This window comes from Hyalella azteca, unplaced genomic scaffold, assembly GCF_000764305.2.
Source record: "Hyalella azteca isolate HAZT.00-mixed unplaced genomic scaffold, Hazt_2.0.2 contig12764, whole genome shotgun sequence".
NCBI classification, from domain to species: domain Eukaryota; kingdom Metazoa; phylum Arthropoda; class Malacostraca; order Amphipoda; family Hyalellidae; genus Hyalella; species Hyalella azteca.
The window spans coordinates 464,012-590,457 of record NW_025942712.1 but is presented as its reverse complement, the minus strand read 5'-3'; the positions used below and the strand labels follow the sequence as shown (position 1 = coordinate 590,457).

Here is a 126,446-nt window from a genome sequence, read left to right as displayed (position 1 = left end):
CAAGTCCCCGACACTTGAGGCGCTCGTTGTTCACAAAGCAAGTCCCCGACACTTGAGGCGCTCGTTGTTCACAAAGCAAGTCCCCGACACTTGAGGCCCTCGTTGTTCGCAAAGCAAGTCCCCGACACTTGAGGCACTCGTTCACTAAGCAAGTCCCCGACACTTGAGGCACTCGTTCACTAAGCAAGTCCCCGACACTTGAGGCACTCGTTCACTAAGCAAGTCCCCGACACTAGATGCCCACGTTGTTCACAAGCAAGCTTTCGACGTGATGTTATCGGCCGCTGAGACAGTCGCTGATGTTATCGGCACGCTGATGTTATCGGCCCAAGACGACAGTCAATGTTGGTCGGACGGTCAGCTGGAACTCAAACGTCGCAGAAAGGGACGATCGACTTCGTTTAGACGTCTCAGACTTGAAGGTCCTCGATTACCGACATGCCCCGAAACGTGCGGAAGACCCTAGTATTAGAGAGATGTGCAGAAATTCCTGCGTACAACCTCTCCAACGTCTGAGGAAATTTAGTCGGCGAATTCTTTCTCGTTCATATCAAAGTGTAAACGTTTTTCGATTATTGTCGATAAGCTCGCACATAGGAATGAGAGTTCATGACAAACAAGACAAAAGTACAGGATTGTAATCTAAATTTAGATTTAACCTTGAAGTCGTAAGCACAGCGGCGTGAACACGATTTTCCAATGATTAGGCTTTCAAAACCGAAATTTTCAACGATGTTCACCATAAACAAGATCGTGATACGCAAACAGGTTTATTGATTATCAAATTGCCCGGGACTCAATACGCAATCAATTTCATTTCTCAGGACGAGATCTTCAAACTTCGCCGATTTTGGGTGGTTGCAATCCCGAATGAAATGAAAGTTGAAAAATTGCACCTTCTTATGTCTCGTGATTGAGTGTATACATGCTAAGTAAAAATAATGCAGCAGTTATGTCTTCATTTCAGTTAGGTGAACTAATCTGCGAAACGAACTTCAGTTGAGGACGATGACTCTTTGAGCTGAATAATCTAACTATTTCAATATAATAGGCTCGATACGGCGAACGAGGTACAGCAAACTCCCGTCGTCGAAGTAATAAATCGCATCGTAGCACCGCTTTATCTTGTAGTCGAGGGACCCAAAACTTGCCCGGATAGTTCCAGTAATATAGACAAGAACTTGAGCAAGAGCATGAACGAGGCTCCGTGCAACAATGAGAGTGAGTGGATTAGTGTTAGCACAGAAAAGGTTGGTGGTACACGAAGAGTGGAGCAAAGGCACAAGGTATCCCGCGCTAGAGGCACAGGCACCAGCACCACACTGCCACACACGCTTCGTACAGACAGGCACTGGATAGAGTGCCAGCTGCAAATGTTCACCACACCTCCCTTCTCTTCATCCCCTTACCCTCGCGCCGCAACATCCAGCAGAAACCCTACTCATCTTTGCTAGCTTTCTTCCCTAACATTAAGTTACTCACATAAGACCAAGCATAGACCAGTAGTATTTACCATGAAGAAAGGTCTACCATAACTCTCAATTAATACACTCCATATCCATCTAAAATATAAAATAGATAACAAAAACAGCAAAGAAGCACTACACAACGAGGACTGGAAAGAGAGCAAGAAGAGTCCAGAGGTAGCAGTAGAGGGAGGAGCGCCTGCACCGTTAGACCAAATCATCGATCCAACAGACAAGCTGGCTCAGCTCGCACGTTGCTTGCTCTCCAACTGATCACAAACTATATAAAGTTCGCTACAATCACATCAACAGCGTCAAATGCCATTACAAAGAGAGAGAGAGAGAAGATCTGTCTCAATACCGGCTAATGCTTGTGTGGTGCTGTTCCACAGCCAAGTTCAGTAATCAAGGACGAGCGCTATAAACTTCAGTTTTTCTCAAGTTTATTTGCGGCAAATCGATCGCGTAGAAGAAAGAGGCTCGTCATGCTTCCTCAACGTTCTTGATTTTAGCAAATTAAGTACGTTAAGTATTAAGTACGTTCAAGTATTAAGTAATTAAGGTTCTATAACAAAAAATATAACTCAGTACTCACTGCAGTGAGTGGCGTGAAGTCACGGACGGACAGACAGACGGACGGGCATGGCGAGCACTAAAGGGCATTTTTTCCATAAATGAGAAAATGCGCTAAACAGCGTGAGCGCGTCAATGGACGCTCCGTTGGAAAACCCCTTCTAGTGAGACATCGTTGGGAGACGGCGTGAGTCATCACGCTGTAGTTGCCCAAAAGGCTTTTGAAAAAATGCATGGATATTCCAATGAGTCACGGAGGCTGCTAGACTTACACTGAAAAACGTTCCAGTTGAATTCTCAAAGAAATAGTTGGTAAGAAGAAAAATGCTAATAAGCGTTCATCAAGTATCGGTCAATAGCGGTTTTTGATTTTTTTTTATAGTTATTCGAGACCTAGTAATTTTAATTGAGATGTTTCAGTAAGTGCAACAGGTCATATATAATCAGCTTTTATTTTCAAGAAGCTTTTAAAACCAGTGAAGCAATTTTACTAAGCTAAAAAAATAGTCCACTTGTGTAAAAAAATCCTTCGAAATAATCTTAGGCATGAGATAAATTCCAAGTCACCTTTTAATCTGCTTCAGATTGTTTCATCCGAGCAGATGATGTGAGCGAGGCCAGGACGTAAGCACGTCATAAAATATGCGTTTAAAAAGTACTTTTTAAACGAATAAAATATGCGTATCTAAAAAATACGCATAAAATATGCGCATCTAAAAAGTACTTTTCAAAAACCACACTTCTAAAGAGGCCGATGTCCCCGATGTTACACATGTAAAATGAATTTCTTATTTTATTTCTAAGTATTTAAGATTTTTTCTAAATTAATTTTTATTCTGTCAATTTATTCAAGCATTGCTTCCGACTTTACGCAAGTGTGAAAAATTTCAGATCGATTGGAGATGTAGAAGTGTGTTAAATATCGATTATAAGATTTGTAGCAGACAAACAACAAAAAGTGAAGCTAAATAGAAGTGTGGTAATAATAATAAAAAATCTTCCCGACAAGAGGCAGAATTTATTATACCATCTAAAATGTGAGGTGCAAAACAGTATATTACAATATTAAAAACATACAAAAATACAAAATCCATTAATATACAAAATTCATTAACTATTACTGGATAGCTGAAGACGTAAATTAGCACAAACTATGCTATAAAATAATCCCAAATCATTATATATACAATACAATCATACTCAATTAAAATTTAAATAATCGTACACCATTACATCTTATACCATAAAAATAATAGGACACTGTGCTATGAAAAAATCGCCCACCACTTGACTACCAGAATACCAGAATCTTCCTCGAATGACCAATGAAAATTGATCAAAAGAGAGTTACTTATTATTAAATAATTGTAAAATGGAACAGTTTAATAATAAAATAGGACAAAAATCAGATTCGGTAGGTTGAACGCACCGTTTCAGCGTAGGTTGAATGATAAACATTTCACGCGGTCGAGTGAGCGGTTTTTTAGAAAATATGTTCAGCATATTAAAAAATTCTTTATAAAACATAAGTATTCAAAGTGAATAATATTCTCGCAGTAAATAGTATTACGATAATAAGAATACATTTTCAATAAAGTAGATCAGATTTGACGGGCAATAAAGCAAAATAGGCGTAATTTATCAAACTAGTAGTAGTATATCTATGTATTATTAATTTTAAAACAAATGAAGACAATGAGTCTGTACAGCTGGTAATTTAACCGTGCAAAAAATTAGCCAACAGTGGCCTACAGCAGGGTGATCTGAAAAGCTATGTCTTAAATCTAGACGGTATTATATTATAGTTGGAAACGATTTTAGCTGCTACGAACTATTAATAATAACCGATGACATTTGTTCCAGAGTGAGATTCGTTATATGTATGATAGTGCTCCAGGAAAATACGTTTTCTCAGAGTCGAGAGTTAGAAAACGAAATCTTTCGAGCACTAACTAAACATCAATCACGAGTAAATCGGCCGAATAAATGACGAGGCTGTGAGTAGCTGCCGATCCCTGTTCGTAATGTTTAGGATATGTTTGTTGAATTCATCAAAAACTCTTGAGACCTAATCAACTTATTCGTGTGAACATGATTATTCAGTACCAGCGAAACCTTAGTACATGAAGCACTGCAATTACTTGCTCGTTTCTACAGGTTGTTTTCATATAAAGAGTGACGTTTCACGTAAAGCCACCTATCATTAAGGCCAATTAAACTTAAAAATTTCATGCAATAAACCAGTAACTAAAAGATTGATGAAAATTTGAGCGAGAAAGAACACCATGAGATTGTATAAAAAAAAGTAACTGTCGTCTGCTGAAATTAACAGCAGTATCGTGACAACCCAACATAGTTTTGGTCACCATATGTTTATTCGTGCAAACTGGTGGATTATTTGAGGTTAAGATCAGGATCGTGATTTTTCAATTGTTTCTACAATGTTTTTCTTAATTTAAAATAATAAATAAAAACTGAAAAAATAATGGGCGAAACAGAAAATGCCACCTATCAAATCGAGGACACCTGACACTATTATAAATTGACATTAGGAAGCGACGAAACAGAATACAACGCACACGCATTTCAAATCTGTGTGCAAACATCATAGAAAATTGACAAAATCGAGAAAAAAAGTCGTCTGCAGTTTTCCCTACCTCATACTAGGGTAAGTTTTTCGATCATTTCGATCAGAGGAATGTCAACATTTGCTCGACATAATCAGTTTTCCGACTTCGGCAGCATTGAGCAAACATATCAACAGCTGCTATAGGGTATACCCTTCGTTTCGGCAAGAATTGACAGCGAAAGAAGCGAAATTGACTCATCAGTGATGGAGTAACAATTTTTAACCATTGATGACCACAATGACACATAATGCACATTATCTACAACTGAATTAACAGAGAAAGAAGCGAAATTGACTCATCAGTAATGGAGTAACAATTTTTAACCATTGATGACCATGATGACACATAATGCACATTATCTACAACTAAAGGCAAACATCCTTCGTAGGATCTAGCAGCGGATGCTGTAACGTGGGAGGTGTTTCGGCCAAGCGTTGCTAGTATAAACAAATTTCCTTTGTAAAAAATATTCACTCGTGTCACTCCAATAATAATACTAAAAACAAGGAGATATGGTAAAGTAAGTTGCAAAATAGCGACAAGTCGCTACAAAATTTCGCTAGTACTCGTGGAATTTGGAGCTTGGTCGACACGGCGATGAAAGCGTTGCTAATGAACTAGCAATTATTATCTGTAATCTGGATCTGTTTAATAAACATTCTCTGGATCGTTTAAATAAGCAAAATCAGTTCCTATAGTGACTAAAGTGAGAAAAAATAAAATTGTGAGTGAAATCAAGCAATTTTAATCTTAAGGTACTATATAAATATATTCATATTTCTCATAATATAGGCAATAAACCGTAGTAACATGACGACATCATAAAAAACCTTTTGAACACAACGAGGACAAGAGACGATTTAATTGTTATTCCGAAAATGCAAAAGTATTCGATGATGTGGAAGCAGAATCTCGCCGCAGTTCATCATTTCGTGAGAAAAACAGTGCGCACATTTGGGAAATAAAAGAATTCAGAGGAAAAAAGTTTACATCAACAACCATGGAAGTCCTGGGTGAAAACATGTCCCTACTTCACACGTTATTTGGCCACTCATGGGATTGGTCATGTCATTCGTTATACTTATAACAAATTCTTCGTTAACACGAAGAAAAATGAGACCTAATCATCAGTTATTTTTTGGAGGGAACTTGGATACAGCCTTTTCAACTATGCTGATTATCGAAGCTGAGCTCTTTCGAGGGAGGTACATCAGACTTTCTCTCGTACGAGTAATTTATTACACCCATTACTGATGAGATATACATATGTTAGTACAACACGTGTAGAGAAGGTCTCGAGTGGACACACTATACATGCAACGTTCCCTTACACCTACTGTGACATAGTTCAGGACTACACTAGTAATCACACTTGAGTGTAGAAGTAGTCCACGTATATAGACATACACTGGACCCCGTATGTCTGTCGTAGTTAGGTTACTACCTGTTAGACGCGCGTCCAGGTTTGGGTGAACGTTAATCAAGTCCAAACTAAGATCATGCAAGCCGTTCGCTGTTGGAGGATGGTGTTTCATACTTTCCAGGAATTTGTTATTACTGCAGTTTTTCAACGCTTCAACACGATTTTTATTTCCAGAACACTGAACAAATAGACTTGTAAGCCACATTCATTCACTTATAATAATTTAAATGAAATAAATTGATTCAACCGTAGCAAAAAAAAAACACGATAAAACACGATCGCGTGCAAACACAATCAAACAATCACGAAAAAATTATCACGTAATCAGTTATCACTAAGCATCAGTCAATCTCTTTTAGTATGAAAGCAAATTATCGATCAGTTCAGTTTTGTTCAATCTATCTCGTGTCAAATCGAGTTAACGAGCAAACAATCGACTTGTTGAAGCATTAAATAATCGAACGCCATTCCAGGAAGTCGATTTTCCCCCCAACTCTACTCACAGTATGGGGCCAGTTCAAACAAAAGACACAGCCGCACAAATTTGTTCAATTAAGAATACGACAATGAATAAGAAGGTCTCAAACCAATCGTTTTAGAGCATTCGACTTAATTAATTAATTAAGTAGAAAGAATTAATTCTACACGCGGTACTCACCGTAGACCCGGACAGCGAAGGCGCGGACTGTCCCAGCAAAGAACTGCGCATACGCAGCAAGTTGCTGCTGCTGCTACCGCCTCCATCGCCTGCAAGAAATAGGGAAATGATAATTTTGCAACAGATCAAAAATGAATTAGAGTACAGTTAAAGGAATAAAAAAATATAACTCAGTTCTCACTACAGTGAGTGGCAGAAAGCGCATTTTCTCGTAGAAGAAAACTTGAGGTCACGGACAGACAGACGGACATGGCGAGCACAATAGTGCATTATTTCCATAAATGAGAAAATGCGTTAAAAAAACTTATTTTTCGGGCCGTGAGAAAAGAGTAGCACAATAAATCGTAACCATTGGCGCCACCTCACAAGATTGAGTCCTTCGCTAAAACAAATAAGCTAAGAATGGAACGAATTGAACAAAAAGTTAATTATTTAGTAGACATTAGTGTATCGTCATCTTACTGCGTACTTGGTGTGAAATAAATATAGGCTAGTCACAAAAATAAAGCTGTCTGATTTAGGATTCCAAAAATTGAAACGTTCCTCTTATAGAAATCTTGATTAAAGATATTGCGGCTTATTTTGGAATATTGACACAGCAACAATGAAGAGTTTCAAATTATTTTCAGATGTTTGGCTCGCGACAGCTTACCAAATAAGAAACCTGAAGCTATAGCTATGATGCCCCTAAGCTAACAACCCATCACAAGTTACAAGATGGCAATTAAACTTGTAGATCGCAGGGCCATGGAGCAACACAAGACAAGCGTAAACAAGCTTGATCGTCTGTCGCACCAGCTGAGAGCAGCGCCATGTGTACGGTAGCAACTCGTGTTGCGTATGATATAAAGAAAAGCCTGAATATAGTAAAAATGGTTTACAAGGTGAGTACTTGGAGTACCTACCGTACCTGAGATGTCGTCTCGATGTGGTGGATCTCTGAATACCGTACCTGAGTTGTTGTCGCCATGTGCTACATCCCTGAATACCTAACTGAGATGTAGTCTCGATGTGCTACATCCCTGAACGTCATACCTGATAGAACAGCTTCAACGTGATGGCTTTCAGAGTATCGTCTCCTGTGCTGCAGTCTCGCCCATCGGCGACCTTGCCAAGTATCCAAGTAGTTCTCATCGAGACTTGCTCTGTGCTGATAGAGAGACGTCGTGCCGGGATTAAGGGTTAACGGCGACGGTGGCAGATTAGGACCTGATAGCCTCTTTTCGCGAGGTTTTCTCAAGCCTGTGAGCCACGTCACCGACAAACTAGGAGGTACTCGAATATCAGGAGCAGAATGGCGTTTCTCGTGAGCAATTTTACGCAGCTGAGTGACTAGTAAATGCTCTTCTCCTCCTGAGGAGGAACAGCAATCATCTTCTGATCCTTCACAGCGCACGCGAATGATTGGAGGTCGCTCGGCCATTGTTGCTGTTCGATTGCTCGTACGTGACGAATGATCTTACGTCGGAAATAACGACGAGACAAGGCCGAGCTAACGAGAGGAAGATGAAGCGGCGTTTTGGCGCTCATCGTGGCTAATTGTCTTACATGCCATCTTTGGTCTTGAGACACTCAAGAGTTTAAATGAAATACACGACACACCTGACTTACTCACAAAAGAAATTTTCCATCTCAGTTACCTGGAAATATGCGGCAAATTTTGCATAAATTCATCACGTAGGAAGAAATAATATTACACTCACAACAGAAATTATTACGAGGAGTTAACGAAAAAAATATAACTCAGTACGGTACTCACTGCAGTGAGTGACAGAGAGCGCATTTTCTCGTCGATGAAAACTTGAGGTCACGGACGGACGGACCGACAGACAGACGGACGGACATGGCGAGCACAATAGTGCATTTTTTCCATAAATGAGAAAATGCGCTAAAAAGGGTAATGTCGAGATTGTCAGGAGCCTACGTTGTATTCGTGGCAACACGCAATACTTCGCATGAGATTACAGAGCATGTCCGCCTATGTCAACAGAATTAATCAACCTAAAAACGAACCCAAGTCTCTTACAGTAGACTTTCAATTATTGAGCTAACGTAACAGTTTCAATTCGATAATACAATAGATTGCAACGAAGAAAAAGTGTCAAGCAAGCCACTCGGACGATAGTCACGGCAGGCCCAAGTCTCAACAACTGAATTACTTTGCCAAGCGTAGCCTCGATATAGCGTTACGCGCTCATCCGGCGCGTTGCGTCTGCACGTTTCCGTTCCTTATATTCCCACGGACGCACGTATACAAACAAATTGTGGCAGCTGCGTATGGAATTATATTGTATGAAATGTCAATTTGATATCAGGATAAACATTCCATTGATTTGAGCATAATGAATATGTTTTTAAAATGGTTCAATGACATTTCGGTGCGAATTGAAGATAATGCACTGCTATATTGATTTACACAATCCAAAAAGATTTATTGATTCTAAGAATATGAAATGTTGGTTAATATATAAAATAACGTAGAGCTCACGAGCTGAAATTGTTTAGAGAGTATTTAAGACGAATATTTTTGAGATAACATAATTAGCAGATATTATATGAGTCTTCACTAAAGAAAAAATATGCCTCGTATTGTTGAGCTCAGAAAGCAAACCATAGAACAGATACAACAGAATGTAGACGCTTTGTGTCGACCCCGAGTATACGGCTAAAATACATTCAGTGCTAGGATTAGTCCTAAGATGCCATTCAACGCGCACACAAAAAACCTGATAGATGAGTGAGTTAACATTCATCGAACGTCGCCATACCGTCTATATACCATTCGCAAATAGGTTTTTTAATCTCAAAACCTTGAAAAATTGAGCATGGGAAACCATCGCACTGTATTCAATTATCATCTAGTGTATTACTAGGTAAATAGATTAAAGCGGCTGAAAAAAATCCTCAACAATGATTTGGAAAGAATCATATTTGAGAATTATTTGTAACAGCATCAAAAATTAAACAACACAGGAAAAAATATAACTCAGTACTCACTGCAGTGAGTGACAGAGAGCGCATTTTCTCGTCGACGAAAACGTTAAGTCACGGACAGACAGACAGGCAGACGGACAGACAGACAGACGGACGGACAGACGGACATGGCGAGCACAATAGCGCCTTTTTTCTATAAATGAGAAAATGCTCTAAAAACAGAGGAAGGTTAAGGTAAAGATTTGAGTGGTTCTTTCATTAGCGGCTCTCTCAGCTGACGACAATTAGGAGTGATGAGAAGACGCAGGTTCTTGCGGTTAGTTCGTCTGTCAACACGAGCACAAAAAAAGAGATGCCGGCCTCTTCTTCCAAGTGATGCTTGCATTTGCAAGCATCTAGACCTCGCAATCCTTACTGAACCATCCATAACAATCTATATAATAGCAATTATGACGCTTATAGGGATGATTATTACTCAGGAATCTGCAGACCAAGAAGGACTCAGGAATCTCAGGAGCATTGCCACAAAAAAGAGTTGCCGGCCTCTTCTTCCAAGTGATGCTTGCATTTGCAAGCATCTAGACCTCGCAATCCTTACTGAACCATCCATAACAATCATTAATATCGAAATTATGACGTTCATATGAATGATTACTATACTCCATTCTTTTATTTCATACCTGTTAATTAGCCTTATATTTAAATAATTCCACAATGAGTAACTAAATAAAAACTTTTACTAATTCAAATATTGATCGTAGGCCAGCACGCATAAAAATTGTGCACGAAAATCGAATCTTGAGAAGCAGTATCACCAACGCATACCCCACAAGCGCCAATTATTGAGGCTTTTACCCAAGAAATAATCTGACGCAGAGAGCAGAAATTTGATTAAAATTCCAAACATAACCGAAAAGCTTTTCAAGCTATCAACCTTATCAGAGACAGGCTAGACGTGTCTATCATCACCTGAATTTACTTCAATACCAGATGTTCTGTTACAAGCGCTCAAATTTGTATTGCGGTCACTTACGATTACGATTACAGGATATAACCATATTTTTTAACGCAAATACAACTTAATTTTTGCACGTCATTGAGTAATTTTCCTTCGTACCACGCGGTCGTTTTACTACCGTACGATAAAGAGAGCCTAATTAAAAGAAGAAAACTGTAGCGATGATATCGCACGACCACATAAAATACAGCAAATGAGAAGTAGTGAGTCACGAGTCAACAGACATATTGATGGAGCAAAAATCGGATATGGATGGCAGGTGCACAATTGGAAAACGATGCTTGCAAACATTCAGAAAAATTAAATGCATAGGGGAAAAATTTTCTGGTGGATCTATACATAAATACAAAATTAAGGAACCCGAAGGATATGAGAGATCATAACATATACAAGAATATAACATATACATTTTTTATAGTTATGGCAGAAAACGGGTTTCTTTGAAAATATATCTAATAAAGGTTTGAAGTACTACTGTAAAACCTACACGCAAGGGACTCTGAAAGGTTCTAAAGAAACCAAACGAAATTAAATCGACCTAAACAGTGAGAAAACAAACACTACTGAATATTTTCAGACAATGTATGCAGAAGCGGAAAAGATTGCAATTTCCAGTTATTCAAGAAAAAGGTTTTTAAAACATTCCAGACTAAGGAAAAAACTGTTGAACACGAAAAAATGATAGAGATGCAGTTTTTTTAACAATCATACCTCCACGTGTAACAGAACAATTGGAAATGATATATTGAGTTCTTTACGTCACTATACACTGTTATAGGTGTGAGCACACTATAGGTACACATGATACTATCCAGCATCCGAGTTATGGCAGTGTCAGAAAAAGAGGAATCAGTGACGAAGAGAGCGCCATTCAAGGGGACCAGCTCGCCAGCGTCAAAATAGGAATACATTATAATTATCGTTGGAAGCCAAGAGATTGCCAACTCAGCGGAACAAAAGCAGAAATTCTGCATCCGATGCTAGGCTGCAGAGCGTAGGCCTGAAATTGAAATTCTTATGGAGATACCCGCATTTAATCTCGGCTTAATTAAATAATATAAATGAGAAAATTGAATCCTTGTCAATATAAATTCGAATTTGAGTCATTCCAAATGGAAATAAAAAATTGGTAGATGAATAAAAAATATTTACTAAAGTTGTTAAACTAAAACTTCAAGCATGGTTCGGTTAAAGGATCTCCTCGGTTAATCAATAAATATAAATCAATTAACTTTTAAAAGCAACAGGTATCGACAGTACGATATTAGCAGCAAATAATTGAGCCCTTATGCAATCTACTTACTAAGCACCTGCTAGGAACTTATTGATTCTACAGCGAAAAGCCGGGGGCTTACTAAGCAGAAAGTGAAATGTCATCATGTAAGACGAGTCTTTCGTTCTATCTTTGTGCGTTCCTTTCAATAGTGAATTTTGAGTGATATCGCTGCTCCGTCATAAACGCGTATCAAATAAATTAATAACGCTAATATAAATCTAACAAATTAACGACAACAAAAATATCAACATTTTTCTTTCCATATATACAAGCATTCGAGGGTCATATGTCTTTTCTAAGATGAATGATTGGTTGATGGCATGGCTGATGGCCTGTATCCTTGACAGAAGCAGCAAATCTCTCAGAAATCTTAGGCTGTTCGACATCGCAAATCAGCGTCGACATTGCGATTATGTGTGGGCAAGATAGCCTGGTATTCACGCTCATCGTGTACTTCTGTCGCAATTCTTGTCGCGACCAGGGCCCATACTTTCAAAAAAAAAAAGTTAAGAGATCGTAAGTTCATCAGCCAATCATTGACGGTCTTTCAAGCAAAATCCACCAATCATAGACAAGAAAATAGAGCGTAAGTACTTACGTTCACTTACGGAATTTTGAACGTATGGCCCCTGGTATTCACGCTCATCGTGTACTCGTGTCGCAATTCTTGTCGCGACCAGAAGCTCCTGCATATTCTCTGAGAATTTCTCGCAACAAAGGAGGCATTGAATCGCTGAAGACTGTAAGCGGACGACAGAAATGATGAAAGGATCGACCAAGAGTGATCCATTAGGGAGCCGGGCATGATCGTCAAGATTTCATAAACAATAGACTGATGCTCGACTCTACTTCCGCAGAATAGCAAATAATTTTGAAGTAAGAAACAAAGTGAGGAGACACTCAACTATAATTCACTCTATTGATTAGTATATATTTCACTTTATTAATTACCAAAATTGATACACTTTCGATTGAAAGCGATACTTACTGAATTGTCGCTTATGTTAATCTGCAAATAAAAAACAAGTCGACAAATTTTCGAAAACGCGATTCATATTTAGTATCGAGTTACTTGAAAAAAATATAACTCAATACTCACTGTAGTGAGTGACAGAGAGCGCATTTTCTCGCCGACGAAAACGTGAAGTCACGAACGGGCAGACAGACGGACGGACAGACGGACGGACAGACGGACATGGCGTGCACAATAATGCATTTTTTCCATAAATGAGAAAATGTGCGAAAAAGAGAGCGAGTTAAGATTAACTTCGTGTATGAAAGTTTCGAGAAATCCCCTCCGAATCTCTCATAGAACAAGCGAGCTTGAAAAGGTTACTCGTGGCGACAACACTATTCCTGCCGCCCATATTAGCAAGGTCAAGGAGCAGGCGAGTAGAATATTTCCAAGACAGCTGGACACATCGATCGAGATACTCGTGAAGGTTCATTAGGGCACGGCAATGTCAAGGCCAGGAGATCGTTCTCACTTCACTACCATAAGTCATCACAAATAACATCCAGTCTCGGGTGGCCTATGTTTGGACTACAATCAAACAGAGATGACCAGTTGTAACATAGATAGGGTATAGAGACGACGAATTGACAGGAGACAGAGAAGATAGGCGTCGGGTTTAAAAATAATTATAAACCGTATTTTCTCAAATATATTTGGATCTGAATCAAGATTTTCGACCACATTCAAGGTTCTAGTTAGATATTCAACGATGTGCTCATTAGATTGTTGTCACCCCAGAAGTTAGTCAGCTAGTGAGAAAAATCATGGTCTTCATAAAATCATGTCGCTAATGAAACTCTGTCGCTGAATGCAGTCACAACTTGTTAAATTAATGGAACAAGCATGAATAGTCATCGGTCTTTGAATTTTAACCGTAAATTTAAAAAATTGCCTGCGAACAAAGTTTCAGTCGAGCTCGAGATTGGTTGAGAGATCATTTATTTATAAACTTCCAATAAATGATAGCTCTTATCTGCCTGCCATATTACAATTATGCAAGTTGGGAAGATAGCGAAACTAAACCACCATCTCTCTGTATATAAATTCGAATTATTAATCCATCACGCCTTCATTTCTTGAAGTCGGAGCACGGAACGTTCCGGCAATTATCGTCACATTCCCACCGTTCGTGACGTTCGACTGGACCCAGAGACGTTTTGCCGTCTCATTCCAGATTTTTTGTCGGGCACGGAAATCGCACGGATCGCTACAGTCTTCGTAACCTTCGCAAATTTGCTTCGAAATGTTCTGCACTGCAATTGTCGCAAACGTATATAGCGAGGTCACGCTGTTACGGGTTCCGTAATACCGCGTCATTCAGAAAATAAAATGCGTGTTGCAGCAGTGCCTTTTAGTTGGCAAGAAATTGTGCCTGAAAGCCACGAGTTTTGTAGCAGGATCGTTGACCGGTAATACAAAAGGAAATAATTATAGCGGACAAGATTTATCTGGTAAAAATTAACTTAGCGAGCGACAAAAATTCATTCACAAACGAGCGACATTATAATGATTTGGGAGATTAATTAGGATTATAGATTCAATTCAACGATTCAATCAAGGGAGATTAATTAGAATAAGAGATTTAATTCAACGATTCAATCATGGAATTGTTAGATCTTGATGATGTTTGATAATGATTCACTTATGGAGTTTTAATCATCAAATTTAACGAATTGTTAGCACCTCTGCAATGAACAAAATCATGTGAGGCGTGCGTCTGAAAACCAATGCTGAATTTAAATCTCGTGCTCAATTTGAAAGGAAATGAAATCACCGAGCCATACGCTGAGGATGATGTTTTTTTTTTCAGACGGGAAACGGGGACAACCGAACAAGGTAAGTCTAACGCGGCCGAGAAATGCGACAACCTTGATTATATCTTCATACCACTTGGCAAAATGGGGGAATGAATGTAGTGAAATGCAAATAAATGATAACATGGAGATAAAAAGCTATTGATCGGATATGGTACAAGAAAAACCCTCCAAATCGTACATTGAAAACTTAATGAAATAAATCCTGAATATAATGAGTACTGTTAAAATTGGTTTGGTCTATATTTGTATTAATCGAAGGCGTTTTATCTGAATAAGTTATCTACTTTTCAATCTATTTTCACCATGGAATTTTGTAGATTGTTATCTCAAAATTAGTGGTAGATGATTTAGTGGCAGCAGGTTTGAAACATTTTACAGGTTATCACAACTAAATTCTACTTGTCACAGTCCAAAATCTAGCACAGATGGAAGCTCTACATGCATGAATAGATTTTTACCATATCGAAATTAAATGAATGAATTAAAAATTTATCATACAATAGTATAAAAAAACGTGCCGAAGTCTGGCTCATAATTTCATTTTGGGGGCAAATCCTCGCCTGGAACAAAAAATATAACTCAGTACTCACTGCAGTGAGTGACAGAAAGCGCATTTTCTCGTCGACGAAAACGTGAACTCACGGACAGAAGGACGGACGGACGGACGGACATGACGAGCGTCCGTCTGTCCTTCTGTCCGTGACTTCACGAAAACGTGATAGTCACGAACATAAGGACGGACGGACGGACGGACATGACGAGCACAATAGGGAATTTTTTCCATAAATGAGAAAAAGCGCTAAAAACGTTCAGGTCGGAAAAAATTTCCTCGTCGCTCTGGCAAACAGCGTAAGCGGCTCAGCGTGTGGCAGCAATAACAAGTCCTGCCCGCTCCTCAAACAAGTTCTCGGTCGTAGCGAGGTAATTTATGCAGAAAAGCCAAGTTTTAGAATTGAATATCTCTATTCCAACCTAATAATGCGTTGAGGGGAAAATCTTAAGCATGTATTTTTACAAGTTACTATATTGAATGATTTAACCTTTACTTAGCATCCATATTAACCTTTACTTAGCATCGGTGTCCTAAAAAATAATTAACATTTTCGAATTAGAGTATACTGTTTAGTATGAAAAAGTAAAATTCCACAAACATCACACTTTGACATATCACATGAAACGTCATGAAATAACCCAACTATCATGCATGATAATTCAGCCTGGTCTTGATCCGCTAAAGCGAACACATATTCCATCAAGGTATTTTACGATGCGGCGAATAACGAATCTCCTTTCGCAATCTTAGGAGCGAATGCTGTAATTGACTAGGAGAATCCAGCTCGAGGGTTAGCAATAAAGCCGAGAAACCTGATCTTGGCGCAAATGCAGATGACATAGGAGGCTTTGACGAGAGGAGAGCTCGGCATGAAATGCGTGAAAGCTTCCATGCCATGGATACCCGTGGTGGCTTCCAAAGACTTTTATTGGGCGCTGTATAGTGCGGAGACAGGATTTGCTTCGGCTAGATTTCCACGATGATAAAAGATGTTCTGGCAGTTGCTTTCATGCCGCAACATCAAAGGCGGCTTTAATGTTTGATGAGCTCGACTCGACAACGAAATTTTAGAGGCTCGATAACGGCAGTGAATTAAGAAAATGAGTGAATGGAAGTATAATGAAATTTCGGTTTAAAAAAAAATCAGATAATTTGAATCTTTGCAACAAGACAGAGGAAACTTTTACTGCTTGAACAACGGAAATGCTTTGTAAACCGTAACATGTTTGAATGAACGATTAGACAAACGTTTTTTCATACTAATTTCGCACAATTCCATGAGCCGTTCATGCTTCACACACTCCATAGGTTCAAGGACACTAAATGGATAAATGGATGGCGCCATCATGCAGAGATCAAAATCGCAGACCATTTCGTGGAAATTCTGAAGGGCAAAATTGCAGAGCATTTTAGCCGTGAAATAGAGTTGCATGGATGAGAGAATTAGATTTTCTTCACAAAGTTTGAGTACATGGAGGACAATTTAGATATAGTTAACAAAACAGCTCTAGTTGCTGAGAGTGCCGTATAAATTAAACCAAAAATTCACTATTAAAGGAAATAAAAACGCAGGGTGGGCGCACTATATAAGCAGGAAACAAGGAAATCATGTCAAGGCAAACGATTGGGGGTTTAAATTTTTGCATTGGGAGTTTGGGGATTAGTTTCCACACGTTTTTTTATGAATTAACCGACTCTTAGCGAATTATATTCATTATTTCTGTCAAGAGAATAGGAAGCATCCCGCACAGGGTTGCAGAGTCTGAAGCTAATTAACCGAAAGCTCGATGTATAAAACACATCTCCACCAGAAGTAACTATGAATTTATTCATTGTGTAAAAAGGATAATACCAGGACGTTTTCACTATATAGTCTGTGTTAAAAAAAGGTTCCAAGTAATGAACATTGTGTACCACTAATATTAATGATTATAGAATATCCATGCAGCGTGAGCCTTCATTGAATATAATTCTTTGAAAGTAATTCTAGAAATTCGTCTCAGCTCTCACGCAGAATACAGAAAATCTTTTGGTAGAAACAGAGCATGGAAGAGGCTCGGAAAAAGCGATGCAATTACGATTGAAATCACGCAAAAAAAACTCCTAGGGAAGAAATTCCGACATGATGCGCCAAGAGCTAAATTCCCCGATGCAACGATTGTGATTTTATTAATCTTGATTTTTGTATCAGAAAATGAAAAACGTTCAGTCGTTTAAATACACTTGTTATTAAAATACACAGTATTTCACACAGTTCAAACTAACGTTTGCACATGATTAATATAGAAATCAGCCCCTCATAACGTGATTAACTATGAAGCTCTGAAAAAACACGTTATATGAAGAAAAATGTAAAAGCGCTAAATATAAATGTCAGAGCAAATGTTTATATGTAACCATTCGAATGCAGTTATTTGAGCTCATAAGATGACGACTTTTCAGGATGATTTGGATTGCTCATGTCGACGATGAAATTACGAGTCTAGTAGATACCATTACGGAGAAGCATGACAACGCATAATATATACACATTACGTACGTCATTAGAGATGACAGTTTAATTGTTGTATTGTTACGGCACCAATACCTAACAAAATCAATATTACGAAGAATAATTTACAATTTAGAAATAGTTGTAAAGAGATTGAAAGACTTAAACCATTGGTTGTATAAAATTTTACACGACATTAATGCAAAAAAAAAAAGAAAGATGTTCGAACGCAAAAAAATCTTTTTGAGCCTTAAACTCATCAATATGATTGATTGAACAGCAATCGCGTTGCCAATTAATTTCTAATTGTACTTTCTGGGCAAGAGAGAAAAGCGAACAAAACAAAGTTAAAGTTGTGTGTAAGAACGCGCGAATAGAAATATAGATCAATGTTAATAGAAAAGCTTCCAAGGGAAAAATTTCCATTGCACTATAGTTTTTTGTTCAACCTAAAAACTACGGTAAGATTTCGCGCCAACAAGATTTTCGCGGCAACAAATCTTCAGCGCCAATATTTTTTTAAATTTCCAAAGGAAAACAGAAAGAGCATTTTACCATAGCTGAAGTTAGGAGCTCAAGACATTAACTGAAGTAAATTAAGAAAAATATATTAATGAGAGAACTTACTTTCCACGTGTAACATACGTATTGAAGAAGAAAGGCTCGGTTACTGTAGAGGTTTGAGACGCGGTAATACATGCACTGTTAGAAAAATTACCGTTAACGGTATTACCGGCGTTTCAGTGGCCGGTCGGCACGTGAAAAGAAACACCGTGTCGCCGTTTTTATTTTAATTTAACACTAGAAATCCGTAAACCATCTGATAAAAACGGCGAAACAGTTTATTTTCACGGGGCGACCGGCCACTAGAATGCCAGTGGGACCGTTTTTTCACCCTTTTTCCTAACAGTGTAGATAACAACACAACAATATTCAGCTTACAGCCTTCCATTCCTCGGCCACCGATATACCTGCGAAGATTGGTCACTGAGACAGAGAGAGAGAGAGATCGAGTCGTCAGGGCCATACAGAGCAGCTAGCGTGACGCGATCGGCTAGCAACTATAAGGATACGCCTGGCGCGCAGTAACAAGTCAATTGTGGGATTGTTTTGTGAGTGTAAACAATAAAATCCCTCATTGATGTTGCACAGAAAACTGTCCTTCATATGTTTTAAGATGAAGTCTAGATCGATTTCGTAATGAAGCGAGACCTCGATTGCTAGGGGCAAGAACTAAAAAATATAATCGAAGAAATGCTGGTGCATGGATGGAAGCTCTGAAATTCTGTGCTTTTTACATGTTTTTGAGCAAATTTAAAACGAGAAACCTAGTTACAGAACAACGCAAGTACAATAGAATGGCAAGAAAGACCTTGGTACGGAGGGCCATTCAAAAGATTTAAACAGTATTACATAGGATATTTTATAACGAGTTCCAGATACCGTTGCAAAATGAAGACGTAACAAACTAAGTCATATATTCATCCAAGAACAGTATTTGGAAGCTTCAATATCCATGAAGTTATTTACATTCGTGCTTGTCGATGTCTCTGAAAATTATCACATCTAACAACATTGAATTTATAATAAAAATCTTCCAATCAATCAACGTCACGCACGTGATTTGCATCACAGACAAATCCATGCATTCACAGAAAATGAGATGAATTATTTCCATATAATGACACTTTCAGCACGTTACATTAATAGATACGTCTCTTTGCCTAGCAAAATAGTCAGGATGACAATTGCATCGCAATCTAGACAAAGTCACACTCATTTCTATGAGAGCACATTCGTCTGTAGAGCTGGCATGTTGTATTCATCCTTTCATCCACATTTATAACAAAGAATTCCTGTCTTAGATCACAGAACACGCAACCGGCAGGAGTATACTGACATCACCATAAAGCCTATCACGCATACGATCACTAACTTGATGATATATCACACTAACTTGATGATATATCACACTAACTTGTTGAAATTAATTCTCGCGACGGGGAAATCGAATTTGCCGCGAGCTGCGGTATCGACGATACGGCATGAGTGGCGTCTCTTACAGATATTCCGAACACTTAAAGTATATAAATGCAGATGATGCGAATGTTAGGTAATAAATGTCTAATATTGATCAAAATCAAAATCTAAAGTCTAATTCGTGCATACGGAGGTACAGGAGTTGATATAAAAAGACATAGATGACTGAAATATTGAAATCTTAGAAAAAAAAACAGAAACTAAAACCAAAGCACATCAAGTTGGCCAGAAGCCGATTTGATAACTTAAGATTGGAAAACTTTGTATGAGAATAGTGCCAGCTTTAGAAATGAAATATATGTGATCACTGCAAAAAACTATATTGTGCTAGTGTTTGCATAAACATGGGTTGGACGAAACTTTATATCGTAATTTTTTAACATGTTATAGAAAATTAAAAAGTGACATATTTTTGTGTTTTATTGTTGCTGCTAATTAATTGGTATTTATACTTGCACAGATTTTTTAGTAAATTTCGAGTCAATAACCTAACCTATAACCTATAAAGTGCAAACCTCTCCGACTTCAAGAGGGGCCAAATTGTTGGTACCCGTATGGCAGTTGCTAGTGTAACAGAAACTTTTCGAATGCTTGACGTTTCTACAGGTACTGTCTCAAAAGTAATGACTGCTTTTATAAGAGAAGGAAAAACGTCCTCAGCAAAGCGCGAGTCTGGCCGAAAGTCAAAGTTGTCTGACAGACCGTCGGTACCTAAATCGAATTGTGAGGGACAATAGAAAAGACCACGGCAGCTAAAATTACTACAGACCGCAATAGACATCTACAGAATTAACCGTTTCCATGAAGACTGTTCGCCGAGAGCTGCACAGATCTGGAAGTCTGGAAATTAGATCTGGAAATTAGAACACCACAGAACATAACAGATCTGGAAATTAGAAAACCTCTGGTTTCAAACACAAATGCTTCAAAGCGTTTAAAGTGGTGTAAAAACCTCCAAATTTGGTCCCTCGAGCAGTGGAAAAATTTTATTTTCTCCGACAAATCATCGTTTAACTTATTTCCAACCTCTGGCCGAGTTTTACTTTGGAGACAGCCGAAAGAGTTCTGCAATCCCGACCTCCTCATTACCGTAAAACACGACGGGTATGTGACGATCTGGGCCTATACTTTCAGAACTCGCTAAGTGGACGTAAGTACTTACGCTCTATTTTCTTGTCTATGATTGGTGCCTTTGGCTTGAAAGGCCGTCGATGATTGGCTGATGAACTTACGATCTCTTAACTTTTTTTGAAAGTATAGGCCCTGGGGTGCTATTTTTTGGAAATCAGGTGGACCAATGATTTCTCTTCATGGAAGAATCAACAGCCGTGACTATTCGGGAATTTTGGAGGACTAAGTTCATCCAATGGTTCAAAAACTGTTTACGGACGGGAACGTCATCTTTCAAGGTGATATTGCCCCGATCCATACAGCTGTAATTGTTAAAAATTGGCACGAGGAACATTCTAATGAAGGAAAGAACCTCATTCGGCCAGCACAGTGACTAGACCTGGGCCTATACCTTCAAAATAAGTTAAGAGATCGTAAGTTCATCAGCCAATCATTGACGGCCATTCAAGCAAAATCCACCAATCATAGACAAGAAAATAGAGCGTAAGTACTTACGTTCACTTAGCGAGTTTTGAAAGTATGGCCCCTGAATACTATCGAGCATCTATGTTTAATTTTAGAGATGCAAGTCGGAAGTCGATTTCCGCCGTCATAGACATTGAAAGAGCTGGAGGGAGTTTTAACTGAAGAATGGTTTAAAATTCCTTGCATGAATCAATACCTCGGAGAATTGAGGCAGTAATTGCCACAAAAGGTGGACCTACACCATACTAAAATATGTTTTGTGGGTTTCTCAGGCATTTCCCTTATTCAGGACCCATGTACACATCATTATATATAAATTATAATACAGCAATACAAAGCAAACTGTCGACCAGCAGCTCTTAAATGAACTAAATTAACTGAACACGAATCATAATTGAGCGCTGAGTCGCGCAATGCAAGCGACATCACCAGGGGAGGCAGGGGGCAGGAGGCCATTGTGAGGCGTGCGTAATGAGAGGCTCGACTGCCGGCGACCATGGGAGGCAGTGAGCAGGAGGCCATTGTGAGGCGTGCGTAATGAGAGGCTCGACTGCCGGCGACCAGGGGAGGCAATGAGCAGGAGGCCATTGTGAGGCGTGTGTAATGAGAGGCTCGGCGATCCAGTGAATGCGTTATGCTTACCATTAAGGTGTCCACAATTGCCAACGATTGCACATAAAGACAATCTTCAGTCGAGAATAATTCGTCGTGCTGATGAAATATTCAAATAATTGCTTCTAAATTTCTTCAAAACAATAAAAAAATAGTTTAAACATTCATTGTTCTGCTACTCTACCTCATGTGATTTGGCTAACTTTAGTCCGTAGCCTTTGTTGCAACACAGTTCTCTTAAGCAACAACGCAATTAACTTTAAAATTCATGCAATTGAAACTATATTTACGATTTTTGGGCACTTTGGACTTGATATCAACGTATATAGAGGCCATTAAAAGTCTGCCAATTGAAATAAATATGCCAGAAACAATGCGGTCCAAACTTAATTCATCAACTACCGCTATAATTCAACCAAATACTCCTTGAAATCATTCAAACAGAAATAAAATATTCATGAATACATTGAGTTCAGAGTAAGGCTTGCATACGAGCAGCAGAAAGTTGTCCAGAAATGCCGAGAGAATTTTTGTCCAATTACGGAGGGAAATGCAACGCTTATGTGAACCAGGACACAACTTACATTCATTGCGAATGAAATGCTGTTCATGAAGCTGTAACGTGTTCCCTAATGAGATCTTAATGCTGAGAGAGCCGCGGTAACAACTTTAAGCGTCCACACTGAAGTTCATTGGCGCCTAAGCAGTGGCCAACTGACTGCTCAATTCGGCCGCTGATGAGGCGGCCACGTTAATTCACTAAGTTTTTACAAGATCCACATGATTAAAACTTTTCATAACCAAGAGATGCAATTCGAAATAAGAAACACAGAAAATATAGGAATATAATAAAAAAGCTCGTCTTCATTCGAGAATAAAATGGTAGGTGGGATGCGACGCAACGTAATTAGAAGTAAATTACGCACGGAGAACATTCATGAAAGGAATGACCATTCAACTTCAATGCTATAAGAATATTACGCTTGGATACAATGAATGCTTATAATGCAGCATGAGCTATCAAGACTTAGAACACGGGAAACATTCATGAAAGGAATGACCACTCAACTTTTATGCTATACGAATATTACGCTTGGATTCTTTATTACCTAGAATCCAACATATTAACAATACGTTAATAATAACAATTTAACACCCCCATATATTGACAGGAGACTTGTGCATTGTACGGTTTCCCTGTCTGCACGCGCAACAGGTCCGTGAGTCATGCACTACAGCTCTGCTACATTCTACATGTGGGGGCTCAAGGCTAGCATTAACTAGCTAGTCCTTCTCATTCACTACGTATATTAACAGTAGGAAATACTCACGAATGAGTATCTGTGCAAAGGTATTCGCATCACAAATTCAAGTAAAGCGCTGTAACTTCTTTGCTTTTCACATCAATTAGTCAACGAGAACAAGTGTAAAAAATCACCTCAACCATCGTTCATTCATGATACATTTGATGTTGGTGAATAATTTATACTACATTGCTATAGGAATTAAAAACATATTTCATTATTCATATAGATTAAAATGAAATTCCAGCCTTAAATATTACATCACATGGCATAAAAATTAAATCAGTTAGTTGTGGCAACACGACATGTCCTTGCTGCACATTGCGGTTGAGTGCTGATCTGCCTGTCCTATACAGCCCGGAAATGAGTGTGTAAACTGTGAAGCGTTCAGATACTAGCACGCCTTGCACCAGGCAGCAATTATACAAGAAATTAATTAACACAAGCTTAGTGTTCGATATCGATTCTATGTCCAAGATAATGCGTATTATTATGAAATAATAAGCGATTAAGCGTGCAACTCAAAACTTATGAGTATATGTCGTGTTTATAGAGCAGGAATACGGCTCGTATGAATGGCTGACAAGAAGGAGCGGTTGACTCTCGCCTTGATCAATCTCGCCGCTTCCAAGGCTGGCCTTGATTAACATGCTTAGAAAATAACACGCATTCTTTGTTGTGTTGTAATGACAAGTAATTATGAGGCTTAGGAAGTAATAGGGAAAAGTATTAGACTAGAAATGAGCCATTTTAAGGGAATATGTGAGGGATGGCCAACTGAATCAATAGTATAAACACACGAGGACGATACTAATTTAAGAATATTAACTTGGATATTCAAGAAGTTTTGTCTCCGCTAGATAATGACAAATTTATGGGTTGTGCTACGTGATAGTACATCAAACGTACGTACAGCTAAGTTCATGACGAGGGACGGGTTTGTGTAAGAATGTTGCACGGAAACTTGCAAAGATATGTGACTACTTAGGTTTAAATATTGTTGATTGAATTTGCGTTCTTCATTTCATTGTACTTGTATTGATTAAAATCTTGCTCAACAAATTATGGAGCTGGTTTTAACAACTTTCGATACAGAGGCAGTGAACTTACCCGTTTTTTCATCTTTCGAATTCTTTGTCAAGTTGACCTTTAAGCAAACTAATGATAGAAACAATAAATTGTGTGCTTCATTGTAATTAAAAAGCTGCGATGTTTTTATCATCATTTATATGTTAATATTTATAACAATTAACAAGGCTGTAGTGAGTGCATGAAGTGATGGAATTTTTAACTGAATACAGTCGAGCGTCACTTAGCAATTTCTACTCTGCGAGTAGCAACTGTGAAGGCGCAAGCATACAAAACCATTTACTGATCTACTTTGTTTGGCATTGACATCCCGCGGACGTCACAAGAAAACCTGAGGCAAAAGCAAAAAGTGAATAAGCAGCAATTTCACACGAGAGACGCGGTAAAGGCAAACACTGAACTTTTCTCGCTTGTAAGAATGCAAACTTGTGAAGTCAACACCCGACTTGCTGCTCACGGGCTTGCCGTCTTCTATGCAGGAGGAATTGCAGCATTTTTGCCAACATCATACCAAGCTTCAGTGATATTTGGCACTTTTGATGTCGGGAGAAAGTTTATTGCTTAGAAAGTGATGAAAAAATTATGCACAATTAATGAATCTTCTACAACATAATCGAAATAAGTACAAAATTGTACTAAAATAGTATTAGCTAGAAATTTAAAAAAATGTCCTCGAGCGTCGTCAAAATCACCACAAGAGAGTAGTAGTCCTCATACCTAAAATAGTGTACATTAACAAAACAAACAAAAACATTTCATTGATTGGCAGATTCCACTCACGAATGATCTACTTGAAAGGTAAACTGAAACGATTGTAATTTTGCCTAAAATCTTATTGAATTTTTGCATCACTGTATATAGGAAGTGACTGCGCGCCTCCATAAAACTTCATGTATATGGGCCGCCATCCGCTTCAATCTCCCCGTCAATCGACATTGGTGAGCAGGCTGAGCAAGCTATTAAAATTGCATACACTTAAATTGCGCTGTTGCAGCTATTAAAAATTGTATACACTTAAATTGCGCTGTTGCAGCTATTAAAAATTGCATGCTGAGGCATCACAAGCGCTCTTCTATAAGGTCTGGCATGACTAGGCGATCACAGAGATGCCATGCGAGGCTCTAAGTAATTCCCTTCAGGTCAAGTTCACTTTTTTGCCACCCTGCCCTCAAGTTCAACTCAAAACAGATTCGTCGAGATTAATAAGCTCTCCGTTCCTCACTGAATGCTGCCTTGAGGATGCAAAGAACTTTGAATGCCTTTTTAGCTATGCATTTAGAAGATTATCATGCAAGCGCTTTTCTCCGAATAATAAATTTTGTAGACGTGCATTAAGCATAATATTGCTTCTCAAGAAACTGTTGCCACGATACAATAAAGTCCTTATCTACACGATTGAAGCATTTTATACAACATGAAACTTCGACCAAGGATATAAACTTAAAATTAAATTGATTGGCGCCAGATTGCGTTTCGTTTTACTTGACTGATCAATTAGATGGCACTATTTTAAACGCATCGATACCCAGGCTTTAATACGAACAAACATGATTGTAACGGAATTGAGCAAGCAGCGTGCAAGAACAGCACCGCTGCACAGTGCACGTAAGCAAGAACTGGGGCCACATTTCAAAACTCGCTTTAAGTGAACGTAAGTACTTACGCTCTATTTTCTTGTCTATGAATGGTGGATTTTGCTTGAAAGGCCGTCAATGATTGGCTGATGAACTTACGATCTCTTAACTTTTTTTGAAAGTATAGGTACTGGGCGATTATTTATTGTTGGGTATCATAAGGAGTAGCGGCAACTCTGGCTCGTGTAGTCGAGGCTTGAACTTCACACACAACAGTCATTCGGCAGAAACAATTCACAAATATAGGAATGAAAATACGAACAGAAAGCCAGTTGGTGCCGCTGCCGTGAACATCTGTGAGTTGCATGTAACAACAAATGTATAACAGAACTCGTTATTCGCTGACGAAACTTCAGTTGAAAAAACCCTAGCAATAATCGAAATTTGGAAAAGAAGGTTTTCCAGAAATATTAAATTTATGTTAAATTGATCATAAACGTCAAATTTATGTTCCAGGATTGCGTGCGCGTAGCTTCAAAGCCTTCAAGCCTTCAAATCCTCGTAAAGGTTCCTATATTTAACATAATAAACGAGGATTGGGCACTGTACGTTCTGGTGAAAGAACGATAATAACGGATAATTGCACTAACTGCAACGATAAATCACTTAAAGATGTAAAGAATACGGTAAGGCACCCTTTAAATATTTTAGAGACCAGTATTAGCGACAAAATTTGAATATTTTAGAGATCAGTAATAAAGGCAAAATCTAAATATTTTAGAGACCAGTAATAACGGAAAAATATTACAGCAATAACAATCAATGAGAGAACATTTTCTTGGAAAATTGTGACGTCAAATCGTGACACGTTTAGATCATGCAACTTTATGTATGCGGGCATAAAGGCATCAATCTTATGCACTTGAGGCCAGCACCCTTAACTAACTTTAATGCGGCATACTTGAACTCATTTTGTGAGCGTTCCTTCAGATATACAGCGTTCTGAAAGAGGATCTTAATTTAAGGTGCGTTTCTTCACGCTTTCTTTCCAGTGTCGTTATATGCCCTGACTGGAAGAGTCAATACTGCCACTATTTCATATAGTGATAATTTCTAACGACCATGTAAAGTAAAAAATTGCAATTGTTAAAAAAATAAGTGGTGGGACCAATTGAACCGAATCGATTATAGTCCAAATCCCCATCTGTAAAATGGGGATTAGCAAGTCTTCAAAGTTCAGGTAGAAGTACTCTTGAGGAACGAGTCATTCAATATTGAATATCTGTATTTATCAGTCGTGAAGATTTAATACTGCACGATGCGAACATCGCCTGCAGTCGTAGCTCCATATTGTCTAACATTTTATTATAGAAAGGCAATAAGGCAGAGCGAGCCTCGTGCAATATGTGACCCGAACAAAATTGAGAGTCGCCCCAGCTTCTGATTTGGGGTACCAGAAGCTGGGGCGACTCTGAATTTTGTTAGGGGAGGTAAGCTCGCAGACTCGGTGGCATTTGCGGCATCGGCGCAGCATTCTGCTCGAGGCGCCGCGAATAAAGTGGCCCGAGTTCTGCTGAGCGAAACTTGCCAAGAATGCACGGCGAAATGCTTTAATGTAGCGACAAAAGCAGGCACAACTGACAGAATAATGAGCTATTTCTGAATTATTCACAATGATATTGGGGAGGACAGGAAACGTGTTGGAGAGTCACGAGAATGAGTAACCAAGGGATACATTATAAACGCCTCCAAATTGTTCGGAGGTAGAAGTGAAGGTATACACAAAATTGTGAAGAAATAACAAAGGTCTAACTTGAAATTACGATCTTGAAACTGAAGTGGGAAATCGATCAGGAGTAGTTTTCAATTAATTCATTAATTATAGCTTTTAAATAACTTATTAAAAATTAATAACTGAATATTCATCAGAAGCTTCATATCTATACATCTAACTCAGATGTGATGAAACTTGCCTCGCAGATATAACGTAAAAGCTTGGTTAATCTAGCGAGCGCCTCTTGTACGACATTCGGACGGAGATAGGCGCTAAATTTCAGCGCACTCCCCGACACAAACGGGCAATCTATAATAAAGGCAAGAAAGTTCGCCAAGCAATGGAGAGCGAGTACAAGCGAACCTTTGATCGCAGCGTGAAGACAATTAAACACTCGCTTTAACAAGGTCAAGGTCGGCGTCTTGCTCTGCCGCAATTGCTGCGGCTATTACTAGAACATAAATGAAGGTGTTTCTTTAAGCATTTTTTCTCAACTGCCGTTATGCGGTCGCTAAGGAAACAGAATGCTGCGATTGAACAAAATAAGAAGCTTATTATTATTGCTAATATTGCTATAGCTAATTATTATTGAGAAGCTAATTATAAATTTTCCTTACATGTAGTGAAACGCTGCCTGAGTTCTATCAACTCTACACACACGTGTAGGAGAACTTACCGTAAACTATAGATCAGTATTAATATAACAGGTAAAACTACTCGCCCCCTATCATGACAATTGGAGTGACTGACAGCATTGGAAGTGCGACTGCAATTACGATAAAACATTGCACTCCACAATGACGAGCAAAAAATCGGTAATAGAAATATTCTAGCCATCGTTCAATGCATGTGCTTGGCAAACAACGTAAAATTGTGAACACTATAACAAACAGATGGTTTGAGAAATCACTTCGTATAAGAATATACAAACCGCATGCGACATGTCCGACTAGCCTGTGGTCACCCGAATAATAATTCTGAATTAATTCATAGCCTGGCTACTGACCGGACTGCTCGATAGCCAAAACTAGAAGCTTTATATCCGGAAATATTTTTAATGGCAAATTTTTACAATAAAATTAAATGTAAAGAGTATAGAAGCAGGAAGGTTCGTAAATAATTGTAACTGCAAACTCTGCTAATGAACAAAAAAAAACTTAGCATCAAATTTCAAATCTAAATGCGAATTCGCAATTCACCAGAAAGGTTCATTTAAGTGCTTGCTTGTGGCGAATTTCTATAAAAGTACTGCGAGTCAACCAGGTGTAGAAAAATTATTCCCAGTCTCTTTTAGCACATTTCATGCCACAGTTCATGCCTCAAATTACTATGCCACAACGTGGCTGTACATCATCAGGCGATATACTATAGAACTTTAGTGATTAATTCAAACATTTATCAATAAAAAAACGAATAGACAGCACTTGCCGCAAATTGGCGATCAAACAGCAGTTCAAATAGATTGTTTATCAAACAACAGTTGACCAGAATTGAAGTGAATAGGGTGAAGCATTTCCTCCAGAAGGTTTATAGAATTGTTTAGGTTCCAAATAGCTTGAATGAAAACAATTTAAACGTTAGATTGCAAACATATAAGAAACTTAACGACTGACCCAAAGAAATTAGAGAAATAACGATTCAATACTAAAAGAAAATAATAGAAATAAAATTCATTCCTTTGCACGGTAAAATACCTTGCACTGCACGGTAACTCCTAGAGTTAGGTATCGGAATGCCGAGCACTAAATACTATAAATCATAAAAACACGAAGTAATCTTATAAAAATATGATGTAGTAAGTCTCGGTATTTTACGCAGCCGCCGACACGCAAAGCAAAGTTCTTTTCCGGCCAACGTACGAGCTGTCACGAGCAGAGACATTCGTCTTGGCGCCCCTACAGGCAAATAAGCCACATCATAGACGGCCGGGCGTCTATCAGCGGCTACCTGTAAAATAACAGAAACTCTTGACAAAACCGAACGCAGAAGTAGGGCTACATTTTTCTGACGAATAACTTGCCAAACTCCTGCATGGCGTTGATGTTTTCTCAAGGTACACATCGCGATGCTGCTCACTGAAATCAAATGACAGGCATCAGGACGAGTGCCGGAGCTCTAAAATGAAGTAACATTTGTGATGGCGGAAGGGTACACATTCCACACCCTTTTAACCGCTGAATGATATTGATAGGAATACAAAGAAGAGACGAAAATTATCATAACACTGAACTGATTCTGTAATGACTCAACATTACAAGTAAATTCCATTGACGATACTAAAATAAACACGCCCGCTAGAAAGTCAATTCGCTTACGATCTTATCTATTCATTTCGATCATTTCGCTTACGATCTTATAATGGCACTATTACTTCGTTTAAAAGCTTCTACAGACGTACATGACAAGATTAATCATGTTTCAATGTTTAACTTTGTGCTTCAAACTTTCCAGGCTAACGGACCTGATTGAATTTCCACCGACTAAGCTACAACGACTTCATACGAATACAATTAAGTGCATTATCAACCTGAGGTTTATATGAACGTGTGGTTCCTGTCAGTATCAAAAACAAATTACTCCGGCCTCGTAATGCACAACGGGAGTAGAATGTTTACGAAGAGAACATGCAAATAATGCTCTCAAATTCGTGCAAATCAAGAGCCCACGAAACTTGAGATCAAGCGCAACCCGGAACCTTGAAATGCTTGGGTCATTTATGTAATATTTTCGAAGACAAAGCGTAATGATGATAACCTTCAACTAGGCACTAAATACTTTTTGTAGATTTGCGAGTAGTTGGTAAATCTTGTAATACAGCAAATCGGCGGCTCTTTCAATGCAAGAAGACGGTATTTGTGAAACATGAAATTATTAGATACGAGTCATCCAAATGAATCTACATTATAAAAAAATGGATACTATTCGTAACAGGCTATTTTCAAACTATAAAAATGCAAAAATAAAATCATAAATTTGGAAAATGATTATTATGTCATCAGAAAAATTTACCTACGCAGGTGTCATGCTGAACACCAAAACCTTGGCAAGAGTCATAAACTTCACAGGCTAACTGACTTGCGTTAACGTGCAATGGAGCGCACTAACAAGTCTATGCACTTCATTTAACCGCTTACTAATTAACTCGGCGGTAAGATAGGCAGAGCTGAGGCCTTACGAAGACTCGTATGAATAACAACAATCTCACACATTATTATTGTAGCAGTGCTGGCCGTTCGTTGGCCATTCTTAGGCCAACCATAGACCGACTATGAATTTTCATAAGAGGCTAAAATCTGAGCCGAATGCAGCAGGCTTATCAGACGAGGCCGTGTTGTGGTGAACGCACCAAACAGAAATATATTGTGTATCGTGAAGAAATACTGCATACCGATGACGGCAAAGGAAAAAATTTCTGATCGGTCCGATCGAATTATTTGTTATTCAATGGAAGATTATCCTCAAAATTACTTTAGGGAGAATAATTCACGCGTACTAGAACACTACTGAACACTTTCAAATAGTGTTCAATAGCCACTATTGAAGTACGTCTTGGAACACCTGGATTAAAATCAGATTTACACACAATAATAAGGATGTTAAGCTGTAGACTCGACTGGGTATTAGAAAAAAAGTCTTCAAGTTCTCTAGTAATTTGATCATTACATAAAAAAGTCGAAATTAGAAAAAAACATAACAGCAATCCCGATTATTATTCAGCTCCACGTATTTGTAAGGAAGTCTAAATTAGAGAATTAAAAAAATATAACTCAGTACTCACTGCAGTGGGTGACAAAGGGCGCATTTTCTCGTCGACGAAAACTTGAGGTCACGGACGGACGGACAAACGGACGGACAGACAGACAGACATACGGACATGGCGAGCACAATAGTGCATTTTTTCCATAAATGAGAAAATGCGCTAAAAATCAGCAATCATCTATTCATCTATCTTACTATTCATCTCCAAGTAACGCACTATATTAATACTAATTTTTTCATTAGTTTGGCTAGAATTGAGTGAGTCACACAGAGCAGCAGTGCAGACATCACATGTGCAGCTACCGCGCACCTGTGTTCTGACGACCTAACTGATGCGCTAGTATCATGTCTCAGATGTCATGTAACTATGTGAGTATATACCATCAATTAACTAATGAATATAGAATAATGCAAATAGCAAAAAGCTAATGACTCAAAATAATTTTACAAACATTTATTACAATTAACGAATAATTGATCTTTTGCACAGAAATGCAAATATAATTATTGAAGGGAAGACGGCCATCCTTTGCTCGTAAATATTGCTCAGAAACCATTCAATGATTCCCCTTATTTACTCGTCAATAAAGCTAATCGAAACATTTATGATCGTAACAGAAAATGTTGAAGACATGAGAAAAAGCAAGTCGATAGATCCATGGATGGATCCATCATGGATTCGTCATGGATGGACGAAATGTTTCAATAACTGGATAGAAATTCATGTGGATGTGACATGCTTCCTACAAATTTCGCTAAAAAAGGAGTCGAGTTGTTTACTGAATCAAGTCAATTATGAATACACTCGGTATTTAATTGAGCCATGCAGATATTAATTAACATGCGAGAGAGGTAACTAATTCGACGAAAGTCTCGCACTAAAACTGCTCCGAGTTGCCAGCAGCGCTCACGTCTCGTGAAATTAACACAGTTAGATAGCGAGTAAGCAATCCAGCAAATAACATCCCGCTTGCGATGCACACAAACATGGAACATTCTGAAACCCATCAGAAATGCCGGCTAATATAAACTAGCACTTGATATACAGCACGTGTAACTGCAACGCGATTCAAATTGCCTGGCACATCCGCTACAAAACAAGAACTGAATCGATCGTTCCTCGGCCACCTACAAATCTTCAACGTTGAATTTCGACAGAATGGGCACAGAATTCAATGAAATTTTCTATCATCTGCATTTGATGAAACTCTGTAAGCTTAGTACAAACACAGGAAATACGTGAGCACCGATTATAGATCATCTTTCTAGTAATTTGAACAATCCTATAAATTACAAATATAAAAATAATTGTCAAAATTTGAGTCTTTTTGTGAGTGTGTCTAAAGCCTGGCACCGCAATGGCTATTAGGGTGCTAACCATGATACTCAATTAATTGTCGTGTCGGGATATTGTGCTATACTGTAGAACTTAATATTTTTTAGCGGGATAATAGCAAGACGTTGGAAAAAGTGTGGGAAGGACAGGATCGAAAGTTGAATCCGATCTTGCAATATTCAATCCAAAAGACGCAAAATAAGTTTTACCCGCTTCACATATTTTCCTTTTAAATATGATTTTCATTTGATTAGCATACATATAAGCTTCTTTATTATATTAACAGGATTACGGGTTACGGGAATAATGGGATTTGGGATAACAGGATTTTATAATTGCAGGAAAATTATCAAGTCGAGCAACGCCAAGCTAGCCTGCTGGTTACAAATAATCTCACGAACTTGATCGCAATTACACACTTCGGGTCACCAAACTCTTGTGATGAGTTGCACAAGATCTGCCCAGTCATGCAACTCCACGAATTACTCACGCTAAGTAAACTGAAAAATCTGCTTTGTGTGGGTAGCATAAGTGTACTTCGAATTAATGGGATCAATTCCTAGATTTTGGAGGAACGAAAATCCATTTTTAACTGATGCAAAAAATCCTACATGCAATATGTACTTCTGTCCTACAGCAGGAAATAGTCAATTCCAGAAAAACTTAGCCATATATAGTAGTTAGATTGGTAAAAAATAGTCAAGCACCTAGTCACTATTTTTTTTAAATAATAACTTATCTCAGTTGTCTATTCTGTTTATATGAGCACCCACAGTCTCCGAACAAAGATTAATTCACACCTAAAATCTCCAACTAAGTATCTGGGGCATAAAGTTCCGATCAAAGATCTCTCTATATCGAAGGTCGAACGCATTCGATATTTGAGACGAGCGCTCTTGTCAGTCCATTTGCCTGGGCCAATATATGGATTATAGTTTTGTTAAATATCTTAGCGGGCATATCGAAGGCCAATGGGAGGCCAGCAGTCCGTCGTGGTTTAGTTGGCAATACTTTTCACCGCTGATGACACTAACAAGCTGCCACCTAAAGAAAGGAGCAATGTACGTGTTCCTTTACAATCTTGTCGAGTCGAACCGAAAACTTTGAACGGAATCCGATGTTCAACTTTGTGACAAGTCGCTGAGAATAAATTATCTCAAATGCAGCGAAGTTAACAATGAGAATCAACATAGTTTCCCTTTTTTATACCTTGTTTCGAAAAATTATGCACTTAACAAATATTCTTATCAACTTTCGGCAAGTTTGAGCCTACTGAAGTGGTTCCAAGAAGTATACGACGCCAATTCTCTGTTGGAAAAAACTTTTTTTACAATGAATATTTTTAGCTCAACGGAAGTTACACAATAATAAATGAGTATAAAATTCAAGCCGCGAATTTTAAAATCTGGCGAGTACAGTAAAGCCGCTGACACGGGTACCTAGAATGCAGCAGTTGGGACGAGAAGAGAAAGTGCCAGGCAGCATTGAAACAAAGAGAGCTTGGAGCTGCGCGAGCTGTTCCAAGTCATGCATTCTGATGACTCGCCAACATACAAGAGAAAGCTAAGACACAACACAAGTACCGAGCGCTGACAGTTTGCCAGTCCTCTACTAACCCGCAAAATTTAGCAAGAAATTATTTCGAAAACCGAAAATTAAAATTTAACCAGAATTGACGTGATAATAAAAAATTATGAAATTAGGCCGAGAAATGATCGGTCCGTATAGCGGGGCTTAATATTATAGTAGATATAACGGAGGAACACCGATACTTTGATGGCAATTTTTCATGTGCAAGGTAGTCGTGCAACCACACAGCGAAAATTTCACTTTTAATAATCGAAAATCTCAAGTTAACTTAGCAGTCCCTTAGCAGAAACTGCAGCTATACTTCAGGGCTTCTTTCCAGAGGGAAGTCAAGCCGAAGTTCCGAACTGTTAACCGAAAAAGTTTTTTCTTCACAACTCCAAATAATTCTTCGCACGATGAACGGCTTCTAAAAAGTTATGTAGGGATAAAAATATAATGTAAAATAAATTCTTACCAGGTTAACGCTTGTGATAGAAAAACGAGAGCAGAAACACACTCATGGAACGCTATAGAGCAATAGTCACGTGGTAATCATGTTAAAATGATTGCTTTACATTTTCAGTTAGAACACGATATCAAAATCGACAAATTTCACAAAAAAGTGACTATGGGTATAACTGCGAAAGTGAAGACGAGCGGATTTTCGGCAGATTTTAACCCACTGAAAAATACATGCGGGAAATTGTTTGCATGAAGCGCATCGTGGTCATAAAATACTGTAACCTGCGTACGAATACTGGACGAATCGAGGTGCTAGAATTACGTCCGTTGCATACCGACGATCGACCAGCCAGCCACTTCTCGCTAAGAATGTCGATTCAAGCAACCAGGATGCAAAGGAAGTTTTCGAGGAATCAACTAGTTTATTACAAATACGAGAAAGCACTACTCAATTTTCCAGTTGTAATTAAGTGTTAAATTATGCAACCTAAAAATCATGCTCTAAAGAACCGAATTCGCTCGCCCGACTAGAAAGTGCCAACAAGCATACTCAGAAAAGCCCAATTCTCCTGACTAGAAAGTGATCAGCTAGTCTTTACAAACCAGTGTTTATGCAGACCCAGTTACGGCTCTGGCACGCTGGTGATGCAGATGCACCCCCATTGATATTTGATGGGCAATAAATCTTCTGACACATCGCTGAGCATTGAACAGAAGCACAAAAATTAGGCGACTCGGGAACTGAGCAGAATTTTAGCAGTGAGCTGCATATAACATATCGTTGAGCACAAGAAGCTATCTGAACGGTGAATAGCAAGAATAAAATATGATTGCAACGTCTAGAAAGTAACAGCTGACACAATCCAGGTGTAATCCTAGCCAGCCAATCGTAGCAAGTTGTTTAGATTAATTTAGCGCTGAGGTTATAAGAGCCGTTATGGGCACCTGTCGCGAATGGCGCTATCAGTCTAGGAGAGAAAGGCCAGCAACAACAGAACAGAAATCAATTGCCACTACATCTGTTGACAGCACGCCAGCGAACAGCTGAGAACATGCTAGAATTTAGCAGCAAATAACTTATCATTGCTATGATATAGTTACTATTTACGTTATTAGAGTAATAGTTAAGCGATATCAACTTCGACTAAAAGTTATAAAGATTTATAATAATTATGTTTGCCTTGGCTCATTTGACCACAGTTTCCTTGAGCGACCAGGAAGCGCGGAAGCGATCGATGCTCATGCCAATCAGTATGCCGCAGATCGTTAATCATTCCAATTAATTATTGCCTCGAATTAATTCAGTCGATTTTATTATGGCAGATTAGCCTCGTTGATACGTTCACAACTATTAGCTATGACAAACGCAAAATCAAATATGCAAAATAAAGTTAACAGAATATTTAATAAACAAATATTCACTATTCGAGTGTTGAGGTTTCGCTGGTATCAGTATCATGTACTGTGCACTTGAGGAATGATAGTTTCTATAGTTATAGAATGATAGTTTTTAGAATTTAATCGTGAAATGTACTTAGGTAGACAATTACCGTTCAGCATATTGGCTAATGTTATATTTGTAGATAAATATCAGAACGTAAGCAATTTCTGACTTCAATTCAAACATTTGTGGACAGGGTGAAGGAAAGGAATAATTCGTCAGCAGCTATCAGCAGAAAAAGCATCACCTCGGAAACGGAACCTGAAAGGACACACTGTTAGAAAAATTACCGTTAACGGTTTTACCGGCGTTTCAGTGGCCGGTCGGCACGTGAAAAGAAACACCGCGTCGCCGTTTTTAGTCTAATTTAACACTAGAAATCCGTAAAACATCTGATAAAAACGGCGCAACAGTTCATTTTCACGGGACGACCGGCCACTAGAACGCCAGTGGGACCGTTTTTTCACCGTTTTTTCTAACAGTGCATGGTAAAATACAGTATTCAAGCTTATTTCAGGATGTTACGTTTGCTGATAGAATTAAAACAACAATCTTATAATGACAGTATCGAGATATAAAAGAGCTCCAGCTGCAATGTTAGTAACTTGATCTTCTGCAGCAGATTAGGGTGCCATGTCATTAGAGTTGATAGGCCATTATGACCGAACAATAAAACGGATACACCAGTGATCATTATTAAGCTCCATAAGAACATGCAAAGTAGTTGCAGATGCCAGCAATTATCGTACATTAAAGGAGACTTATTAAATGCTATCGGACATCGACAAAAACTTGATCAGTAAAGTAGTTCACTGCGACTGAACAACTCTGATGCACACGAAATACCTTCAGATGTACTCTACTCACATTAGAGTTGATAAGAACTACTAATACTAAGAACTACTGCAGCTGATTATCAACATTGGATCGAAGGTACATCACTCAAATAGTCAAAATAATCTTCAATGGCTAATCAATAATAAAGCGAGGAACAAACACACAACATTCAATGTTTACGACCGCAACAGTATTCATAAGATGTGTATGCAAAATACACAATTTTGTGCTGTAAGCATACAGTCAAAAATTTGCGCCACAACAATCAACAAACCATACGCGTGGATCGGTAAAACTTGCACTCCCATCCAGATGTGCATTGAGACACGAGTACGACCCAAAACAAGACAGGTTTGCTGGAATCTTCTACTGTCGTCCGTTTGTACTAAACCTTCGGTTAAGATTTATCCTGTGCATTTATAATTACAAGTGCAACGTTTCTTCGCATTCCATGAGACACGGTTGTGATGATGTATTAATTTAGAGCGAAATGCTTCCTCAGAACCGAACGCTGTAATTTGTACCGAACACTGACAGTCGGTCTCAAAGAATTATGTAGATTCAAACTGAACACTATTAGTCATCAAGCCAGTGTGATATTCAATAATAGTGCATTAAATTGAGAAGCACTTTCATTAAATCAGAAAATAACATTGTAAGTTGCAATATGTACAAATAACAACGAAGCGCCGTCTAAGTCGGACGTACATTCAACATTCTCATGAGAAAGCTAACGACCAAAAATTCAGAAGTGCAGACATAGATGAAGAAATGTTCCCATAACGAAAATTTACCAACATCATGACACTTCGGAAAACATTGCTGGCACCTATGAATTTATTACAGCCTCTCTGAGGGCATCATGACGCGCTCAGTGCCACAGCGGCAAATCAACCATTAATGCCATTAAAAGTGCCATTAATACACTGTTAGAAAAAACGGTGAAAAAACGGTCCCACCGGCATCCTAGTGGCCGGTCGTCCCATGAAAATAAACTGTTTCGCCGTTTTCATCAGATGTTTTACGGATTTCTTGTGATAAATTGGAATAAAAACGGCGACACAGTGTTTCTTTTCACGTGCCGACCGGCCACTGAAATGCCGGTAATGCCGTTAACGGTCATTTTTCTAACAGTGTATGGCACTTCTGCCAAATTTAATTAAATCACTGTCATCCACGCAGCCCAACTGCAGCCCTTAATTTGGCAACATTAATATGGCTATTAATATTTGGCAACAACGACAAAGTGCCATTAATATGGCAGAAACTCCGCCCGATTAATGGCACGGGCTGAGTTGATGATTAAAAAAGGTAATTAAAAGGCGGCCGGCTCATTGAAATAAATTGTAATTGGCAGCAATTTCCGACAAATTGAATCAAAATAATAATCGGTCTATCAACTATCGTGTATTTATTTTGCCAAGGATGACAGAGGTAGCGTGATGGCGAAAACAAATGAAGCAGAGTTACCAACGCATATATATTGACATGTGAACCGTACATGCTAATATAACTAAAAATTATATAACGTTGTTAGTTTTTTATTTATTAACAAATTAAAAGGGTCAGTCAATTCTGGTTCACCGTGTATAACTAAACATAATACAAAGACAAACAACGCAAATAAAAACGGCGCCCATGTTATTTGTAAACGCAATAGAATCGCGACATTAAAATCGGTGCGTCTCAAGTTTAGCCTTTAATGAATAAAGGCCAACGTGTTGGATGCTTAAGAGGTCGAGCCTCGGCAACAAAAACAGCGGCTGGCAATGCCTTCATAGGCTCACTTGCGAGCGACGTTCAATTTACAGCGGAAGACGAGAAGCAGAAACTCATTATAGAAATCAAATTTATAGGCTGGCAGTAATAGATTGCTTACAATAAAATGTATAAAAATACTCTCTTGACATTAGACAGTAATTCATGAAGTTCGAGGGTGAATTGAAAAATAAATTAATTTTTCCCATTAATGAGATCGAAGTTGATAATAAATATTTTCGAGCGCAAAGGGTAGGAAGCACGGACAATAAAAATTAGCCTGGTCTGATGACCAATGGAGTATTAAAAGTGTGAACAAATCAACATGGTTACTTGAACTGTTCGCAATAACCGAATAATCCATATTTTCAGTTCATAATCCTCTGGCTAGCATCACATTCGTCACAGTTATTCGTACGTACAGATAATTTGGTAGCTAGACGAGTTACCGTCAGTGAACATTACGTCCAACATTATCGAGCATTAAAATTAAAGTACTTTATTTACGCTTACAGAAGCATAGAAATGAAATAACTGATACAGTACCAAATAAAAAAATTACAGAGCCCATAAATCCATAAGAAATGAGATCATGTATGTCATGTGTGCCACAGGATGCGAGGCGCGGCTACGACACAGCGAGCCTTCTCTAGCATTAAAATTAAAGTACTTTATTTACGCTTACCAAAGCAGGAGAAAAGAAATTTCTGCAACAGTACCAAATAAAAAAAATTACAGAGCCCATTAATCCATAAGAAATGAGGTCATGTATGTCATGTGTGTCACAGGATGCGAGGCACGACTACGACACTGCGAGCCAGGAGCCATTCTTTCAAAACTCGCTTAGTTAACGTAAGTACTTACTCTCTATTTTCTTGTCTATCATTGGTAGATTTTGCTTGAAAGGCCGTCAATGATTGGCCGATGAACTTACGATCTCTTAACTTTTATGGGAAAGTATAGGCCCAGGAGATATTCCACACACTGAGCCCTGCATTGGAAAGAAGCTGCAGTTATAAGCAGCTCGACTCAGAGCACAAGGCAGCCGGCCTGCCAGGGCAGAACAAACTTCCGCTTAAATGCTAGAAAGCGGTTAATAAGAGAGAGCTTTCAATTCTTAAATCAGGAAATAGAGCTACGGAATAATTTGGCTAGCTGCTTAAACTTTGCTACTTGAATTAAATCTTGTGAACTAGTCGAACACAAAAACTGTTAACAATTTTACATTCAAAATAGAAAGAAATGATTCAAAGGAAACACTCATAGGCAATCAGATCTTCTCAATGCCATATAAACGGCAAAGATCTAATTTACAACTCAAATTTTAAAGGTTGGTATAGTTTGAGGATTTATATTGCGCAGTGGCTAATGCTGTGTGATAACAATGAGTTCTGTTCTACACACTTAGATTGATCTCTTGAATAATACAGCCAAATACGCTCATGCGTATTTCAACTGCATATTTGGAGCAAGGAAACACCAACGAGGATTAGAGACAGACAGTTCGCCATTAGGTGGTTCATTCGTAGCAGTGCAAGCACGGCAGCAATCGACGTTCTCATAGAATAGGACGGGTGATGAAATCGGCGTGAAAATTTTCTATTTTCGACCGAGACGGTCCCCTTAACTTAAGAATAAGACTACAAATATTAGCCTTATAAAAATAATATTCCAATATTCTGCCATAAACAGCAAGCTGAACCCACCAGCTGAGTATTCAGTGTTAAAGCCTGAAACTAGTTCCGACTTAAGATCCGCGCACCTAAGGAAGCGGAAAGCTGCTCTTTTGAGATATACGTAAACACAGAACACTTGAGCGTTCTTAGGCAACATGAAATTCATCGAGTCAAACTTAACAACTTATGTGCATTATAGACGTAGCGTAGTGAAAAAAGCTGGCACTATATTTTTTCTGAGAGAATTAATTCGCGTTTTTTTCCTCCGCAGTAATTGAAACAAATAATCGAATACTAAATAAAGTCATGAAATATTCCACAGGTGATGCAGCCGGAATGTCCATTGGATCGCATTTTCAAATGTCTATTGTATTGAACAAATTGAAGAGAACAAATTTTGTCTAGGAAAATAATTGCTGAAGATCTTTGGTGATGCAATAACTTTAAAAAACTGCCAGAAGAAAGATTGCATCACTGATATTTCCTTTGCCGTGGAATGAAATATTATGAACAAGAAACAATCTAGAGAGTGGGGGAAATTTAGAGAGCCCCGGCGGGGTGGTCGGAGCACACCCCTGCAGGGCAACCCTGACAACTGCCATAGTGAAAATAGCGGTGCAAAATAGAGACGTTGGAACCTGAGCGGGCTGAGTTTATAAAGAATATTATCAATAAAAGAACGCAAATCATTGCAATGAACACAAATTACTATCTAAGGTTGTCGTTTTTGTGTATATCGTAGGTTATTTGAAATAATAGAAGAACCAAACTCAATGTTTGCTAGAAAAAATCATCACAATTGAATGAATTCTAAACGGGCGTTGAAAATTGCATTGTTTCAAGGTTAATCGAGATTTTTGTACAGTCTGCATTGAACTGGAATTTTCTGGAACATAACAAGACGTCCTACCCTCGATGCTGAGCAGAACTTTTCAGCAGCTGAGCCGGAGCTACAGACCACCGATGGCCCCACAACGAGCCATCAATGAAACATCGGTTTCCGATACTTGTGCTTCGATCTTGCAAGACGCGGAACAAGTCTACGGTAATTCAGAGCGCTCGATGTCGCCATGTCAACATGGTCGGTAAACGCACCGGCAATTGGGAGCGTCGTGAGAGTACAATTCATGGTCGTGCCAACCAAGCACAACATGTCGGATGCCAGAGCATAACAGCTCGGCTAGCAATATAGGAGGAAAATTCTTAGCGGAAGATGCGATTTGAAATGAGTATAGAGATACTCGGTTTCATCAACTTGAACTCTATACATTATTCCAGTAGTACAGTTTTGCGAATACGGATAAATTCTTCCAAGATTCAAAGAAATGGTCAAAAAGTATCAGAGTCTGAAAACGTCTAAGGAAGAGGCTACTAGCGTAACAACTTAGCGGCGAATTGCCTAATTGGTGGATCAGGGCCCATACTTTAAAAAAAGTTAAGAGATCGTAAGTTCATCAGCCAATCATTGACGGCCTTTCAAGCAAAATCCACCAATCATAGACAAGAAAATAGAGCGTAAGTACTTACGTTCACTTAGCGAATTTCGAGAAAGTATGGCCCCAGCAACAGACACGTGGCTACACTTGGCTAAGCACGAAGAAAATTTGTGTAAAGTTGACGGCGATGCCGACGAATAATCGGTGGTCGGCCATCGCTAACGTGACTGCCAGCTTCATGAGGATAGTCGCTCGACCTGGTTAAAGCCGACGTCCTCTCGACGGCGAGGAAAAAGGAGCACAGCTTTACAGCGTGAGGAAGCTGTGAACGCTCAGTAGCACTGACTGCCTTGTGTGCGAGATGAGCGTATCTAAACCTTGCTAAAAAGAGAACAGCTTTACAGCGTGAGGAAGGAAACACCATCAAAACACCATCATCATCTAAAGGGAAGGAAATACCATCACGTATCTAAATCTTAAAAAGGAGCAACAGCTTTACAGCGTGCACATGAGGAAGCTGTGAACGCGCAGTAGCACTGACTGCATTGTGTGCGAGATGAGCGTATCTAAAACTTGCTAAAGAGAATTGTAATGAATCAATCAGTTACACCAAATGAATCTATAAGTTCTATCAAATTACCGAGCAATCAATTGATTTCTCGGTTCATTAATGATTTACCTGAATACCGCATTTTCATGTCATCACATGAGCGCATGGCTGACATACAACTTGAGTTGGTAAAAGCCCAGTAGACCAGGTAACGTAAATATAACAGCTGTTCAGATTCTCAACCATAATAATTGTTTTGGTGTAACTTTAAGATCCCCTATACTGATGGCATTACGGTTCATCTACGTTATTTGATCCAATACTATGAGATATGACGATAAGACTTCAAGATATTCAATCGCCCGGAAGAAAGGCTAATTAGCCGCGGAGACGCGAGACCAAGCAAAAACGAGGGTATTAATTAAGGAGACAATGCAAGATGCGTCACGCAGAAATCGATAAATTTGATGCAGTAAATAGTACTACCTTTATGTTTTTAGAATAAAACCATAGTAAGAAGTCATACGAGTTTTAGTAATGATGGTCGTAATTTCAAGTTCATTTCAAGTCTTGACTCGTCATGCATTCATTTTCATCCTCTGTTTGAATATGCATCAGATGCGTTCACAGTCTTGTTTTTAAAGTATTTGTAGTTTTGTACTGTGTCCCCAAATGCTTGTAATTTAGCAATAGCAAAGATTTCTGAACATTTTCTTTCAGAAGGAAGCAGTTCACAGTGACACGTGCTGATGATTATTATACAGGACGCGACGACGTGAAGCTCATGGCATGTCTTGGCCTACATAACGCAAAAGTGTACATGTTCTGCACTCCGTGTTTTTTGGGAAAATTAAACAAAAGAGAACAATACTTATTTCATGTAAAAAAGTGAGCTACAGAAAAAAAAATAACGTGTAAATCATAAATCGACAATGATAAAACTTAGTACCGAGTTGGCGCCAGAAGATAAATAAAGAGGATTTGAATTGCGGCCGTAATTTGTACTCGTGTACTCTAATGGCACGTGGTAAAATGTGCCAGACTAGCTATTTTATAATAGAGATGATTCAATAGCACAAGCAAGTTAACTTTATAACACCGCATCAATTAAAAATTGGATAAAAACCAATATGTGCAGACCTAATAAATTAATGTCACTATCAAAAAGACCAACACACAGCATTTAAGCGGCACACTGGCTATGGCTAGCAGGCAAGTGCAGGGGCCATACTTTCAAAACTCGCTAAGTGAACGTAAGTACTTCCGCTCTATTTTATTGTATATGATTGGTGGATTTGGCTTGAAAGGCCGTCAATGATTGGCAGATGAACTTACGATCTCTTAACTTTTTTTGAAAGTATGGGCCCAGGTCGTGCAGATGCGATCACCGAAGAACAGGTCGAGTGGCGCTACTCTCCCCCCCCCCCTCCCCTCCACAGTAAAAACAGACAAAAAGACGGCCTTAAAGGTACAGCTCTCGAAGCACACACTCATAGAAATGTGTGAGACTTTGTGCAAATAACTATCCACTTTTTGCCCTGGTGCAGGTTCTATTTACTCAGATGGGCCTAGCAGGCAATGTCCGCGCTTTGCTCGAGCTGTGAGTATAAGGAAGTGTCACTACTTGGACAATATGATGCAACTCTGCCGAGGATAAACTGGAATCGATAACTTACCGTAGGCTTTAAATCGTACAGTAAAAAAAATAGTAGCGAATGCCAATACCGAGCTCAAGAAATCAAAGTCAACCCATATAGGCAATTTGGAGTAAAAAGACGATTCTTTCAGTCTAATCAGGACAATATGATGCATTCATTTGTGCGAGTGCAGGCGAAGTGCCAGGCAATAAGATTTGAACTTTGATCATCTGAACAAAAACACGAGAAGTGGACCAAAGCAGCTGTCAATACAGGCTCAATTTCGTGAGCATGGGTAAGTAACTAAATAAAAAACATCGCGAAAATTAGACATGAAAAGAAAATCATAGTAGAATTTTGATAATCGAGCGCTGACTCCATAAATTGAAGAGACATCAAAAAAATCTAATAGAAACAAGTTTTTTTAATGTAAGAACTCTGATAACGTGTAAAATATACATGGTTCCAAAGTTAGAAAGTTAAACGCTAGTTAAACAGAACGCGCAGTCCGTGCATTGTAAAAAAATGTGATATGATATAATATTGACAGCGCAGATATAAGGTCATCGATTGGACACACCAATTGATAAGGTTGCCATATCAAAAAGGATAAACTCAACTAGATAATTTGGCGCGTTTATTCCACGTAAGTCATCATCGACCCATTACGAGAAAGTCAAGGGGCATAACCAAACAAAAAACTCATTATAGCAGATGAAAACCCATCACATTTCACAAGGATTACCATCATAGCCTGGTAATTATTCACTTTCTGAGCAGGCAACTCATTTCTCGAGTAGAAATCTCATCACGAGGCGACAGCCTCTGAGCGATCATGACTCGTGGGCCTCACTATGATGACGTATAACTCATTTTGAGCTGAAAAGTACATGATGAAGTTACTTTTCATGAATTCAGATTAATTCCTTAAGTACAAAATTACAGAAGCTCAACGCATCAAATCAAGATTTTCTACCACGATTGCAACTTCAATGATATTAAAGATAATGATTGCAACTTCATTGATATTAAAGAACAATACGACGGCGCTGGTTACTAACGCAACGCATCACAGTATAAAATATACTGTGATGCACAGTATATGAAAATATACTGTGATGCGGAGGAATATATAAGGAGAGGGATGCAGGTCGCGGAGCTAAATTACAGCAGCACGCAAGTCACGGCGACCATGACCGGACAGCTATACATGGTAGTATGATACATGCCCCTATACTTACTCCACTATAGTTGCGACACATGGGCAAGAAATATGTGCCCGGCTGAAAATTAGGCGATCAAGTTGACCTGAATGAGCTTTATGAGCTGAATGAGGGAAAGTAGTACAGCTGTCAAATGTCAATAAAGATTTGACAATCAGGTCAACCAGGAAAAATTTTGTAACCTGTCAAATGGATTGTTCTGCTGAGTACGAGTCGCCGAACATTGGCGAATATTAATTGGCGGTCAACCTTTGGTCATTCACCTATCACCGATAAATTGATAAAATTTTTCAAGATGTCGCAGCTCTGAGGGGAAGACGTAGAACATCACAGCGCTAAGATTGCAGTCATCGCCCGGCTTTCACAAGCTCAAGATTGGCGCTTTGCTCGACAACAGCGGGACTCTGAACGGTCACATCGGAAATTAAGAAGCATTCAGCTGACCGAAAGTTCTCCATGGCAACGTCACGACACAGCGGCGGGAGGTCGATCACTTGACATGCCACTAATTCATGAATAAAATTCTTGATCAATGATGTTGGTGATGATTCACAAGCGCTTCGAATTGCAATTTTAAAAAAATGTGGGAAAATTGTTAGTAACGTCACAGCTGAATAAATATTCTTACTGAACTACAATGATGATCTACTGGGAATAAAATTCAACTGGAAACTCATGGTTAATCGCTGAGAATCTGCCCTCCGGTAGAGTCATGAGCATTACAATTTTAAATCAATTATTTAATAATACGTCATCAAAAAAGCGACAAACATATAAAAAAGTAAAAATTTTTCCAGTTTAACGCAAATGATAGTGCTTCGTTAGACAATCAATGACGTTATTTCTAAATTCATCTTAATCTAGCGGTAGTACAGGATGCAAACACAGGAATACTTGTCTTCGCTAAAAAATATAGAAAGTTTGAATTCTCAGCTCATTCTTGTAGGTTACTGGTTTCCACAATTCAGGTTTTCCACAAAGAAGTACTTTGTTTTGAACGAGAAATGATCACTGAAAATGAAAATCTAACACAGATTAGTTCCAGCCGGCGATTGTTCGTCAAGCATGAACAAGATTTCAAGGGCGATGCATTACCTTGATGGTTGAAAAAAGTCCACATTAATGACCTCGAGCTCGTCGACGTCAACACACCGCGACATCAGAGATCACACGGCGCGTATACATCAAAACCTTGTACCAGATTCTTGCAGTCGCGTTTTAAAAGCAGCAATTGATTTTGGTTCAAGAGTTGACATACTGCATGCACTAAGCCAATTCTTTAGATACTGAAATCATGAATTGCAATTACATTTTTAAAACAATATTTACATGGACGAAGTCTCTCCGATGTTTGTGAGCCTTTAAAACCTAAACCTTTATCTGAGGTTTTGAAGGCTCAAGGTTTTAAAAACCTCTTTTAAGGTTTTCTTAAAACCTTTACCTTTAAAACTTGTAGCCGAGTTTTGAAAATCATAAATTATCATGGAATACCTTTTGACAGGATGAGTTTTTGCAAGATGTTTGAGGAAGATGGTGCACGAGTGCTGCAACGCTGGAAAGCACAGCTCAGATAATCCAGTTTATGAGGAACCGGGAACAAAATTGATATCTGGAGCAGAGGGCGAAAACAGCTGTAGGCGATGGCTTGAGATTGAGAAAAATATCGTCATCGCTGTCATGTCCGGAAAACATGCACCTGATATCTGTGAGTAACTAAGAAGAGTTTAGAGAGCAACCAACCGAGTGTGAGGGGGACAATGAGAGGTAAACAAGAATTGCTTTGAATTGGTTTACAAATCCCGAGAAATCGGCGTAAGGAGGGCAATTTTTGAATCGATCAATCTTCAAATCCACCCTCTTTAAAGTAAATATGGGAAAAATTTTATGCTTAGCAAGTCATGAAAAGAAATCATCACGTAAGATTCAACTTAAGGCCGGATCCGAAATTTTGTATTCCCAAACGGTTTTATTTAGATGACATTACACGACACAAGTTTGCAAGTTGGTAACAAGAGAGAAACGATGTCAAGATGTAACACTTAATAGTGAAATAAACTGAAGATTACTCAAATAAAGCACGATTCACAGTACAAAAAATACAGGAGGAACAACATTGTTCCGTATCCTGAGAATGAAAGCATGTAATGACGGGGAGGCGGAGGCTATCCGATATTGTTTAGCGCAGCAACGACAAACTGTGAATAAATCTAACTCAGTACTCACTGCAGTGAGTGACAGAGAGCGCATTTTTCTCGTCGACGACAACGTAAAGTCACGGACGGACAGACGGACGGACGGACAGACGGCCGGACGGAGTGACATGGCGAGCACAATAGGGCATTTTTTTCCATAATTGAGAAAATGCGCTAAAAATACTCATCTCACCGGCCCAGGTAGAAAAGGATACGAATAAATGAATAAATAAATCTAGCGAAATATTAACGCAATATCAACGCTCGGATGACATCGTCGACAACATAAATTAATCAATTTCCGCTTCTTACTCTGAGTATATTTAATTCAACGATGAGCATTAGTGATGACACTCGTGCTTAATAAATAAACATAATACTCGTATGTTCATGTAATTATTGCTGTCGATCCATAGCGATACAACTTTCATGCAATGATATAAATGGCGCCGAACGTAAAAGCCTCCAATACGACGAAGCAATCTTCAAAAACTGGACCTAAATTATATTCTTGATAGCGTGCCACAGTATGTGTTCGGTAACATGAACGCCTTCGCTGTAAAATCTGCTGCATAGGCCGAAGGCGCAAGCTGCGTAACCCATTTCCAGCTCTTGTGTCCCAAAACCAAACAAATCTTCAGAGCAACACTCTGTTAAACTACAAGCCTGCAATAGACTAACCTGATAATAATCACGAACAATTAATTAATAATTTAATTAATTGATCACAATCCGAACAATTAGGGTACCTAATCTACAAAAAATGTATTATTGTAATCCACGACGAAAAAAATTGTTCGAAATTTCCCCCCTCAAACGAGAAATTTCGTATCTTCAAACGCTTCTGTTTATTTTCACGGTAAGTTTGGAAGACTTTAGTAAAATGTCTATTTCTCTGGAGGATTATTATGTGATCGGGAATTCAATCTGCCTGACGTATAAAATAAACAAATATCATTATGAAAAAACAACTCGGATAAGAATAAGAACGCACGAAGATCTGTAAAGAATTTAGCCAGCAACGAAGATCAAGAAATGCAGAGCCTAATCGCGCATATGAAAGACGGGGCCGTCGCTCACAGCGAATCTTTGAGTCTTCTAATATAAAGGCTACCGAAGCTTCAACTTCAAAACGCCATCTGAATTACCGCTGGCCATCTAATGACCAAAGGATGGCCTGCAATTACACATCGCTGATTTTGGAGCCATGCACACTTACACGGTGCAATTTTACAAGACAATGCATGGCTCCCTCGAGAACGAAAAGACCTCGAGAGATTGACGGGGTAAACGCCACACTAACGATCCTGAATGAGAGAGGGTAAAAAAATATAACTCAGTACTCACTGCAGTGACTGCCAGAGAGCACATTTTCTCGTCGATGAAAACTTGAGGTCACGGACAGACGGACGGACGGACGGACGGACAGACAGACAGACGGACGGACGGACATGGCGAGCACAATAGTGCATTTTTTCCATAAATGAGAAAATGAGAAAATGCGCTAAAAATATAACTCAGTACTCACTGCAGTGAGTGCCAGAGAGCGCATTTTCTCGTCGACGAAAACTTGAGGTCATGGACAGACGGACGGACAGACGGACAGACATGCAGACAGACGGACGGACGGACATGGCGAGCACAATAGTGCATTTTTTCCATAAATGAGAAAATGCGATAAAAACGAGAGAAAATTCAGATTCTGTCCTCGAGAACTCTGAAAGTCACGTTAAAATGTATACATCATTCTTCAGCAAGACGAAGAAAACTTTTGAACAATATCAAATATACACTCAGTTGTCTGGATATGTAGTATAAAATTAATTACATACATAAACAACATTTGGAATGACTAAAAAATTGGGAAAGTCGAACAAATCACCATGCATGGCATACATTTTCTAAGCTTTTTTGTGAATAATAGTTTATCCGATATCGTGGTAGAGATTGAGAACCCAAACAAGAAAAAAATTAATCAGGAGCAACTGCCGTGTTTTGGCACCGATTCTCCCCGGTGAAGTACAAGGAGAGATTATAATATTCTATGAGAATAGGATCGTTTAGCGTACGAGTTCACCCGAGTCGCACCAGCTTACGATGTTTGCCAAGGACCGAATGAGTTCCCTTGAGTCTCAACGTTGCAATGTTTGTCATGTAAAGGAAGGCTCGACAGGAAGCATAGCCCTGAGCACGTCTAGCGGTCATCGAGCTCGAAAAAATGGGAGAAAAGTAAAAAAAAAAATTTCCACGAGGGATTCTTCGACATTTGTTACTATACGATTGGATTTCTGGTTAACGTCACGAACTGCAACATTATTCCTCTAATTTAAATCTGTCGACTTTTCAGAAATGTTCTGATAGGGTTTTTATTAATATCATTGCTTTTATTTGTACGTACATCATATGAATTTGTAGCTACCATGTAGGCTCGTAAACGGGAGGTAAAAAAAATGTCAACAATGGTAAAGAGGACGCGTGAAATCGTCCTAATAACGTTCAAATAATGAGGAAATTACACTGAAAGATTAATTATATTAAAAAATACAAATTCAATTATAACTAAGTCCGCCTTAAAGCCTAATTAAATTGATGATAGGAACCTGCTGGTCAACAATAAGCCAGACATCTTACATAAAACAATACCCATGGAACGACGCATTCTGAGAATGGATAGGTTAGGCATTTCTTAAACCATTCAGTTTTTCTACTCGACAGCGACCTTTTACAGTCAGAAGCGCTTTCCATGAGGCGGTGATAACACAATGTAATTAGGAGCGCAACTTTATGAAGATGTTTATAGGCAGGCTATAGTATCCTTAGTAAAAAAAAATACTTATTAGATACCCATGATTAGCACGTATCATTTAGTACGCAAGAGGGTGGGGCGATATGCCGACCCAAGTGTGCAAATATTGAACAGGGAACCTCATCCCACAACAAACTTGCAGGCACGTCAAATTGGGTCAACAAAATTTTTTAATAGAAACAAACATGTCGGTCAGAAAAACATGTTACTGCAAGTCTGCAATGGTTCCTAACGAAACAGTAAAAAAATCATGCATATGAATATATTTTTCCGATTGATATGAAGACATGTTTAAGAACAGCGAAAATATTCAATTCGATGCATGTTTAATTGTTCAGGATTTAACTGGGACTTGTTAACCTCAGAGATCGGCCACAGATTAGCCTGATGTAGTCGACATAAAGTAGAGTAAAATGAAAAAGAAAAGGTATAAATTCTGCTATCTTTCTTACACTTAGTTGCGCGCAACAGGTGTATGACAATGCCAGCATGACAGTTTTTCCTACTTATTATAATCGAATAATTGCAAACGATGTGCTCAGAATGAATCAATCAATCATATTATAGGATAAAGATAATATAAAATTTTTAACCTGTGATTACGCATTGTAATTTGAAATAAACTGAAACTTTTGAAATAAGCAGAGATATTAGCCAGTGAGTGAAGTGTAAACATTTACTGCTCAACAGAAAACCAATGAGGAGAATTCCAGATTAGAAGGACTCAATATTGAAAAATGAAATTCACTGCAAAAAAATGCATCAGTTACGTTAATTAGAGGCGATAGATAACGTCATAATATTGATGAAACCAAACTTTAATTACGAAATTACCTGCCACGGTGCCTCGTGACAGCTGCTCATTAGGAAGAGCTTCTGGCCAGACTGCTGTTGCATTCTGTCCGGGAATTATATATCGTCCGCTTTTGGTTTCATAATTATTGCTTTCCAGTTGAAGGAGCGAGATCAAATTCGCCAGAAATTTTTAATTAATCCAAAGATTTGACAAAGTTAATTGGTACTTATTAACATGGAATAAAATCCACTGCGAGTTGAAGGAAAGTATGGGTCAACCTCTAGGAAATATAACGTTTTCCCTCATCAAATTGGATTTGATGAGCGAAACTCAACTCAAAACAAACTACGTATTAGCGACCCTGTCTAATTGTCTATATGCAGTCGTATTTACTATAGGGCTTAAAGCAAGCAAATTCCACGACATGGGGGCGCAAATTATTTGTAAACCCGGCGAACACTGCAACTTTACGACGAAATAATTACAGCGAAGGCTGTGATCAGAGGCGATCAGGCCATCAAATCTTCATCAAAAGCAGGCAGGAAAACAAGGACCAGAATCTTCACCAGAAATGTGGCCGCATATGAGGCAGCTGGAGCGCTATAGACAGCGCGGTAGAGGGATTATGCCATATCGAGGTCATATATATCACGAAACTGAGTGCCTTGATTCCTTGTGAACTTGCGATATAAGCAGACTGATAATATAAGTACTTATATACGATCGAAACTGAGAACATAGCATGCGCGTTAGAGGTTTACGGACACTTATTTCAAGTTATTCCGGTAATATTTCTTTACCAAAAGAAATATCATAATGAAGTTCGTTTTGAAGTTATTCTGCACTGCAGAATTTTAAAAAAGCGCCACCGAAAAATGTGATAAAGACGTTTCAAGGTTGCGGAGATCCGGGTTACAAATCGTGATGACACCTAATGTTTCGGGTTAGTGGTGAGTGTAGTGAATGCTCGTCAAGTTTGGTGATCCTCATATGGGTAGTATTCTTATGGCAATATTGCACGTCTTCCCGTCGACTGAGTCCAGTCTGTATTGAAAATAAAATTTAAACTAGAAATTGATAGTTATTTTATTCATCTGGCTGCAGCTCATTCTTCTTATCTTCATGTTACACGTTGAATTGAAGAATCAAAAGCAAAAATTGGATGCGATTCCCGGTCAACACTTTACAGCCTCTCAGCTAATTATCAGCATAACCCTAAGATACTGAAAGGCACGCTTTATTACTAGCGTAAAAATGTCTGCAATTATTCCTTCTTCTTCATACCACGTGCACTGTTAGGAAAAACGGTGAAAAAACGGTCCCACTGGCGTTCTATAGTGGCCGGTCGCCCCGTGAAAATACACTGTTTTCCCGTTTTTATCAGATGTTTTACAGATTTAAAGTGTTAAATTAGAATAAAAACGGCCACACGGTGCTTCTTTTCACGTGCCGACCGGCCACTGAAACGCCGGTAATACCGTTAACGGTAATTTTTCTAAGAACGTGCATAGGGCATTTGGCATACAAACATTAGGGTTCGAGTGCTGTAGGCAAGCACTTTGACGTCACAAGTGAGTCATGTCCGAAATTTGAAGGGCTATTAATAGGTCAGAACAACCCACAAAAGGGGGCAAGTGGGTCAAAAAAGTGACTCCTCCAGTGGTTCAACCAGACACTCATTTCTTTCAGTGCAGTTGATGCTCAAACATTTCATGTCAAAACGGGAGGTGCCGTCCAGTCGCCGCGTGCTACAAATACTTAATATTAGCCGCTAATACGTGGTATTAGTGTAATTTATATTTCTTAGAGCTAGAATAATCATCGCTGTATGTGTATCGATTTCATTTATAAGTGGGCAGCGGAGACCAGGTGTGTGCGGCAGGGTAACAGTTGCGAATAATTGTCAGATCTTCTTGTGTTAGCCAACATATACAGAATTAAAACAAGGCTACTAGTATAGTGGTCTTTTAGTAGAGCTCACTTTTAAAACCCTCTTGTACCAATAGTGTTACGCGTGTTCGAGTAACACGGACTAAACTGGACCAGCGTCCTGTTTAGTCGGTGTAAGTAACAACTAAATAATTGTTACTCCAAAGCGCACAGGGGGAATCCGAAAAAAAAATATTAGGTGAAAATCACAGGTTGGAAGCACAAAATATGCCCACATATGCGCTATAAGAGGAATTGTTCATGCCTTCTAACAATGGAAAATAACGTTCTCATCAACTACTAGAAAAATTCAGGTAAGAGCAGAATCTCAACACAAGAAATTGGTCCTCGTGAAGGTGACGCGGAATTGGATCACGTTGCCGTCCATATAGAGGAGTGACAGTGACAGCTGTGAAATACTGAAATAATTGCGCATTATAGGTCACCTTTGTCGGTAACCTCATCCACTGCCCATCGTATTTGCTCAGCTCAGCATTGCCGTGCAGTCTTGTGCACTACCAATTACATTTACTGGTAAAACTTCCGGCATCATCATAAGAAAACAACGTTTCTCATTATTGTTTACGAACAAAGGTTTTGGGGAAATGAAGCAAGGCAAGGAACAGAGATCAAATTTGATAAAAACAGTGCAAAACCGGCTTTGAATGCAATTAATAAATTGCATGCAGGCTTTAATAAATTCCCGATGCTTAGATAAGGTTCATTGGAAAATAACACAGTGCAACCGATGTGTACTTGTCATTCATAATATGCGATGGAACTTACATGGATTTCCGTTCGCTTAATCGCAGTTAGATTAAACTTGTTGAACATATGTAATAAGGAACGATGAGAATATATGATACATAAAGGGAAAGTATGCAGAATTAGTACAAGCGCGATCACGAGAGGCCGCAAATTAGGCTGCATGCGTTCCCTTGTTAGGAATAATAAGCGGCGGCTAATCTTCGGCCAGAGAAAATACGCCTTAAATTACGGGAAAAGACGCCTTAAATTACGGGAAAATACGCCTTAAATTACGGGAAAATACGCCTTAAATTACGGGAAAATACGCCTTAAATTACAACAGGGGCTTGTCGCGTGTCTATGAGACTCGCATGAGAGACGCGCTCCACGAGAGTAACCTAGAGCGCGCGTCATCTGTACAACATGCGACAACTGCTATATATATATTGCCTGATTTTATAATTTTCAGACAGCACGAGCAGCTAGTTACATGGAATCACTAGGCAGCAACACCTGTACTTCCTACTCTCAGTCTGGAACACCTGTCACTGCACGCAATATCTCTTACCTGAATTGAAGCACTCAGCAACCTAGCTCCTCTCATCTTGATGCCGCTACCACTGCACTAAAATATATCATGCATAATAAAATATACATTAATATAACTAAAGTGCAGCAACGATAAAACATTTATAATTTTTGTAGCTTCTACGATGGTAAATTCACATGATAGGGTAGTCTACTGGCGGGGATATCTGGTCGGATCTACACATATAACCTCAAGGTATTCGAAAATACCTTAGCAAAGCTGGTCTATATCATCACCTCCGTGATGCATATAGCGCCACATATAGCGAATATATATCACCACATTGATAGCTACCTTGTCACAGTAAAGTGCTACACTTAAGTATAGCGCTTATCTATAAGCGATCGTGAAGATAAAGCAAATCCAGGAACCAAGATACATCACGAGTGTAACCTACAACCACTGCATATCGCAACAATATTGTAGTACTGGTCGCCTGATCAAGTGCACTGCATTGCTGTGTGAGGTCATGTTAGGTCAGTGCGTAACCGAACGCGTGATTACTCAACTTACGCAGCGCTGTGAGCAACAAGCATGTCCAGGTACCCGGTAACTGATACAGCACGTATTTCAAATTGACCCACGTGCCCATATTAGTACGGTTACATAGGCGTTATATCTCCTCTCATTACATGAAATCGATCATTGTTCTAATGAATGAAATAGTAACTTGAACGTAAATCAAATAGTTCAAGTGACAAAGTGACTGAAAAACTTAAGGAGTTTATCGACAATAACCAAAAGAATGATTAATAGCTTGCAATCAAATTACAACAAAAGCTCTTATTAACGTGAAAGAAAATAACGAATCTAATTTCGCACGATATTTGGCCTAATATGACCCAAGAAGTTATTGCGCGCTTCAGTTGTGAAAGTTAACGACTTCGATCTACGCCATTTTCTGCAATCGAAAGTTATTCGTCACAAAAAACAGAAGGTGTAAAATTTGCAGCTTGATGATTATCGTGGGAAGAAAGCAGCCATAGCATCCAAGAAAGGAAGAAGGGGCAGGTGAACAGAAACAAAAACGGAGGCACTCGTACAAGAGGTCGCAATTACGAGATGTCGACGGCACGCTCGAGAGAAAAAAACGGCAAATGCCAGGAATTCTGCCTAAATGATAACCTCAGTGATAATGACCTCACAACTGTTTCCCGCACGCATACAGATGTATTTTACGAGCAATAGGTCGAGGCTCTCAGAAACAATGCGTTTAGAAGCGAGAAAACACATGGGTGTTGTGAGACCAGTCAGTAGACCTCCGACAGCATATATGAGGCAAGGTGCACGTCAGTAGATCTCCTTAGAGGTTATACGAGGTACGGTACACGTCAGTAGACCCTCAGAGGGGTTATACGAGGTAAGGTAGGCGTCAGTAGACTCTCAGAGGGGCTATATGAGGTAAGGTAAACGTCAGTAGACCCTCTGAGGGGCTATACGAGGTAAGGTAGGCGTCAGTAGACCCTCTGAGGGGCTATACTAGGTAAGGTAGGCGTCAGTAGACTCTCAGAGGGGCTATACGAGGTAAGGTAGGCGTCAGTAGACCCTCTGAGGGGCTATACTAGGTAAGGTAGGCGTCAGTAGACTCTCAGAGAGGCTATACGAGGTAAGGCGCAGTATGACATCATCACGTTATAACCGCGGCACGCTCGAGTCAACAGCCTCAAGCGAGCTAAAAAATCATTCTCGATATACTCGGCGGAGAAATAAACTATATACGAATTTCTTGCCTACACTATGCGGCGATTATGATTGTCTACGTCCAGTTTATATGAGACGAAGAAGTGATTCATTAACCTATAAACGTACGGAACGATGGTTCGCATTATGAAAACAAAGGATTTTCAAAATGAGGGGCCGTTTCAGCCCACAAATTATGTCATTGCCATATTATAAAAAATTATTTCATATATCGCGCAATATTGACAATTTTTCTCAAAATTATAATTCAATAAAATTCATCGAAAGCAATTTTAGGCAAGAAAGCTTGCTAAAGCCTAGGAATTCAACGCTCACATAACTTGTGCAGCTCAAGTGGCCTAATTTCATAAGTTAATATTGGAACAAAATCAATAAATCGGCATGGAGTTTCTAATGCCACAAAGAACTGCAGAACAAACAATGGTACGACAGGATAGACAAGTATAGAATTTATCAAAGATAACATAGTGGGATATCAGTCCGAAGCTATAGTACAACAAATAGCCGCATATAAAAATAAAATACTGGCTCACTCTAGGTACGTGAATAACTGACTGGCAGGTTTAGTGACGGTACAGCATGAACGAGAAGCATAAAATTGTTGGCAGCAATTCAAGCAACGATTTGAAAAGTCTGCATGGTGATCGGCATGAGGTATAAACGAGGAGCATTGAAGGATCGCTCTACGCACTTGAGTAAGCGCTCACTGTTCAGAGTTCTCTTCACCATGCGGCTTTAGAGCAGCTAAGCTATGTCTTGCATTTGGCTATTGAGATCAAAATAGGCAAGGCACTAGACTATGCCAGCAATAGACGTGTTTGTTTGAACCAACTGAACCGAACTGCTTAGCTTCGTTACGTTGCAACGGGCCTACGAAGAAAATTATCGGTGTAATTTCTGCACTAGATTTTCAAGGCAATCAAAATTTTTAATTTAAAACTCAGTACTCACTGCAGTGAGTGACAGAGAGCGCATTTTCTCGTCGACGAAAACAAGAATTCTCGTACGGACGGATTAAGACTCGGATGCTTTACCTGAAGCTATAGACTTTCGAATGATTAATTAGATGGATGAAGCCTTGAGACAACTTCTCTTGAAGCGTCAAACGTTAATAATGCAGGAATTATGAACTGCTAAGACTTAATAAATGACCAGAATGGAATGCACATCTTTTCCTCAGCGATCATTACCCAAACAACAACAAAGATGTTAGTGAATCCTGGCTCACGATGTTGATACCTGATAACGGCGCAATCGTTCCGTCTATTTATCGCGTTACGGTGTTAGGGCAGAGCAACCCTAAACACAATTGTCTGAATGCAAGCACATGAATACTAATTTTGCCTGCCTAATCTCACCCTACAGACCGCACCACAAAAAAATCACAATCACCACTCAGCATGAAGATTGAAATTGGTAAGATACTTGGTAAAATTCTTGAAATTGGTAAGAAATTTCGTAAAACTCTTAAAATTGGCAAGACATTTGGTAAAAATTTTCAGTTTGGTATGACATTTGGTAGAACTCTTCAAATTAAGAATAAGAAAACAGCCGAAAGAAGATGAATCGACAAATTTCATGTTGATGAATTTCAAGCTATAACAAACACCAAAATCCTCAATAGAAGCAATTCAACCAAATTATCACTACACCATTGATGAATAATTTAATGCATAATAATTAGAAAGTATCGATTTCACTCATAATTCCAATGATATACAGCGTTGAAAGAAAACGATGCGTGTCGCAGCCACTGTTTCATAATTTCCGCTGTTCAGAACATTACGCAAAAACCAATATCAAACGACACTGAATTAACATTTTCAGATGTGCTTAATACTCATTTATTTTCTTGGTTATTACCACATTCACCTCATTACGAATCAGTTATTACGATGCAACACATCGCGGGCGCAAGTTGACTTTGACACTAATAAGATTCTAATTCGACACTAATATTATTCTCGAGGAACACATTACGGGCGCAACTTGACTTCGTGATGCAAAACGCATCAACTACGACACTAATAAGATACTTGAACCAATTCATCATAACCTACGATTCAACACAACGCATGTAGGCACAATCACTGACATAATGTGCGGTGTGTCATAAGGTTGGTGGCTCACACACTGTCAACTTCAAATATGCTGCTCTAATAAGATTCTTGAGGAACCACTTCATCATAACCTACGATTCAACACAACGCATGTAGGCACAATCAATACCATAATGTGCGGTGTGTCATAAGGTTGGTGGCTCACACACTGTCAACTTCAAATATGCTGCTCTAATAAGATTCTCGAGGAACCACTTCATCATAACCTACGATTCAACACAACGCATGTAGGCACAATCAATGGCATAATGTGCGGTGTATCATAAGGTTGGTGGCTCACACACTGACATACGGACCGCAGCGTGGTGCACTGCACTGCGTATCACAGTTGAGGGGAGACTGAGCGAACACCTCAGCTGCCTGGGCAGGTGGCGCCGCAACAGGGCATACCAGCTGCGCTCTGCTGCAGGTGATATAGGCGCTCAGTAAACCGCGTGCTGAAAACTCTGGTGCTAAATTGATCTAGAACTAACATATTTATGATGCCCGCAGTTCAAATATTCACATGTTAACTCTGGTGAAAATTTTATCTAGAATTAACGTGTTTATGAAGTCCACAGTTCAAATATTCTCATTTAAACTTCATTAATTAACAGGGCATACCAGCTGCGCTATGCTGCAGGTGATAGGCGCTCAGTAAACCGCGTGCGCTGAGAACTCTGGTGTTAAATTGATCTAGAACTAACATATTTATGAAGCCCGCAGTTCAAATATTCTCATTTAAACTTCATTCAATTAACAGGGCATACCAGCTGCGCTATGCTGCAGGTGATATAGGCGCTCAGTAAACCGCGTGCTGAGAACTCTGGTGTTAAATTTGATCTAGAACTAACATGTTAATGCTTCATTAACATGTTAGTTCTAGATAAATTTAGGACCAGCGTTCTCAGCACTCCGCTTGTTGGGCGCCTATCAAATAATTAATGCTTTTCAAACTGTTATCATTTGATAAACAACGTATAATATCGAAATAATAAGGACTTCAGCAAGCCGTGTGCTGAGAACTCTGCTGAAAATTTTATCTAAAACTAACATGTTAAGGAAGTCCACAGTTCAAATATTCACATGTCAACTTCATTCAGTTTAATGAAGAATGATTATTGATTTTTATTGATTTTCAAACTGTTATCATTTGAAAAACAACGTAGAATATCAAAACAATAAGGACTTCAGTAAGCCGCGTGCTGAGAAATTTGGCGCTAAATTGATCTGGAACTAACATATTTATGAAGTCTGCAGTCCAAATGGTCACAGTGTCAACTTCATTCAATTTAATTACGAATAATTGATGCTTTTCAATCTTTTATAATTAGAACAAACGAAGTATAACATCAAAACAATAAGGACTTACAGACGTCTCGTACATAGAAGCACTTTAAATACTTGAGCCAATTCATACAAGTTGAACGCTTTGGGTAAATTTCGTCGTTTCTGCAATGTTTGTGGAAGTTTCAAGGACTCCACAATATCTTGAACCTATTTTAGGCAAGTCTCATTTTAACTATCAAATGCAAAAATAGCTGCATCCGTGGTTACATTTTACTTGACAACAGACGTTCAACATTCCCACAGCGATGATTCAGTAAATGTAAAGCATATTTCACACACGCCGTTAAACATGCCAATGATGAAAAATCGTAATCTTACGAGTACGATCTGCCTTCGCAGATTTTTCATAATCTTACGATCAATTGCTCTCAGTTTTCGATTTATTGCGTGGAGTTCGCATTAATTTTTCGACTCAAAGGTAATGTTTTGCTTGAAGTGAATTGAATTTGGAGAACTTTTCTCAAAATAGGCCAAAATATTGAGGAGACGCAACATATGATATAGCGCTGAACTTACGAACTAAGATTAAATCAATTGAATGCAAGCCAAATGGAGAAATGAGAGATAACTACTTGAAAGAAGGTAAGAATTCGCGCTGCTTCTCTAAGAGTGCGAGAAAAAATCATAAATAATCGAATTAACTCGTGCAAATTCCGTGGGTATTATGCACTAGCTGCCTATCTCTCAGCGCATCATTTCATCCCATGCAATGAATTAATGTTAAACAGGAGATAGTCCTAAGTAAGTAAAACAATTGTTAGTTTCGACCATATTAATAAAACAATTTCAGAAGTGAAGCACTTGCCTTGCACACCATAAATTACCATATTTCCTTCCATATTTTATTTTCTAAGAAATTAAACAGTAAGAACAGTTAGCTTTTATTGCCAAGCAGCACATGAAAAACATTAATTGTTTCTCTGGGAAACAAGTTTGAGGAAGACGATGTTCCCGAGGTGGTTCACCACGGCGGCACAAGTGGGCGACCAGACGAGCAGTGGGCGACACGAGCGAGTATAAAAACTTCAGTGAAGTATTGACGATCGATGCACATAGAAGGATGGGTGGGTAATCCCATAGTCGCGTACGGTACGTAATGGCTTTAGATAATATCACGGCATCTATAGTGACTCAGGCAGTCGGGTTACCAAAACTTAAGTTAATAGTTGTAAGCCAGTCGCACTGGCCAGGGAGTAATCTTACCGCGTGACAGTGAATTTCATATCCATTGCAATTGCAAGAGTCTTTCAATCAGATGCAACGAGATCGAGCTCAGTCAGGTGAAAAATTTAGTAGGCAGAGCTATTTAAATGTTATCGGTGGACGCCTGATGGGGCTTTGAGCTTAGCAGCCCGAAACTTTCATGAGGCACTCGAGCGAACGGAGAACTCAAGAACAAGAAACAATTCCACAATTTACCATCAATTACTGCGTAAGGGAATAAAAAAAAATATTGCGTAATTCTCTTTGTCCTATGGACGAAATCATAAGGCGAAGTCTGAACCTCATATTCTAATAAAGGAAAAAAAAAATATGAGAAGAACTCGTCAATCAAATCTTCACAAAAGTATGGGTGTTAGGCCCAATAATTGACACTAAAATACAACCAAATTCTGTTCACACTCTGCACAAGCCACACTCTGCGCACGCCACACGCTGCACACTGCCCAGTGCACAAGCCACACTCTGCGCACGCAACACGCTGCCCACTGCCCAGTGCACAAGCCACACTCTGCGCACGCAACACGCTGCCCACTGCCCAGTGCACAAGCCACACTCTGCGTCACTGCCCAGTGCACAAGCCACACTCTGTGCACGCCACACGCTGCACACTGACCAGTGCACAAGCCACACTCTGCGCACGCAACACGCTGCACACTGCCCAGTGCACACGCCATACGCTGCACACGCAACACGCTGCACACTGCCCAGTGCACGCCACACGCCATACGCTGCACACTGCACACGGCACACTCAGCACAGCATACAAGAGTGTATATGCAAATAGAGACAAGCAGGCGCTGGCGTAGGAAGCACCAGACACACAGTGCTTGTGATGGACAGACTCGCCTATAACAGTTAGCCAGCAAGATCTTTATTTCAAGGCTGTAAAACATTTACGCTACAGCATTTCGCACCGCCCGAAATATAATCCAACGAACAAATGTTATGATTTCTTTTAGTCATTCCAAAAATCACTTCAGAAAAATATTTAAAAAAAAGATACGTTTATTCGAAATCAATAACAAATAATTCAAGTGAAAAATCAGCCAAAAAACATCTGCTATATACGAAATAACATAAAAGTATTTAAAATATTATTTATAAAATGAACAACATTTTATCACAAAATTGTCAACAACAGTGTCTGCGACAAACAACTCACTAAATGCTGCACAATTCGATTCAATAGGTAAATTTCGAGCATAAGTTATAAGTATTGCAACGATTAACGATGTTCAGTAAATACAGTTATAATGTCGTTCGAGTTAGCAAATATTCTCTGCTCAACGTCTGCCACAGCCGTTAACATTGAGATCCCCAGGCAGTTCAGGTCTTCAGCGGCCAGTCCGCTAACTGGCCAAGCCCTAAATGATGAGTGTAGCTGTCCATCATCGAATGATAACTGTTATAATGAAGCTGTCCGATCATCGAATGATAACTAGTAAAGCTGTTCCATCATCGGATGACAACTGTTGAAGTGTAGCTGCCCCATCATCGGATGACAACTGTTGAAGTGTTGCCCCATCATCGGATGATAATGGTTGAAGTGTTGCCCCATCATCGAATGATAACTGTTGAAGTGTAGCTGCCCCATCATCAAGTGGCAACTGTTGAAGTGTATATAGCTGCCCCATCATCGGATGATAATGGTTGAAGTGTTGCCCCATCATCGCGAACCTTCACAAATCCTTGCATGGCGACAAGAAGCTCCCTTCACTCGCGAATTCAAACAAATGTATAGCAACCATTCGAAAATTAATAGTGGTTTCTTTCTATTTTTTTTATCTGTACACCCAATGGCAAAGCCTTGATGGCATGTAAAAGATTATTGCTTCCGTAATAATTAATTATTTGAATATTGCATTAAAAGAAAATTGGGATCCCATTAACTAATTCACTGTTCACAGAACTGAGATCAATTCATGTTAAATTGGCCGAACCCCAATTAAGCATTCCTATGAAGAAATCAAGTGGGCCTAGGCGCAGCCAGCACTGGTCCACAGGAATATCTTCCAGTATATTGGAAATTGGACATTAATTGGATATCCCACACGAAAGCGTTACCTGAGGACTGTGAGCGTTGCCGGAGCAATTCTTGGCCAGCGCTGGAGTTCATCAAGCAAAACATCGCAACATTTTGCAGTAAATAACGCTGTTGCTATGACAACAAGACATCGCAACATTTTGCAGTAAATAACGCTGTTGCTATGGCAACTACAGCGCTCAGAACCACTGCTCCTATAGAGGAGCTTCCAAACGATGCGATCGTGTCGAGATCGTGTGGAAGTTCCCCGAGTCAAATCAGAAATTATATCAAAGCTATTACGTTAGAATTCCAAAAAGATTGCAGCCAAGTACTTATTGTTGGTCTTTTTTTAATTAAAACGCTACAGCTATATTACTCTCATGACGTTGGTTTTACTTGAAACGTTACAAGGTTGATTTCTCGAAACCCGTTTTTAAAACGCCATAACAATGTTCTTTTTCGAAGAATATGGTTACTTTTATTAAAAAAATACTTGAAGGAACAAAGGAAGAGAACTCCTTAACGATGAATAGAAAATAATCTATAAAAAAAGGATGTAATCCTTAACGATGAATAGGAAAGAATCTACAACAAAAGGATGTAATACAGAAATAAAAGCTTAGGACATCACGCCTAACCAGTGGGAGCGGAGGAGAGATGAACGGCCGTGCATGCGAGAGAAGGTCGGGGCCGAGCCCATGCCGGCCGAGAGCAAAGCAGCAAAAACGTCTCACTCAACCAACTTGCATAATAATAAGTATAAATTAGATGAAAATCAGCCTATACTGCATTAAATATGTCAGTAATAATAAAGTGAATGTGCATGAACTAACTAATTATATGCATTTACTTCAATGTTGCTGACACGCAAACTCCGACATTAAACACACAGGCGCTGCACCATTATAGTGCAATCGAGCCGCAAACGCAGTCCTCTCCTAAACATTACACCAAATTAAAGTAGGTTGTAGATACGCCCTACAAAAAAATTGAAAAAAGCAACATGCATACAAAGCAAACAATGACCGAAAAAAATAAAAGTAATAATCAAATAATAATCAACATCGTGTAAATGTAGGCAAAAAATGAACATTAACGAATATGTTCCTGAGCGGCAGTAAAAAAGTACATTTATAGTTTGCGTAGGAGCAGCTAATATGATATATAATACAGTTAAAATGTATATAAGAGGCTCGGTCCATCCAAAAGACGAGCCGAGCAATAAAGACAAGGTTGCATCGTACACGCTAAGATCCCTGCAAGTGAGAGTAATCTGCTTGTAAGAGTAGCAGTGACCGCAAAGGCTGAGCCCCTGGTCAGATAATGAATGTATAGGACGTCCAGGGTACGCACACAGTGAAGGCAGGTTGCCAGCGTGCTGGTTACATGCTCAGGCTGGCGCCTGAAACCATAGAATACAGAAGCCTATTCGTACAGGTTTTCACTGTGAACACTAACATTATTATCCTATGTTCATTCTTGTGGCAGGTTGGAGCAGGTTGCCCGCGCGGGCAAACCTGCTTTCACTGTGTGCGTACCCTATGATCCTGACTGAGAAGCATGGGTCACTCACGACCATGGCAACCATGACCCTAACAAAATTTAGAGTCGCCCCAGCTTCTGGTAATCCAAATCAGAAGCTGCCGCGTCTGTAAATTTTCACTGGGGAGCGGCTCTGTAGCATAGCCTAAGGGACCACTTCACTTTGCGCCAGAATAAATTTGGCGACGCTGAGAAGAAGTATTACGTTCGGTGCCGGAAGAAATGGACACAAAAAGACGCAGGCTTCTTCGAGAAGGTTGCGGCGTGGTGAGAAATCGGCGGAGACCGTAACAATAAAGTGGCTGGGGCGAGAATATTGCCAAGATAATAGCATGTATAGTAACAACCGAAGTATACATAATATAGATATTTATTCGCAATACAAATATATTTCATGAACAAAAATGAGATTTAATTGCATTAGGAGATCGTTGCGTGGTCTCACGTATGATTTCCAACAGTGGAACCATATTGCGGCTATCCAACAACAAGAATATAAGTGGGCCAAGAAATAACCGCTGCCTACTTGAGGAAGGCATACATGGACGTATAAGGAGACCGACGTATGGCAGGTCAACAGTAATTATGTAAGGTCATGGGGCGTGCGCCTACGACTGCAGCGGCCATGACAGGCGGCCAGACATGATTTATGCAGGCGGACAGACATGATCCATGACAGGCGAACAGACATGATCCAGGCAGGCGACCAGACATGATCCAGGCAGGCGGACAGACATGATCCAGGCAGGCGGACAGACACGATCCAGGCAGGCGAACAGACATGATCCAGGCAGGCGACCAGACACGATCCATGACAGGCGACCAGGAATGATCCAGGCAGGCGAACAGACATGATCCAGGCAGGCGACCAGACACGATCCATGACAGGCGACCAGGAATGATCCAGGCAGGCGGACAGACACGATCCAGGCAGGCGCCAGCGCGGGAGGCGCCCAAGAGCAAGAAATAATCCGCAGACGAGTTTAGGAGTGAAACAACAGTCTGCGCTACAAATGGTTTTACAGGGTGCAAACGAATTGTATTTCTGTATAAGGTTGTATTCACACGTCCATCCATTCAATATAGAAAAGAAAAATGTCAAAATTGGCTGTAACTAATAATCGAAATAAGATAAAACTAAAGTAAGCGGAGTATCTTCTTATGTTGTATGTTAAAAGATAACATACATGCTATAAAATTAAGCAACAGCTAGAATAAAAAACTACTAATTCAATGCTATACTTAAACGAAGGCGAATTATTAGAACAGGGAAGAGATCCTAACACATTGTAGACCAGGTGAACAGGTCATGAACTCCGCCCTCAACTTTAATCCTACCTTCTCTCCAAGCTTGTTCGACTCAATTTCTCGATAAGAGTACAGACTATACAGGAATAAAATTACTATAAGCGAATGCAATTGCTAAAACAGGGAGTTGAAGATATGGGGCCTTAACAATGGCACATGTTAACTCATGCAAAGCTATCGAGAATGATCTGGACCACTGACAGCACAAAGGCTGAGGGTGGCGTTCGAATAGATTGCGGTGATACACAAGTAACCTGGGGCCATAATTTCAAAACTCGCTAAGTGAACGTAAGTACTTACGCTCTATTTTCTTGTCTATGATTGGTGGATTTTGCTTGGAAGGCCGTCAATGATTGGCTGATGAACTTACGATCTCTTAACTTTTTTTGAAAGTATGGGCCCTGTACTCGGCATGAGCAGCATCTTGTTCCTATACACAGCCAGCACGGTTGTCATGACAGAGATGAATATGAGGCTGGACTCGGACGCTCGCTTAATAAATGGATGTACTCGATTTGGTCCTATAACAAGAATACAGATGTTTTTGTGCAATCAAGAGAGCTGATCACACTCAATCGGTTCTCGGCGAAAATTTAAGCATGAATTAACTACATTAAAAATACTTCTTACCAAGACACTAAAGCTATTGCCGTCGCGACCGTAACTGGGAGTTATTTGGTCTTATGGGCATGACTGAGATATAAATACAAGCAACTGTAGATTAAGGCGAGGAAGCTATTTCATCAGATGGCTATACGACATTATCAGGCTATGCGATTGTAGTGAGTGACTGATGAAACCTATGTGAACCTCGGAAAATATTCTTTGAGGACGAGGAATGTTTTCAAAATAGTCATGATTTTGTTACAAAGGAAATACATTTAGTTGCGTCGAGATATTAACAACAAAACAGTGAAATGGCGTCATAACAATATTGATGCTGAACTTGTAAGAAACATATACACTATACTTCTTTTAATACGTCGACAACAATTCTGGCTATACAGAAGTACATAGTATACATAGTATGCACATTGATGCAATAAAATAACCTTTTAATGAATACAACTATATCACAGGAATAAGCTCTGCAACAATCTCAAGTTGGAGATTATTATTAAAACATTCACTTAAAATTTAATTTAGTTGGCGACGCAATTAAGATTAGCGTGAAACACGTACGGAATCAGACAACAGTTAGTCTACTTGAAAATACAAAAAAACTTGTTATATATCAGTTTCATATTAACCGCACAACCTTTACCAAACATACCTGAACGAAAAAGAGTCGAGACAAATCATGTTTTGATTTTAAGCAAGCAGTTTAAAACAGACTTACACACACATTTTTATGCCAAAAATACTTGAGTATAAATATACATTTATAGTTTAAATTTACTTTCACATAGAACCGAAATAATTTTCATGAGCAAGATAAAAATTTCAAATTTACTTTTACATAGAACGGGAATAATTTTCAAGAGCAAGATAAAAATGTTAAATTTACTTTTACATAGAATGAAATGTTTTACTTTTTAAAAATGTTTTACTTTTTATCTCGCATAGCAAGATAAAAATGTCAAATTTACTTTTANAAAGTAAGTAACTACTTTTAGTAACTACAGCGCTCATTCCGCTAAGTAACTACAGCGCAGTAACTAGTAGTTACTAAAAGTAAGTAACTACTTTTAGTAACTACAGCGCTCATTCCGCTAAGTAAGTACAGCGCAGGCGTAACTCTCAAAGAATCTAAAGAAACGCTTGCTATTACGGGGCCCACTTAACGTACAGCGTGTCGTACGTAGCTGGGAAGCTCATCGTCACGTGCTTCTCAAATTAGAAGAAATTCTAGTCGCGTAATTACGGTAAACGTTGCTACGGAGACGAGCACGTGAGGCGCGCAAATAGCGATGGAACTTAATGTTAATTTAATGTCAGGGCAACCGAGCGCTCATTTATACTCAGTCACAGAATTTTACTGTAATTTATACGAGTAAATCTAATTTTTTCAGCGATGAAATAAGTTGAAGCGTGCATTTTTTTCCGGATAATTTGTTTATTGGATGACGTCACTCGGAGATCCATCATTAAATGCGCTGAATGTTAATTAAGAGGATTTGTTGGATTCAAACTCAAGCCACACTAGCAAGAGACAAGAAAATGCCATGGAAATTTTAGCACAAATGTAGTCCAGCACATCAACCAGAAATTCTGTGCCAAAGAGAGTGCAAGGACAACGAGGGCCTGCCGAGGCGCGACATTAAAGCAGAGGGCCAAATGAGGGTAGAAATTTGGTCCAACTCCACGCTTACGCGACTCAAAACTGCCGTTACCTGCCTGTACGCATAGCAGTCACCTGCCTGTACGAAAGACGTACGTTGTGGGCCAGACTGTAACTCGCCTGCAGGAAAGACGTCCTCTGTACGCAAGACTAACAAGACTATCACCTGCCTGCCTATCGCCCTAACAAGACTATCACCTGCCTTATAAGGAAGTGTGAAATCAAGAATGACGGTAAAATGAAAAAAATCTCGCAAACGACGGTAAAATAAATTTTTTCAATCTAAAAAACACCATTTGGTAGTTAGGAATGTATATTCAAAATTTCGTTCAAATCTGTTCGGTAGTTTGGAAGAAATTCTTTGATCACTGCGAATTTGTATCCTGTATCGCACCTGTATCGCAATATAACTCACGAATTAAGGTGATATTAAAAAATTTTCGCAAGCTAAACGTCACCGTTAAGTTCTGATGAATACATGTTCCAAGTTTTATTGAGATGCGTTCATTAGTTCGGGTGATATTCCTTGATAACTGAATTTGGAGATTGGTCGTGATACCGGCCACGAGTCCGGCCGTAAATTTGCCCGAGACCTCCTAGGTTTCTAGTGCTGGAACGGTTAAAACAGATGAAAAACACATTGGTTCACTAAAAGGGTTCTATTTATGAAATACACATTTGTGTTTAACCTTTATCTGTTAGAATTGCAGCGTACTAAATTTCAAGAAAAAGGCGCATGATTTTATATGTGTCTGTGGGGGGCGCTAGAAATTCAGTAGGGAGCCAAAGGGGGCGCCAGCCTGAAAAAGTTTGGGAATTACTGGTATAGATGATTATGTTATAGCGTTCAAGATTTTGACCATGGAAGTAAAACAATATAGCGCAGCTGAGAACGACAAAATGCACAACATACATAAAGGTAATCAAACAATACACGAGAAATAAATATCTTGTCTACTAGAAGAAAGTTAACTGGGATAGTAAATAAGTCCGTCCTTACTGGTAGACATGAATGCCAGCAGCTAGTGTTGGAAATCTCAGAGTTCAGGCGCTAATGAAACAAAAGTTTAGGTAAAAATGAGTTTGTTGATAAGGTTGCCACTCAGACGAGCTTCCCTCGCCCAAGTTGAAGAACTCGTCAAGGCTGGCGCTCCAGATCAAAGACGGCGCTAACAAGAGGGACAATCATTGCTCATTGCAAGTTCAACACCATTCAGTCATTGCGACTTCAAACACGGCGCATTCTCGGCGAGATTGCTTTGGGATGGATGATTGCTTTGGAATGTTGTAAATACCACTTTCATGTGGTATTTACAACGAATAGTAATAACTAGTATGCGTTGCTAGGTGCTAACTAAAGAGACGACATGGACGAGAACTATAACCTTCCGCGAACACTTAATAGGACACAAAAAATAGCAAAAAACAACAAATGATGTAAACAGAATGAAATAATAAATTCCTCAATGAATGAGTATTTTTCAATTAAATCTTCCCGCGAAAACGACAAAGAACGACCGATTCAAACGATCGAAAAAGTTTCAGTCAAGCTTCGATATCAATACTCGCGTAGAAAACGAAAAACTTGTGCATATCGCAGAAAACGAAACGATTCGAGAGGGAACTACGAAATTGCCATCAGAACACGCGCCCTGATGAAATGTTCCTACTCAATGGCGACAATCAGTTCGAATCAAGAATGGGACTAGTAGGAGAAAAGAGAATTGATGACATATAATCACATTTAAATTATCCGAATACTTAAAAGTCGCTCCGAAAAACATATGTTCAGATTTGAAATGCCTAGCTCCTTATCGAACCCGGTGGAAGTCTAGTAGCTATTTCAAACTATCGTCAGTCATGAAAAGATCCGATCAAATGATACGAGTTTAGATCTATGAACAAGGCACGAAAAGGAAAAGAATCGGTGACAGGCCACATCAGGCCTACACTTCAGCGCCGACATCACTATGTTATGTTATGTTAAGTAAATTAATTGCAGGCTTTCATAGCACGTTAATCCGTTCTCGTAAACAAGTCCAAGCTATAGGAACATCCCGACCATTTCGATGTAAGAAACCAATATGTTACATCAATAAAATATGACTAATTTATAACTATTAAATAATTATATAATTGACTGCAGCAGTGTTTTGAATGTGAAAAACTATTGAAAGAAAATATTATTAAATTTAACCCTCACTGATGAAATTTAACTCAAGCATATTCTCGCAAATTTATCAACTTGCATATCATCGGTTCATGATGAATTAAGAGCGAAAAAATACGAGGTTGCGACAGTCGGAAAAATCGTCCTTTCAGTGCCATGAACCGAATCTTAAAATATGTTTAAATAGGCATTTTTGTGGACAGAAAATCACGCGACCTCAAGACACGCGAAATCGAAGTCATCAATGCACACAGAACTCGTCAACTTGAATAATTAATTTTGGACCGAATTTTCATCGCATGTTGGAGCCGCATTCACTTACAATTATTCGCTTTTTTGCGTGTCGTATCAAAATTAAGTTAGCGAACATCATACATGAAATGAAATCCGTTTCACATCATAGCGCTAATACTAAGTGTAAAGCAGTATGTTGTAAATTTTTTACTTGCATTACACTATGGACTTAGATTAACAGCTTTGGCAGGTTCGCATGTTCAGTAGACATCAGTATGAGCCAAGATGATCAGGCAGGCGTATGGGTAATGTTATCGGACCCATTTATGTTATCTGATAAAGGATCGCATTCCCGTGCAGACCTTTAGCTCTAACTCTTCTCTTCGTATTCCAATATTTGTAATTGCTTTCCATAAGAAATACGAAACAGTATCAAACTAGAATATCGAGTTGATTTGCGTTTGAAATAACATCCAAAATGAAGTGTTACTCTAAATCCAATTGGGAATGTTCTTGAAACTAGCATCCAGTCTATTAGCGTGCGTGTCAGAGGGACCAGTCCGAACTTCAGTGGAGACAAGACCGGTAGCTTTAATTCTTCTGTCGGTTTATTATAACAAAAGAGTCGCACAGGGCCGACCGTGTTTATCTTTCAAAACATTGACAATATACTCACCCGGTAGCATTGCACAACATACTGTACCAAATTTCTATAATTAGACGGTCTCATCATAGTGAAGGAAATAGAGTGAAATAGGTTTACGAGCATTTTAGTCTATACTCACCGACGTCGTTCATGGCCAGAGGCGGATTGGGAGATTTTGCTTACCTGAAAAAGAAATCAAGATGTTGTGGTTCAGGATCATGCTAAGTGTCTATCATGAGGCTATGATAGATCAATCAGTAAGCAAAGGCATCTAAAGTTAGCATAAATCGAAAAATTATCCAATACTAAAATATATTCAACAGATAAAAAAGTCCGTCTTTACGCTGAGACAGACTTTAGACAAAGACTTTAAACTAACAGCGCGGCCAAAAGTTGGCCCGCTACGTAAAAATCACATGACTAATTTTACATGGTAAATTTTCATGGTAAAATATGATTTCTGTACTTTTTGATATGCATGATGTTTATTGGACATTGTGAAATGGAAAATACTAGGGTACTCTAAGGTCGATAAAATTTACGAATATAAAAAATTAAACCGATAAACAATTAGCTCTATCACTAACAACTCGCAGCATTAGAAAACAAGCTTAATTGGCATTGAAACTAGGAATTCAAATCGATTAGCACGGAATATTTTATAAGTACTTATATCATTAGTCTGCTTATATCGCAAGTTCACAAGGAATTTAAAAGCAAAGAAAACGCCAAGAAAATTCACCATATCGATATTGAAAACGTTTTCATTACATGACATTTTACATAACTTAAATGTTATGTAAGAGTAAATGTTTTTCTTTTTTGTCCGTTAAGAAAACGTGGTTTTTAAAAGTTTTTTTTTATTTGATTTATTATTACATGCATTATATTTCGAAGAGCCGAAACACTATTATCGAAAAATTATGCATACATAGCTCGAGAAACTGAAGCATAAGAGAAATAATTAAAAATTTTCGATTTACGAATGCAGCGTGAACTCACTTCGCGAAAGCCGAACACTTCTCAGTTATGCTGGCTAATTTCACTAGCAAAACTGACCAAATTCTACCCATGTTGCCACGAGATCGACGACCCAAGACAAAGGAAGAAGCCTACATGAATATTGAGGACTCGCAAGCATGGATACCAAAGTGTACGGCGTTAGAAATCTTATAAAAACTGAAGCGTGCGAGCTTTCAAATATTATCTGGAAACTACGCGGTCTTGCATCTTAAACAACGCAATCAGTTTTGCCCATGATACAAAGAGATATGCTGATGTGAGTTTACAAACACGAAAATTCATGTGGACATGAACAAAAATTCTAAGCACACCGAGGCGTATAACTAACATGAGTAGAAATAAATAATATGCGTTTAAAAATTACTTATTAAAGACAACACTTCTAAAGAGGCTAGTGTCTCCGATGTTACGCATGCACATAAATTTCTTATTTTATTTTTGAATATTAAAAAATTAATTTTTTCAATTTTTCAATACATAAAAAATTTTTGAATTATTTGAATTTGAAGTGTGTTAAATATCGATTGTAAGATTTGTAGCAGACAAAGTGACAAACAAACAAAAAGTGAAGTTAAAGAGAAAAGTTGTAAAAAAAATAGGCTAGGATTCAGAGGACGTCGACAATACAAAACGAATTATCTTTGGCCAACTGACACGCTGTCAAGGCTGAGTGTCTCTTTTTAGGATTGGTCGTCCAGAAGTATTCATGCCAGAGCATTTAGATAAGGCGAAGAGGTTAACGCTATCAACACATGCATCTCAATAAACAGGGATGGAGCTATATAATAATTACCATATTATTATTATAGGTAAAGGTGAGCATGTTTAGGAAATTCTTTGTGGTCTATCGTGATGACTGGCGACGGAGTATGGAGTTCCCTTCCATTCACATACATGGTGAATTTTAGTGATGCAGGGCGTAGAGGACACGTGATGCACCTGTGATGATTTGATGCAGGGCGCTGCACTCACCTATAGTGTGATGCAGGGCGCTGCACTCCCCTATAGTGTGATGCAGGGCGCTGCACTCCCCTATAGTGTGATGCAGGGCGCTGCACTCCCCTATAGTGTGATGCAGGGCGCTGCACTCCCCTATAGTGTGATGCAGGGCGCTGCACTCCCCTATAGTGTGATGCAGGGCGCTGCACTCCCCTATAGTGTGATGCAGGGCGCTGCACTCCCCTATAGTGTGATGCAGGGCGCTGCACTCCCCTATAGTGTGATGCAGGGCGCTGCACTCCCCTATAGNCTGTACTATGATGCAGGGCGCTGGAAGACAAGTGATGCAGGGCGCTGGAAGACAAGTGATGCAGGGCACTACACTCACCTGTAGTGTGATGCAGGGCGCTGGAAGACAAGTGATGCATGTCACTACACTCACCTGCAGTATGATGCAGGGCGCTGGAAGACAAGTGATGCAGGGCACTACACTCACCTGCACTATGATGCAGGGCGCTGGAAGACAAGTGATGCAGGCTCGGAGATGTGAAGGTATCACGGCGTCGCCTGAGTTCCTCAAAGCTCGTCTGTCTGCTGTGGAGGCCCACACGTCGTCGGTGCAACAGCGAGCCTTCGTCTACACTGCGCCGCCCCACGGGCGACAGCGGCCCTCCGCTCCCGTACTCAAGCTGTGTGTAACACAAGAATTGCGTTACATTTGAATACTTAAGCCGTTAGTAATTATTACTTATTTGTACAGGTCAGTTATCATTATTATACAGGTCAGTTATTATCCGCTCCCGTACTCAAGCTGTGTGTAACATAAGAATTGCGTTACATTTGATTACTTAAGCTGTTAGTAATTATTACTAATTTACACAGGTCAGTTATCATCCGCTCCCGTACTCAAGCTGTGTGTAACATAAGAATTACGTCACATTTGATTACTTAAGCTAGTAGTAATTATTACTTATTTATAGAGGTCAGTTATCATTTTGTAGTAACGATTATTCCATTTTAATTCTAGAGTTCATCAATTATTTAAGCTGTTAGTAATTATTAATAATTTGTACAGATCAGTTATTATCATTTTGTAATATCAATTATTCAATTTTACTTCTCGAGTTTGCCATAGCCGCACATTAGGTTTTCATTATTTTCGAGGTTTATTTTCATGTTTTAGAGGCTATCTGGTCATCTGCTGCGAATTGCGCGGTACAACGAATTTGTACATAAGTTGTCTAACAAATATATCTGAGAAAACTCAGGGCTTTTTTTAGATGAAACTAAACCCTCAAGACACCGAGACGTATAGTCCCCGAATAAAGCTATGCACAACACAATGAATACTATGAATACTCAGATCTTCCAGCACGAGGAAAAACGTAATGAAAGTTTAGTGAAAACGTTATCAAGAAATGTGATTGGATTTGGAGATTGTCACACACAAACCTGGAAACCAAGACATAAGTTTGAGCTGGTCGTATCTTTCAATTATATCAAAAAAATTAAATATTAGGATTCAAATTATTATAAGCAACTAATAAAACAATGGATAATTCTGTGAAAGTTTCTCGTGAAGTACATTGGTTACTGAGTTTCTGCATAGGGAAACTAAGTCTCTGTTGAATTACTTCACAATTTAGCTAAGTCGAAATAACATTTTTCTGAGCAATTTTTAAAGATTTAACGCAATAAATTTTTTCTAATGCAGAAACGAAACATTTCGTATCAGATAAATTATAATCCACAGACTAATCATTTATTCTCTTCAGGAATGGCGGTGAGTTTATGGATAAAATAGTTTCAACGCGTATTAACTGTGATCTCTTGCAGTTCCTCAGTTCATGAAGCACTAAAACTTAGTTGGGTCGGAAGAGGTCAAGTGGTAATTCAATCGTCGCCACACCCTGGCCTCGTCTCATTCAACCTAAACACACGCAAGGTTCAGATTCCAAAAAGACGAAACTAAAACTAACTAAAAAAATTTCTTGTGGTTATGTAATCAATGATTGAATATATTGAATTTTCGAAATTATCAGTCGCGACAGACATAAGCCGTTTATCTGTTATCTTGGACATTAAGCTTTAAATGTGGCAAGCCAAATTCTATGATCGGTTAAATCGGTAAACCTTCGGTTCTATGATCGGTAAACCTACGGTATCGGTTAAAATAACCTAACCTGATTCCGCTACCTAATTCCTACCAAGCTGAGCTAATGGTAATAATGTCAGCTGTATAAAGTAAGCGACTTTCCGATGGTAGTATTAAACGACTGATAAACCTGCGGTCAATAAAGGCATTTGACGCAATATAAGAGCGAACAACGTGAATGCCCGCGACTTCAACAACATGGAAATTTAAACTTAATTTAATCTAAGATCCTGACGCGAGGATCTGAGGATCACTTCGCATCAAGGGAAGAAATAGGATAGGGCTCGAATGAAGGGGAATTTAACGATTTTAAGAAACCCATTGATAAAATATCTCCAAATATGGTCCTGAATATCAAATGACTATAACAGAAATTATTTATATTAATTTAATAACTTATAAAGTAAATTGTAAGGTCTCTTTAAATTCTGGAATTCCATTGGTCTGTAAAGAAATTTGTGTGATGAAATAACGTATCGAATTAGTGATGCTACCGGACTTATAAGGTTCTGTACGTGAAAAAGCTCCATGAGAGTGCCTCTAATAACTAAGAATATTAAAAAAAATACTCAGGGTAACCTGAATGTCAATAACTTGGGGATTAACAAGCATAATATGATTTTATTAACTTCCACACCTAACTTCTTCGAAGATGATACCAGCGAATACTGAATTAGAATGCTCCATAAATAACGTGGTATGTTGTAGCATTGAAATATGAGCATCAAAGCATCACAATCTTACTCTAAGTTAATTGCTACAGATTATCTTCTAACTCAAACTAGTTGACTAGTTGTCATTTAGGTTGATTCACCCTAAATGGCACCACTGTTAGAAAAATTACCGTTAACGGTATTACCGGCGTTTCAGTGGCCGGTCGGCACGTAAAAATAACACCGTGTCGCCGTTTTTATTCCAATTTAACACTATAAATCCGTAAAACATCTGATAAAAACAGCAAGACAGTTTATTTTCACGGGGCGACCGGCCACTAGAACGCCGGTGGGACCGTTTTTTTACCGTTTTTTCTAACAGTGTACGTTGGTGTGTTCCAAAAAAAAAAAAAATTCTCGATCACCAACATGTCTCACTCACGTTGTAGCGATATAAATATGCTACATGTGCGTTATTCCGAGTCTTTACCTGCGGGCCCTAAACGAGGATGACGAACCAGTAGAAAGTGTAATTAAGGGGCTCAAAATTGAATTTCATCAGTCGAGAAGTGAAATTAATTTGAACCAGACCAGTGTAGAGGATAATTCGTAACATTGCATCATGCGTTCACAGTATAACAGATTTAGGTTTGAAATTTAGAAAGGCGAACAAAATTCATTACGGCACAACAAAATAGGATAATTTCACAGTGCGGACGAATCGAGAAGCAGAGATCGGAGCCCAGCTACTGATCCGTACGTCCAACTAAAATTGCGCTTACAAATAATAAATTTACAGATAATAAATGCTTATATTATATTTGGGTCCAACTACTATATACTACTCATCTTCATTCAAAATCGGAGAAGTGCGGCGCCTTTAAACTAGCAACGTGACCTCAAGTTGGCCCGGTACAACGTACGTAGATATACAATTAAATTTAAAGACCAGAGAATTAGTTTTATTTATTAGCTTCTTGTTAGTTTTTTCAATAAGTCGTACTAAATTCTTCATAGGTGTTGGTTTTTTTTTTTTGTTACTCTATGCGTCTTTAACGTGAAAATGAATGTTGTACATTCGAAACGTCGTTCAATATTAAAAATGTCTATCGGTAATTTGATTTTCAATCTTCCAACACCTATGAAGAATTTAGTACGACTTATTGAAAAAACTAACAAGAAGCTAATAAATAAAACTAATTCTCTGGTCTTTAACAAAACTTGCTTAAGAGAAGAAATTCTGCCAGCCTATACTAATTAAATTTAATTGTACTTGTACTCAAACTCAAAAATATATATACGAATCATATCTCAAGTTTCTCTCCATATATGTTACAATAGTGCGTCACCGGTCTGAAATCTCAATAATCTCCTTCATCTATAGTGCCGCACAAATAATTATTACTCATAACTCACAATTGTGATTGATGTGGAATTTTTCGATGATCGTGAAATGTACGGTCCTTGACGGTTAGATCTAATAAGTAAGTTACGCCAAGCTGGCTTACGGTCATCGTTTCAAAGAAGTCATTCAAAACGTTAGCCTGAGACTAACAAGTAAAAACCGTAAATCATCAAATCGCTTTCTCAGCCAATAAAATTACTATATATATCATGAGCACGCAGCCTGTAGTCGCCACGCCACTATCGTGTATAACTAATGACCATAGAGAATGTCATTACCTTAAACTATGGAAAAAATAATACGATGCTTGTAGATTCTTGGTTATGCAATCACAGGAAACCAAAGATGTGCCCAATATGCCAAGTTGTGAAAATAAATAACAGTGAGAACAAATGCACAGGAAACGAGCAAAATAGATCTATATGTAGCTGACAAGCAAGCCGACCCCGCTTCTTGTCACTCAAGCTCGTCGTGACCACAAAAAAAAAACATTTCGGCCGATATAGTGCCAGCGGACCAACGGTCATATTAAAACTACAGCGGGTCTGACAAAAAACTAAGCAGCGCGAGGAAGTCGTCAGTAAAAATATCCTGGCTGCTTATTCGGGTGAGAAGCTGTCGAGTAACAATAACAAATATATACATTACATTAACAGGCGTCACACAAAATATACATTAAAACCTAATAGTTTATAATTATTTACGAGTACAGTGAGTGCACTTGAAAGGTAAGAAAGAAGCTCAAATTATACCGATATTATTGTAGATTTTCGATCATTTTAATGAACATCATTTTACATGCAAGGAGAAATTTTTCACAATTTTTTTGAAATTTTAAAACTAAAACTTGTTCGACAAAATTCGAACATTTAAAATTGAGAAGCCTTTGAACATGCGTATCTTCACGCAGAGCACTAATTTATCAGCATTATAGAGAATCTCGAGTCTCGTGAAACAACTACAGGCCCTACGAGTAAAATAAATAACGAAACGTAAGTCGGAAAATATTAGAACACAATCGTGCACCAGGATTTGATCGAAGGCCAGACAATCGGATAACAAAAGCACGAAGCTTTAGTTTAGTGCAACTCGTCAATTTAGAAGAAGCATCAACTCAAACTCCTAGTTAAGTCCACAACGTTGTAATAGAAGATGAGGTACCAACTCCAACGTCTCAACAATGTCACATTTCTTTGAAAGAATTGCTCAGAGATTTACTTATAATTCGAGCTTTGTTATATTTCAGAGGTGAATCTATAACCCTTTCCTGCACTAATAGCTTCACGATTCAAGAATCACAACCGCGAAATAATTTCTTCACGTATCAAGCAGGGATAAAGGCAACGCTCTTTTGAGATGGATAAGCGTGCCTGCAAATAATAATAATTTGTAGTAAGGAACAGGATGCCTCTCTCCTACTTCAGGTAGGTATACCATTACGACTAAGAATACAAGTTTCGCCATGGCAGCAATGTGCAGCACCTGAAGAAGAGGAAGCCTAGGGACGCTGAACCGTTACAGAGGACAGCTGACCATCGCAACGTGCCAAGATGGATGGGCACGGCTGTTGCCAGGCCGGAGATACTCGCACCATTGCTAACACTGTCAGCGTACCAGACAGGCAAATCTTTTTCACAATTTTTGTAATCCCACACTGTTAACTGTTAACTGTAAACACTGTTAACTGTTAACACTGTTAACTGTTAGCACTGTTAACTGTAAACACTGTTAACTGTTAACACTGTTAAACAGTTAACAGTAATCAATGGGATTACAAAATTGTCCACGAAGACATTTAAACTGAAGTTCGCATAATTTACAAAAAAAAATCTATTCTTTATCGATTGAAGAAATTGAAAAATACAATAAGGATATGGGCTATAGGGGGAGCTTTCAGCTTTCCCATAGTCGAGCCAATAAAAATCGGAACATATACTGCAGATACACTGCAGAATAAGGCAAATTTCAGAGTATCTTCTTCATTGACGGAACTTAATTAAAATAAAATACTTTTGAATGTTGATAAAATTTACGATACTACCAACATGGAAATTTAGCTGTTACATCGCGTTGCATATAAATGAGATATTTATCACCCCAGCTCGACTACCTACAGAAAACACGCGTATCCAGGCTACAGGACGTGACTGAGTTCACTAACCAAGACCGCGAGCATATAGCGCGCACGCCCGACCCATCATTGCTTCATTGGTTACGACACTTCATCGTCATATATAGAATTTGCAGTCACACGATGATTTTGACTAAACTACAAGAGTGAGCGGGACCCCACATATGTTCGAAGCAGTAACTGCTTTATAAGTGACGGGAAAAAGGTCGGCCGGCGATAAAACAGCTATTTTTAGCGCATTTCATCATTTTTGGAAAAAAACACTGTTGTGCTCGTCATGTCCGTCCGTCCGTCTGTCCGTGACTTAACGGACGGACGAGAAAATGCGCTCTCTGTGACCCACTGCAGTGAGTACTGATCTATTTTTTTAGTAAGGACTTATAACACATTCAATCAAAACCGATGTGCTCATATATGCATGCCTGTATCTATTGCATCTGCAGGATACAAGGGCTACAGAGGAGAGAATTGTTCTGCGTCGCTTAAAAAACCATGCTACTGCCAAATTTTTAAAAGCTTAGCAACATTTACGCCATAACAAATGCAAACGGGACTAACTGGTTTTATTCTGATCAAAGTTAGTGACTCTATAGGACAGTTCATGGACACAAGGATATTGGCAACACACAAGGCCACCTCAAGCGCGCGCACGGTGATACAAGGGAACACGGAAAACTGTGAGTAAAATACTGCCTTTGGGTTTGTTTTTTGGCACAGTCAATTTCTGATTAAATTTGATGCACAAAGAACTGTGCGGCCCATCAGAAGTTTTGATTAACAATATTACAAAATAAAGAAGAACGAAATTATATAAGTGAGCTAAAGCCTTAAAAATAAAATACCGTGGCCTCACAAAAAACCTCAAACTTAAATCTTCAAATGGATCCAAACATTTAAATTTAATATTCAATACATTTAATATTTGTCTATGAAAATGACATATATTATCTATACTGCGAATCTGGAGTGTTAAATTTTGCACATAAATTTTTGAAGCTAGAGAAATGCAGACATTGCAACAGTTCTCCTAATTGCATAGCAACATGTGACATATAAGCAAGCGAACACCCCATAGTACTGAACGCGTGCCACAGCACGACCGCGGAGTAGCGACAAGACTCGGGCGCATCGTAACAGTGACGGAAAAAACCTGTCCAGTTCAAGGTAAGAGTTGTTGCAGCACGAGAACTAGGGATGACCAGGGCGTCAGTCGAAAGCTTTATATCCTCGATTATAAATCATACTAAAGAACGGTCCATATAATTATAATAGAAGGGAAGGACTCAAATGCAGTATTTAAAATGAACATAGGTTTGTTAGGCAATATATCTTCTGAACTATTACAGGTTTAAGCCTACAGGCTTAAGCTTCCTTACTGCGAAATATAGACCGACGAAAGTTTTACGATGGATAATAATGCATAACAAAAAGTGAAATAACCATAAAATAACTAAATTTCATAAGAGCATATTGAGGAGTCTCACAACCGAGAGAAGTGTGCAGCATTTGACAGCAGGCAGATAGAAGCGCAAACCAAAAAAGTTAAAACCACAAGGTAAAGCGATTTTATTCATACGCAAATAGATTGAATCACAATAAAAAATTATATTTCCACCCAGGAAATTAAATCAACCAGAAAAATACGCAGAGAAGTGGGGCACATCAAGAACGATAAAAAAATCATAGCATAGCGCATGCATGGAGCATCACAGTGTAATTTGAGCATTTGTATGAAAGTTAGCATCGTACAGGTTATCAGCCATGAATAAAATAATGGATGATAAGACGCGTTGATATTTTCAAGAAGCGTGTGCGATCCCGTACATACAATATACGACCCGTATAAAGTGACATCAGGACCCCCGTATAAAGTGACATCAGAACCCCCGTATAAAGTGACATCAGAACCCCCGTATAAAGTGACATCAGAACCCCCGTATAAAGTGACATCAGAACCGTGTTGAGCTCAGCAGGTCACGTGTGCAAAAATTGTCAATACCAAATTTTATGAGACAAACGCCTTTTCTGTAATGGCATTCACAGTATTTGCAGTACGATTGAATTGAATATTTACAATACTTACATTTATCGAGTTCTCGGTTATCATGAAGTTAACTTCGACTGCGATTGGCAAACAAGCTGCCAACAACCTACAGCTCTTTTATTATAATATTAACTCCTTTCCCTTGATACATTATTCCTGGCCAGCCAAACTTGTCAAAAAACCTCACTTCTGGCGCTAATGAGGTCTGCTGTATTAGGCCTTGGACCTTTGGTTTTGGGATTTGAATAGACGGTGAGGGCAATACTTTGCGGAACAGAAACAGATACAATATTATAATATTTCCATAATACGATTTTAGTTATAAAACCATATAGAAGCGAACTATTTCATCAGTCACAGGTGCAGCGTCCCATGTAACAGTGATGAGGGCGACATGCGGGACAGGATTGATCCAGTCCTCGTCCTGGGACCTTCTGCCAACTGCGGTCCGCGAGCCAAGAATTGATTGGCTGCCAAATGACGTAAACGAATTTATAAAATATGCACAAAAAACTCAATATATCTTTGAAAATTTTGCGTTTAGCCGAGATTTGCATGAAAAACAAAGAACGAACTACCTTTATAACTCCAGATACAGATGTATTACATTGAAGGACACTAGCTTGTCTCCACATTTCATATCAATATTATAATCCGTTAAACCCTAACGACTCTAACATAACCTAGCATAGTGATGTCGGCGCTGAAGAGTAGGCCTGATGTGGCTTGTCGCCGATTCATGTACTTTTCGTGCCTAGTTCACAGAAGATCTAAAATCGTGTCATTTGACAGGATTTTTTTAGGACTGAAGATAGTTTGAAATAGCTACTAGACTTCCACCGGGTTCGATATGGTGCTAGGAATTTCAAGTTTGAACATATATTTTTCCATAGCTTTATCTAGTCTGTTCTTTCGTGTTCGTACTCGGAGCGCCAACGATTGAACATTCTCTATTAAATTTTTGACCTATAGAAATCTCGGTGACCACCCAACGTTTACAAACTCTAAATTCGGGCGCACGACAGCAACAAACAACTGCTTCATCGCTTCTGCATAAAGGAACTCGTATGAGCGTCTGATTAGTCCAAGAAGTTTGTTGGATGTGTTATTTTGCGTTTCAAAATGCTTAGAAAGTTTCAGCTCCTTGTCGACATAAACTCCGAGATCTTTTTCCACACTAGACTTTTCAATCATTGCTCTCTCGTTGCAACCATGTCTTCTCATACTGTAATCTTGCTGTTGATTGCTGCTGCATACTCTAGCTTCAGAGACAGAGAGAACATCTCAATACCTGCTGCTATAAGAATGCAGACACAACCAAAGTATACAGGTATAGTTGGGTGAGGTCACCTTGCTGGGTCGGACACGCTGCATGCAACATGTCCGAGCATCCACATGCCGGCTGATGTCATCGCGCCAAAAGTTGATATTAAGCCGAACACAAATTTGATGCGTTCTTTTGATGTCATATAAACAATAAGACGTATCGACTGAGCAGATTTGGTATGATTAGGATGGAGCTTCCCACACGAATTGAGCAAATCAGTGAAGGTCTCGTTGCAGCAGTATTAAAATTCGCATTACATTTCGTAGACTGACAATGAAAAAAACACGACTACAAAAATCCAAAAATATATGTTCCCAGTACAGGATGGAACCCAATAACTACCAAATTCAGTTTTTCTCCTGTCCTTATTTTATTTCAGAAGCAACAACTTTTCACTTTTACCAGAGAACAAAAATGAGAGGTTCGCTCAGTGATTAGTTTATAAAATAATTGAAACAGTTTTGTGGATGTTGGACTGTTGGATGTTCATCTATGCTACATCACAATTACTTGAGCAGAGGCTTTAACCGTCTACCCCCTGACATGAGTAACCGGAGCAATATTGTCACACAAGCCTATCCAAAAGGGATACGTTGCTAGAGAGCGCAAAAAAAATGACTTGCACTGATGGTTGCCGCCACTTACGACAACTTTAAAATGTTCTCTGTTGCGTACAAACGTCCTAAAGTCGCTACACTCAACATTTGACGTACAGTTCAAGTTAAAAGTTATGTTCCCGGGGAGTGACATGCGGTGGTAGAGCCTTTCAAAAGCTTCATATCATCTCATGACTAGAAGACTTGCGAGGACAAATTGGACTAAAACATAATTGTAGCGTCGGTGTCCGAGTAATTATTATTTATTCCGATTTTTCACTGCTCATCAAATCAATATTCCAGAAATATTACAAACTCTGTTTTGTTAATTTGCGTAAATTTCTTTTTATAGAAAAACATCAAGTATTTGGAACACCAAAATCGCGTAAATAATTACCAAAGTTGCGACCTATCTGGCAAATAAAATAACCTATGATAATCAATTCATCAGGAAAAAAACAGCATGGTTGGAATTCAGATTATCGTCTAATCAATTATTCTTTATGAATAATATAAAGAGATACATTATATATACATTATATTATAATAATATAATATAATATAATGTAAAGAGAATAGTATTCTCTTTACGGCAAACTCAATCTTTCTACTATAATTATACATGCCACATAATTCTACCATGAACTTGGTCGAGCATAACAGCGGAACTTGAATCGTTGGGAAAAAGTGTACGATTTGCGTAATTCGAGCGCGGCCACTCATGTTCCAGCCTTGAGGGCAGAGTTTCTACGGGGCTTCCTGTGTTTCGTAACTCGGGTGTGTTCCCGCGATCGAGGCATTAGTTTCACTATACAGACGCCCAGGGCCTATACTTTCAAATAAAGTTAAGAGATTGTAAGTTCATCAACCAATCATTGACGGCCTTTCAAGCAGAATCCACCAATCATAGGCAAGAAAATAGAGCGTAAGTACTTACGTTCTTAGGAGTTTTGAAAGTATGGCCCCAGATCAATTCCAGGGACAAGCTCAGAATTTTATGCCTGGTCCAAACGTTCTGCATGGCAGGTGAGCGCTTGTTTTCTAATTATATGGTCGCTTGTATATGGACGAACCCAGTACGACTGAGTTAGAGAAAGAATCCTGTGAAATCTCGCATAGATTAACTAATGAAAACTTTTGGAGACGTAGCTCGCTGAAATTTCTGTACAGCTATATGCTGGTACAGGAAACGTATCTATAGGAGACAAAAAATCCATAACATCAAAGATAACAATGCGAAAAATAATATGTAATGCGTCACAATTGAAAATTCACAATTTAAATCAAACATAAAAAGAAAATCATCGTCCTAGTTGCTCCTATATATAGTGTCTCTTCAAATAATCTAGCAATACGCACGAGAATTTGTTTTGCCTAGTGGTCAGTGGACTCGGAACTTGAACACCACAGAGGTAGCGTCAAAAGTACAGCAGTAAGCAGCAATAAATGGGGCCACCGGAGCCTCTTCGTAACACGTTCATCAGCCGCTCCTAGAATTTTAATATAGGAAGAGAGCGTAGTACAGATAATGGTGCACATCACACATGGTGAAATATATAGGAAGAGAGCGTAGTACAGATAATGGTGCACATCACACATGGTGAAATATATAGGAAGAGAGCGTAGTACAGATAATGGTGCACATCACACATGGTGAAATATCTTTAGCAATAATCGAAATCTTATAGAAATGGGCCACGAATTTCAACGTTATTCCTCATGCATTCGCAACAGACAGAGTCTATCTCTTAATTCTGTCATAATCTAACAGAAGACCGGCATCTAGTAACTCATTAGAAGCTAAAATTCAATTATCGCTTTTAGGAAATGAAAAGTATCATGATACGCACGATAACAAACCGCTCGTTCTTTATCATGACACGCACGAAAAGCTTTTGACCGCTTAATGCTTGCCAGCGGCATGGAAATATTTGCAGGAATAGACTCGAAATCACTCTCAAATGAAGAGGATGCTGAGAACAGATGCTTTGAAAAAATGAGGATCACAGCCAAATCTCCAATTAACCTATAAATGCTTTAGCTTTTCGCCATTTTAATACTGCGCGACGAACATTCATCGTAGTCGACTTCGAGGCGTCATTACTGCAGATATAAGATGGCATAAAGCGAAATGAAGTTGTGCGACTTTATTGAGCATGATGAACGGAAAAAGAATTTCACTGTTTTCCTAGAAGAATTTCGATATTTCCTAGGCACATGCCGTTATGTATCGCAAAGGATCTGCTACTAGCCTATTATAAATGGAGACTTGTTACTTCCGTCATACAGATTGGATCATTTAATCAAGACATGTGGAACTTTTCAGGGCATAATAATCCTTCACTTTGTATAAGTAGAGTCCATGTAAGAGGCCAATAACAAGTGAAATAGTAAGGCTTATTACTATTAAAAAGCTGCAGTGGCCCCAACGTGTAGAGGCACATTCAGACTAATGAGTGAAGTGAACGATACACATACTCTCCTTAAAAAATATACGATCGGTACTTATAAGGTCTACATCACATCATCATAGATCGTGAAATCTATGATGATTTAGTGAAAAAAATTCCCCATTGGTCATGCGCACGCTGGGCTGCAGAATAGACACAAACTGCGCACCTCACGCGTGAATGGGACGTCAGCCAAGAACTGCAGCCTGCAGAGACACGTTGGCTACGAGACCGACCAAACAAGAGCCTCTTATAATGACGTCGCCTGTATAAACTTAAGCTGCCATACCACCGGCCGAGCGTCAGGTGACTCTTGTAATCAAACGCGGCCGTGGCTGTATGAGACGCTACGCTTCGAACTTAAAATGGTCACGAGCAGTAATATAATAATATCACAAAAATAATACTAATATTACAGCAATTCAAAGAGCAGATGTGAGTAAGCAATGCTCACACCATCTCACTATCGCACCTTTCTCAATACAATGGTGTCAATATTTAACATTCTTGAAATTTTGGTATTTTCATATACCTACTGTATTACATGCACAAGACTTCAACAATAATTAATTTAGCAGTGGGGACACAGACATGGCAGAACAGCGAAGAAAAACAAGGGTTTTAATTGACATCCATATACATGGGACTTAAAATGTGCTTCTGTTTATTTGAGAACACCCATCAGGTGGCTATTAGTCTAACAAGCAAATAGGGATAATATTAAATAATTGATGCGAACAATTTCTTCCGATGACTATCAATGATTCAATACATTATCCATTGCGAAATTCTAAATAGCACTTATGGATAACAATGGATTTAACTTTCCTAAACTATGAGGTAAGCAGAGACAATTCAATGTTGAGTTGTTATTTCTTATGTAAAGCTAAAATGAAAATCAAGCTAGCTAAAATAGCCAAGCTTAGGAATAACTTAAGATAAAAGAAGCTAAAGATCTCGCCTTCGAAATACGAGAACACATATGAAAATCAATCATCTATAAAATAAATTGTAGTGAATCATTTCCGTTTCATGGAAACTAACAAGAAAGATCGCAGATCAAAAATAATGTCGCATAATATTGGAGTTTTATTTCTGTCTACTGGCGATAAGCAAGAGCACTGCTGATATCCGAGGTGGCGAGTCACTATAGAGTATCGTGTCGTGCATGCCTGTCGTGACGTAATATAAGCGAGCAGCTGCCGGTAATAACGGCAACTAACACCTCAGACCTGTCGCCTCAACTCTGAAATGAATGGCCTGACGTAATCTAAAATAAATAATAGCTGAGACCATGGAGAAAATTTTCCCCAAAATTTAAGTCAGCACAAATTGTATGTCCATTAACGTAAAAATTCGTTTACACTTACATAACCTTGAAATCTGATGCATCTGGCTACCTAGCGCTATCACTTTGAATAATTATCACGTACATGGAAGGGAAATTTGTGCTTTCAATTAAATAACATCACAATTTTTTGTCTAAAATTGGTCTACGAACAAAATTACATTTTTAGACGAAATTTTACTATTTAAATCACAAATAATGCAGCAGGTTAAATGCAAGTGAGACCTGGACAATGTTCAGAAATCATTGCATAAACTTTAAGGATATATGAAATAAATACTAATCAGACTTAGCACCGAATTAAGCAGGCATTCAGGATATATGAAATACTAACCAGACTTAGCATCGAATTAAGCAAGCATGTCGAGGAATTATTACCTTGGTATTGTGACTCGTGACCATAATGGACGGAGGAGAATCAAGCTGCATCCCCACACAAGATGACGAAAGCCTGTCACAAGGATCCGGGCGCCTCAGGGGCAACGGTGCGGACGTTTTGCGGGGGTATGGCGAGCCGGACTCGTGCGCGGTATTTACACGGAAAACATGTACCGGCGTCGAGATGGATCGAAACTGTGAAGGTACACTGGGCGTCTGTTGCTGCATATTATCGTTAGAACTTCGCCATGAAACTTCATCATCTTCGTCATCATCTGCTGGGACATGGTTGGGATCGGGTGCCGGCATGCCCGGTTCCGGGATATAAATGCCGAAAGGTACGGACTTTTTTCGTGAACGAGACCGAGATAAACACGATGACGGGTGGCAGTTACGAGACAATGAGAGGCTCGTAGGAGGGTCAGGACGTTGCACAGGAACATTAGACATGTCTTCCTTCATCGAACAAACTGACGAACGTTTGAGACAATAAATGAGGAGATCTTCTTCGGAATCACAAGGAGGAAATTCTATTACACTACCGTCAGAAGCGTGTGAGTGGCGTCCATGGGTTTTGCTCTGCTCCGCCTTCCGCCGTAGCGGGCAATCTGAAGTCGATTTAGTGCCACGACTCATTTTGCTTTCAACGAGATTTCATTCATTCACAATGACTTAAAATTAGTGATATAATTAAGTGAAATAAGATGAAATTTTCATACGCTGCAGGTGAAAACCAAATCAGAATTCGTCATTCAATCGAATTTAACATATCCAAATCTCTTCGTGAACATGACAATAATGTAGGCAAAGTGTGCCGTTCACAATTTCTGATCAAAGAAAGCATATCCAGCACTTCAACAGCGCCGCAAGTTCTCGTAAGAGTTTCAAAGCACATCTCAACTGCTATGTATACCACGAACACAAACTAATTCATACCACACTGATCTGGATCGACACGAAAATCAGAATTAGCAGAATATTCCAACAATTTCTTTTCAAGAGTAATGTGTTAATTTATTTCTATTTCACTTTGAGGAACTGCATTAAGTAAATAAGATTAACACCAAGTTTGAAATGTTAACACGTTGATTCCGATTACTTCATAATGTACTATTATTTAATTTTTAGCACATTTTCTCATTTATGGAAAAATGCACTATTGTGCTCGCCATGTCCGTCTGTCCATCCGTCCGTGACCTCAAGTTTTCGTCGACGAGAAAATGCGCTCTCTGTCACTCACTGCAGTGAGTACTGAGTTATATTTTTTGTACTATTATGAAACAGGGTTGCCAGAAGGTCTTCGTGGTAAGCATATGCTCCACTTCGCAGTCAAAGTGTTAATTAAACAATAAACATACAATTCAGATGGGCTGATATAAAATAATTACGAAAAACCTAAATATATAAATAAAAATAGTTACGAAATTTAACCTGGAGTTAAATTTTCTAGCATTAATGTGACGAAAACGCCAACAAGGCACCCAAGAATTTAGACTACATTGCACAAATAACAAAATGTATTTGCTAAGAATGAGATATCTGGTGGTAACATTTTTGATATCATGTCATTAAAATATGTCCTGAATAACTGTAGAGCAAGTTGGGGAACCTAGTAATATTTATAAAACTTCGTAATGAGCGAGTTTTCCACAACTCAAATCAACGAGAGTTTCTTTAAGAGACGTGCACTATACTATACCACCTATACCTAATAGGTGAAAGATTTAAATAATAACTATGACGTTGAAAGAAGTACTCGATGATATCATTCTCCTCAATATTTAATGATTTTGGTAAAAACAACGATAAAACAAATCTTTACCAAAAATTAAAAAAATATATCCAAGTCATAAAAACAAAGAGCTAAAAATTAGACTTATGCGACACAGCAAAAACATTTTCAAGAACCTAAGTCGTGGTGGCAGTTTCTCTGTCACTCAAAGAAAGGAAATGAGCGGGAAAACCCGCCTCTGAACAACACCAATGAGGGTTGAGCTCATGTGAAGCAGCAGTTAAAGTAGAAGACAACAGCACCCAACGAAAATGTTGGCCGGAAATTAAAGGAAACTCTCGCCAAATACCTTCCTTGCAACTCTGCCAAAAGCGAATCAGTGGCCGATAATTGCTACCACTGCTTAACAACGGCTTGTGCATCGACATAACTTGTACGAGAATAAATGCTGCGGGTGCAATGTACTCTTCTGGTGCACTGAAATTATTTAAGTTATTTCAAGAGAAACATAATTTTGTTTCCCCTGAAGTGAAGGAGCAATAGAGTACGAGGTGATTAGATATTAGATCGAACCGATATAGTTTCACCCTTGGGAATAGCGAGAAGTGTTGGGAATTTATACCCAGAACATGCGAGTTAGCAGCATGCAAGATAGTTGTTGTGACGCTATCTGCGTTATTGACTGAGAATTAAAGTAAATTTCCTAGATGTACTAAGAAACATGATGTCTACATAAAGCATGCCACATCTAAAACATCGATCAAGTTGCTCAAATTATCAAAATAAAATAGAAGACTATACTTAAGTCCATGTAGCACACATGGTAAGGTGACATGTATCAGACAAGGTCATCGGTTTAACTGTGCAAACATCGGGCATCCCCAGCTCCCTCTTGTGAGCATACAATAATCAAAGCCAAAAGATAAAATGGATGAACCTGCTGCAGAAAAACTACTTTTTGCGCTTCAGAAGTAGTATTAGCTCTAACACTTGCTAATGGTTTTTAGCCGTATTATACTACTTTCATTTTCATAGCCCTAGAAACGAGTTCAATTGGCCTAACTCTAAAAACAGACCAAAAACTTCACTCGCTCTCAATAGGATTGAAATTGTTGATCATAGCAGAATAGCCCACGAACACGATAAGGTTGCGAAAAAAAAAATCAATTCTAAATTTACGCACACAGCCTGGGATCTTACCCTATGCTAAATTCATTAATTCAAGCCTTTTCGCTCAAATAATTCAAGCTGAATGCCAACATTGCATGGTCGCACGTCACCGATGATGGTGACGTTTCGCGTGTGAACAGAGTGCGCTGCGAGTCTATTCACGAATAAGCAAAAAATGCACAGGAAGTCGCACCATGAGAAACAAAATGTTGCTAAGCCAAAGCTCACGAGTGATACAAATAAGACCGGGCAAGACATCAGAAGACAACGTTCGTCCTTCATGTTATGGTCGAGATGGTTTGATTGGTCACCATACTGGTGATATGAAGCACTATCGAGATAACTATACCGTGTCGAATGATGTCATCCCAAGGTAAACATCCAGGATGGTAACAATCGTAGTATAAATCCTTCAATTTGTCATTAACCCTTTAGCTTTCTTCATTCAATAACCCTAAATTTCTTTTGTGATTAAATAACACTTCACATTTCGTTTTTAGCTCTAAATCTTTCCCTCCGAAATTGTCAATGGAATCCTTTTTCATTTCAATCTAACTGATATATACACTAGTTTCAGCGAAATACATTATAAAATTCTGAATATAATTAGAATTCTCCTAAAAATTATGATAATAATACAAAAAGAAAACTTCTTCCATCTCCATGTCAAGGAATAAAAAATAGGAGATAACTTTACTATCGATACAGATTATCTAGCAAGTGGGCATTAGAAATAATCAGCTAAACTTTGTAGAGCTGTGCAGCCTGTACCACGAACACGACAGACACCTGAGAAAATTTCTACAAAATCACATATGTTACTTCGTACATAAGTCAAGAATCATAGAAATCAAGAAAAGCACAAATTCCTTCATACAAATTGTGGTGGTGCTATAGAGTTCAAAGTAAATAAATGCAAAGGCGAATGAACAAATCGGCATCGGTGAATATTGCAATGCAAACAAAAAAAAATACACTGAATAACATCGGGAAAAAGAAACGGACAACAGCCGTGAGCGGCCAATTAAAAGAAAAGCAAATTCAAAACCATCGTAGTTCTCTTAATGTTGACAGTTACAGATTCATATTTCGCACGCGTTGATTCTAAACGCTTCTGATCGCTAATGATGAACACGGCAAGAGGAGGATGATGGGGGCATCATAACGCCACAACTTCGAGTTTGTTCATTGTCTTTGCATACTTCGGGATAGTTTTGGATGACCAGAGATGAATTGACATTAGTAAATTGTTTAAAGTTCAGCATACATAGCTTTTGACAGCAGCGCAATAAGACCAACAGGTGTGAGGTGTCATTAATCAATGAACAAAATCTAACACTAAATTGAACGTAAATGTCTTCATTTTATAATTGCACGGAAACCACTACACAGAAAAACACTCATTTCAAATACGCCTACGAAAGACACTTCGGTTTTGTGCATGGGTATACACGAGGGTGCCACAGCAACACGATCAGCCACAGACCACCACGACATAACCACACTCGTCGGCGTCCAGCAATGCACTGAACACATGCATTTCATCAGGGGCTGTGAAGCTCAGGATATAGATATCTCTGGCGGTCGACATCTTTCGTACAACGCTGCTTTTGTCTTGCCAACTTGTTCTGGGGCCATACTTTCAAAACTCGCTAAGTGAACGTAAGTACTTACGCTCTATTTTCATGTCTATGAATGGTGGATTTTGCTTGAAAGGCCGTCAACGATTCGCTGATGAACTTACGATCTCTTAACTTTTTTTGAAAGTATTGGCCCTGGTGCTTTACTTTTGAAATTGGCTAAGTGAACGTAAGTACTTACGCTCTATTTTCTTGTCTATGATTGGTGGATTTTGCTTGAAAGGCCGTCAATGATTGGCTGATGAACTTACGATATCTTGACTTTTTTTGGAAAGTATAGGCCCTGGTCTTGAGTGCTAATAGGGAATTAAAGAGCTAGAGATGTCGAACACGGTTTCATGAATGTTCTTCGTCCTAAACGATAGGGCAGAACACAGAGTACCGACAAAAGAAAACACAGATATAGAGTTTGCATGCACGGTAGTCCCTATAATGACAACAACCGCGGCAATAACAACAAGTTGAAATATTTTCTTTGATAACAAAAAATATCAGTTATCTAGAAATTCTCATCTGCATAAATCAAGTTTTGATAACAAAAAATATCAGTTATCTAGAGATTTTCATCTGCATAAATCCAGCTTTGATAACAAAAAATATTAGTTATCTAGAAATTCTCATCTGCTTAAATCCAATTGATGGAATCACCAGCAAAGCGATGTGACTAGAGTGCAAAGCATATGCGTGCATCTCAGATCTGAAAATCTGGAGGAATAATATTATAATTTTTATTTCTATTATTATTATTATCATTATTATTATTAAATCAAGAAACCATCTCAATAATAGTCTCAATATCGCAGCTGCAAAGTTAACACGCGGGCAGCGTAAACCTAGAATATAATTTGACAATTGACCAAAGATGACAGCTTGGCTTACTAACTTTATGGAATCTTACAAATCAGCTTGCGCAGCAACAAGTATGATGGAATCGAATGTACAACTATATATGTGCTCCGAGAATTTTAGATGTGCAGCAAGCACCACTGCGACAGGATAAATTCAACGTCAAAGATACAGAACTCTTCAAAAAGAAACCTTTTTCACATTTTTTGTCAATGATACACACCTTCTCAATTTATAAGGTATTCAAGTTGAAACATTATTATAGCATATTGTTTTCAGAAATTATATTGTACTAGTACCGGTCATTACCCACAGCGCAAAGAAACCACAGCAAGAACAGCGCCAATAAATTGTTAGCAAGTGCGGTCTTTCATGACAGCAGAGAGCATCGTATCTAACCCTTATGGTGATGAATTATATGACCATGTATTACAGATCACGAGGCTGCTTGCCACACCATTAAGACGCATCATGCACAATGATCATTAGAGTGTCTTGAAGACTGAACCTATCATAGCGCCACGATCACGTGTCTGTTGCTAGGCGTTCACTCAAACTAGAGGAGTGGCGAGCACAAAAATGAATCTCACCACCACACAGCGTATTACATTTATTTCTACAGAATTCAATATCCTGCTAAAGTGCAGGGATATTTTAAAGTTACAGGCTTAACAGGCTTTGATACAGTAGCATTCAATCAGAAATAGTTACAGAAGATAAGAGCTAGAAGAGGCGTACAAATGGGGTACAATAGGCGTACAAATGGGGTACAATAGGCGTACAAATGGGGTACAATAGGCGTACAAATGGGGTACAATAGGCGTGCAATGGGCGCACCCATTTGTACGCCTATTGTACGCGGCGTACAATAGGCGTTCAATTATCGTTCAATGGGCGTACAAATGGATGCGCCTTTTGTACGCCTGTTAATAATGCAATGCATCGAAAATTTGATAAGAAAATTTTTTCACCATTGGGACATTGATTCAAAAATTTTTTAAAAAGCCTGCTGATTGCCCAAATTTATTTCAGTAGTATCCGTGCGCGTCCGTGCATGGCGTCATATTTTAGTTGTAGCGTATGATTCAAGGCCATTCAATTGGAACTATCGGAGATGCAACCAAGACATTTAACCAAATATAGCACGCCTTAATAAGAGATGTAGAGGAGTCGAACCTGGAGTCTCTACTGGCCTCGGTGCTTCAGACTGATAGACAATACAGATTAAAATATGCCGTAAGAAAGTACTTAACTCTAGCTGGTAACAGCTACGGCCTATAGGCGTTCAGATATGTCAACGTGACACAGTATAAGCTAACGTGACACAGTATAAGCATGCATAACACAATGCCAGCACCAGTAACACAGTATAAGCTAACGTAGCACAGTATAAACATGCGTAACACAATGCCAGCACAAGTAACACAATATAAGTAAAAGTGATTCAGTATAAACATGCGTGACACAGTGCCAGCAGACATGACTCAGCGCCAGCAGAGAAGTGCCACTCTACCGGCTCTGAGTCACAGGAGCATCGCAGAAACAAACAGGGAGTATTAATAGAGAGCTTTATTTAGTAATGTTGACGCTCGCCTCGCCCATGGGTGCTTAAAGTGCAGAACTTATTCAAGAAATGTGAAAACAAATATACAAAAAATAACCATATCTTTATAAAATGAAACGTTTCAGAGTCCAGCTCCATCTTCAATTGCTACTGCACATGACAAACGATGTCCACGGTAGCTACTGCACACGGTAAATGGTGTTCACGGTAGATACTGCACACAAAGAATAAGTAGCTGTAACTATAATAGGCTAGTTGATGATTGTGTTTAGGGTTCACAATAATAGACAGAATTATGAATGAAACCAAGAACTTATCTCGTAAACTACAAGGGTTGCATAAAATAAGGGAAACGCCTGATATTTTGATATCGTAATTGTTGAACATGTTATAAACAATGAAACCGTGACATATTTTAATTAATTAAATTAAAATAATTAAATTAATATAATTAAATTTTAAATACTGCAAATAGAAAATAAATGGAATTTTTACAGCGGAAGCTACAAATAAACTAGTATATATTGAGTTATCGGCCTTTTTGGCCTTTTTTGTTCTCGGATTTGGCCAATTTTAGGCAACCTGAATTATATACCACTACGTCCTGAAGAAATACATTTTGTGGTACGCATATGTACCACTTCGGAGTCAACGTGTTAAGAAGAACGCTCAACTGTCGACAACACATCGTCCTACTGCAAAATTGTTCAAGTTCGGAGAAATTTAATTGGATAACTTGACACTGGGAGGTATGTCACTGATAGGCTTGACTAATTAAATTTACCACTCGAGGCAGACAATTGGAAACGGTCATCGGTATGTTAAAGCACTCGGGGAGAGCTGCAAACTCTAGACGGTCAATGTGGTGATCATTGGACTGTAGTGACTCGAATTCACATCTCGCACTAGCATTTCTCTTGAATGTCATAATTAATTTTATTAAACCTTTAAACTCATGATTATCGACCTCTGTAACAATATCTTACATAATTATCTTGATCTCGATTATGTATTTCGGATTTCATCAATTTCATTTCAAACCACTGTAAAAGTGTACAGTTAGTTAATCATCAATTTTGAGCACGAATAACACTCTTGTAATTACTAAATGATGAAGTTTAGTAAATGTCAAAATTAATTTATGTTAAATCGTACCATAAAAATATTGTGAAATTTCTTAAGAACGACAGCGGAGAACCATTTGCCAAGCGCGCACTATAGCTATATAGTCATTTTCCTGAACGACGCGTGGGGCGAACATCTAAGGGGGTAAGACGCTAAGTTCTTCACTACAATTCAATTATTTTCATGCCATAAACATTTCAATTTACTGTAACTGTCATAATTGAATCATTTGTATTTTCTGTATTTTTGATATTGTTATTTCGTTGTGTTCTGGTCATGTAGATTCTAACGGCCCACACTGATACAGGTGTTGGTCGGTCGGCGGCTTCGTTCTTCAACACCAATAAACTATCTGAGCTTCATCGTCTTTACTACAACCCCACTAGACGTGACCATTAAATCATTAGAGAAGAGGGAAGGTTGCTGTAGAAAAATTCTTAGTCAAAACCCTACCACCACCCAAACCATCCCCTTCTTCAGGACACACCCAGAGCTTTGACCATCTTATCAATTGAGGAACCATTCGTACTTTCCTGAATATAAATTCGTTTACCGTCGTGCTCATAGCTCAGACACTCGTGATATGCAGCGATATTTAATACCAACTTCGAGATATGAATCGACATGTTGGACAAGGAACGTGTTCGTACAATACCTGCATAATGAACACTGATTAACCATAACATAATTTTCTGGTTAGACTATTGATATTGAGGGTAAACTCATTTAGAGCAAGAGAAGCTAGAGCGCTTAACAATAGCATCCATCATAATAATCTTTATAAGCTAAGAACGATGCGGGTTCGAATTAAAATAGTGCATATCAACTTGTGCATTTTAAAACGTTAGTCGTAGATGGGAATCTCGAAGGAGCGCATAAATAGAAAAGGCAAGCAAAAAATCTCTCAGCTGCCACTCCCGAGGTAAGCGAGAGTGAAACTGAGAAGTGCGGTTTTTAGTTTCACGTAACGAGTTTCTCTTTAACGAAACTCGCTGCAACTTGACATCTTTTTACGGCAAGCTCACGAGCCCGCATAATCGAACAAGAGAAAACATTCGACGATTTCACGCTACGGTGCACTGAGAGAAATGGGTGGGTCTGGATGACCCACTTTGATGAGTCAGCCGCGTCCGAAAATCGATGCACTTTTTTGACTCACTTGTCCCATTTGTGGGTCATACTGACCCATTAAATTTCAAGCATGACTCACAATTGGGGCGTTAAATCACTCTGACGCCCAGATGCTAACTACGTACGTATCCATGCTATACGGGTGGCGTCATAAGAGATTTGACGTCACAAGTGAGTCATGCCTGGAATTTAATGGGTCAGTATGACCCACAAATGGGGCAAGTGAGTCAAAAAAGTGCATCGATATTCGGACGCGGTTGACTCATCAAAGTGGGTCATCCAGACCAACCCATTTCTCTCAGTGTGAGCGTCACACGTGGCAATGTTACGTAGTGTCATTTAGGTGAAGATGTAAGGAATAAAATGAGAAATTAATTATTGACACGTCGCGCTATAACTGATGCGTAAACGAGAACGTTATAAGGTTGCATCACAACGTCAAAAATGTTCAACTCTGATGGAAAAGTTGCATAAAGTCGGTGAGTATGGAAGGGAATAAGTAAAGTACGTCGCAGTCCCACGTTTGCGCCGACATTGCAGACCAACAACCAACATTCAGCAGTAGCAGAATGTAGTAAACCATTAATGAACACTAATCATTTCTTGATTATAAATAATCAAGATAATATAAATACGGCACAACAAATTATTGTCATTTGCGTTGACGTTACCTAGAAAATGTACAAAGGCAAATCGATTTTTAAACCATACTCTTAAAAACAACAGTTCCAGGTGAGCACCGACTAACAGAGCAGATTAGGACGTAAAATTCATGCAGAGGCTACAAAATAGCTCATTAGGAGCAATAACAAAGTCAAGAAAGCCACTTAACGGAAAGCTTACAGCAACACAACGGCAGTTTGATGGACTAGCCGGATATAATTTTTTCTCATTCAATATGTCAAGATACTTTCATACTCGTACGTACATATTGAGAGCGAAATCGAGTTTCCTTAGTCATTATCGTATGAGGAGCATCTTGTCCAGAAAGAGACATGGCAATGACGATCAAAAATAAAATTTTATCATCTTTTGTAAATCCCTAAATGCCTTTGAAATGTTGCTGATATGGAAATGCTAAAATTGTGATATCAAAGTTTGTAAACCCTAACACAGGGTCCATCTAGAGACAACAGGAGGGCGACAGGGTCTAAAGACAATAGGAGGGTGACAGGGTCTAGAGACAACAGGAGGGCGACAGGGTCTAGAAACAACAGGAGGGCGACAGGGTCTATAGAGACAACAGGAGGGCGACAGGGTCTATAGAGACAACAGGGTCTATAGAGACAACAGGAGGAAAGATAACTAAATAATAGGACCATACGGTTTAGAAGCAACAAACGAGCAAGGGATCTTAAAACAATTAGGGGGCGACAGTGCTGCTCATAGACGGCAATATCGATCCAAAGATGGAGCTTCAGATGCAACACTAAAGCTGAAGAAAAGTCGCAGACGAAAACTAGAATTGCATCGCTCGGTTTGCATTTTTTCGGATGCAACACTAAAGCTGAAGAAAAGTCGCAGACGAAAACTCGAATTGCATCGCTCGGTTTGCATTTCTTTTGCTTTTTTTCACAATACCCGCCCTCCGAAGAACCTTTGAAAAACTTTCCATACAATTTAATAACAATCATTCAACTATTGCAACTTTTTCCTACTAATTTACATCATTACGGAGAGTTTTGTTGATGAATTTCTCAAAAGCACAAGCCACTCAATGACAAAACGTTGACAAAACATTGGTCGAAAAGGGCACTCTTCTTCAAAGTTTAGATTCAACTAGGAGGTTAGCCACTCACTGTCCATAATCGATTATAATCCTTTTTATTTTAGAATCCAGTTATTCCGAATCCCGTTAATAATCTTGTCGCTAATGTATGCTAGTTTAAAAAAGACCCGTTCTTCAAACCTTAATTCTACATAGTTCATAGAATTTCCTGCTCATAGATCTCGTTTCAGAGTGCGAAAAAACTGCCTTTTTGTCTGTTTAATTAAATTTATAAATACCTATTTAAAAATAAAATGCCAATTTTCGACTCGATACTTTCCTCCCAGTTTTGCAATGCCTTTTTATACTAACTCTTACTTCCTAATAAAAATCAGTCGAAAGACAATCAAGGCTCGACATTCGAATGCTCTCTTGAACTTCTTCCAAGTTTTGCAATGCCTTGTAATACTAACTCTTACTTCCTAATAAGAATCAGTCGTAAAATCACTCAACATTCGAATGCCTTCCTAAACTGCCCACACAGAGCAACAAATTGCAATAACTTCCAACTCACGGACATAATGCGTAGTCTCCTGAAGAAAAAGGGTACATGTTCCTCAGGATCTGCGGGGCCCACTGTGAAAAAAACAGCTGAGCGTTCCTGAGATGCACAGCGTGACTTCAGAGCGACTGTTTCATCTTCAGGCATCTTGAATACGTCCAATACCTGCTTGCTGGGTCAGCACGATATTGGAGGAGGTACGTATCTTCCACAGGAGCCTAACTCTTGTATCTCAATGTTGATTGTTTTGTATCAATTCCTGCATCTCAATGTTGCATACTTTGTATCTAACTCTTGTAGCTCAATGTTGCATGTTTTGCATCTAACTCCAGCATCTCACTGTAGAATGCTTTGTATAATGATCCACTTGCGATCCACTTATTTAACGAGATATGCACGTTTCAAGTAAAACTAAATTCGTTCACTTATAATTTCAAATAGAGGCTACAGTTGATATCTGTACATAAGTACGAATTGAAACTATCACAATATAAATAAGTAATTAGTACATGTAATTAGGCTACAGAATTAAAACTCTTACAGGCGCAACGTGGTCTCCACGGCCCAGATACAAGCCGAAGCAAAAATAATTTTAGATTACCTACTCTAATTCAAATTTGTTTGTAATAATAAATAAAAAGCGAGCAATAAAATACACTTCGTGTCAACCCTGTCGTACACTTCTGTAAGGCCCAGAAGACACGTGACATTCCTGATCGTAATAAGGGACATCATATACATGACACACGTCAGACACCAAAGCTCGCATGTGAACCAAAGTCTGCGCAATACGTGGGATTTGAATGCAAGCAAAAACAAAAAAAAAGCAAATTATATCAATTTTCAATATGAATATGCGCCTCTGCGATAATCTTTTCCTGAAAGATTAAATCGGTCTGTCATTGGAAATTTCTGAGCATCATTAAAACTGACGGCACCAAACAGAATTTCTGTATATTCATTTCATTGTTTGCCAATTCATTTCATTGTTAGACACCAAGCAAAATCAGTTACAGAATTTTTCACTAACTGAAACATATTCGCACTTCAATGAACACATTTTCTCAATGCATATATACAATCTACATAAAAAAGTATACAAGATAATAAAATTATATATAAGATCAAACAGATTAGTAATTTTCTATAATATATAGTCATAATTGTACCCAGACTATTTCGTTGATAAGATAACGAGCATCTAGTTTTAGTATAAATCGTGAGAGGCAAGTTATGTTATTTAGGTAAATAGAGCGTCCGTAACACATCGTTCCAATCACAACTATAATCGTAATAATTAAACTTAATAAACTATTATTATTAATTATTAATGATAATAAAATATAATCCTAATAATAATCTCGTAAGTTTATGATTTCCAAGTGAATCAAGATGTTATAAATCAGCACCAATGTTAATTACCAACATCTTGTTGGTCTCAATTTTTATTCAAAAACAACTGTCATTTATTATTGCAACGAGTTCCGTCCAGTGTTTTCAAAGAGAAATGTTAGACTAAGAGAGATTTATAATTCTTAATTGTCGTCTGTGAAAGATGCTTGCATTCAGAAAAATCAAATCAAATCATGACATAATATAATCCCGAATATTTAGTCGGAATCCAATCTCTGTGCAGTTAATCATATATGATAGTTCGATCAGGGCCTAGCTTTGATTGATAACAAGCGAACAATTAGTGATGAAAGAAAGACTTAATTTATGAGCGCAGAGCATCCAATCGAAATTCCCTCCAGATCCCGATATTTGGACTGCAAATTATCATTCGCGCCTTACCGGACTTCTACGAACTATATGAAATTTACGAACTAACATCAAACTCTTTATTGAAACACGTATTGCACGCAGCAATACGTGTTTCTAAATAGCAATATTCCGTTTCTAAATTATCATCAACGACTCAGCCACGAAGCACAATAACATGCGTTAGCTGTAGCACGAACAGGGCCATCACCAGCGAGATGAAGCACAAGCCACACTCGTTCCACAAGCGCCAAGGCTTGTTCATCTAACGACGTCTCGCACTGAACTGACCAGCGCCGTTCCTGGAAGACCAAGCAATTCACGCAGCCTGGCAGGCGCTCCAGACCTCAATGAGTGACAGCTGTCGTCTCACTAAAACCCCAACAAAGTTCCCTATGCAGTCCCCTTTCCCCCCAAAAAAATGTTGAGGTCCGCATTTTCCGCCGTTTTCCCCGCTTTTCAGCAGCTATTGAGCAGCATCAGAATATTAGTTATTAATTCCAATATTAGTTTTATTATTAATTGCTTCTAGCAACTGAATCAGTGGCAGTGCTAACTGACAACAAAATTAGCTAGTCTGCCGCAGCAGCAGCGACAACAAAACAGGTACAACCACGAGAGCAGTCCCAAGAACAGCAGCAGGTGCGTAGTCAACTGGTGTCGGTGTCAACTGGTGACACCGACAAGTCTCCTCGCCATCGATGCGCACGCAGGGAAACTGCGAGACACAGGCGACCGACAAGCTCTCGTGAGCACGGGGCGACAGGCATCTGTTCTGCACGAGAGTTTGCGAGTGATATGCGCAGCCTGCTGCTGATATGCGTGCGTGAGACTGCGTGGCGCAATAAGCTTGCTCCGTACCTCCGTCTCGATCATGATGAATATCTAAGCTCATTACTGATCGGCGAGTGATATGCGAGCGAGAAATTGCGTGGCACGATAAGCCTTCTCCGTCTCGATCGTGTTATAGGTATCTGCATTATATCATGATTTATTTTCCTGGGACTTTCTACGCTTTGAACTTTCCACTGAAATCGTGATCCTAAGTGTCGAGGGATCTAGGAAAGGCACAAATTATTTTTTAATTGGCAATCAATTCGGCGACGGGATGAAACGCGACATTTATTACACGATTGAAACCTAAATTATCACCGATGTTCATCTGCGTTCATTGGAACAAACTCTTAACGACAGCGTTGAAGAACACAGCTGGTGATAATCTAAGATAATTTCTCACCAAAAGAAAATGTGATGTGTAAAAACACGAGACGCGCAAAAGAACAACCTAGAAACGAAGTCTGATCATATCCACATGGGCACCCTTTATTATGTTAAAGTGTTACAGTAGAACATTGCTACCGAGTAAAATATGTACAAGTATGAATTTTCCTAAGAATAGCTAGGACATAGGGACCTGCGACGCAGAGACTTGGTAATTTGAGAAGCTGATTGAAGTGCTCAATTTGAATGACGGGATTCACACAACTAAAATTAATGCAAGCTAATGCATTAGGAGCTACATAACATGTTTTCCTCTGAAATATATATCAATAAATAAACGAGTAATTGAACAATACGTTGATGCTTACTAAAACCATTTTAGCGGCGATAAAAACTGAAATTTCCATTGTAAAGTAATATGGTACGGTACAATCGATTAGAAAACTTTTCATTCTTGAAAAAATTCACCGTTCATCCAATAAATAAATCAGAGTCAAATTTACACGCATATTATATCAGAGATTAGTTCGAGAAGTAGAGGGATAAAATAATGGATAAACTAAAAACCGACAGTATATACCCTGTACAACGCACTTTAGAACTTTGCTGAGCCAGCAAGGTCCGATCATCGTTCAATCACACCGATTGTTTTTCTCCGTATACTTTAGGCAAGCAATCCGTGGGACCAAAAAATTTCTCTTTCAAGAAAAAATGGCCGTGCCTCTGGGACAAAGCCGAAGGACTTTTCCGAGCTAAGCAATTGACATGCTCAAAAATTTTAACTTTAACATGTTTTTGGATATCCGACACCATTAAAATGAATTCCACGGACAAGCAAGCATTAAAAAAAAAGAATAAAATGACCTTTAATTTCGGAGCTAAATAATATGACCAAGTGTTAAAATTTGTTGTCTAATTAATTTGTTAAAGTTTATACGCTTATCGTTTGTCTCGTGTTAAGAGGCATTGTCGACGCTCGTTAGCTCGATCTTAAAACTATTGCTTTAACCTTACCGGAGTGAAGACCTCTTGCTCAAACAGTATTATTACTTTTGTTAACTCTGGCTTATCTGTTACTTAATTTGAGTTTGTGCGAGTGTGTTTTCATTTTATTTTGTTCCAATTAAATGCATGTTAGAACTTCTGTGTTTCGCTCGTTGAAGATCTTGCTTTACCGGCTTTACGCCAGTGCTTTGAACCCGTAGGGGTTATTGGCTCCTTGAAGCTTCGGTTTATACCGATTATGTCACATGCCTAGTGCTGTGAATTAACTTCTGTTGCCTCCGGCAATATATGGTGAGAATTGGAGAGAGAGACATTTTCACCTGAAACAGTGACTCGTTCTATTGAAATCAAATATTGTGTTCTAGACTTCTAACGTTCGAACTTGTACTTATGTGCGTACGTATTTTACTACAGTGCACAAGTTCCTCATCGCGCTTTGTGCTTCTCGTTTCCTCCTGGCTTCGTTCTGCGAACCAATTCTCTTTTCGGAACCACAACAATAAAAGTTTCAACGCTCTCTTTGTTCTTTAATTTCCAATTGTACCAAAATTCAATACAAGCGAGAGTGATTTTCAGGCACGCAAACTTGCCTTAACGATAGCTCGTCCGCATTCAATAAGGAAAAATACATGCTTATAGTAATTATTAGATAGATACCTTATGACATAGTTCCTAGTACAAGTGACGATGTCTTAAAACTGAGCGATATGGTCAGAGAGCAAACAATCGTTATATTTGCTAGCTCAGCGGGAGCACTCTCTACATAAAAATGTAAATAAATAAAATGTTGGGCTTGTGTAATTGTTTTACATTATTCGGACAAAACACTTCACGAGGGATAATTAATCTTCATTCATCAGATGAGCAAAGGAAATAACTAAATTAACAATTCTAACAAATATAATTGTTTTGACCAATTATTTATGGCTGGATTCGAAACGGCACCAAACGTTAGCTCTTCCCTGGAATAATCGCGCGTATATATGGAAAGATGCGGACAGGTTTCCATACTTTCAAAACTCGCTAAGTGAGCGTAACAACTTACGCTCTATTTTCTTGTCTATGATTGGTGGATTTTGCTTGAAAAGCCGTCAATGATTGGCTGATGAACTTACGATCTTTCGACTTTTTTTGAAAGTATGGCCCCTGGGTTTCCAGAGCGCAAAGCTCTGAAGGCACGCGTGACGCTGGGTTGCCTGGACATCTTATGCGTGATGGGGGAGAGCAGAAACCGATTTCTTACGTCACCAGTTACAGTAAATATAGATCCCAGTTATTTATGAGCGATTCATGTCATGGCCTGCCATGAGGATCAGCAACCACTATAGGAACTCACGTTCATGCAATGCCATGTCATCAGCTTAGGCAACACTTGAGAGATTCAAGTTTTCTGTAAGCCCCAGACTTCATTCTATCGAAAATTTGTGATTTGATTCATAATTTTATCGGGATTGCGGATCACGTCCAGCATCGTAGATCCGCGTTGGCTTATCTACAGATACGCAAAAATGCCAACAGAGGGGGCGAAAAAATTAAAAAATCGTCATCAAAATAGTTTTTGACTTCGAGTCTATGGTACAAATAGCGTGGTAACATAAGTGAACATAAGCGGGCACAAAATAATTCTTTTTACAAACGCACCGTATCTAACACGCGCATTGAGAGGCAGCACAGAACACACACGCACGCGAAAAATTATGTGCGGTATAACGTGATAGGAGTTTCGAAAGATTTTGAATGATTGAATATTCCAAACATCTATATAATCGCTGAGAGCCGTTAGATCTGACAGTTTCATTTATAAGGTCTTCAAGTTGTCAGAAAGAGAAACGCTTTTTGAAAGCGAATTAATTATGGCTCAGCAAATATCTTAGATCCCAGATTGAGTCTGAAAAAGTTGAATGAGCGCACAGATTATTTTCTTCCATAAAGATTTTCACACACATTTTTTCTTAAATTATGCATGAGATGGACTTCCTGCCAACGCTTTAATATTTGTACTATATACATCAGTTGAATAATCAAACAAAAGTAACAAAAGTAACAAAAGAACATTTAAAAATAACTTTGTTATTTCAGGAAAAGCAAGCCGGCATTTCACGGCTGATCAAACCCTGCGTAACTCGTCACCCACGAAGCCGATAAAGAAGCCCACGTATGGCGGTGCACACAAAGTTCATCACGCTCGTAAATACTGTCCATTTACCTGCCACACATCAAGATACTGAAAACTTCCGCTTGCTAGAGCTCCGATATCCTTAAAAAATTTGCCCCGTACGTACGTCAAGGATGATCGTAAATTTTAGCACAAAGTTGGCCACTTGCAGGATTGACTAAAAATAACTTAATAAGTTATTAAGCGTTATTGAATTTGTACAACGCGGGAAATTAGAGTCGAAAACCAAAACAATATTTCACGTTAACTTAAGAGTGCGAGGCATCTATGTGTTGTGATGCCATGCATCACGTTTTAAAGAGTGCGAGGCATCTATACATATCGATATAGTACATATATCGATATATATAGATATACATATATACATACAAGGCATCTCGATATACATATATGTATATCGAGGAGGATGGATGGCAGGTAATCTAAACCACACACACGCATGCAGTTTCTTAAATTGGAAGAGTAAGGGAAGTCCCAGTGAGCTCACTTCCTCAATTGTACGATCTCACTTTTCTAGTCTTATTTTAACACTAAGTTCATCCATCAGTCCATTTCTACACAACCATATGCACATAAAAATTCGCTTGCTACTTATTAGGTAACACGAGGTAACTTTACACCTAAAAAATATACTCTAAATGCTTTCACTGGCGTTTCATCTCAACTTAAAGAGGAAAACTAAATGAAAGAGAAGTAGAACATGTAAGATCTTAATCCATATAATATATCATTATCTGAACTTATTACACATCATTGTATGAAATTACTTAATTATCAACGGATTTTTCAGAGCATGAATATCATTTTCTGTATTATATTTTATGATGATGCAGCAATATTTTTTACTAAACTCGTTCTGGATCTATATGAACTGATAAAACAAAAATATACTTGTGCTAAAATCATTGGTCTGCTTCGATTGGACATTAAAAGCACAGAAAACGCTAAGTAAATTCACGACATCTTTCATGAAAACGTTTCAGAAAACGGCTGCGTCTGCTGCTGGTTCCATCTGAAAATTTTGGAACTGATTAAGACGGAATGGTTTTACGAAACATTTTCGATTGAGATACGGCGAATTTAATTGACGTTTTCTGTTTTAAATATCTTTAAGAATTAATCTTTATTGAAAGCCGTTAATTTGCTAATATTATCTGACCAAGTATCTCATTTTATGTCTAATTATGCGGTATTTTCATCAAGTCGAAGAAAATCCCAAAATCTCGCCCAGAATTTGTCCCATAGCAGCCATCCATCTCTGCAGCTTCAGGTAAGTACGCCAATATACGAGCGTAATATGTCACATAGGTAGCGCCGCCGACGTCAGGGCAATGATCTCTCCGTACACCAGAGATTTCCCACGTCAGTCCTAACAGGACATTTTCTTCAAAAACAAATATAACCCGAACCGTATAGAAGACATCTACAATTTATTTCTACAGGTACTTTGCACTTAGCCGTGCACTACATCACAAATATTCGTCACATTTCCTGACCAAGTTGCAATTAGATCACATCATTCATAGTATAACAACGAGGAAAGGAATTTGAAGGATTTTCTTCATTCGATGAAACCGAACATGATTATTTTCTTTGCTCTTACAGAAGCGGGCAAGTCTCTACAATTAACACGTATCACAAGCGTATATATATGTTACATCAACATTGAAGGAATATTCGGAGCAGCAAAGTAACATCGTATCACCGCCGCGTGGCAAGCAAGCTACTAGTTGGGCTAGCACCGAGAAAGCTGAGGAAGATAGTAGCTGGAGGAGAGCTTTACAGAGCGCAGTATCTTATCAGTACAGAGCAGCGGAGGAGCCAATGTAGAATATTACCTTCTACGGAAAGAATATTTTGTCTGAGAGAATATTTTGAACTTAAGAAATCACAGTGTGAGTAAACACAGTAGAATATAATAAAAGGTAGAGGGCTCAAGAATGAATACAGAGGCTTAGAATGAAGGCAGAGGCTTGGAATGAATGCAGAGGCATAGAATGAATGCACAAGTATGGAATGGATACAAAAGCATAGAATGAATACACTGGCCTAGAACAAACAAAGAGGCATAGAATGAATACAGATGCATAGCTTTTTTGTGAATTTATACATACCTACTAACACCACTCATTATTGATTGAATCAATTTTATTGTGCTATAAACACCTGATTAATAAAATTTTAACTCACCACAATTCAATGAAGTCAGTTCCTAACAGCTCATTTCTCACCTGAAAAGAGAAAAAGGAGCCAGGTTATCATGTGCCCTAAAGAGAAACCATTTCACTAAAGGCTTTAACATCACCTCATAAATAACTTCAAAAATTACATGACAGCCAACAGGTTTAAAAAAAATGAACAACATTAATATCAGTATACATTAATCACACATGACACAAATCAAAGTTATGTAACAGCAAAAAAGTAACAATGCAAGGATTCAGCAGATATTTTAGGGAAGGAGATGTTTGTGAGCTTTACTTTATAAGATAAAATCCCAGGATGGAGCAATATTGATTTTGGCAATATACTGGGATAAAGATCAATAGACCCAAACAGACTGCTTGGATGTGATGTATAGCCTTGCTAGATATCTTCATGCTAAAACATGAATTTGTTATTCAACAGAGCTGTGGTATAGGAGAATTAATCTGTTATTTAACAGGGTTGTGGTATATAAAAATGAATCTAGGTTTATGATTTTTAGCCATTCAGTAAAATTGTAGTATAGGAGTATAAATTTATGTTTGTCATTAAAATGTGGTATAGGATACATTCATTTTTGAGCTCTTTCAACAACTCTAGGATATTGATAGATCTCAGGCTTATTTGAAAACATTTCTACATTTATCTGCACGAGAAGTCAACCAAAGACTCATTTGCTACTTTGTTCAGTGGTTGTTTTATTAGTTCACAATGGGAATGAGGAATAATAACTAATTTGGCCATGAGTATAATTTTATGTAACAATTAATTTGCTGACATCATAAGTGAATCATAACTTTTGAACTAAAGAACTCAGGAGACAATAGATTTTAAATAAATATAATAATAATTTTAAATATATAAATTTTTCTGCATGGAACTCAGTAGCAGAATGCAAGATGAGATTTTCTTATCATTGTTTACAACTTTGAAATGAAAATAGATACCAGTACAATGAGTACATAGATATAGAAATTTATCCTGCAATTTGTTATTCATACAGGTAATTAAAAATCTTTACAATGGAAAGATTGTAAGATGATATTCTTCATACAAATTTGGTAGCTGCAATGTCAGATTGTCTGAGCAAATTTCAAATCTGCAAGATTTACCAGTCTAAAAACAGTAGATCAAAGTTTTGATTAATAGCATAGTTCCAAGTCACTGAAGTCAGATTGAGTGCATTTCTGAAACAAACTACGAGTACTATGTAGGTACTATGTAGCTCAGCCAAAAAATGATACCTATCACTAGACAGTAAACAATCAAGGAGAAAATTACCTCCAAAGTGAAGGAAAATGTAATTTAAATCTCAGTGTAAACTAGAAATATTTACAAAAATATCCATGATAACGGTATAGAAAATATATTCACCACTTAAATATGTTTAGAAATAGCTTCATAATGTGTGACAATCTAGCTACAGCCAAGTTGAGCCAACAGTGGTCAACATTCACATGTGTAATATTTGAGGTCTAACTTTTCAAAGGCATACACAAATTCTGACATCACAGATGTAGATGATAGAACGGTTAGAACCAATTAGATAAATGATTTCCTTAGCAAAACTACTGAGGTCTCACAAATTGTAGAAAAGCCTCAAGTTTGATTCTTGGTAGTTTGTACTACTTAACTTACAATAGCAGATCTAAATTCAAAAGTAACTAATATAGTAATAATGTAACATAGTGATCTTGGCGCTGAAGCGTAGGCCTGATGTGGCCTGTTGCCGATTCTTTTTTGCTCAACGATTCTTCTTCGCTCAATGGAAACGTGTCAGAACGACAGAACCTAGAGCTTTCATGGCATTTTTGGAGCCGAAAGATTTCCACAAGGGCAAAGATTTTCTCATAATATTTTCTTAATGATAAAGATAAATTGTAAAATTGCATATTAGTCCATTTTTATTTTTCAATCATTTTTAAGCAACAGACAGGAGACTAAGCAGAGAACTTCACTTTTGCTCTCTCATCATAGGCCTATTAACCAAGAGCTGTTAACACCAGGAATAAGGGTAGGATTCATAAAATTAACCAGAACTCCCTCTGATTACCTAGTTGGATACTCGCATAGTACTAGTGGGCCAGTGGCTATAGTGACAAACCAGAGATTTTTTAGAATCAGTTCATTTTTAATTTCCTCATTTGCTCAAGATTTAAACCAATTTCTTATGTATAAATAATGCTGGTAGAGTGTTAGGTATCCATGATACTTTGCTTGTTTACTTATAGGACTCAAAAATGAACTTGAGGAAGAGTCTAAAAAAAACTCTCTGCTTTGCCACTGTAGCCCTATGTTGATAGCATAAAATGATAGGTAGAACGGTTTGCAAAATGCAAACTTTAAACTAATATTTTGAGCATTCATATTTGACTATCTTGCAAGTTGCAAATAAATCATTTTACATGGTTTTTAAAGCATCCACATCAGCTTGTGTATATAAAAAATATGCCTTATAAGAAACACAAACATTCTCGTTGATCAAGATGTTCGTAGGCCTTGCTACGCACAGAAAAAACGCCCATAGCGCGCTCACCTTCTCAAGTCTACGCCGGGCAGGGGGCGTCAGACCTCCAACAAAAATTGAACTATCCTTTGATCCAGAATGGATAAAAAAGTCGAGCGCCCTTGAACTCATTAGTCCATAGTCTGATAAGCCAACACTATTAAAATTTACTTCAGGTGAGCAGAATAAACTAATTGGGAGATCGTTAAATGACCTATCTAAGAAGCACGCGCTTCCATGACTACCATACGCTGCCAACACATGTACAGATGTAAACAAAGCAACGCACGCACGAACACAGACGCTGCCCAGCTGCAAGGCTGCACCCATCAAACAGCATTTATTTAAGAAATAAAATTCGTTGAAACTTAATTTTAACGAAATTGTTGAAGCTCAAAAACTTTTTTTTAATTATCATTTATAAACAGAGTCAATGCGTTGAACTTATCTGCAATTATATTTGACCGAACTGTATTTAGTCCACCTGCAAAAATTTCAAACTATTGAGTATTGGTAGAAAACTAGAATTTTTACGAATAACCCTTTTACTTTCACTTCTAACACAAAATTTCTTTCCACATGAAAAATTTTGTTATCCATCAAACCTCAATGAAAATGTATTTATCTTAACCGTAATAGATTGAATGAATTTATCTTAACCATCTTATCCATGATAAGCTAAAAAAATTATTAACCTTCAATTATAGCTTCTGATTAGCGAGATATGCGACAGCGATTCATTAAACAAAATTGTCGCGATTCATTTGTTAAAAGGTATTGATTACACTTAGACTCATTCATTTCCTCAAAATTTGCAATTAGGTTTGTAATGATTTTGAAAAAACACGGGATTTGTTACCCTTGACATCGGATTGCAACAACTCAATCTCTTATTGACCACTGGGCAAGGTGGCCCAGTGGTTACAGTTCAGAGTACCAGGATTGGAGCAGAGAGGCGCAGGTTCGATCCCAGCTCTGTGCGCCAGTTTCTGGTCAGAATCGGCGAGGAGGCCGGGCGGTTAAGCACATCAGAACTGGAGCAGTAAATTGTGAGTTTGAGACCGCAACAAGCTGTGAATGTTCTGCGATGATGAGAATTGGCAACAAGCCTACGACCTAATAAACGCTGAAACCTCTATATTATTATTATATGATACCTAGTGAAATAACTTCATTGAAATCATAAGTACGCCACCTAAATTTGGCAGTTAGGTTCATCATTCTATCCAGAAAATTAAACATTGCTTCGGCGAAATCATTGATCAGTCTATCAATTGAATCAACAACTAAGTCCAAAAGACGAAGATAATAAGTTTAATAATTTATAGAATACACTCATACCCATAAGAAAATAATTTTGTCTCGTCGAACGATTTTCGAATTTTTTGAACTCATTTTGTTTTTTATTTTCACACGGTTTAATTTTTTAGAGGATTTTGTCCGGTAATTTTTTTAGCGTCTACCAATATAGTGTTTCTGGTATTGTTGAGGTTTGAGTGGTTCGCTCTCACTTACCTGCGGTAGAGAAAGAGAAGACAAATGCCTGGGACTGGGTGACGGAGTCTTAGCAATCCGAGACCCGGCGCTCATACAGCCAGATGAAAACACACGGTTGGTGTTGGCTGTTCTAGGAAGACGTAGTCCTCGCCCAGTGACGTAAACATCGTCGCATTCATCGTCAACTTCAACATCATCAACGGAAACGATTCTTACGGTCATTGTGCATCCACGTCTTCTCACGATCACCGGTATTGATTCTTCGAAAGTGACACTCTCTTGTCGACGTGTAATACGTGCTGGACTCATGAGCGATGGTATCACCGGAGCACTGAATTTTCGATGAGGGTATGGAGTCTCACCATTGCCTTCAAATTGGCTTCTGTGACACAAATCTGAGAAGGATCCAGCACTGAGCCAACCGTCTCCGGAGCTGGAGCTGTCTTCTAGCGAGCTCAGTCTTTTGGATATCTGCCTGACATGTTCTGTTTGACGCTTCAGGATGGGTTTAGTTGATCCCTGACCGATACCTTCATGACTGCGTCTTCGAAGTGGTCCTCCTAACTCGAGTTGATGGTTTGCTATCGGGGAAGGTTTCATACGCGGTGGTGAAGTCATGTTTCCAATCTCAAACACTTGAAGTCAGTGATAAAAGCTTTGCATACAGATACTTTTTTTAGTGAAGAACCTGTTTTACTGGATGCAGATAGATGTGCGAAGATAACTAAATTCGCAACTATAGAAGTTAATTCATTAACACTGAATGAATAATGTTTCTCAAAGTTACGTGAAGATTTGGCAATCTGAATTATTCAATTTAATACACAATAAACACCTGCAAACTTTTTACCTAAGCACCCATGTGATACTCAGACTTTGGGCACTGTTATTTCGAGAAAAAAATACATATATCACCGGTCATCTATTTTCAGGCACATTGTTTCGTTATTGCAATCTTTTCCAGAGCGCTTTGACAGTAAAGATACATTTTTCAAGTTTCTTGTATTTTCCATAAGTTCGAAAAATGACTCATCATTTCTTAATATGGAGCCCACATTGATTATTTGTTTCAATTCTATCAACACTTCGTAGAAACTTAATTGTCTCTCACTGCTATCTCTCACTCTATCACAATAGTGAATAATTTGAAAACAAGAAAGGAGTATTCAGGATAGGTTTTTCATTATAGGCAAATCGATGAATAAGTATGATACTACTTAGTTTTTCTCGATAACGCTTCTTAGTATTTTACGCTGCATAAAAATTGCATACGAATTTTGAGTCTCGAATTCTATAAATCCCGTGAGGATATTAAAAAATTTATTTCAATTATGGAAGCGAAAGAGAAACCTGGAATCTGTTTTTCATTTTATGTTAAGTCCTTCAGCATTTTTAATAAAACCTGGCAATTAAATCGTAATCCTTTTGAACAGTTTCTATAGAAAGTTCTAGACTCCAATTACTGAAGCTTTTCCTAAAATGTTGAAGTTTGTCAATGAGATTTTGCGCACCGCCCAATACCGGCAAAATATACGATACTTGGATCATTTGATTTGGAAAGCGAATCAAATTTTTAAAAATTTGAAAATCAAATAAAAAAATCGAATGAATTTTTTTCGGGCAACTGCCGCGATTCTCAAGCCTTTTTATTCTGCAAAATGAACTGTATTTGTAATGCTCGTCAATAAACGTTTCGTTAAATCAATGTTCAATGCACTCATCTATATTATAATACAGAATTTGAATATGTTATCTTTGACGAACGAGTTTTCACATGTCATTATTTAACACTGCACAAGTTAGCCAAAGCAAGATGATCAGAATCAATTTATCTGATTCTCCAATAAACATTTCAGATTCCTTATGAGGACTGCAAAACAGCCTTAGGACCTTCGCACAAACAGTGTTGCAAGAAAACGCGGACCGGACACCGAGTTTAATTAATTCACTAATGAAGGCGCCGGCTGCTTGAAAACACAGTGGCAAGGGCGTTCTCATTCAGTGGAAAATAGCTGCAGAATAATTAATGGACTGTTCTTACCTCCGGCCAGCTATAACCATCCACGATTTTTAGCCCAGAATATGAGGTAAATCGTCCGCATTGTGTTATTATAGCACACTCACTCATTTTTATTCAGTTAATTGGATTGAAGTGCTGGCATTCAAAAATTGATCATTGTGCGGAATCCTAGTGTTATTGTGTTTACCCTGATACCAACTGCCTTTGATGAATGCCAAGTCATCGCATAAATATATTTTCATAAAAAAACGTCTACGGGATCTTTTGATTCCTACAGTAAACTACGAGAAGTCTGTTGCAAAATGTTTACTTTGATACCACCGTGCGACAAAGGAACGGCGAGCCTCGAATTTCAGTGCAACAGAGCATGCTCATAAATATGACTCTAATATGCTTATTCATATGAGTATGACTAATATGTTAGTAAATAAGATTATAGTATCCAGGTAATTGCCAATTAATAGGACGGCAGCAAAAAGGAGCGAAACAAGTTAATATCTGCGTTCAATGAAAAGAATCAGGTGAATTCTTTTAAGAAGTGAATTTATTACTGAATTTCCTGAGTCAAAAATTTGAAATGCAGAAGCAATGTATTTCAAGGAAGTTTATATTGTTTGTCAGTTTGTCGTTGTGACATATGTATTTTGCCCGTGGCACTACTCGCTGATCGTTGTTAAAGATCGAGACGAATTTTAAACGGAAAAAACATTTACTTTTCGCTGAATTAGAGTGATGAAAAATGTCTTCAAACAAAAATTCTTTCAGGAAAAATTGTAAAATTTCATGCATGCGGTGACGCATAATTCGTAGGCATATTTTACTAAAGAAATACAAATGAAGATCGCAATAATCAAACTTGACATGAATCGTGATTCAAACAGTTCGCATTTGTACCAGCGGAGCTGAATAGCGCCGACATTTGACCATCTACAGTTCAATCATCCAGAGCTGTCAGCGGATGGCTGCCTCAATTGAAGCAATTCCCATTTGTCTCGCAGAAACTCCCTCTTGCACTGAAGAGCTTCACTTCAAGTGAGAGGCGGAGTTCCAATTATTTTTTACTAAGGTGGGTTTTAAAAATTTATGCTACTTCTACTGCTCGTTGATTCAAGAAAGTTGAGAACCTCAGTGCCATGAAAATATAAATTAACATTCGAAAACATGTTTCTGTTGCAGAAAATTTTATCATACATCACAATTGGTGCAAGAACGTACTTCAGATCAGTAATACAACGACGACTTTAAAGTACCTTGTGGATCAATATCCTAAATGAGACTTGAAAAGGATAACGGTCATAGCATCGTTATTATATTTTACAGTGTGATGATTATTACAGCGCTCATGCGAAGTGTGATTCGTGCGAGTGGAAGACGACGGGATGCAGCAAGTGAAGCAGGAGCTAGGGTCGTGCAAAATTACTCTAATTTGAGACGAAAAAATTGAAGTCATGATAACTTATGTAAATTTGTTGAACGTTCAACCTGTAAATATGTTACCCTCATAATTTTTTACATACATGAAAATTTTGTACAAGTAAAAATTATATATTAATGATAATACCGTTAAGTTCGTATGTTGAAGTGCCTATTATGCTTTAATGGACGTGTTTTTCCTGCAGCATATTAGATAGATTATCTGTTGCCATGGGAGATTCCTCTCCTCAATCATCGACTCAGCTGTGATCGCTCATTTGTGAACTTGTTACTGTGGACTTCCCGAACGGAAAACCCAATTTTTTACAAAATTTAAATTGCACGTAGAAATTTTGAATCGAGTTAATGCATATTTAAACTTTATATTTTCTTCTTGCCAAATAGCATAAATTAGGAGCCCTTGGTGGGTGCCTTTATCACCACAAGTCTTCATCCCAACTATAAAAAAATAATAACGAATCCCGAATTGATATACTGTTACGTCATGAGACATAAACTTGCCATCCGACCAAAATTAAATTAAATTTCAAGTTATAAATATATTGTTAAACAGCTAGGTTATTCAGCCCGGGTTATAACATAATCATGAAATGACGCTGAGTTGAACTCGGGCCGTGGCGTAAAGGTTTACCTGCGCATCTGTTGCTCATTACTAAATTAACGGAAACTTCTCTACGCTGATTCATAAAACATGGCAACATATTAAATTTAAAATTGGGAACAGAATAGCAGATGCTGAGTTGAAATTAGCTCTCGTCTAAATTTCTCTGAAATTTCTTGTCTAAATTTTACCTTGGAATAAAATTTCGATTTTTTTTTTGTGGTGGAATGCGGGGACTTGGAAAATCAGAGTTGGATTAGGGGAGAGTTTGATTAGAAAATCGACATTTTATTTAGTCGATAATTGTAAATATTATTCAGATTATAAAATTTTACGCGACAGTGCAAACACAAGAGCGCTAGATGTTAGTTCGGCAGGGTATTTCGTTAATAAAGTTATTATTATTGAAAATTTTAATTACTGAAAATTATTAACTCGATTCGGAATAGTGAAATTCTGTATACGTGGATTCTCGATGACGGAGTTCTTAAATCTCAGATATTATTTATCCTCCAACCTATACAGGCTAACCCAATTAACGGGCTAACCTGCTTGTAAACAATATTTAAGAAATTGTAAGCGAATATCAATCGAAATTCTTCGTTTGTTCATTTTATGTATCGGAAAAAGCCAGTAGCCTAATAAAAAAATTAGTTCAAAATGTGTTATCTTCTTGTAATAAGAACTTGTGGAAAATGCTCTTTTCCGTGTCGTGTTATTTGCACGTATATTTCTGCATACTCTAAATAGTTGCGTATAGTTGCTTCTCCCCTAACAAAATTTAGAGTCGCCCCAGCTGCTGGTAATCACAATCAGAAGCTGCCGCGTCTGTAAATTTTCACTGGGTCGCTGCCTATCTGCAGCCGGGGGGAGAGTTTTTAAAGTCGCACAGCAGGTCGCGAATGTAAAAAAAAAAATCAAGCTACGCACCTGTTTGTAAAATGTATCGACCAAATTAAATAATTGAGCCGACTGACAGCGTTCGGGAAGTACAGGTTTTCAATGTAAACAGAAATAATTATTTTAATCATGAATCGACAGCTATTTTTATGTGCAGTGTTCTGTGCTAAAGGCTCACGTCTCTTCTTGTACAGTCGACAAGATGAACAAAGTCCACACCCAATTCACGTCAGTTTCATTACATATTTAATATTGTTGATCTCACGCATGAATAATATATCATTGAGATAAGTTCTCGAGTGTCGACTTAGGCCGAGCAGCGGGTCGCATTCTTTGCCCATGCACAGCTACTGCAAACATAGAGAGAGAAGTTGTAACTTGAGCGAGGTTGTAAGTTTTGATGATCAGTTGGAAGTTGTAGCGAGCAGTTGCTAGCGGAACTTGAGGGGGGGTAATACCTTCGCTGATTGCGAAAGTTCAAGGGCTGATGCCACTTGACCATTGAGCCGATGATGAGTCGGTAAAAGTTTAATCAGCTTATAAAATCGAAAAGCTTTTTATCTTTTCTAACGAGCTTCCCCAAAAAAAAGTATATCTTGCGGCTTCCATGTTAAACTTAACAGTTTGCTCTTAAATTAATTTCCAGCAAATCTGGTGCGATGATTTCCAACATCGAAATAATATTTATTAACAGCCAAGCTGCTGTGTCGTCAGTATGTTTCATACAACACAGAGAAATTAATTAATTTCTTACCGTCAATAATTCAATTAATTAAGTTAATTGAAAAATATTGCCCCAAATGAAATTCAGTTGGTGAAGGGCCTCGAAAGTCTTGAGTTTTAAATGCAATAGAAGCTCGATCTCGTAATTGATAGCAGGGCGAGAAGTCACGCAAAGAGAACAATGTGTTCTGATGTTCCAAAATCAAATAATTATGCTGATCTATGCTGATTTACAACGATGCCATAAAAACAGGGTCAAACATCACATTTAATTCAATTGAAAATACAGGCGTATTTTTTTAAGTTGATTTTATATACTTGAAAATAGAGGCATTTATTTAAGAGTTGATTTTGTCAGGACACAGCCAATAAATTAAATTGCCTCAATAAAAGTTGAGGCAGCGAAAACATAATCGGGAGCCAGAAGGGAGATTGCAAGCGAATGCACCCAATTGATCCCATGTGGCGAATTCAGTAAATTCAGCGAAGAGAAACGCAACATCCATGCAGCCTAATAACTTTGGTAGACACGTATTAAAACATAAGATACTAATTATTAAAATCATAAGTTGACTTATTACGTAGCACATTCTTTTTCTCGGAATATTTCAGGTATTACTGAAGGATCATGATAAAACGACCGCGTTAATTCCTCGCAGGTTGTATCGCTTCTCAGTATTTTTAGGAATATTCGATAACAAACGACCTATACATGCGAACATTGCCGAAGAACTTTATGCGCAGGAATTGCAAGACGTACAAAATTTTTACATTATTAATGTAACTTTCGTTCTCGATACTCTGCTGAATATTAATATCGATTTCGAGAAATTCACGGGAGTTTTTTTATTAACCAAACAACTTCACATGAGACTGGAGACTTTACAGTTAAATAAATGTATCAAAATTTAATTTAATTTATACGGTTCCGTAAAACTTTAGTTTGATTTTGGATTTTGTTTCAATAATGGGTCAGGAAACAGGATGAATGTTTTTCTAGATTGAATTTTTGTTTAATTTAGGTATGCAGGATATAAAAACTCGTAAAGCAACACTCATCTGACATTTACAATTTACAATGAGAGATCAGATAATTTCTCCGAGCAAATCTAGGTTTTTTTTTGTTAGTTGACCATCCTACCAGCCGAAGAATGAAAATTTAGGGTCTATATATAAGCTCGATGTAAAATACATACGTTCTCGCACGTAAATCCAGGGAAGAAGCTTTAATAGTATATTTATATCTAGGTCCATGGAAATTAACGAGAAAAAATTTAATTGAATAAATTCCGATGCCATTTTCGTTGGAACCATCTAAGTAATTTTAAAATTCATTTGCAATGAAAAATATATTAAGCCCATTGCCACGTGGCAGATCAATTAATAAAATAACATTCATAACTAATCGAACTGACATATGGAGGTTGATTTATTATTCATCGCCTATAAATGATTGAACTGCCCCTGGCAAGACCAGTTTTCAATAATTCAAACTTAATTAATAATGAAACTGGATAGGCGCCCTAGCAAGCGCCGCACAGAATACTTTATTATTTTCTCCAGAGAACCTAATTTTCTCGGACTTGAATCACAATAAAAATTTAAATAGATTTTTCACGCAGGAACTTAGAATGTGTCACTTTCAGTCAATTACAGAAGAATTAAACTTATAAACGTGAAAAGATATTTTGCTGTCAATTATGCAATTCAAAGTCAAGAAGTACCAATCCCAACAAATTAGCGATAGTTAAAAATCTATTATTACAAAAATTATTGATGAACAAAATTGAAATATTTACAGAGTAGTGTTCGTTTTAATAGGTTTTTGCTCATTTTTCTACTCGAACGAAATATCGCCAATGAGGAGGCTTTAGTTTCTCCATGCACATGACAGTGCGCTTCGCTTCTTCAAAAATTAAAATTCTCATCACGAACACAAAGATAAATTAAGAAGTTCATAAGTGCAGGTTCGATGAGTGACGTTCGTACAGTGCGGAGACGCGAATTATTTATGCCGGTCACTTGGCCGGCCTCAACGAAGTTAACTTAAACATAACTTGTTAAATTGTTATTTAAGTTTACATTATTATTAATCGATATAAAGAGACCTTTCCTACAAATATGTAAAAAATATAACTCAGTACTCACTGCAGTGAGTGACAGAGAGCGCATTTTCTCGTCGACGAAAACTTGAGGTCACGGACAGACGGACGGACGGACGGACAGACAGACAGACAGACGGACGGACGGACATGGCGAGCACAATAGTGCATTTTTTCCATAAATGAGAAAATGCGCTAAAAATTGTAAAACGGCTCGAAACATTTATGTTCCAATTAAAACCGATTGCTCCAATTACGCTTTAGTTGATATAGAATGTATAGCGTCTTCTGTGCTCTTTGATTAGTTTGGTTAGACAAGCACTGCAATAACATAACAGTGACCTTCACTGCATCACTGCGACAAGGTTGCCCAGAGCACTGCAATAACATGACCGTGACTTCACTGCATCACTGCGACAAGGTTGCACAGAGCACTGCAATAACATGACCGTGACTTTCACTGCATCACTGCGACAAGGTTGCTCAGATCACTGCATTAACATGACCGTGACTAATAACATGACCGTGACCTTCACTGCATCACTGCGACAAGGTTGTCCAGAGCACTGCTATAACATGACCGTGACCTTCACTGCATCACTGCATGGGCTGTGGCTGACACCGCGTGCAGCGGTACACTATTGATTGTAACTGTTTTTAATTGGAAGCTCTTACGTTCACACCTATCGAAATAAGAGAACTCGAGTTCAAGAATGTTACATACGGTTTGTAGCCGTAAGACCTTTAACGGCTGCTTCACCATTCTGTTTTACCACAATTACGACTAGATTTTGTAGGCACTAAAAAAGTCAGCAATCGTCAGCTATGGAAAGATCGGGTTCCAAAAGCCGGATCCCTTGTGAATCAAGTCACGAAAAGTACAAGAATCGGCAACAGGCCATGGGCCTATTTCTTCAGTGCCCACACTTCTATTATATTCTATGACATGTTGGGCAAATTTGTACTGCAATTCATCCAACTCGAGCATCCTCAAGAGCTTTTTAGCCTAAATTTGAATAGATTTTATTTGCTCAAAAATTTCACGTGAAATGCGATTGCTTTTATTCGTCTAGTTTATCATCATTCGAATTTTCAGAATTGTCAATAATAATAGTTGCAGTTGAATCCTGGGCGCATGCCACTGTTTCGAGAAATCATTCTCAGCCAAACATATTTTCGAAAGTGTTGTATCAAAATTTTTCGTTCTGTAAACTGGGTCCTTAGTTCACCGCGTTTCCATAAGGCAGTTAAATATCTAATCTAAGTACGAATCACCAAACCAAACCGAAATGGGATAAAAGCGAGCACTTCGTGCTCCACCTTGCTAACTAAAATTCCAGCGGAGCTTGATTGCCAATCTGGTTCAGGTTTTTTACAGTTGTAAAGTTTCGTGCTTGACGCCGGACTTGACGCATAAATGACTTACTTTGTACAAAGACAAATTAGAATCTACTTAAAATAAATAATACGAGAAAAGTAAAAAAGTTCTTTGCAGCGGTAAAAAGGGAGACGGTGGACACTTCAGAGTTGAATAAAATGTATTTTTATGGCACTAATACATTATTACATCACTCTACGTTACCCTGGCCCCCTCATTAAACCTGAGTCATACTAATTTGATGATTTAATTTAATTATCTACATCTAATTCCTCCCACTCAAAACAAAATATTGTTCAAATGAACAAAATGTGCACCGTTTTGGACCAATGTGTCCAAATGTGCATTTTTTGGACGAAATGTGCTGGAACTTGTATTCCTGCTCCGTTCAAACGTGCGTATAAAATTTACTCTGATTCCCTAACGTCTAATATGCACTTCGACGCAGGATGGCAAGATGAGTTGATAGCACCCGACAGGTCTTCACATATTTAATAGCAAGCAATAGTCAGAATGGCAGGGCTAGGCAGAAGCGGTCGTTGCGTTACGGAAATGCTTAGGTATTGACCTGTTCGGGAGTCGAGCCTTTACGTTCAATTTTGTTTCTTGCTTAACTTATTGCGAATGAATAGTCATTCAAGTATATATATTATTTCATGATAGATCAGATTTGAACTTTCGAACATAACTCAGTTAAGTATGCGCTGATAGGTGCAAACGGTATTTGAATGCAGGAGAAATTTTATTCCAATTCTCGATCGATTGATCAGTTAATCTTTTGTTTTGTGCCATCTAAAATTTTTTGGGCCATAATCAAGCTGATATTATGAAAGTAAATTCATGTAAAAAAACGTGGTCAGAACAAATGCTAGAATAAATTTGATCTTTATCATGTCGGCAACAAGAATTTCTTAGCAAGAGAGTAACACAGAACAAGAGCTCGGGAATACAGTATACAAAGTGGCTAATATCGAGGTATTGATCACACGCCATAGCTCGGTTCTGCTGCTACACAAGACAGAAGACCTGCGTGCAATATAAAGACCATACCTGCGTGCAATATAAAGACCTGCGTGCAATATAAAGATCTGCATGCAATAAAAAGACCAGCGTGCAATATAGGTCTTTATATTGCACCTGCGTGCATTATAAAGACCAGCAAGCAATATAAAGACCAGCAAGCAATATAAAGACCTGCGTGCAATATAAAGACCTATAGTGTTTGTTGCTCGCGCCAAAGCCTATAAACTATGGCGCTATTGAGGCGCTAACAACACAATAGCCTAGAGGCTGGCGTGGCTCAATGACCGGCGATGTGTCACCAATAACCGAGAAATTGGTGTCATCTCAGCTAGTAAATATATGTAATGTAATGATAATAAATATATAATGGTTGTAAATATATGTAATTATTGTAATTACAATATTCATAACAATTATAAATACATTTACACATTAAGAGCGGATGTCAGCTGGAAATCGGACTCATTCAACCGCATTCCCAATAAAGCGCATTGCGAATAACAAAAGCTTAAAAACTTCATGAAAGATGCGCTTTACCGTTGACAGAGATATTGCCCTCCGGTGATTATAATTAATGAAAACTAAAACCTAATTATTAAAGACGACGTTAAACATTTCATGTTGAATATAATATAAATTTTAATTATATATTAAGTTCATAAAAGATGCGCTTCACCGTTGACAGAGATGTTGCCCTCCGGTGATAATTAATTGAAACTAAAATTTAATTATTAAAGACGACATTTCAAATTGAATGAAACATAAATTTTAATTATATATTAAATTCATTCAAGATGCGCTTCACCGTTGACAGAGATGTTGCCCTTAGGTGATTATAATTAATGAAAACTAAAATTTAATTATAAAAGACGACATTTCATGTTGAATATAACATAAATTTTAATTATATATTAAGTTCATCAAAGATGCGCTTTACCGTTGACAGAGATGTTGCTCTCCAGTCATAATTAATTGAAACTAAAACCTAATTATTAAAGACGACATTTCAAATTAAATGAAACATAAATTTTAATTATATATTTCCGCGCCTGAGGTGCAGCCCGAGGCTCAAGAAGCAAGCCTCAGAAAATACGGAGGTCATAACGGACCATTATATGCTACGCGCTCCTGTTATGTGATGCTGGCGAGAACTCCAGAGGGTCTATTTTCTGGCAAGTAAAAGGGGAGTATCTGGCTGAATTTTATGCCTAGTTCATCCCAACAATGATAATTTAGATGTGAAGTTACCTGATTCTACTGATGAAATTATTTGTGAATAATTAAAAAGGAAAATTTACAGAAAAGAAAGTATAACTGGCGATTTTCACTGTTCTCAACCGATCGTTTTCTTGTAACCACGTGTATCAACTTTCTAATTTACAAGAATTCTAGCCATTGTGAATGTAGAATGCCGATAATAACCCCAAAACGCACTTGCAATATTTTAAATTAATCTTTTCAAGAAGTACACATATGAGTTTCTACAGTTCTTGTCATTAATAAAACTTTGCTTGGAAGAATTTTTGCCTGGAAAGAGTTTTCCCGAAAAATGTTCATTTGCTCGCTGAGGATGCATTTTTACAGGTGAATTATTTTTGAAGTAACGAGAACATAATTGTTAATAATTTTATGTTCTAAACTCTCGATTCAAAGATTTATTCTTCACAATTTCATACTGAATGTGGTTGAGAAGTTCACTCACACGATACAAATTCGGCACTTTAGCAAAATTCTGCTGATTTAGTCAATGAATTTGAATAGGCTTCTTCCAGTGAATAAATTCTGATAGTGAATAAACAATTTTTGAAATGGCATGAAATGTCAGTGAATGTTTTAAATCCTCAACTTTTCAAATTATCAGGACAGAATTTTAGAGTAAGAAAAGTTAGGAGCTTTCAAGTTTTGCTCGGGATTATTCAGTTCTCGCCTAGTAGACGATCACTGATCGAGACTCAGCGAATTTCTGCTGCATATTAGAAATTTGTGTTTAAAAAAGTTTAAAAAAGGCCTATCCATACGACTTATTTTTATCTCTATACGTATCGTTGCAGGCGTATTTTAATGCCTAAAAAGTCGAATTAAACATACTAGTGCCGAGTATATACGTGAAAAGTCTCCCTTGAATTCGAGGCTTGAAAGAAAACTCAAAATTCCGAAGCTCTCGTTACCTGCTAACAAGATTTAACTTGCAGGCGACGCTTCGGGTTTGGCGGGAAGAAAATTCCACAGCGATTCAAAGGGAAGAAGCCTGTATTTGCTTCTTCTTTACCTTTCAGAATGTTTGAGAATTGAAGCCTTGTCAGGGCAGGTTTCGGTGCAAAAGGAAGCTCATTCTTCGATCCTCATGGAAAACCACGCGAATTAAAAATCAATGCAATTTACCAGCTTCCTAATTTAAAAAATGCGTTTTTCTAAGGTGAATTTGATAAATTTTGCACAGGCAGGCAAACATATGCTCGGTTTCTATAAAAATGTAGAAATTACGATGTTTTGGTATTATAAAAAACAACTAAATTTTTTTCAGGCTCTTTAATTAAATAATGTATTTTTAATTAAAGATAAATAAAAAAGTATCTATATTTGAAGACAGTACCTCAGTATTATCAACCAAGGCTTACAGTTGCCTCTTTTCAGTGCATCCAACTCAAAGATGACATATTAGGACGGCATTCAAACATGCTCACGATTGCTTCTCATCCGGCTCGTGATACTCAGGCGATGCGGACGCCCCAAACCTAATTAAGCTCTAATCCCGCCACAAATTTCACAGTTTACGAGCAAGGATCGAAGGTCAAGCTTGCGTGACACGACCTTTGCCATTCGTCACAAGCGCAGTCAGCGGTGCGGTCGCAGCTCAGGTAAAAATAGCTGTGGGCTTAAGGGTGGCAGATGAGTGAGAGGAGGTCAGCCTGTGCTGGTGCAACTTCTATTCCCAATAGAATATGAGCTTTTCAAGCAAGGACTTGTTATCCAAGCGTCATCCCCATTCAAAAACCCTTCATACTCGCCATCAGCTCTTCACGTGTCGTCATCAGTTTCAAGAGCTCATCGGAACGCTCAGAACGGTCCGCATTGAGGATAAAAGAAAGACTGATAGAAAACTATAGCTGCTGGAATAGAGCTACAGCTGTTAGACTAGAGCTATAGCTGTTGGAATAGAGCTATAGCTGTTGGAATAGAGCTACAGCTGTTAGACTAGAGCTATATGCGCGGTCTTAGGTCATCAGAGATCATGCGCTGTCTTAGGTCATCAGAGATCATGCGCTGTCTTAGGTCATCAGAGTTCGCCTGCAAGCACCAGCCATTAAGCAACGCTCGGACAGGCTCGCTGAGATAACACGGCAGCGATGGAGCGTCATACGCCTGACAATGGCTTAATTGGAAACAAATTAATTCCGTTAGCCGGCTTCATGGAATTGCGAAGCCAGGCGCGCTAGTTGAAGAATGAAATGGATAAACACTGCTACAGCGTCATATTAGAGAATTACCAACGAGACAAAATTGATATAAGCTCACTGCTCAGCATTGCATGTGAACTATAAGAGAAAATAACGAGTAACTCAAAGTAATTGAACTTGTTCATGTTGAACTTGTGATCAATTTAGAACAGATGTACTGAGTTGTGAATTTTCCCTCATTGCACCTATCAGCATGAGTGATAAATTGTCCCCTTATTTGTAGAAGTTTTTGTTGATTAATGACACAAATGTCCAGTAGTCAAATAACTCAGAGATAAAGTCACTGAAATATCCGATAGTGAGCACGAGTTTACCGCGCTGCAAAATATTTGTTACAAAGCGAAAATAAAAAATTCATGCAGCTAATGAAATATTCAAATGCAGGAAGTGCAGAGACCTGGAGGGTGCGACAATAAACTAAAGTAGAAAATGAGTATAATAAAGTAGAAATGATTACCTAGTTTTGCCAGTTCCTTTATTATATGTAAACTAATTCACGAATTTTTCCAACACGTAAATATTACTATAAGCGAAAAAAGCATGACCTAAATTCATTGCTACTTTTAACGCTGATGCTGACTTCAAGTGCACTAAATTTATTATGCTAATGATGGCAGAAAATTTTATGCGGAGCATCGGCCTGTTGCATATTTAGGTCAGAAATACCTCGTAATTTATGATCAAACATTTCATGGACGTAGACTCCATCCTGTCATCTAATGCAGGACTTGCTCGTGAACTTTAAGTGAATGACGTTGTCAAAAAATTGGATTTGAATTTGACATTATATGGAACCGACGTATTTGAGACGAGGTTTTTGAGAAATCAGGTTTAGGGCTCATGTCAGGAAAATATCATTTCGGATCTCGTGAAATTTCAGACTTCAAACATACTTCTATGATAGGCAAAAATTGAGAGTCGTACAAAGTTCAGCGCCATGTTGTGAATGAAATTTGGCAATTAAGATTCTATAGCACAAAAGGTTCAAATCCTTCTCCTCTCGATAGAGACAAAAAAGTTCTATAAAAAGTTACATAAAAGTTCTATAAGTATATAAAGTTCTTCTATAACCTTTTTTAATCAAATGTTTCTTCACAGGACCATTAATGTCCATCATTAATTTAAACATTTGAAAAATTATAGTTCATATTAACAGTACGTCGTGCAAATAGCCTGCAGTGTTATTAACGACACAAATAAACACCTTAGGAAATTTAAATTTCATGTTCAGTTTAAAATTTGTACATTTTTAGTGCTGCTCAGGAGCAGGCAAATGTTAATCGATATCCAGGAAAAGGCTCTACCAAAAATTTGTCGAGAGAATACTGACGTTAAAAGATTG

General features: G+C 38.4%; 1 protein-coding gene across 1 annotated transcript; it reads right to left on the bottom strand.

Annotated features, from left to right (window-relative positions):
- Nucleotides 1-6,750: 6,750 nt before the first annotated feature.
- Nucleotides 6,751-88,553, bottom strand: LOC108682752 (the record flags this gene model as incomplete). Its single annotated transcript, XM_047883374.1, has 3 exons — nt 87,617-88,553; nt 73,626-73,818; nt 6,751-6,839 (listed from the first exon to the last, which is right to left on the bottom strand). Coding segments are annotated over exons 1-3 (918 nt in total), but the record flags the coding sequence as incomplete, so codon positions are not given.
- Nucleotides 88,554-126,446: the final 37,893 nt, after the last annotated feature.